The sequence below is a fragment of the Danio aesculapii genome, chromosome 3 (genome assembly GCF_903798145.1).
Source record: "Danio aesculapii chromosome 3, fDanAes4.1, whole genome shotgun sequence".
In the NCBI taxonomy this organism is placed as follows: domain Eukaryota; kingdom Metazoa; phylum Chordata; class Actinopteri; order Cypriniformes; family Danionidae; genus Danio; species Danio aesculapii.
In genome coordinates, this window is record NC_079437.1 from 16,729,263 (window position 1) to 16,873,441 (window position 144,179).

The window sequence follows — 144,179 nt, forward strand, 5'->3', positions numbered from 1 at the left end:
CTTAGTTATCAACAGATGAAACGGGTTTGACTTTTCATTTTTGAGTGAGCTATCCTTGTTTTCCTTATCCTAATCATCAAAACATTAACTTTTGTATGTAAATAATATAATGTAAATTATATTATTTTCGCTTGTGGACAAGATGTAAATGTCATCTAATATCTTATTTAGGTCAGAACTAAACCAATAACATGCATTTTGTACTGTACAATCCCTAGTAAAAAACTTTATGACAAAAAGTCAAGACAAATATTTCTGTTGATTGAACTTACTTTAATAAGTTGACCAGGTTTCAACAAAGCATTTTTAAGCTATACAAATGTTAACTTAATATTTTAATCAGTTTAATGTAAGTTGAGATGACTAAAAAGTTCATTTGATTCAACTAAAAATTATAAGAATTGTTTTACAGTGTACTATTGCTTTTTACAGTGTAGAATATTAGTAAAATAATAACATTTTCATGGTCACATTTTACAATAAGGTTCATTAGTTAATGTTAATTAATGCATTTACTAACATGAACAAACAATGAGCAATACATTTACTACAGTATTTGTTCATGTTAGTTAACGTTAAAAACACAGTTGTTCATTGTTAGTTCATGTTAACTCACAGTAAATGAACTAATGTTAACAAGCATTCACTTGGATGATAATAATGCATTAGTAAATGTTCAATCATGATTAATAAATGCTGTACAAGTGTTGTTCATGATTAGTTCATGATAATAAATGCATTAACTAATGAACCGTATTGTAAAGTGTTAACATTTTGGTTAATTGTAAAGATCAGACATGCACAAACTCTCAATTTAACAGAACCCACTGAAATGTGTTGTTTTTATACCTTTGTAGGCTTTTGCTGGATTTGATGCGAGATGCACAGCAAGGCTGAGTCCAATCCCTGAAGAGCATCCAGTGATGAGAACAACTTTCTGCTCCATTTGTGCAAGAAAAGTCAGATGAGACGAGCGCTGGAATGGTTCTCCGAGGTTATGTGCAGTCATGTGCTCCGTCTAAGTGCTGTGTCTCTCATTCAGATGTTTTAGATTTTTTCATTATCACAAGGACAAAGCTTTATGTAAACATTCTGATTTCACACTTTTTTTTTTGCTCAACAGGTGCCACATCACAAACATTACACATCAGCAGCTGTGGTGAATATTAACAAATAAAATTTGTATTTCTTCAGAAAAAATACTTCAGATATCTTATAGGTTTTTAATCGTACTTCAATTAATGCTGTGAGAAAATGACTTAAGTTATGTAATTAATTTGAGATCACAAAAGGGACAGCATCTATAGGAATAATCACTTTTCCCATTTGCCTCCAAAACGTTAGTAATAGCTAAATCCAAATGTATAAACCATTTCAATGTGGTTATGTCATTGGCACATGAACATTTCCTGCATATCAAACAATTTCATAACTGTAACAAGAGGCAATTTAATCATATCTCTTAATGTTAAAACAGCTGCCATAACAGTATTTATCAATATGTGGACCTTTTTGTATTCTTGGAAGCTGCGGAAATTCAAAATGTAATACAAGAAATACATTAGAGCCATTGTTATTGTTTACATCCCTCAAAATGGTCCATTTGTTTAAATCACGACTATTCATTCATTCGTTTTCCTTCGGCTTAGTCCCTTTATTCATCAGGGGTCTTACCCAGCATATGTTTTCCAGCTGCAACCTAGTACTGGGATACACCTAAACACACTCATTCACTACGGCCAATTTAGTCTATTCAATTAATCTATGTCTTTGGAATGTGGGGTAAACCTAAGCACCCGGAGGAAACCCACACGAACACAGGGAGAGCATGCAAACTCCACACAGGATTGCCAACTGACGTAGCCGGGAATGGAACCAGTGACCTTCTTGCTGTGAGGCAACAGTGCTAACCACTTAGCCACTGTATCACCTTCACAACTATTGCATTTGTCTGAAGAAATATCTTCTTACCTCTATCTTGCATCCCACTTGTCAATCTAAACCAAGATAACTGGGTGATTATTTCTGCCACATTATAATATGACCAGTTTCTTCATTAGCATGATTGGTCTTGGTAATTGGTCAGTAATATGACAAAATTTACAAAACATTTAACCCTACCCCCCCCCCCCCCCCCCCCCCAAAAAAAAAAAAAAAACTTACTACATTTTTTCCCCCCAAACTATATTCAGTTCTGTAAATGTATTTGTAGTTCTGCAAATAAAAGTAGTTCTGGAAATGTAGGCTATTTGAAAACTGTTGCACAAGTCATGCTTATGAAAATGCCACAAACTTTGTTTATAGAAACGGTCGGCTCCTAAAATTGTAATTATTCCAACATTTGGAAAAAGTCATGAAAAATATGACCTTTTTTATTGCATATGCAGTTTAAATCACAGATAACTGATTCGTAAATCTTTGTGCGCCATTTTTTGAAGAGACAAAAAGGAAGTTGAAGCGGTGCATTGTGGGATGTGGAGCTCTATACATTAATGCCGTTCTTCTAAACAGAATTTACACGGCTAAACGGACTGAATGAAGAACAACAATACAATTACATGTATTTAAATTATATTTCTGCAACATGTGTCGCTTTCATCCATTTTGAATTCAATGAGCATCTTCTTCTCATGTGACCTGATGTGAGCTGCCATCATTTTTTACACCTACAGTAGGCTACATGACTGCATGAATCTGTCTGGACGTTTTCACTATCCTGGAACTGCTTTATACCGCCGAACTTCTTTTAAAGGTTTGCTTCTGGATGGTTGACTGAAATCCCCTTTCCGGTCGCGCTTGTGTTTACGTTTGCTCCATTTTGTTGTCCATTCCAGGAACTTGTCGTTGGACGTGCAAAATGCTGAACGCTGCAGCAGCCGACAGGAACAAGGACCCGATCCTTTCTGTGTTGAAAAGCAGGGTGACATCCGACAGACGTCTGTTCGCTTTGGAAATATCCTCTGGCACAGGACAGCATGTCGTTCACTTCGCCAAAGCATTCCCGAACATTATATGGCAACCATCTGAAGTTGAGACTCAGTCGATATCGAGGTGAATATGCGCAGATAATATGCCTAATCTCGAATTTCTGGCTTTATATGTTGAAGAACTCTTATGTCACATAGTAGAGACCTAAGAAATGGCTTGTATTTATTAAATGAGTATAATGTGTGAAGGAAAAAAGACCATTTATTTTCATTTGCATAAAGAGGTTGTTCTAGTAATTTAGTAATATTATTTTATCATATTGTTATATGATTATTATATATATGATTTTTTATTTTCCCTGGCGTCTTGTGATTATGATACAAAGTTCACTGATAAGTGAAGTTTGCAGAGATCTGAGACTAGATGGCGCTGTTCAATCATTTTAAAAGCATAACAATTTAGGCCAAACTCAATTCCAATGTAATCTGACTTTCTAAGACTGACTGAGAAATGACAGATATACTCTAAATAGGGCCAGACAGAATCTGCGGATATTTTGTGCGATTTGAGCAGAGAATTTTGTAAATCTGTGGATTTATGCGGAATTATTTTGGGAGTATCATAATTAAAAACTGAATATATGACATAAAAATAATATCTTTTTAACATTTATGTTTAAAATGCAAATGCCACTTATTTGGTAAACAAAGCAAGTCTCTCATATAACATCTCTACTAAAAGACAGAAAATATTCCTTTACATACTGTATTGTAATTAAATCAAATGAACACTTTAATATTAGTCAATATTATAACTGAAATTTATTTAAAATGTAATAAATATAAATGAGCAATTCCAGCGTTATGGATGTGACATTTGCTGTAAAATCTCAAAACATGAATTGACAGAGGAAGTATGTGTTAACATTACATTGAAACATCTCTTTATATTTTTAAAAACAGCTAGCCACAGAGTTGTGGGAGCAGAAAAAAGCGTTGAGCGTTGAATGCCTGATCAAAAGTGCTTTTTACAGTCTATTCTCAGTCTTAAGATTTTAACAAAACTTATCATATTAGTAACATTATTATCGGTAACTACAAGTTAAAGACGGGCATATTTAAAATAATTGAAATGTTTGTAAACATTTAATGATGTTTTTTTGATGTTTTTATGTATTTACATGTAACATTATATATTTACATAAGAAGTGGTAGCACGTTGTAGACTATCTAAAATACAAAAGAGAAATTCTCTATTCCACAACGCATGCTTTCACTTGTACATCAGTATACGAAATACATAATTTAAAATAGTTTTGTTATTATAACGCTCTTTTAAATGACATAAATTTAAACTAATTTCGCTGCATTAATATATATATATATATATATATATATATATATATATATATATATATATATATATATATATATATATATATATATATATATATATATAGGCGCTACAAACTATACTTATTGCAACTCCAGGGAACCAATAGGACCACTCAGGGTCCTAGGCAACCCAATTGTCAGGAGGGACTTGATTTCTCATGACAGGCACCCGGAGAAAACCCATGCCAACACGGGGAGAACATGCAAACTCCACACAGTAATGCCAACTAACCCAGCCGAGGCTCAAACCAGCAACCTTCTTGCTGTGAGGTGACCGCGCCGCCCAAAAACAAAACATAATGTATAAAACAACATAACAAAAATAATCAACATACAGTGCAAACATCAAACAGAAACTTTGTAAGGCGTTAAATAAAAACATATTCATTAAACAAATCATACATTATTTTGGCTTTCTCAGGGCTGCACGAAACTGGAAAAATCTAGCGTTGCGATTTGTATTTTTTATTCATTTATTATTATTATTCTGTGATAAACACTCACCGGGCACTTTATTAGGTACATTAACCCTCCGCTGCTCATTAACCCTGTAATATCAAAAAATAGACAGAAATTCTAATTGTCTGGAACTGAGATGTTTATTAAACCATCTAGCAAAATCCCCCCCAAAAATTGTTTTGACAAATAAATTTTTTTCATATTTATTTTGTATCACATTTGATATATCAGGCGTTTGTGCAACAGAGAACATTTCAGGCAGTTTTTCTCTTTGTTTTCTTTACATTAATATTTTAGTCTTTTAATTATTCGCTTTCTCGTTCAGGCAAAGATTCACTTTACACTTACACAGTACACAGAAGTTTGAAGTGATTGCTGGAGCAGTGATTTTATCTCCATGTTGGAAAATAATCATGCTTTTCATGCTTTCTCACATAAAAAGGCCCACTGCAGCTTGACCTTATATAAGCTGCGATTATTGTAAAAATACAATACAACGTTTTAAGATGGCATTTCAGTCACTAATTAGATTAATTAAATCTAATTAAATGTGTCCAAATCTAAAAAATGTGTCAAATTATTGTTAAAATATTTTTATAATTATAGAAAAGTGATATTTATAAAATATGGTAAACTTGATCTGTTTTTTTTTTGCCTTGACATAGCTAGGGAAGCTGATATGGCAGTAAACTCAAATCAAATCTAATCTTTTCTTTCCTCCTCAAATTTTATAAATTCCAATAACACAAACTTCCAATAAATCTAATGCGTCATTCCAAAGTAATACAACCTATTCCTCATAACTTAAATCTGTCTGTGTTAAATCTATGTCTGAATCTGTCAAGTATGTCCCATTTCAAGCCTATTGTTTTCGATTTCTGCCCCTTATTCTAGACCAGGGGTCACCAAACCTGTTCCTAGAGGGCCGGTGTCCTGCAGATTTTAGCTCCAACCCTAATCAAACACACCTGAACAAGCTAATCAAGGTCTTACTAGGGATACTTGAAACATCCAGGCAGGTGTGTTGAGGCAAGTTGGAGTTAAACCCTGCAGGGACACCGGCCCTCCAGGACCGAGATTGGTGACCCCTGTTCTAGACTATTGTGGAATACATCCAGGTGTACAAAGATGTCGGCTCATACCATTTAGATCATAGTATTAATTGACAGTTCCTTATCATTTGAGATTTTATAATGCTTTTACCTCATTTGTACTTAAAGGTCCCATGAAATGCTTTGACATGTGCATCTTTTATTCGATGTTTGACACAATTTCAACTGAAAAACCCAGAGCATCTAATGAGTAATACTGATTTTTTTTATTTACCATTTTCTGTATTGCAGTATTGAGGCATACAGACAGTATCACAGGCTGCAGAATGTACAGCCACCCATATATCTTGATGTGTCTCAGAGCTGGCAGACCTGGGGAGGATTTCCAGCCGAGTCATGTGACCTGATCATAAACATCAACATGATGCACATCTCTCCTCTGGCCTGCACAACGGTATCATGCTCTGCTCACTTTTGCTTATTTTTCTTTCCGTTTGGTGAAAATCTAATATCTTTTTGCCTAAAACTGTATAATAGAAATGGAAATAGAAATATATGGAAATAGAAATGGGTTGAATAGTCATAGAAGACAGCTGCGCAAAGCTATTGAAAAAAGAAGTCAAAGTCAGCCCGTTGAAATCTTTCATAGACTAGTTTTATTGAAAGCTCAATTAATTTTAAGGACCTTTGATCACCCATTACAGGAAAAAATGCAATTGTGTTGCATTCAGAATGTTGGATCAGAGTACTTAATGACAGAAAAAAATGTTTATATATATTTTTATCGTCTCAGTGGCTATTAATCTGATTAATTGTTTAATGTAACAATGTTTTTTTATGTTTTGTAGTGTCCGTAGTATGTTAAGTAACTCGCTGCTGCAAAAACTAGTTTCTTCCAAGGAAAACAAACAAACGTGAAATTATATAACAATATATTTGTATTAATTTTTTTAGGGTTTGTTTCATGGTGTTGGACAGATACTGAAACCACAAGGATTACTTCTGACTTATGGGGTAATTCATGTACATTTTAAACTCAAGCTCCTTGAATTGCTGCATTTGGTGAAGCGTCTTATGCATGGGTGTCCAAACTCGGTCCTGGAGGGCTGGTGCCCTGCATAGTTTAGCTCCAGCTTCCTTCAACACACCTACAGTACCTGACAAAAGTCTTGTCGTGGATCCCAGTTGTAAGAGCAACTAATAATAACTTGACTTCTAGTTGATCATTTCGAAAAGTGGCAGAAGGTAGATTTTTTTTTATTTATTTTTTTTTCTGATGAATCATCTGTTGAACTGCATCCCAATCATCACAAATACTGCAGAAGACCTACTGGAACCCGCATGGACCCAATATTCTCACAGAAATCGGTCAAGTTTGGTGAAGGAAAAATCCTGGTTAGGAGTATTCAGTATGGGGTGTGTGAGAGATCTGCAGAGTGGATGGCAACATCAACAGCCTGAGGTATCAAGACATTTGTGCTGTCCATTACATTACAAACCACATGAGAGGGCAATTTTTTCAGAATGAGCGCTCCTTCTCATACTTCAGCCTCCACATCAAAGTTCCTGAAAGCAAAGAAAGTCAAGGTGCTCCAGGATTGGCCAGCCCAATCACCAAATATGAACATTATTGAGCATGCCTGGGATAAGCTGGAGGAGGAGGCATTGAAGATGAATTGAAGATAAGTTATACCAAATGATCAACTAGAAGTTATTATTTGTTGTTACTAAAACTTAGACAGGTGGCAAGATTTTTGTCAGGTAGTGTACCTGGAAGTTTTTGTATACCTAGCAAGAGCTTCATTAGCTGGTTCAGGTGTGTTTAATTGGGATTGGAACTAAAATATGCAGGACACCGGCCCTCCAGAACAGAGTTTGGGCACCCCTGGTCTAACATCCTTTATCTGATATTGTTTTTCCAGCCTTATGCCTTCAATGGATCGATTGTTCCTCAGAGCAATTTTGACTTTGACCAAAGTTTGAGATACAGGTTAGTAATGAAAAGAAATCACTGCATTTCCCAATGATGAGATCTATGCTCTTATTCGTGGATCCTTGTTAAGTTGATGCAACGGAAAGCCTGAAACGGCATATTTGCAAATATAATACACATTTATTGTCTTTCGACTGTGCCTCACACTGGTGAGTGGGCTTGACAAACCACCTGTAGAAACACACTCTTTCATCTCTCTGACACTTGTACCAGTTTTGCGCATTTGCACCAGACACATTCTGGTCACTCCATATCAATCCCTCCATATCTATAAACAGACCCCCTAGTTTTTCATGATTTTTTTGCTATAAAAATGGCTGATTTTGGGGTGGTAATTCTCAGAAATTTGAAGAAAATTGAAGATGGGTGTATATGTATATATATATATATGTGTGTATATATATATATATATATGTGTGTATATATATATATATATGTGTGTATATATATATATATATATATATATATATATATATATATATATATATATATATATATATATATATATATATATATATAGTATATATATATATATATATATATATATATATATAGTATATTAAATTCCCCATACCCTAATACACTTAAAACATAGGATGTTTGCTCCCACTTGCAGTCTGAAGCGCGTCAAATGCACAAAACGACCAATTTGCACCGTGTCATTCACTTGAATTTCACCACAGGATGTTTAGTTGAATCTTTGCATTGACTTCACATGAAAATCACTCGCGCTTGACACTTCATCTGCTTACTGCAAAGGCTGCAAAAAATTTTCCCCCACTTTCATGTAATGTAACGATTGTGAGGGGGCAGGTGAGACACTCAAATACATCACGTGCACTGCGTATGCAACATCTAGAAGTCATGCAAAACAATTAATTGCATACTGAAATAAATATAATTTAATTATATGGTTTATAATTAGATGTTTTATGAGATTATTAACATTTTCTGCGACTATTTTGCGTTTAAATTAGGATCGCAAAAAATTTACTTTTTATAAGTTTTGCGTTTGATTCAGCGATCGCAAAATTGCGGAAAACTAGAGGGTCTGTATAAAAAACCCCATGCATTTATGGTGAGTGGGCTTGATAAACCACCTGTAGAAAATACTCTTCTTAAAAAAATAATAAAACTCCCCCTCCTTATTCTGGCACTTAATGCTCTGAGCTCTAACAGATCCTTTGCATAATAAGCACTTGTGTGTATTGCCTCTTCTTGTTGAATCACTGAATGCTTCCGCAATTGTAAGTTGCTTTGCATAAAAGCTTCTACTAAATATAAATGTTTAGTCTTTTTATGGTCTATTGGAGTTGAGTCTAAATATGTGGCACTTGTAAAGAAAAAAATGAGAATGACTTAATATCTTAAACTAATTGTAATGAAAATATTATACAAATTTCCTTACAATTTTACCCTGATTTTGTTTTTTAGAAATCCAGAGTGGGGTCTAAGAGATGCATCATTTCTAACAACGCTAGGACAAGAAAATGGACTACGATTGGAGGAAATTGTAAGAGCTCAATTACTCAAACGAATCGTTTCATGCATCCTTGTGTATGTCAACACAAATGCCTGTTAGGTGAAAACTAATCCTAAAGGGGACCTATTATGCAAAAAATGACTTTTATAAGGGGTTTAAATAGACGTGAGGTAACAGTCTGTGAATATAACCAGCTTCTAATAGTAGAAATGAATAAATTTTAATTATTTATAATCACGGCGACGCTGTGGGCACAGTGGGTAGCGCTCTCGCTTCACAGCAAGAAGGTCGCTGGTTCGAGCCTCGGCTGGGTCAGTTGGCATTTCTGTGTGGAGATTGCATGTTCTCCCCTTGTTGGCGTGGGTTTCCTCTGGGTGCTCCGGTTTCCCACACAAATCCAAACACATGCGCTATAGGTGAATTGGGTAAGCTAAATTGTCCGTAGTGTATGTGTGTGAAAGAGAATGTAAGAGTGTTTCCCAGTGATGGGTTGCAGCTGGAAGGGCATCCGCAGTGTAAAACATATGCTGGATAAGTTGGCGGTTCATTCCGCTGTGGCGACCCCTGATTAATATTGGGACTAAGCTGAAAAGAAAATGAATGAATGTTTATAATCACACTTGAAACACTGTAGTCTGTAGAAACACTTTGTTTGACATGCTTCCTATGTACGTGTCATTGGAGCGGGAAAGCCCCGCCCACTAGTGATGATTTCTCTCTCATTAGCATAGGAGGTTAGTTTTCTTTTTGAATCTGCCACTATGCTGACACACTCATTTGTAGCTCCGCCTTCTTTTGAAAAGAGCACAATCTCATTTAAATTTAAAGCAACAGTCACCAAAATGGTACAATAAAGATCAAAGCCTAAAAGAGGCTGTGTAAAAGAGTTTTAAAACATCTTTTGTTTGAATTTTTAAGCTAAAGCTTCACATACACACTCTAAAAGCTAATGTATACGTCTACGTCAAGCCCACGCATATGGTCCGGCGCAGCTTTTGCGTCATTGCATAGTCCTCGCTGTGGCTGACGCGCACCTCTCAAAAGATGTAAGTACTCTTCGCAATGCATAGTGCAAGCTCTGTTATTGGTCAGTTTGGTAGCAGTGTCGAGCGTGGGCAGTGCTGAGAGCCGCAAATGTTTACAAGTGTGGAGTCCCGTGAAGGAGCTCCAGATGGTAACTTTTGTTTTGTGTTTATCTTATGATTAAAGTTGTTGCACGTCAGCCGGTTCCTGTCTCTAAATGAGCGAGTTTGAGCTAGTTGTACATTAAGGTAGCGTTTAGAAAAAAAACACCCACGAAAAAACTCGACACAGAGGAACATAAAAACCTACTGCCTATGTGGTTTTTGCAACTAAGTGTTATTGCAGAGCAACACAAACAGCACACAGAAGTATAAATAGACGACTACGCGAAAAGCAGGTGCCGTGGGTCACGCCAATCACTCAACACGGAAGTATAAACCAGCCTTCAGGATATCAGATATTTATTTGACATAGGTCCTAATTGGTCCCCTTTAAAACTAGCTTACCCAAAATTGAATACACCAGTTAATTTACTCATCCTTTGGCCACTGAAGAAGTATTTTAGAGTCTATGATCCATTACTCGGTCACGATCCCCTGACATCATCATGCCTCATACAGCTCTTTCTTGCTTTTAAAAGTTATTGGCTCAATTATGTAATGATCACTGCCTCGGGGCATTGTGGGCTTATAAATCTGTTTCTGTGTTTGTCCTCTAGGTCGATATGCCCGCCAACAACAAGTGCTTACTCTTTCGCAAGGACAGTGTGGTTTGATATCATATTAATCCGTAGAGTTACGCACAATATTTACATTTGCGTGGACTCTGCCAGTGTTTTAATGGTTTAAAGACAACAATACAGAGGCTTTGCTAAAGTTGGTAAGATGTGTTCTTGCATTAATGTGGCTTAAAAAACGTTTACAGCATAGGAAAGTAATATTTTAGACGTTTAAAGAAATGTGCACTTTTGTGAAAATAATGACAACACACTTTATACTAAAATTATTTCCACTACTTTGATTGCAGGGATAGTAAACTTAAAGTGCCTGTAATTAATCTGAGGACATAATGTTGATGAAGCTGGACTTTGATTCTAATAATTGTTCATTTCTTAGTACATTCTTATTGGTGTATTGTTTTACTATGTTATTTACCACTATATTATTGACTACTGTTATTAAAAATAAATACATACTCAGTTTCTGCTAAACATGGCTTTTAACATGGCATGTCTATCTTAAACTTGTTATTGACCAAACACCAATTTTCATAACCAAGTGAATCATGTTTGGTTGTATGTTTTGATAAATTTAAAAAAGATATAAACAAACAAAAAAGACTTTTGTTGCTTATTTAAACTACTTAATGAGTTGAAAGACAATTCTTAAGTTTTATGGGAGATAACTTAATTGTTTCATCTTCAATCCACTTAAATTTGTAAAGATTATTAAGTTGACTTAATCGTTTTGTATTTGGGACAACATGAAGGAATTATGTGGAACAGTGTAAACTTAAGTATATATATTTAATGCATTACAATCTTTGGATTTATAACTAATACTACATATGATAAAAACAAACACAATCATGGCCACAAATTAATCATTTTTAATTGCAAATTAACAATTTTTTCATAGCCATATTTTACTAATTAGTTCACTTGTTTCACTTTATTGGGGCCACAAATTAAGAATTTATTGCCACAACTTAATAGGTTGATCTCTAATTTTGATGCAGTGAATTATTGCCAGCTTTTGATTCAATCATAAAAAAAGGAAATTAATTATTGCAACAAGGGCATGTTTTGATAATATTTAATACGTATGTTTTTTTGACAAAATATAGGGAACAAATAATTTTACAGTGTGCATACTTATAAAAGAGGGAACAAATTATTAAAACATGCTGACTTACCAGTAAGTGATTGTTTAATTTGTGGTTACAAATGTGTGTTTTTAAACAGATAGTTTTCCCAAAAATTTAAATTGACCCCCTTTTTACTCACATTGAGGTGATGCCAACCTTTGAGTTTTTTTCTTCTGCTCAAGAATGTTAGAAACCAAATCGATAGCCATTGACCTCCACAGTAGAAAAGCAAATACACTGAAAAAAATTATTCAAAGATGATTTCTTGGATTTACTCAATTTTTTTACGTTAAGTGGTTGTAAACAATTTATTTGTGTTGAATTTAAACAAACAAATTAAGTTGAACGTTGTTAAATTTAATTTGTTTGTTTAAATACAACACAAATAAATTGTTTGCAACAGTTTTGCATGCAACACTTTTTTCAGTGTACAATACACTACCTGACAAAAGTCTTGTCGCCTATCCAAGTTTTAGGAACAACAAATTTTAACTTGACTTCTAGTTGATCATTTGGTATCAGAAGTGACTTTTATGAAAGGCAAAGGCCTCTAGATTACACTTATTTTACCATAATAAAAAATTATTATGCCTTTATTTTTAATGATTTAATTAGGACAGTAATTAGGTCTGACTTAGACAAAAGTCTTGTCACTTAACAGAAATAATGTACAATATAGAATATACAGTCATGGTGCAGTGGAAAAGAATTAATATTGTGTATGACTCTCATGAGCTTGGAGGACTGCATCCATACATCTCTGCAATGACTCAAATAACTTATTAATAAAGTCATCTGGAATGGCAAAGAAAGCGTTCTTGCAGGACTCCCAGAAGATTCTTTGGATTTATCTTCAATGCCTCCTCCATCTTACCCCAGACATGCTCAATAATGTTCATGTCTGGTGATTTTGAGGCTGAAGTATGAGAAAGAGCACTATCCTGCTGAAGAGTTTGCCCTCTCCTGTGGTTTGTAATGTAATGGGCAGCACAAATGTCTTGATACCTCAGGCTGTTGATGTTGCCATCCACTCTGCAGCTCTCTCACTCGCCCCATGCTGAATTTAACTCCAATAGGTCTTCTGCAGTATTTGTGATGATTGAGATGCAGTTCAACAGATGATTCATCGAAAAAAAAAATCTACCTTCTGCTACTTTTCCAAATGATCAACTAGAAGTCAGGTTATTATTTGCTGCTCTTCCAACTGGGATCAACAACAAGACATTTGTCAGGTATTCTAGAAGTCAATGGTTACAGATTTCCTGCTTTCTTCAAAATATGTTCTCAAGTAAATGATGAAAGAAAATTCGGTTTTGGGAGAACTTGTGGGTAAAATAGTTTTCTGCTTGTAGTTAACATACATTTCATGACAATATCTGTGACGTTTTGTTTTTATTCTAATGAAAACCCAACATTGACTGTATTGTAACTTTACTGTTATTTGCTGCTCTTCTTTAATGGAATTTAAGTTTCTTGATCAATAAAGAATACCAGTAAAGCAAAGTTTGTTTACTGACTAGAGTATTTTTATCTTTGGTCGGACTCTTAACCTAGCTTTTGCCATCGTATACAAGCCGGAACCAAAGATCACGATCTGAAGGTGTTACACCAAACATTGCCCCCAACATGGGAGGTGCAGCAGCGGATACGAGGGGATTGCAGTAGTCGGCAAAAGACGATTTGAACACAACCCGGTCTACTACAGTCCTTCACTTTGATCTGATTTCATTATTAATACGTCGAAACGCACCCTCACCGCCGCTCGGTCGAAAATCACCCACAGCGGGCAACTGTTTAATCCACGGCGGAGCAAGTTGACGGTCCATTTTTTTGCTTTCCGTCTCAAAAGCACAGTGTGTCAGTTCGTATGAAGATTTATTTGCAGACAGACTTGAATAATGTCAACGACATCGCTGGATAAAGAGCTGCAGGAGCGTCTGAGAGAGGCCAGTGCCATCGGAGACATTGACGAGGTGAAGACTTTGGTGGAAAGCGGAGTCAACGTCAACTCTCAGAATGAGATTAACGGATGGTGCGTAACGAGCAAACATTCATATCCATTTTACCCATATACACGTCTTATACAGTTGTTGTAACCTTTCCCTTTAAAACTGTTCTCATTTCTTGATAAGATAAGATAGCTGCTGTCTGTGAAGGTTTTATACCTGACAGTCAAGATATTTGTGTAGTGAGCTGATATGTGGCCGGGGGCGCTGTGTCTACCAGAGTGATTGAGGTAACGTTAAGTTGGCTTTATATTTGCACATTCGTTCATTTTTTTATCGTTCCATATATTGTTTTAATTCAAAGCTATTTAATTTTTTGGTCTGAAATCGCACTTAAAGATTACTTCAAAATAACATCAGCACTGTTTAAAGTACACATTAAATCAAAACTAACCGTATTGATTGTTAGCTCACATTGCTTCTTTTGTGGTGAACCATTCATCTGTGCATGTCATTAAGAAAACAAAGTTTTTTTCGACCTTGTATTCGACAACTGAAATGTGAAAATGCACTTCCTGTTTGTTTTCAGTTAAATTTTCCTGTCTGATGTATTGGGCGTGGCTAATATTCTTAGCCACGCCCCTCCAAATGTCAGTTTTGACCTATAACAATCAGAAAGTGTGAGGAGAAGGTGTCTGTTAGGTTGTAGTAACTTTCCTGAACCCCCTTTTCAGAAATTTATGTTTGAAATGCCTACTTTACTACATCCAATCAGCTCGCAGTAGAAAAAAACAAGCCACACCCACTGTTTTCTCATTTAATTTTCCATTTCTCTAGGAACTGCATCACAATACAGAATGTCCGAATGTGTGAAAATAAAGCCAACCTTTCCTCGATCTGAATCAGGGGCCCCTCAGGACTGAAATATGTGATCTAATCTGATCTGAGTGTTGATTTAAGGCTAGGGGACTTAAATCCTTGGTTTAATCCTGAGGTCTGTGGATGATTGTAAGGGTTTAGCTTGTGTTGTGGTATGCTATTTAATCAGGCTATTTGTTTACACTTGTGTTTTTCTGTTTCCTTCATACTCTTTATGTACTTTAGTGTTTTAGGCGTTTCTTTTTTCTATGTACCCTATGTCAAGTGTCATTGGGATTTTGAAAGGTGCTATTTAAAAATACCCAAACTATACTTTGGGTAAATAGTCATTTGGGGTGAATAGCTTCTTTCTAATATTTTAAGTTTGTTTGTTAATTTTATTCAACTTAATGATTATTTAATTAAAAAAAATTATCAAACATGTACTTAGTGCTAAAATACATCTATATTTGACCTGTGCATTAAGCCTGATTTATACTTCTGCTTTGAGTGATCGGCGTGACCCACAGGGCATGCTTTGCGCGTTGCTGTGCATTTATACTTCTGCGTGCTGTTTGTGTTGCTCTACAATAACATTTCCGAAACGCTAGCTGGCAGTGAGGTTTTTGTGTTCCTCTGTTTCGAGTTTCTTCATTGGTGTTTTGTTTTTTTCTGAACGCTACTTTAATGTAGAAGTAGCTCAAACTTGCACATTTTGAGGCGGTACCCAGTGTATGTGCAACAACTTTAATCATGAGGTAAACACAAAACAAAACTTTCAATCTAGAGCTCCCTTACCGGACTCTACACTTGTAAACACTCGCTCCAAAGGGTTCGCATGGCTCTCGTTCCCGCCCACACTCGTCAGTGTACCAAGCTGACCAATCACAGAGCTTTAGCTACGCGTTGTCGACGGCCTCGGTGATGGGTATGTGACCACACACGGGCTGCGGCGGAGCATACGCGTGTGCTTTGATGCAGAAATATAAATCAGCCTTCAGTAGTACCATGGCATTTTAAAGTTCAACAAGAATTAAGATGGAAGAAAACAAAAGAGTGAACAGTTTAATTTGTATGTGACGAATCTAAAATTTTATAATTACACAGAATAAATACGTTGTTTCATATATGCTTTTTATTTTATTAAAAAACATTTTGGGTGACCAAAATCTCTTAGGTTATTTGTTTTTTTCTGACGTTGAATGAAACAAACATTAAAAATAAATAAAGACATTTAATGATTTAACAATGCAGTACAATATTTATAGACTAAATGTTATCCAATTATAATTATTTACTTGTATATATTACAATTTCTTCACAGTATATGATTTTATACACTGAAATACATAATTGCCTTTAACATTTTGGGTTTTCTTTAAATAAATTTGTCATAGTTTGGAGTTATGACATAAAAAAAAAAAAATCAACATTCCTGATCTATAATATGAGTTTAACCAGGCTCTTCACGCTATTATGCAGCATTTAATGTGAAGATACTTTCAGTTTGATATGCAGAAGCATCAGCAAGACGTGTGGAGGTTAATTTTCATACACCGTAGTGCAATCAAAGTATTTCTTCCAACAACTCTGAATCAACAAATGGCATACGTTTGGGGAAGTTTATGATTGTCAATTAATTTTCTCCAATGTTTCCCTGGAAAGAATTTTAAGTTATTTATCAAATATTAAACGGAGAAAATCCTGTGTTTTGATGTAAAATGCGTATTTATTTTTGTATAATCTGTTATTGAATTTTGTTGTTGTTATTATTATGTAACATGTTTTTAGCTATATCAATAAGTTGCTGATGCAATAAATAAACAAACAAACGCATGTCATTAAAGATAGCTTTTTGTAATGTTGCCTTATCCGCACTTTATAAATAGCCTTAATAGGGTTTAAAGGCATTATCGCACCGTCGTGATGTAATGTGAACAACCTTGTATAATGATAAATCAGGATTGAGTAAAATAAAGTTTATGATCTCTTTAGATAAAACCCCTACCTTGCAAATCATCCATCTTGGCAGCGTTCCTCAAATGCTTAATTAAACAGCTTGTCTTTAGGAGCATGTGTTTTTCTCACTCTGACATTTGTTGAGCAACTGAACTGAGGTGTTAGATTTGTTCTGACGTTTATACCAAGCCTTGCCTGCTTTGTTTCAATAACGGCTGAATGCATTAAAACTCATTTGACTCCGATGTCCTCATGTCCCCTGTTCATCCAGGACGTGTCTGCATTGGGCCTGCAAAAGAAACCACAAACAGATAGTGGCCTATCTGCTGAACAACGGAGCAGACAAAGACATCCTCACAGCGAAAGAGGAGCTGGCCGTCCAACTCACCTCCAAACCTGAAATCAGAAGACTACTTGGAGGTATGCTTTGAGAAAACCCAGCTTCTCTTTTCATGATGTATTTGAGCTTTCTGTTGATTTCTGTTAAGCAAGGGAACACAGTGGCCAATCAGCAGTGTTTAAAACCACAGATAATGTTAGAGAAAAAATTGACGTTTTTAAAATGTCAGTACTGAACTCGATACTTTTGACAACCCTTCTCATAATTTTTTGGCAAAAATCATAACCTTTCCCTCACGAAAACGACTTTTCTTAATATCTGGTCACATGGAGTGACTTTTGGGCGGGGCTATCAGGGCGTGTCTTATTTCTGCTCTGCTTTCGTCCATTCGTCAATCTTCCTTCATTTTGTTAGCAACGATCCTATTTTTTCTAATTTCAGGGCCATTTCAATCGGATGTACGTCACAATATGGAAAAAAGTACAATCTTAACTCATCTTAACATTTCATGGTGACTGTAAAGTCTTCATAATAATAAAATAATAATAAATCCTTACATTTATATAGCGCTTTTCTGGACAATCAAAGCACTTTACACATTGGGGGGAATCTCCTCATCTACCACCAGTGTGCAGCATCCACCTGGATGATGCGACAGCAGCCATATTGCGGCAGACCGCACAACACACACCAGCTGATTGGTGGAGAGGAGACGGAGTGATGTAGCCAATTATGATATGGGGATGGTTAGGAGGCCATGATGGCCAGGATGCCGGGGTAAACCCCTACTCTTTTTCTAAGGACATCCTGGGATTTTTAATGACCACAGAGAGTCAGGACCTCGGTTTAACGTCTCATCCAAAAGACGGCGCTTACTGAGCAGTATAGAGTCCTCTTTACTATATTGGGGTGTCAGGACCCACACAGACTGCATGTTGAGTGCCCCCTGCTGGCCCCACAGGAGTGTCAAACACAGTTTGAGTTCAGATTTAATGCACACGTCTGGCGTTTTCAAATAGCTCAAGAGACTTGATTTGTTGCATCAGGTGCTTGTAATTAAGGATGAAGCTATCGAAATGCATACTTGCATACTATATAGTACGCTAAAAACAGTAGTAGTATAGAATTCGAAAAACAGTATGTGAGAAATACACAGATGACTTACTATTTCTGGCGAGATTCTGAAGTGCGCATCGGATGAGCACTGCACTATTTCATGATGCTACATGAGAGAATTCATAAACTGGATTGAAGCGGCGCAACTGATGTGGGTAGGTCACGCAGTCATGACAAAATGGCGGATGTAGTACGTCTGAGTTCCATTCATAGTACTCCTATTCATACTGTAAGGAATGTACTTTTCTAACCGTTGAGTAGTACATTTAAATTGAAGTGCAGTACCTACTGAGTAGTAGGCGATTTCGGACACAACCTTGGCCTTTTCAAAAGTATTTGACAACTTGAGAATTACAAAATGACAGTGCCACCTACTGGCCTGGCATGAATATTACACCATTTGAATGCGGATAATTTCGACAACATTGTTCTTTTTTTAATTATAAGCATGTTGCTGTCATTTACAGCTATTGTTTTTTTTAAATATTTGCATAGTAAATCAAAATAAACAAAAATATCCAATTAAAACATTTGATGTCATATTGTCATAGAACTTACTATTTATTGTTTTATTACAGGGTATCCGCAGGGTCTTAAAGTCTTAAAATGTTTTAAATCGCAAAACTTAATTGTAGGCCTTAAATAGTCTTTAATCTACTGACATATTGCGTTGTAGGTCTTAAATCTTGTTTTTAACAGGTCTTAATTTTTTCTTTGTTCATGTATAGCTACCCAATCCGGCGTTTAACACCATTACAATCACCAACAATCCACCTCAATAAAAGTTTTAACTCTTTATTTAAAAATAGCGTTTGATTACTTTGCTTACAGTAACATTTGTTTAAGAGTTCTTTGTGCATCGCACCGGCGTGCTAACGGCGACCTAAGTTCGATTCCCGGCTTGAGGTCCTTTGCCGATTCTTCCCCACTCTCTGCTACCAATGCTTTCCTGTCTGATATCTCTACTGTGCTATCATAATAAAGGTGAAAACCCCCTAAAAAAATAGTATTGTTCATGTATTTACTGCTGAGAATACTGACCTGACCTGTTTTTTATTACTAAATTCTTATTATTGTATTAGTAATTGTAATAAATTATAATAATTTTTAGAAAGGGCAAATGAAAATCTTTTCCAACTGGGATATTCGAGAAAAATCCTTAGAATTTAGCCCTGTATAAGTCAAAAATTTCATTCATAATAGTCTTAAAAATGTCGTAAAGTCTTAAATTTAACTTGGTGAAACCGGCAAAACCCCTGTATTACAAGATTGTCATTTTGTCATTATTGCTGACATCATTTAAGGCTCACTTAATATTATGAAAAAATTATTTACACTATTAAATATAAAATTTCAAAAAATATTTGCTATTTTTTTGCCATTTTGAAAATTGACTTGTAGCATTTAAAACTCTCGGTTTTATTTTTAATATAATATTGTGAAGCCTAAATTCACTCACAGAATTTACAACTATTAATTTAAATGTTTTTTTTTGTCATTAAATAAAAGCACTAAAATGCTATTTTTAAAATATCCCCTTTTCCACTGTATTTGAAATAATTTCTAAAACTACTTAAAGTTTCAAAGTGTTTACTAATGTTAAATGTAATGCAAATATCATAATGAATTTAATTTTGAAGGTACGTTATACTGTAAAAGAAGTTATTGTGGAACCTAAATTCTCTTGTAGTATTTAAAAATATTAGTTTAACTCTTTAACTCTAATATGTTTCTGTTCATTTAGACAAAAATAATTTCAATTTCAGCAATTTATCATTTAACAGCCATAATAGTATTGACGTTGCCTGTTTGTTTGGGGGGTTTTCTTCAAAAAATTATTCCTTAAAACCACACTCTTCCATGTTAAAAAATGTATGCCTTTAGTTTGGTAAACAAATGATCCCTTATTTTGGTGTATCATCTATTGGATTACTTAATATACTGTAAGAAATTGTGATCCACACTCAGGAGTACAGTCTTATTTTATTATATTTTATATTACATTCATTACTGGGAAAATTAAACAAATGTTTTATCTTAACCCTAGTAAATAAATCACAGTTAGGTTTCTTGGAATCTCCTGAACATTTACAGACCAAATACATAGCGAAATATACATTTTTATATGATAAGCTATATATCATTTTTTTACAGTCACTTCTCAACTTTGGATTTAAGCAGTGCTTGTGTGGATACTCTGTACTTTTTTTAATCATTTTACTACACAAACACCCGGACGCTGTAGGATGATCAAGGATTAAAAGGATAGTTAACCCAAAAATGAAAATTCTGTCATCCTTTACTTGTCCCAAACCTTTATGGGTTTCTTTCTTCAGTTAAACACAAAATCAGATAATTCGAAGAATGCTAACCTGTAACAATTGATGGAAGTCAATGGTTACAGGTTTTTAGCATTCTTCAAAATATCTTCTTGTATGTTCAACAAAATAATCTTCAACTTTTCCCAGTAGCAAATGTAAAATAAAACGAAATAAGACTGTTCTCATGTCTAAGACTGGATCACAATTTCTTAACTAAATAAAAAAATCTAAATTCAAATAATAATGCACTTCAATGTCCTTGCCCTGTCACTTCATGTTTGTTGTTTTTTCTTTCTAGTGGAAGAAGAAGACGAGCCTGAGGTGAAGGAACCAGAGCTGCCAATCATTCCCAACTATCTTTCCAACCCACCCTTCCTGTACAGCAAGATGAACAAAGACAACCTGAGTATAGCACAGCAAAACGGCACCAACAGCACTCATCCAGAGCCCCTGGAGTCTGAACCGGCCACTCTCTCGCCAACACAAGAACAGCAGCTTCCAGCGCCTCCACATCAGCAGCCCAAGAGCCTTTACACAGACAGCCAGAGCCAGCAGGAGCTGACCTTCGTCCCCGGCGTGGAGCAGAACGGCATTGTGCCGAGCCCCGTGGTGAACGGCGGCCTGCCCATGGAGCTCTCGTCAGAGACTCATCACACTAACCACTGCGAGTTCACACACGCTCATCCCATAGCGCAGAACGGCCCTGTGTGTCCCAGCGCAAGCACCAGCCAGCCTCCGCAGCTCCCCGGCGCCACCATCAGCCGGCAGCAGTCCATTCCGCCGCAGATCAACTGCTCCCAGATCAGCGGCTCCATGCCTGCCTTCCAGCCCTTCTTTTTCACCAGCACTTTTCCTGTTAACGTACAAGGTAGAGTTGAGGATTCATTATGGTGTGTTCACACTGCATGGTACAATTCTCTTCAGCTCACTTTCACCACAATTAGGCAAAAGATAAAAGATTCTGATGCTGTGATAACCTCGAATAGAATTATCACGGTTTCACGGTATATAAGGTATTATAACGTCACATTAGCACCATTAGCAAACATGTTGATGAGTGAACTGAAGACTATCTGAATGCCTTTTTTTGTCACTCAGTGCAGCCCTGCTTTGACTTTCACATACAACATGCTGGAGAAAGCATCGCTGAGGCCTGATATTTTTTAATGGGGTTGCTAGGTAACAAGAAAGCAGTTGGTGTTGTCTACATTATAAGTAATGAATGAAATTGAGAGCAGTAACATATCAATTGTGTTAAAAACCCAAATATAAAGTTATAATAATTCATTATATTAGCAATAATTATTATTAAGAATATCTATCCTAGCCTAGATTGTCACAAAATATTAATTGTTAAAATATTAAATTAAATAGAGTGCTTTATGGACCCTTTTCACGAGCCTGTTATGACGCGTTCAACATTCATCAGCATCTTAAATCCTTTTTAATATTTAGATTTTCTAAAAAAACGTATGAACATTTATATGTATTTAAGTATTTAGTATATTATCTTTGCTTCAAATTACAAAAAACGAATTACCTCTTGTGCGAGGCGTTTCTAGTGCAGTGTCTATGGGACAGGACAGTAAATTTGACGTTATTCTCTCCTCTGGCTGCCGTCATCAGTCTCGCACTTTTTTTCCTTTTTCTGAAAGTCTTTATAACATCATCGTAAAGTTTTTCTTTTATTATATTAGCAAATAAGATTTTTAAAAATTATTTGTTGTACTCTCCCATTCACTGCGCTCATAGTTTTCCCAACTATGATGCCTTCTGCTACTGAGAAACCCGGACATGTAAAAAGTCTATTACTATGTATTTGTCTGTTACACAATGACTTTTTAAAAAATAAATACCTTTAATACATTTTAACAGTTATATGTTGCTTGTTGTTACCTTCAAAGGGTGATTTACTGTATTTTGATCATTACTGTTGACAATCGAAAGAGTGAGCAAAAACAACTAGCATTTCAACATTATTTCAAGAGTTCACACTTAAATATTGCTTGATAATATTAGCAGATTTGGCATGCTGTCCAGGGAAAGAACCCTAAGCTTTGAGACAATTGAGTCCAGGGCTCCCGCCTGGTTGAAAACATTTTAGGGGGAACAAGATCATGTAGTTCTTGAGAGCTCCCCCTGGGAAAGGAGGAAAGGGGAGGGGATTCTTCGGGAAAACAAAGATAACGTAGTAATTCTAGACAAGCTATTTATAGTAAGTTTGGATTAATCTGATTGGCCTACTAATAATTATAGATGGGAGACCAGCCGCGATCAATCATATCATATGCTCCTTTCGAAATTAGTTTGTGAAACTTCACTAAATGCCTTTTCTCACTTTTCCAACTCAAGACCCCCAAAATAACAATTCCAGTGACTTGCAACCCCCACTGTCCTCAGAGGTGGTGCACACACACCAGTAGGAACTATATAAACCAGCTCATTGACAACACAAAGAAATGCAACAGTCTAAAAACCATATCTTTTTTATAGTCATATAATATTAACCTCACTTAATGAGAAATGGTAGGCAATGTTTACAGCACAAGAGTATTTTCATCCTCTTTAGAATAGATTATGGATAAAATATGGTAATTCTAATAGTTTAATAATATTTTTGGAAATCACCAAGAGACCCACCATAAACCCCACTCCCCCCTAAATTGTCTCGAGACCACAGAGGAGGTCCCGACCCACACTTTGGGAACCACTGATCTAATTACTGCAGTTTAATCTTCTGTTTATCCTATATATATGGTTTTCCCATGGACTGATATTTCCTGGGGGTGATTCGCGAGAGCAAAAAAGAGCGCCCTCTGGCCTTTGGAGGAGATTTACTGCTGATTACATTATTGTACTTTCTGATACGCAAGTCAATCACAGCTTTTTGCTAAATTGGAAAGCTCTACAGTGGATAACAAAAGTAATTGTTGGTTAGTTTGTATCCTATTGACTCCATTTTAGTTTCATCTTTTTTCTTCAACAATAATGTGCCATTCATTTATTAGTTGAGCGGGTCATAGTGCAACACTGAGAAGTTGTTTGCTATATTTGCTCATCTGCATTTGCTGCCTCTGTGTTAAAAACCACAACTTTTGTCATGATGGTGAAGCTTAGACATCTTACTGAAAAAAAATGGTAGAATTGCATCTTTGCTCTATGTTAGGGGTTCCTGGAGGCCTGCAGAGTTTACTTCAAACTCTGCTTCAACACACCTATCTGTAGGTACCAAACAAGCCTAAAGCACTTAATTAGTTTGATCATGTGGGTTTAATTAGTGTTGGAACTACTGTAAACTGTGCAGAGCCGTGACCCACCAGCACCTGAGTTTGACAACTGTGCTCTATATCATGGCTGCTTGGTCATACATTTTGCTCATCTTGTAAATATGATCATTCTGACGTCACTTAAGGGCAGCAGTAGACCTGCACTAACAGGTTTCCGCTTGTTTCCTTAAACCAGTTTGTTTCGTGTAAGCACAGCTAGAGGAATCCATGAAGATTCCTCATGTCTCAATCTCAGATTTGCCATGTCTTCTCAGAGCTCGTCCTGAAGGTGCGCATCCAGAACACAAACGTCAGAGAGAATGACTTCATCGAGGTGGAGCTGGACCGGCAGGAGCTGACGTACCGCGCTCTGCTCCGCGTCTGCTGCCGGGAGCTGGACATCAGCGCGGAGCACGTGGAGAAGATCCGAAAGCTGCCCAACACTATGCTCAGAAAGGTGAGGCTGTTAAAAGCTTAGTCCTGCCACCTACTATCTGATATCTGCTCTGTTCCAAAAACCCAGTGAGCTGCTTACACTGTAGTTAGTATCCTAACAGAACTGGGGTCACATTTATAAAACTTTGCATAGAAACCTTCCTAAAAGTGAACGTACGCCACAATAAATGAATGATTTATTATACAGTTGAAGTCAGAATTATCTGTATATTTTTCCCAATTTTTTTATTTAATGGAAAGATTTTTTTTCAACATATTTCTAAATATAATAGTTTTAATAACTAATATCTAATAACTGATTTCTTTTATCTTTGCCATGATAACAAGATATAATATTTTACTAGATGGTAGTATTCAGCTTAAAGTGACATTTAAAGGCTTAACTAGGATAATTTAAGGTAATTTGGCAAATCATTGTACAATGATGGTTTGTGCCGTAGATCAGTGGTCCCCAACCTTTTTGTCACCGCGAAGTGGTCAACACTTGATTATTTTACTGTGGCCTGGGTGGGTGGGTGTACATAGATTGCTAGATGACCATCAACCATTTTCTTAGAAGCTGACCAAACCTTGCTGCAACTCTGATACAAGTTTTATTCATGAAGAAATTTTAAAAGCGCTGCAGTGTTTGGTTCTTCTGTGTTTGTCTGAGATAATTAGTCTACCGAAATGTGTATATTCTTGTTCATTGTTCACATGATTCATGGCATTCTGAATAGTTTAGATGTTTTCAACGCGTGCATGCCTTCATTGGAAATAACAGACTTGTCTGTGGAAAAAAACGCAATATGTTACCAGCTGCCGTCATTTGCGATCTTCAGCAGTTGACAGACTCAGATAATAAATCAAACTGAAATAATTAATGATTTCTTTTTATGGCCCGGTACAAATGGGCATCACTGCTGTAGACAATCGAAAAACATTACTGCTTAAGGGGGCTAATAATATTCACCTTAAAATGGTTGAAAAAAATTTTTTTTAATTCTAGCCGAAATGAAACAAATGATACTTTCTCCATAAGAAAAAATATTATAGTAAATACTGTGAAAAATTCCTTGCTCTGTTAAACATCATTTGGGGGTTATTTGAAAATGAAAAAAAAAAATTCACAGGAGGGCTAATCATTTTGACTTCAACTTCATATTATAGCTTATACAATGATTTAAAGTGGTTCAATTAAGTCAAAATTAAAGTTACTTACAGCTGCGGACATTCTCCTGACAAGTTTGTTTTGTATAGATCACAACCTTTATGTGGGAAGTGACGTACGCACGTTTCCACACATTTTGGGTGTGTGAACACTTGAAAGTAGATGATTTAGAGTGCTCTATATAAGAGTCCAGAACACGTCTTAAGACTTAATGTGACCGGGCGTTCTGTGTTGTGGCCCCAAAGCTCTGGAACTCTCTCCCTCTAGCACTGTGAACTCTTGGATCATTTTAAACTTTTAAAAAACATTATAAGAGTTCACACTTAGCTGATGATTGATAATAAAGCGTGTTTGGCATGCTGTCCTGGGAGAGAGCCCTGAGCTCAGAACATCCTGGAGCCCGGGGCTCCCTCCCGTTTGAAGGGCAAGAGGGGAGTTTGAGCTGGAGTAGGTCTCGAGAACTCCCCTGGTTGTTATGCTATTGACAACTAGGAATTGCTATAAGAGATATACAGCTGTCTAAGAGTTAATCTATGGTGCCAATTTGGATTGGTCAATTCACTTATGTCACATGTCTTTGGATGGTGAGAGGAAACTAGGGAAACTGGGGAACCTGGGGGAAACCGACGCAAGCACAGGGAGAACATGTAAACTCTGCATAGAAACGTCGACTGGGCTGGTAAGCACTTGAACTAGTGACATTCTTGCTGTGAGGCAACAGTGCTAACCACTGGGCCACCGTGCTGCCTTATCTAGGAAAAGGGAGGAGTAGTGGTGGAAGGGTGATTCTTCAAGATGAAGATAACTGAGGAGAGAATTCTGGTTATTTACAATACAATAGGATTCATCTAATTGGTGCATCGTGTGTTAGCTGATGAAGGACTTTGTGTGATCAATTATAAGCACGTGATCCTCTCGAAATCAGTTTATAAATAAACCACACTTAAAGTCACATGTTTTTGGTCAAGCTTTTAATTAACAGTATAGTGAGTTATACATGGTGTTTCTGGATTTTTAACTTGTTTTAATGTGTTTTCTTTTATTGATATGTTTTCTTTCACCTGTTTTCCGGTTTTCTTTTATTGTAAAACACTTTGTGACTTAATGTCTGTGAAAGTTGTGATATAAATAAACCTTTACTTGCAGTGCACAAAAAAGCAGCAGCTTTTACAAATTTAGCATTTGAGCAGTGAGCATTAGCATGTTGCTGTCAGGAATATTCAAATTTGACAGGTACTTGCACAACAATAGGTTGTCCTCAAAAGGAAGTATGTTTTGTGCCAGGCTTTAGCAAAGCTGCTATTCTCCACCTTCAGTGGCAACATTATTTTATAAAAAACAAATGTTGGTTTTATTATTGTTTATTTCTTAAACTAACGATTTATTCGATTTTGTTTATATTTTAATTATATTTTTTAACATTTGTGTTGTTTTGTTTTCATTAGTTTCGGTGTTTAATTAGATGATTTATAAACTTTACAGGTTATAAGAGCTCATTAGTGTAGTTTTTCTTTCTGCCAAATTAAAACCTAGATGGTTTAACATTAGAAAATTAAGACAGACGTAAAGTAATAGTCTTACTGTAAAATTGTATTTATTAAATTTGTTTTAATTAAATTATAAAAGTAATACCTTATTGTCATTTTAGTCGTAATAGTAGTATGTTACTAGCAGTTGTACTAATTATTATATAAGAAAAATCCGCCTTTTATTTCCCATAATTAGTGTGCATTTTTATTATTTCAACAGCCTGTCATCTATTATTCTTAATACTTAGGAAGAATATTGTAAAATGGACAGGTTGTACTTAATGTTTAAAAAGATTAACAGGAGGTTTTGTGTCACTAATATGTTATGAGGCACAGCAACATAGTTTCCTTTGTGTCTGATGAGTTTTTGCCTCATCATCCTGCATAGACTCCTGTTGTTTGATCTAGCACTTGAATGAATACAAAGAACACTTCCTATGCAAATGCTTATTTCATGCAGTTGGAGGAGGAATGCTAATTTAGATCCTTTTTTATTGTGGTTTATTCTGAGCCTTTTAGTTGACGCTAATAAAAGTGACGTTCTGTTAGTTTGAGAAATATCATCTGCTGTTGAAGAATCTAGCTGTACAGATAATACTTGTAGAGATATTAAATCAAAGAAGCACATTTTTGCTTACACAAATCTATGAAACCCTTATACAAAACCTTGATTGCAGCAATTAAATGACTGTGCAAATACACAAACTCTTCGCGTGTATAAATGAAATGTTTGTGCATACATGCTGCTTAATGCACCACAAACTCACGAAAAAAGCAGCATCAGCCAGACAACTGAAAATGTTATGCTTGAGATACATCTTTAGGTTGATTAACAAGTTCTTCCAGTGTTTTATCAGTAGATGCACGCTCAAATTGATATCGCCAGATCACCACCCTAATTACTGTCCAGTAGTGTTTACAGTCGCTTAAGAAAGGATGACTCCTGTCAGATATGATAATGGACAAATCTATACTGAAATGCACTGTAAGGAGTAGACCAATCAAAATAGACCTGGCTATTTGGCCGAGCAGAGCAGACTGTCAGATAGTGGTTTAGAAAGAATGAATAATTTGAGACTCTTTGAGAGGCAAGGTGATTTTAAATGTGTATATAATGAGAATTAACAGTATTTTTTGGTCTTGGATGCATGTGAACATTGTTGGAGATTCTATAAAAAGCAAAATGACAGTGCGTGCAGGTTATGTAATGCAAGTGGTGCACACTGTGTGACACTAATAACTCACTACTACAGCATGCCTACTTCTACCCTTAGCAGAGATGGAAAATAAAAGTCTAAATATATCAGGTCTTACATCTTTGTTAATGTAAACCAAAAATTATGCAAATAGTTTTTGATATTTGCTTTGCTAGTGGTTGCAGGACACTATAGTTCATTTATGTAAGCGAGGATAGCGAAATAAACTGACAATATACCCACAAATTCTTCATAGGCAAGGCAAGGCAGGGCAAGTTTATTTATATAGCACATTTCATACACAGTGGCAATTCAAAGTGCTTTACATAAACAGGAATAAAAGAAACAATTATAAGAGAAATAAAAACAAACATAAAAATGGTAAGAATAAAAATAAAATAAAATAAAAGCTGATAAAATGTGTTATAAAAGAATTAAAAAGAAGAGAAAAACATAGTAGTTCGATCTGTCGGACGTAGCACAGTGCTCATTCAGTAAAGGCACAGCTAAACAGATGTGTTTTCAGTCTTGATTTGAATGTGCCTAATGTTGGAGCACATCTGATCATTTCTGGAAGCTGATTCCAGCAGTGAGGGGCGTAGTAGCTGAAAGCCGATTCACCCTGCTTTGACTGAACTCTTGGGATTTCTAATCTATTTGATCCTAAAGATCTGAATGATCTATTAGGTTTGTATTCAGTTAGCATATCAATAATGTATTGAGGTCCTAGGCCATTTAGTGATTTATAGACCAGTAATAATACTTTAAAATCTATTCTAAATGTGACTGGGAGCCAGTGTAAAGACCTGAGGACAGGTGTGATGTGCTCTGATTTCCTGGTTCTGGTCAGAATTCTGGCCGCAGCGTTCTGGATGAGCTGCAACTGTCTGACTGTCTTTTTGGGAAGGCCAGTGAGGAGGCCATTACAGTAATCCACCCTGCTGCTGATAAAAGCATGAACAAGTTTCTCTAAGTCTTCACTGGAAACAAAGCATCTAATTCTTGCAATGTTTTTGAGATGATAGTATGCTGATTTACTAACTGCTTTGATATGACTATTAAAACTCAGATCTGACTCCAGAGTCACACCAAGATTCTTGACCTTATGTTTTGTTGTTTGACCCTTAGAGCCAAGGTACGCATTCACCTTGAGAACCTCATCTCTGTTCCCAAACGCAATGACTTCAGTTTTCTCTTTGTTTAACTGAAGAAAGTTTTGGCACATCCAATTGTTAATTTCATCAATGCATTGGCAGAGGGTGTCAATGGGGCTGTAGTCATTAGACAGTAAGGTTAGGTAGATCTGAGTGTCATCAGCATAGCTGTGGTAGGAGATTTGGTTCTTTCTCATTATTTGGCTCAGAGGGAGCATATAAAGGTTGAACAGGAGTGGTGCCAGAATCGAGCCATAGGGTGAACTAAAGCCAACAGGAACTGAAGATGCTGCCGCAACAAGTCTGGAAAAATGTTAAAGTTGAGGACTATAGGCTATCACAGTGTCACTGTATTAATAATTGCCTAAAGATTATCATACTAAAGGGCGGGACACACTAAACCAGTGGTCAGCTGTTGGGCAGCATTGGCCCGTCAGTGGGTGTCTATTAGACTAGTTTGTTTGGTGTGTTGCATGCGTTACCCAGTGTTTCCTCTAGGTTTTTTCAGCTGTGGCGGCAGGCCTTTTTTTTTTTTACACAGATCTAGTAACTACCTGTGGCGTTATTTCGATGACAAATGTCGTGAGCGCAATATTAGAAGATCACATTCACATTTATGTAATAGCCTACTAGCATGCAGATCTCTTTGCTTGCGCGCCGATTTCCTCTGCTCGTGCACAAAACTTGCATGCCCCTTCAAATATACGCTGCTCAAGCGCAGATCTTCTTGTGCGTTCTTAAATAAACGCTGCTGAAGTGCGATGTAGTGCGTTTATGTAACAAGTATGTCTACAACATTTATTACATTTGCTAGGAATATTTATGAATGTCTCTAATAGACCTACAGAGCGATATTAATGCGTCCTGAAGTAAAGTGAAACGGCTATACGTCGTGTTTGCTGGCCTCACACATCACGCACCTGTCAGTCAGTCAGTCAGCACGTAACCTTAAAGGGCTAAACAAATAACGCAAAGCACTACTACTGTTACAGAAAAGTTTGCGCTGTTATAATTCACTTACCTTTCAATGCGTTTTGGTGCGATTTATCACCCGCTATTAAAAAAAACCCCACGACTGAATGTTTTGAAGGAGAAGCTGTAATGTAGCTGTGACGGGATAAATTTTGGTGGGCGCCCCACCATGGAAGAATGAATGTAGTGGAAACCATGGTTACCTATTTTCAGACTTCAGAGTGAGTTCATCCAATTCAGCTTGTAGAATCGACATCAGTCATCAATGACAGAGCGCTCTGATTGCCTGTTCAGCTACTGATCAGAGCACGAGAACAAGCAAACAACACTAGTCAAGAGGGAACACGATGCCGTCTGTCATTTGGTCGCATTTCTATGTAATTGCTTACAATGTGGATTATCAGACACATTTGCATAAGCGAATCTCTCTTCGGTGAGCGTGTAATAAATAAAATGGTACATAAACACTGCTTTGTTACAACTTGTGTGAGTGAGCACTAGTTGTGGTTTTCCTTAGGTAAAATAACAATACAGATACTGCCTCCTGTGAGAATGAAAGCCTAAAGAGCCATCTGCTGTTTAAAAACTATCCTAGAGCCCCATCTGCAGGTAAAAGTTAGCTTAGAGCACCATCTGCTGTTAAAAGCTAACATAGAATGACGTCAGCTGTTAAAAACTAGCCTAGAGCGCCATCTGCAGTTAAAAGCTAGCTTAAAGCTCCATCTGCTGTTAAAAAAATTGTCTAGACCGCCATCATCTGTTTAAAAACTAGCCTAGAGCGCCATCATCTGTTTAAAAACTAGCCTAAAGCGCCATCTGCAGTTAAAAGCTAGCTTAAAGCTCCATCTGCTGTTAAAAATAGTCTAGAGCGCCATCATCTGTTTAAAAACTAGCCTAAAGCGCCATCATCTGTTTAAAAACTAGCCTAGAGCGCCATCTGCAGTTAAAAGCTAGCTTAAAGCTCCAATCTGCTGTTAAAAAAGTCTAGAGCGCTATCATCTGTTTAAAAACTAGCCTAGAGCACCATCATCTGTTTAATAACTAGCCTAGAGCGCCATCATCTGTTTAAAAACTAGCCTAGAGCGCCATCTGCAGTTAAAAGCTAGCTTAAAGCTCTATCTGCTGTTAAAAAAATAGTCTAGAGGACCATCATCTGTTTAAAAACTAGCCTAGAGCGCCATAATCTGTTTAAAAATTAGCCTAGAGCGCCATCCTCTGTTTAAAAACTAGCCTAGAGCGCCATCCTCTGTTTAAAAACTAGCCTAGAGCGCCATCCTCTGTTTAAAAACTAGCCTAGAGCGCCGTCATCTGTTTAAAAACTAGCCTAGAGCGCCATCTGCAGTTAAAAGCTAGCTTAGCACACCATTAGCTGTTTAAAAACTAGCTTAGCACACCATTAGCTGTTTAATAACTAGTTTAGAGCACCATTAGCTGTTTAAAAACTAGCTTGGAGCGTCATCTGCTGTTATAAGATAGCCTAGAGCACTATCTACTGTTAAAAACTAGCCTAATTTGTTGTTAAAAACTAGCCTAAGATGCTGTTAAAAACTAGCCAAATCTGCTAGAGTAGAGCATACCTGTCAACATTTGCATGTGAAAATAAGGGATATGCCATAAAAAATAAAGGATATGCCACCATAATAAGGAATATGCCGCCAGAATCAATTCAAGAGAGAATAGTTCTCATTTCTCAATTAATTTTTTGCCGCCAATTTAATGTTGATTGTGTCTGAATCGTTTAAGGTTTCACTCTATATATGCTTGTTTCTCAGGATAAAGATGTGGCACGGCTACAGGATTTCCAAGAGCTGGAGGTGGTGCTGGAGAAAACCGAAGGCTTGTCGCTGTTCTCTGGTCAGGGCGGTCTCACCGACAGGCCCTGTTACAACATGAAGGCCTCCAGACTCACCTACTAGCTTCCCAATCAAAGACTCGCCGTGAATCTGGGACCTGCTGCCTGAACTCCCAGACACGTTTCAGATCCCAAAATATGGGTTGGTAAACGGTTCAGAAAAACATGTTAGCCTTATTCCTCCTCTCCATTATTAACAGATGCATCCTTAGTGCCTCTCCTTCTCCATCGTATAACCATAGATGGCTTGTTTTTATAGGCTTTAACTTGATCTAGGGTGGACGGGATTTGCTCAAGGCTTCAATTTGAATATTTAAATCCATTCAGCTGACGATTGGACTTGAAAATGCACCACTTTTGCATACTGTCAGGCTCCACTGCCTCATATAAGGTCACTGTGTCGAACAAATGTACAGCGTCCCATCTCAACAGGCACTAAACTCTTGTTTATTGGTTGCATTGAGTGGCCACGTTGATATCATACCAAATCATATCATATCAATGCGTTGAATTATTCAGTTTTTGCCAGACAACTCTGTGCACTTTACCAAAACCTTGCGATTTATTGAAGGCGCGTCCGTTTTATTAGACCTCCTTTTAATTTCAGAACTGTATTTGAATGCTGTTCAATCACTATAAGCCAAATAACTCATAATTAGCATGGACTGTTTGGAGTCTCATTGGTTTGTATGAAGGCAGAAATGTCCCGTTTCTCTATGTAGCAAGAGATTTCTTCGTTTTCCCCTTTGTAGGAGCTGAATTGGAGATAAATAATAGGATAGTTAACCACTGAGAGCTTCCAGAGAGAATCATTCTGGGTTTTACAATGCTTGGTTCTCCTGTATTTGAGGAACAGGATCTGTGTTTGAGGTATAGAGGTAATAGTAGTGCCATTTTACTAAACTCTTTGCTGCATTGTTCGCGTATGAGCATAAATTAATAACGGGGAATGCTTGAGGTTAGGTTTAGAAGCGGTGCATTGTTGAAACTCTACATTAGATTCTGTCTTGATAGACATTTTGTTACTGTAAGAATTTCTGACGATTTGTCTTACGGATTGGTTTTAGTTTTTCTTGACTTGTCTTAACTGAACATTAAACATTTGTTAACAATATGCTACTACTATTGTTTAGATGTAACGTAAGCCCCTTGAAAAGACGTTGATAAATTATTGGCATAGGGTTTTTTATGTGCAATTTTTTTTTAGTATTCTATAATACTAGAAGCTGAGGATTAAAAAGAAGTATTGTACACTTCGGTTGAAATAAAACAATCTCATTTTCTGTTCTTTCATACTTTGTCAGTTTACTAAAAAGATAGCTGTGGAAATGGTTGCAGGAGAGGTTTGTTTTTGGATTTATTTACTATTATTTTTTAAGTTGACATTGACATAAATGAAAATTAAAATGCTTATCGTTTTATAGTTTGAATAACTAGAATAAAAATAAATAAACAATTAAAGGCATTTAACTGGCCACAATCTTTCCTAGTGAGATTGCAACAATAATTTTCTTCTCCCTCATTTCCTACGTTTAACACAGCTAATATTTTCAAATCATTAGCCCTCCTTTTGAAGTTTTTCCCAAACGATGTTTAACAGAGCAAGGATTTCCTATACTGTTTTTTCTTCTGGAGAAAGTCTTGTTTGTTTTAGTTCCACCTAGAATAAAAGCAGTTTTTAATTTTTGAAATCATCATGCACATATTTATTGCACAGTAGGGGAATATTTAACTGTTCATAAGGTAGACAGCCTGAGGAAAGAAACTTTTCCTGTGTCTGGCTGTTTTTGTGCTTGGTGCTCTGAAGCGCCGACCAGACGGTAACAGTTCGAACAGGTAGTGTGCTGGGTGTGAGGCGTCCAGAGTGATTTTGCGAGCCCTTTTACTCACTCTGGAAGAGTACAGTTCTTGAAGTGTAGGAAGCCCCCCTTTAAGCAATATTTTTCTGATTTTGTGTACAGAACAAAGCACTGTTATACAATGACTTTCTTTGTTAATCTAATTAACATAGTTAAGCCTTTAAATTGCACTTTAAGCTGAATACTAGTATCATTCTGACTTCAGCTGTATGTGGGACTCTTATTTTGATATAGGACAAGCATTAGCTATGGGGTAAGTCAATGCAGCAGCATCTTTGTCTGTTTAGAGCTTGTCAGAACATAAAATTTAGGAAATACAGATTATAAGTGGATTCAGAGCAAACACGAAGAGGCATACGGTCTGTTTAAATGCATCTTTTGTTAGTTTAACGTGTATATTGTGAAATTTTCTGTGCATTTAAAACTAGGCAAAAGACATGTATGATTTTGATGAGGCAATTAACATTAATAATAACACATTTTATTTATAGTGTGCTTTTCTCAGACTCAAGGCAAACAGTAATAAAGCAGAAATAAGACAATAAAATATGAACAATAAAATTGAATGATTAAATTGACAAAAATAATCAATCTAAATGAAAAGCAATGGTAAAGAGTCTTGAGAAATTTCTTTAAACGGTCCAGAGAAGCAGCATTCCTGATGCTGATAGGTAGACCATGTACGAGAAAGCTCTACCACCCATGGTCTTAAGTTTACAGCGTGGCTGATACAGCATAAGTCCAGATGAAGAACGAAGACTGTGGGTGGGAGTGGCGAGTGTTACCAGGTCAGGTGTAGTCAGGTGCTTTCTTACTATAATATAACATTATTATTTATGACCCTTTTAAATTGGGTAAAAACAAAGTATTTCACCTTATAGGGCCAATTCCTACAGTTCTGAATGGGCATGTAAATGTTTTTTTTTTTTTTTTTTGCACTAATAAGCACATACTTACTATGCATATATCAGCGAATGATTGCAAATTATGTATCAATGCATTCTATTGCAACTTTAAAACTACCTTGACATTTAAAAAACATTTTGATTAGAGCTTAATGTAATAAATAAAATTGCAAAAGCACACAGCAAAATTTACTAAAGCATTCAAATTAAAACGTCTCAATTTTTCAGAACAATATTTAATATCAATATTTATATCTCAATAATACCTGGTGTTTTCGAATTAAAAAATTATATAAAAACACTTTCTATTGCTACCAAACATGGGAAAATAGCTGATGTGTCCTGACTGTAAAAGCACATGAACTTATTTTTCACAACATGTCATTGCTTAAGTTGGCCAGTAGAGGACAGGCTTAATCTTGTGAATTTGAGACTGTGTGTGTGTGTGTGAGTGACTGACATATCAGGACACTTACAGACACAAATGTGTAATGACATGGGTATTACACAGATATTACAAGGATAAGGTGAGTTATTGGGACATTGCTGATTTTCCCCAATTTTCAAAAAGCTTAAATAATAATAATAATAATAATAATAAAAATACACTTCCTGTGAGGGTTGGGTTTAGGGTAGTACAATGGAAAATACAGTTTATACAGTAAAAAAAAACAATGAAAACCTATGGAATGTCCCCAAAATTCACAAAAACAAACCGGTGTATAACATCTCATTAAAAAACTATGAAACCTATTGAATGTCCCCACAGTTGACAAAAACAAACCTGTGTATAATGCCTGGTTTTTATAGGTTGAATAACTTAAATAAGAAGATTTAACTTGCATTCAATTCATGCCATTGCTAAAGTTGGCCAATAAAGGGCAGGCTTAATTTTGTGGAATAAATCAACTCAGGCTTATTCTGAAAACATAGCCCTATATACATTTCTGGAGACCGCGAATTATCTAACCAGAGGTACTTATGGCTGCATTTTTATCTTTAAACGAATGCTACGGGACGGTATGACGCCATTCCTTTTCTCGCTTACCAGATGACCGCTTACTGCTGTATGAATGCCTTTAACACGGTTACCAGTTAGCTTGCCATGTAAGTCGGCGGACTTGAGACGCAGAGAGGAGTTGACCAAAATGACGGGGTTCCAGAGATCAGGTAAGACAAAAACAGAAGCCAAAAAATAAATGAACAAGTAAACAACAGGGTGAGAATGTGATCAAATCTGAAAACGTGGTTTAAAAAAAAAAAAAACGCGATTTTTCTTTTTCTGAATTGCTTTTGAAAACTGTTGGTGGGGTTTAGGGAAGTGGGTGGGCGGGTCAATCTGTGCTTTTAAAAACACTATTGGCTGGGTTCAGGGAAGGAGTCAGTCCACAGCAGCCTCTGGTGGATTGACGCAAGAACAGCAGGCACAAATGGCACTCGCGAGAGAAATTTGAGATCTCAAAGCATACACAGCAGCCTCTGGTGGATTGACGCAAGAACAGCAGGCACAAATGGCACTCGCGAGAGAAAAAACACAGTGGCCTCTGGTGGATTACGAAAACAAAAACTGCAAAAAACGCAGCTCTCGGGACGTATTTGGCGCTCTCCAGAACTGTTGTAAAAAAGTGAAGATGGTGCAAGGATTGGGATAACAGTTTATAGTTTGTAATGATGTCTAAAATAGCAACAGAAAATAGACATTCGTTTAAGGATTTCGTTAAAAAATGCAAACATTTGTCCAAGTGAGAGATATTCAATTGTTTAAATTATTCATTTATTGCAGTTAAGTTTTTAAGTAGACTGCAGCAAGTAACATTTTGACAGAATTTAACAGTAAATCACATTTTTTAATTTGCTCATTCAAAATCATAGGAGAATTTTGATGTCTGTTTGAAACCAATAAATCAATAATATTTTGGAAACACTCTAGTTTAGGTCACAATTCATGTGGATTACCTGCCTTTTAAGATATTACCTGTTCACTAGGAGTTATAAACACTGTAACATGCTGGGTTGCACACAATTCCTTCATGTTCCAACACAAATCGATTAAGTTAACTTAATTGATTTTACAAATTCAACTAGATTGAACATAAAACATTTAGATTGTCCCAAACAAACCCTCAAGAATTGTGTTGATTCAGCTCATTTTTAAATTTGAACAAGCAGCAAAAATGCTTTTAAAGAGAAGGATGATCTTATTCTGCATCCCTAATTGTACACAAAACCCAACGTCTACCTTACAAACTATTAATAAATAATGATGTTGAATGGCTTGTTGATACGGACCTAAACTCGTGTTAAATATTTTATATAGAATTTGCAGTAGGAATACTCTCTTGCTTAAGTCATGCACTGTTAAATATGAATTAAAACATTTACTAACACAAACAGACTATGAACAGCATACTTATTACAGAATTTATTCGACTTTGTTAATGAAAATAAAGTTATGTTAATTCACAGTACATTAATGGTAACAAGCACAACATAGTTTGCTAATAATGCATTAATAAATGTTGAGTTATGATTAACTAATGCTAGAATGGCCAGACTGGTTCCAGCTGATAGAAAGGCAACAGTAACTCAAATAAATCACTCGTTACAACCGAGGTATACAGAAGAGCATCTCTGAACACACAACACGTCCTACCTTGTGGCAGATGGGCTACAGCAGCAGATCACACCGGGTGCCACTCCTGCAAACAAGAAACTGAGGTTAGAACTTGCACAGGCTCATTAAAATTGGGCAATAGAATATTGTAAAAAAAAACGTTGCCTGGTCTGATGAGTCTCGATTTCTGCTGTGACATTCAGATGGTAGGGTCAGAATTTGGCGTCAACAACATGAAAGCATGGATCCATCCTGCCTTGTATCAACAGTTCAGGCTGGTGGTGGTGGTGTAATGGTGTGGGGGATATTTTCTTGGCACACTTTGGGCCCATTAGTACCAATTGAGCATCGTGTCAACACCACAGCCTACCTGAGTATTGTTGCTGACCATGTCCATCCCTTTATGACTGATGGCCACTTCCAGCAGGATAATGTACCATGTCATAAAGCGCAAATCATCTCAGACTGGTTTCTTGAACATGACAATGAGTTCACTGTACTCAAATGGCCTCCACAGTCACCAGACCTCAATCCAATAGAGCACCTTTGGGATGTGGTGTAATGAGAGATTCACATCATGGATGTGCAGCCAACAAATCTGCAGCAACTGCGTGATGCTATCATGTTAATATGGACCAAAATCTCTGAGGACCATTTCCAGTACCTTGCTAATTCTATGCCACGAAGGATTAAGGCATTTCTGAAGGCAAAAGGGGGTCCAACCAGGTACTAGTAAGCTGTACCTAATAAAGTGGCCAGTGAGTGTAGAACTTCATTGTAAAGAGAGTATTTCATTAACAATTCTACTTTCCATTTCTTTGTCGTCGAATATTTATTTGTCAGTGTGGAGTCACAAAAAATAGTAGATTCATCCATAGATTTAAAGTTGACTCTTTCTTGAGCATCAAAGTGTAAATAAACCTCTCAAAATATACATTAAGAAAGAAATATCCTTTACAAGAACAGTGTTGTGCAATACAGAAACCCTGATGGAGGTTTTATTCAAATGTGTGTTCATTTAGCTTCAGCTCGCTTCACCAGTTGCCCTTTGACCTATTTCGCTCAACTGCGCATTTTAAGGGAAACTGAGGCCCGCTATGCAGTATAGATCTTCCCAGTGGAAATTACACTACAATCCTTGTATTCGTGCAAAAACTAGAAGCGTTGAATGTGTGAACGATCAACTGCGAGAATACTAAGCATCCAGTATCCAGAGAAAGGCATGCATGTAGCAGATATAAAACGGTGTATCTTGTACACTGCGGAGCTTATCTCCTCATGTTCTCATAGCAGATCAGCCTCTCTCTTCCCCCTCGTGGAGAGACTAGCATGAGGTCAGTCAACACCTGCCCTCTCACATGTCCAGCTGCATGCCTCATCTGCTGATCTGGGAACAGCTGTTCCATAATAACCTCAGCTAACAGCCAGAAGAAAACGTGATGAATAGTTCAGTGGCTTCGAGGAATAAGTCCGCTTATAAATCGCCTTGAAATCAATCATAATAAAATTTTTTTTCCCAGATGTTCCTATCGGTATATTCATCATAAACAGGACCAGAAAGAATCTGCAGATATTTTGGCTAACTTTGCGTAGAATTGTTTAAAAAAAAAAAAAAAAAAAGTAAAAATCTGCGGATTCACGCTGAGCGACAGAGTATACTAACTAAAAACGTGAACAAAGTTATAAAATATAATAAAAGCCAGAAAATATTACTGTACAAACTGTTTTGTAAATAAATTATAAACATTTAGATATTATTTAATAGTACTACTGAAATTTAAATAAAAACTGAATAAATCAGCAAGGATGATCTTTTTCCACCCAAAAACTAAACCCAACGTCTACCTTACTAACTAATCTAAAAATAAAATCAACTAACATAACAAATTTCAGTGGATTGAACTTAAAACAATGAAGTTGTGAATTTAAGTGGATTTAACGCAAGACAACAAGTTTATTTCTATAGCACATTTCATACACAGTGGCAATTCAAAGTGCTTTACATAAATAAGAATAAAAGAAACAAGTATAAGAACATAAAAACAAATAAATGCAAAAGAACAAATAATATAAAACAGATTAAGATGTGTTAAAACTGGTTATAAAAGAATGAAAAAGACATAAGAGTGCAATCTGTCAGACGTACTGTAGCACAATTAACGTAAAACCATTAAGTTGTCCCAATAAAAATCTCAAGAATTGTGTTTTTTTTAAATAAGTATACTGAAAAAAGTTTTTTGGGTTGCCTTAAATTATTTATCTAAATCAAATTAACCTTATGAGTCCTTAAAAGTCAAGTCAAGCTTTATTGTCATCCCACTACATGTGTGGACCTACAGAGGAACGAAATGTCATGTCTCGCAGGACAGCGGTGCTACATAAACTAATCATAAATACAAAACACAACACTGGACATAAGAGCTATTACAAACTAACATAACACTAACTTATAGTATAAGCAGGGGCGGACTTAACCAATAAGCTAGGTAAGCAGCTGCTTAGGGCCCCAGGTAATTAGGGGGCCCCAACCAGTTGGAAGAAGGCTATATTATTTATACAGCTCTGTCACACACTTTCTATCATATGTTGTAAAAATCTGTCTATAACTGTTAAGATTTTAACATTATTACTTCTTTTCAAAACCAGGGGCCCCTATGAATAGTGTAACGTCCCTTCCGAATACCTCATTACTTCAACTTAAATGGAGTAAGTTCACAGTACTCATATAAATTAGTTTAACTCAAATGGTTTGTACACTGTAAAAGCCAGTAATTTAAGGTAATTCAAACCATTTGAGTAAACCGATTACAACAAACCATTTAAGTTCAAAAACCAATCCTATTGAGTACTGTAAACTTAATCCATTTGAGTAAATAAAGCAATTTGAGCTCAGTAAAACCCAATAAATGAAAAGAAACCAACTGAGTACTGTAAAACCCAATAAATGAAGAGAACCAACTGAGTACAGTAAAACCCAATAAATGAAGAGAACCAACTGAGTACAGTAAAACCCAATAAATGAAGAGAACCAACTGAGTACTGTAAAACCCAATAAATGAAGAGAACCAACTGAGTACAGTAAAACCCAATAAATGAAGAGAACCAACTGAGTACTGTAAAACCCAATAAATGAAGAGAACCAACTGAGTACAGTAAAACCCAATAAATGAAGAGAACCAACTGAGTACAGTAAAACCCAATAAATGAAGAGAACCAACTGAGTACAGTAAAACCCAATAAATGAAGAGAACCAACTGAGTACTGTAAAACCCAATAAATGAAGAGAACCAACTGAGTACAGTAAAACCCAATAAATGAAGAGAACCAACTGAGTACAGTAAAACCCAATAAATGAAGAGAACCAACTGAGTACTGTAAAACCCAATAAATGAAGAGAACCAACTGAGTACAGTAAAACCCAATAAATGAAGAGAACCAACTGAGTACAGTAAAACCCAATAAATGAAGAGAACCAACTGAGTACTGTAAAACCCAATAAGTCGCAGCAAACCATTTGAGTTAAAAGCTAATCTATATGAGTACTGTGAACTTACTCCATTTAAGTTGAAGTAATGAGCTATTTAATTAACTCATTACCTTCAACACTGAGTTCAAAACTCTTTTTAAATAGCTAGAATTAACTTTCAGTCAATTTTGAGTTAACCACACCCATTTCATTTGATAAAGTTGACTGTTGGGATTTACACAGCAATGGGTTTCCTCAAATGATTTGATTTGCCTTAACTTATTTGGTTTTACAGTACTCGGTTTGAGTTCTCTTCATTATTTTGGATTTTACTGTGCTCAAATTGCTTCGTTTACTCAAATAGATTAAGTTCAAAGTACTCATTATTCCATTCTCATACACCCAAGGTGATTGCTTGAATTTACAATTATTATTTTTTTAAGTTAGGTGGTTGTAGACAATATATTTGGGCTGAATTTAAACAAACAAATGAAGATGAACATTTACTAAATTTAATTTGCTTAAATTCAACACAAATAACTTGTTTGCAACAATTTTGCAGACATTTATTCAGTGTGGTTTGTTGGTGTTGTGACTATCCTTGATTGAAGTTTCAAATTAGTCACATCTTGGGTCTGCTGAGGGGTTTAGATGCTTCCTTTGGCAATAATACATGGCAAATCCTGTTGTTCCATAGCTTCTTTATCAGAAATCTCAAGCATATTTGCATTGCTATGAATTCAGTTGCTTAAGCAAATCCTTTAATGGAAGAATGCCCTCACTCAACAACACTTGGAGAAGCACATGTCCTTTGTTTCACAAACATTTCCAAAAATTCCTTTTTAAAAGCTTTCAAAGTCTGCAAAACATCCTCAACTTCCTCCAAACTACTTCAATCCAATATGCTGACTTCTTGCAGTTACAATTGAAATTTTACATACCAATCTTGAAGCATGCTCAGGCCTAGTCTTCCAAACTCAATCCAAATGAATCCAAGCAATCATCCTCTCCAAGAATGTCCAGAGCAGGTCTTTAGACTATTGTTGTGACTATCCTTGATTGAAGTTTCAAGTTAGTCACATCTTGGGTCTGCTGAGGGGTTTAGACGCTTCCTTTGGCAATAATACATAACACGACAAGTCTTCATTTGTAGCTGTTTATTGTAGAGCTTGTTTGAACAAAAACTGATATAAATAAACAAAATCAAACAGCTTTGGTCTTAAAACACTGAAGGTAAGGTCTAAAGACCATGTGCTCCCAGCAGGCCCTTCTCCAGTAGGCCACACCCTGGCCTTTTAAGCTTCCTCTGGCCTGCAGGGGGTGCAAATCTCCAAAATAAAAGAAATCAAGATTAACACAAACCTTTAAACAAATGGCTCCTACAGTTGGAATCGGTTTCCTCAAATGATTTGAGTCACCTTAACTTATTGAGTTTTACAGTGTAGCTAAAAACATGTTGCCTGACTTACTGATCATATAATGTTTACAGTTTAAGTGTGTGAGCAGAATTAAGCTTCTTTTTTACCACAATAGTAAAAGAAAATCTTACAGATCCCAAACTGTAGACCAGTAGAGTATGCGTGTGTGTGTGTGCAAATAATTATGAATGTATTGGATATATTGCCCTAAACGCAGCAGGGGGAATATGTGTACAAAGCACTTTTTAAAAATGCAAACAGATCCCATGTGTCGTCCAGATGTAGAAACACACATTCTGTACCTCTTGCATAAGAACAACCTGCTGTGTGGAGAATGGATGGTGACCTTGCTGTGTGTGTGTAGTTTGCTTTAAAACAAAGCTTGGCTGCATGAGTGTTGCTTGCTCTTTTGTGTATACCAGTCAGATGATATAATGAGCTCACGAGAGGTAATAACATGCGTGTTGTTTTTTTATGACCCTCTCTGTGGGTGGAAAGCCCAGGCACACAGACAGCGTTAATACCTTTCAGAACGCTCATAAGTTCACACAAAGGATTGATCTGGAGTGGAAGCTCTATTAAATCGCTGCTCTATTGGAGGGCATTGAGTTAGTGCAGGCGCTGCGTGTTTGCGTTGAAATAAAGCAGAAGCAGCTGCTCGTTTCTGTCATGTTGTGTGTCGTTTTCAAAATCCAACTGTTTTGGATCAACTTGTTCATTTGTAATCGTTTATGAACAAACAGTAAAGTTATTACACTACAAAAAAAATGCTTTTCTTAGAATTTTTGTCTTGCTTCTAATCCAAATATCTGAAATCTCTTAAACTAAGTATTTTCTAGACAAGCAAAAAAATTGTCTTGTTTTAAGAAATAATATGTCAGAATTAAGTGAATTTGTCCTTAAAACAAGTGAAATAATCTGCCAATGCATGAAGCAAAATAGTCTTATGTCAAAATGAAAAACAAGATTATTTTGCTCGTTTTAATGAAAAATACACTTAATTTTGGAATAATATTTCTTTAAAAAAGAAAATGTGTTTTGCTTGTCTAGAAAATGCTTCTCATTTCTAATAACTGATTTATTTGATCTTTTCCATGATGACAGTACATAATATTTGACTAGATATTGTTCAAGACACTTCTATACAGCTTAAAGTGACATTTAAAGACTTAACTAAGTTAACTAGGCAGGTTAGGGTAATTAGGCAAGTTATTGTATAACGATGGTTTGCTCTGTAGACTATCGAAAAATATATATAGCTTAAAGGGGCTAATAATATTGACTTTAAAATGGCTTTTAAAAAATTAAAAACTGCTTTTATTCTAGCCGAAATAAAACAAATAAGACTTTCTCCAGAAGAAAAAAATGTTATCAGACATACTGGGAAAGTTTCCTTGCTCTGTTAAACATTATTTGGGAAATATTTGAGAAAAAAAAATAAATAAATTTAAAAAAAAAAAAAAAAAATCAAAGGGGGGCTAATAATTCTGACTTCAACCGTATATGATATACAGTATATGATCAAAAAGTCATAACAATGCATATTTTTGTTCATTTTACTAGCTAAAATAAGTTAACTATGTTAAAAATGTAAAAACATTTTCCCAAGTACATTTATTGATCCCCCCCATCAACTATGCATACAACAGCAAATCAGCCTACAAAACAGCACACATCCACACCCTTCTTATATATGTATATACACATATAAATATTCAAATGACATAGACAAAAAGTGAATAAAAATAATAATAAATAAATAAAACATGACAAAACAATAATACAATAAAAAATAAAATACATGTTTACAAACACACAATTGACATAATACTCGTATATGGTTTTCAAAGATAGCCAAAGTCCTTCTGCTTGCCTTTGGTGATATAAGTTCGTGTCCCCAGTCCAACACAGTTCAATATTTCTTTCTTATGCATTGCAGAGCATAAATATTCATACACTTTAAAAATGTATATGATTAATGTCATGACAACAGGGTTGCCAGGCCCAAAAACTATTTGACAACTCAAAAACCACTCTCAAGGAATAAAACCAGCCACTTTTCTTCCCTTGTCCACCTTTCCTGATCTGATCCTTTAATAAATAAATATTTTATATTCACAAGAAAGCAACATTTTGTCTGCCGTGGCATTTTATGAATGTAGCAAAAAACACAAGTACAAAAAAATGCGACCCACAAATGAATCTTCAAAAGAGCCCACCTAAAGGCTGATTTATACTTCTGGGTCGAGTGATCGGCGTGACTCACGGCGCCTGCCTTGTGTGTAGTCGTGCATTTATACTTCAGCGTGCTGTTTGTGTTGCTCTGCAATAACACATCTGAAATGCTAGCTGGCAGTAGGTCTTTAGGTTTTATGTTGTCGAGTCTTCTTTGCTGGTGTTTTACATTTTCTGAACACTACCTTAAAGGTGCAGTAGGTGATCTGCCACAATGCTAACCGGTCAATATCTTTGAAATACAGTCCCTCCCCTGCCACGCCTCCTGAAACACGAACGCACAACTTAAAGATGACTGCAGACAACTCTCTAGGTCATTTCATTAGCCAGTTAGATGACATGACAGTTTACAGTACTTTATAATACTCTGAATAAAAAACTGTATTATATCTGCTTGGTCCTAAAGAGACTTCTGTATGCGTATTGGTTGGCTGGTGGGGTGCAGGAATTACACTTATTACCAAGCCATACTTACATGCTGTTTCAGACTGAATATTCAGAGTAGCGGTAAACAATATAGGGAGCACGCCACAGGTTATCATTGTTCAAAAATAAACCAATGTCAATATAAAACCAACTTCAGCTCAGTGAATCAGGCTAGAAGTAACAGCGCTATTTACTGATGTTTTGTTGTTAAACAAATAAAAATCTACATTATTGATGCTGTGAAAGGTCCCTTATGAAACTGAAAATAGTCACTTCAAATTTTTTCCAGCCCTTGGAAAGGCTCTGAACTGTACTGTTACAGACACTTGGACATCCTCACCAGTCTCAACCTGGATTTCAGAGACAAATGTTGGCAGGTATGGCTTTGCATAACTACATGTGCAGAACAGCTCGCTGGGGTGTTCACAGACATTTTCAACCTGTCACTTAACCTAGCAACTGTGCCAACATGCTTTAAAACCACCTCTATTGTGCCAGTGCCGAAACACTCCAGCCCAACATGCCTGAATGACTACCGCCCTGTAGCACTCACACCCATCATCATGAAGTGCTTTGAGCGGTTGGTCCTGGCACATCTGAAAGACTCTCTGCCATCCACACTGGACCCACATCAGTTTGCCTACCGTGGCAACAGGAGCACAGAAGCTCAGCATTCAACACTGTCATACCCTCTAAGCTACTGATCAAACTCAGAGACCTGGATATCAACACGTCTCTCTGCAACTGGGTTATGGACTTTCTGACTAACAGACCTCAGAATGTTAGATCAGGCCACATCTGCTCCACCACCGTCACACTCAACACTGGTGTACCACAGGGCTGCGTGCTGAGCCCCTTCCTCTACTCCCTTTTTACCATCGACTGTAGGCCTGTGAACAGATCCAACACCATCATCAAATTTGCAGATGACACCACAGTGATTGGTCTAATCAGCAATAATGATGAGACTGCCTACAGGGAGGAGATACAGCATCTGGCCACTTGGTGCACCGACAATAATCTGCTCCTTAACACCAATAAGACCAAGGAGCTCATTGTGGACTTCAGGAAGGGACGAACAGGCTCGCATGATCCCATCCACATTAATGGGATGGCCGTTGAGCCTGTCTCATCCTTCAAGTTCCTGGGGACCCACATCTCAAAGGACCTTTCCTGGACCACCAACACCTCCAGCCTGGTCAAGAAGGCTCATCAGCGCCTATTCTTCTTGAGGCAACTTAAGAAGAACCAGCTTTCATCAGCCGTCCTGGTGAACTTCTACCGCTGCACAATAGAAAGCATCCTGACCAACTGCGTCACAGTCTGGTATGGAAGCTGCTCTGTTGCTGAGCGTAAGGCACTGCAGCGGGTGGTGAAAACTGCCCGACGCATCACAGGGACTACACTGCCAGCCATAGAGGACATCCAGAAGAAACACTGTCTGCGCCGAGCACGCAGTATTCTTAAGGACGCCTCTCACCCTGCTCACAGACTGTTTTCTCTCCTGCCTTCCGGCAGGCGCTTCAGGCTCCCCTGGACAAAACCCAGCAGACTGAGGAACAGCTTTTTCCCCAGAGCTGTCTTCCTTTTGAACTCTGCCCCTCACTGACTCTTTTGCCCCCCCAATACACCCCCCACACTCCTCTAACTTATACTCCTCACAATCACTGCACTATTTAACATTTGCACATTTAAAGTTTGCACATATTCATTGCACTGATTCATTTACTTGAACTGTACATACCCACAGCACATGGACATTTGTAATTTGTAATTATGTTTATCTATCTGCCACTCCTGATTATTAATAGCATCCTGTACATATATTCATTTATGCAAATCTCTGTTCATAGCTAATACAACCTGTATATAATGTTCATAGTACATCCATCTGTAAATATCACCATAGTTTTTCTATAACTGCACTTTATAACTTATACCTGTATCCTGCACTTGCTGCTATTGCACTGCTGGTTAGACCTAAACTGCATTTCGTTGCCTTGTACTTGTACACGTGTAATGACAATAAAGTTGAATCTAATCATCTAATCTAATCAATAGTTTTAAAACAGAACATTACATGTCTAAAAGAAATACTTCAGCCATGGTGTCATCCTTCCTCCAGTGTGCAAAATTGATTCAGCATTTGTTTTTTGATTCAACATTTGTTTTTTCTCTCTCTCTCTCTTGTGTTCATGTCGTGAAGTGGCGGATCTGAATGGCGGATCAGATGCGCAGTTGTACAAATCTACATTTACTGACAGACAGTTTGAGCTACTTATCAGAATTATGGGAATTATCGGCCCGACAATATTTAATTGGATGAACATTTTTAGTCTTATGCCTTACCCAGAATATAAAAATACATATAAATATATTAAGATCACTTACTTTTATCATTACTATTGGAATGTGAAGGGACTTTCAACCAGCACAGCAAAAATGTTTCTGAGACAATCACCTACTGCACCTTTAATGTACAAGTAACGTTAGCTAAAACTTGCCCATTCAGAGGCTGGAACCGCTTATAGGAGGAGGAGCTAGAGCTCATGCTCCCCCTCATTGGAGCCCAAGTGGCTCTGCAGCGAGCAGCGTCTAAAAAAACAGGTAAAAAAAAAAAAAACAACTCAAAAGGAATAAAAAGTCGCTGGATTCCCACAGAGGGGAAATGTTTATATCTTTAATTTAAATACTTGTTAATGCAAAATGCATGTTAAAGGGATCAAGTGCACCCCCCAAAACAATGAACTCCTACTCAAGTGGTTCCAAAACTTTTGGATTTTATTTTTTATTTTTTTGTTGACCGCAAAAGAAGATATTTTGAAAAATGTCACAAACCTTAAACTATTGACTTCCTTAGGAAAAACAAATACTAAGGGGGTTAATGGTTACTGGTTTTCAACATTTTTCAAAACATCTTTTGCGGTCAACAGAAAAAAGAAAGTCAACGCTCTGTAACAAGTTAAGCTTGAATAAATTATAAAATTTTCAGTTTTGAGTGAATTATCCCTTAAATGTGTGCCGTAACTGACATTCCACGGCCTCTCATTTATATTCAGCTAAAACATTCAGTTTTATTCACTCGCTTGCTGCGGCCTTTGGGTTGACAGGTATGCATTCTGGGATCAATGTCCTATATGAAATATATGAAATACACAAAAAAATAGGTTATTTCAATCCAATTGTGGGTGTAATACGGATTAAATCAATTGCTGTGTTCATTTTTAAAATTAAATGAATATGACCAAATTTAACTCAATATTGGGTTCCATATTTCAACCAATTTGGGTTTAAATCAGTGTAAATTTCATTGACGAAAACTTTGTCATAATTTTCGTGAACAAGTTTCTATCGACGAAAACTAAATAAAATGGATACTGACATTTTCGTTGACAAATAAAATTGAGAGGAGAATGTGATTCGGGGGTGTATTTTGCTAAATATCCAATCAGAATTAATCTTGGTGTGTGATGCATGACGCGCACACACACACACACACACACACACACACACACACACACACACACAAATTGAAAAAAGTAACTGATCCACAGTAGATGCGAGATGCGATTGCATTGTCATATTGGGGCGTCTGTCTGAATAAACTATTTATAATGAGATGGCAACAGCTGAGAGAAAAATCCTGCATTACTGTTCTTGGCGACACATCATTTTACATATTACTTATGATATAAATAAACATTGTATATCTAATTGTTGGTCTTTAATGGAAAAGCTATAATCCATATTTTAATTAGATGATTTTATTTATTTTTAAGTTAGAATATTTCGTATAAATAAATGTATACGATATTTTAATTAAACCAAATATATTTTGATTAACTAAATCTAGAGTAGATTTAGTCGACTAAAATGTTATGAAATTTAGTCGACTAAAACCAAGATTATTCACAGGACTAAAATATGACTAAAAATAAAAAGGAATTTTATTCAAAAGATTAAAACTAAAATCAAAATTTGAGGTCAAAATTAACACTGGTTTAAATAACCTAGCATTTCTTAGAGTGTAAAAGTCAACTTAACAGTTCCAAGTGATGAGTTTACTCAATTCAAGTAGTCAACGTAATGCTTTTTTCCAGTACATGTTTTAATGGTTTAATCTCTAGTCATCTGTAACTCTTCAAGTGTATATCTGCGCTGTTGATGATGCTCAAGACTGCGAGCTTCATCTGACGTCTGCTGTTTTCTGCTCTTTATGTATGTTTGAAGCACTCGACCTCTAGCCTGTACTGCACAGCTGGAGGTAACTTTCCCATGTCTGCTGGAGTCAGATGGGACGCAAATTAACTTCTGCTGAATATGTTCCTGGCGGCGGTGGTTTTATTGCTATTATTTTACGCCACTTGAAACCTTTAATAAGGCTTTTAAAAGTCACATTCACATACAGTTAAAAGTCACGTGATGCAGTCTCATACACTGTAAAAAAATGTCTTAACGCAAATCGGTTAAGTTAACTTAATTGTTTTTACAAATGAAGAGTTTAGGTGGAAAAACCTCTAAATGCAATCTGGAATTCTCCTCTAAAATGAGCGTTTTTATCAGGATCCTGTGTGTATGTTCAGCTATATTTCTTTTATGGTAAAGAATAAGTCCTTTTCCTGGTCTTTAAAATGAAATATCTTAACAAACAAAGGAAAAATGTTCATTTTCAATAGAAATTTCAGACGGCACTATAGAGGTTTTTGCATCTGAACTCTTAAATAGAACATTAAATAATGAGGTTTCCCCCCCAAACAACTCAAGAATTGTGTTGTTTTAGCTTATTTAAATAAGCACTTTCAATAAGCATCAAACATCTTTTTGTTTGTTTATTAGATGATTGAATAAAGTTATTACTTTTCTGAAACTCTAAGATTTTTTTTGGTAGAAAATAATAATTTTCATCCAGTATAAAGAGCGGTGATGGCTAAGTTACTTCAAACAAGTAATCAATTACTATTAAAACCAATAAAACGTATTTAAATGGCTTTTCCAATTACTTTGAAGAGTAATCCACAGCCTCTTATTTATAGTCAGCAAAAATGATCAGTTTTATTCATTTACTTGTAGCGGCAACTTTGGGTTGCCAGGTATGTAATTCTGGGATCAATATTCATTATGAAATGATTCAGTGTGGCTTAGTTTTATGATGGATTTATGAACTTTTAGAACAATGGTCTCAAATTCAATTCCTGGAGGGCCACAGCTCTGCCAACCAACTCACACCTGCTTAATAGTGTCTAGTAGTCTTGAACAGCTTGATTAGTTGGATCAGCTGTGTTTGATTAGGGTTGGAGCAAAACTGTGCAGAGCTGTGGCCCTCCAGGATTCAAGTTTGAGAGATGATTTAGAAGCTTCAAAAACTTGATTTAATACTGCTAAAAGATCTATTAATCTCACCGCATATAGACAAAAAAAATTAAATTCTTTTAGTTTGAGTCAAATGGGACATTTATTTTTAAAATGTCAAACATTTAATGCATCTAAACATAAAATCTTTCAAAGTATTGACACCATATTGACCATATACTGTCATTAATTTATTATTCAGTTTTTGTTTTTAATCATGTGCAATTGCTGGACACAGTTTTTAGTTATGCAAAATATATGAATAACAAAATTATATACAGTCGCAATCAGAATTTTTAAACCCCCTGAATTTTTAGCCCCTCAGTTTATTGTTTTACCCAATTTCTGTTTAATTGAGAGAAAATTATTTTCAACACATTTCTAAACATAATAGTTTTAATAACTCTTTTAATAACTGATTTATTTGATCTTTGCCATGATGACAGCAAAAAAAAAATTCTGATTTCAACTGTTTATTTATTTTAAATTAATTTCAGTGTTACTGACTAATATGAAAGTGTTCATATGATTTATTTACAACAGTATGTAAAGCAATGTTTTCTGTCTTTTAGTACATATATTATACGAGATATACTTGCTTTGTTTACCAATGTATAAAAGTGGATCTAATTGGATTTGTCTTGTAAACATTAAATAACAGTTAAAATGTATTATTATTTTTTTATTTCATATATTAAGTTTTTAGCTACAATAGTCCCAAAATCATTTTCGTCAAGTAATATATACATCAGGCTAGTTGAGAATACTGTTTAGATATAAGAAAGGTGTACTAAGCATAACTACATATTGTAAATTAACTGAACATTGAGCAATCAGTACTCGTGTTGTTTAGTAACCAATACAAGTACACAAGTTACCTACACAAAGTATAGTTACTCAAAGTTGGTGAACTGATTTGCTTCATAAACTCGAGGCAATCAGTTTCCACGTTTTCTAGGTAAACTCAACTTGTTACTTTTTACAGTGCATAAATCTGCAGATTATCTACAAATTTCTGAGCAGAAATAGCTAAACAATTCAGCAGATTCTGTGGCCCTAGTCGTAGTTAATGCACTCTTTATTAATAGCGAGAATTTTCTTTAAGTGTGATCATTAGTTCTTAACTTAAAACATTATTAAAGTTTATCTTTGCGCCCTGCAGTTATTCACGCATAATGAATAATGAGTAGTTTTCAGTGTCCACTGGGCAGTGTGCAGGGCACCAGTTATCCATTCCAAACACAGCCCGCCACTTCTCAATGGGCAGCGAAGAGTTAAAAGGTGTTGTAGTGCGTCACGCAGGTGCCTCTCTGAGTCTTAAATGTCAGACACACTCGAGAGCTCAGTTTAGCCGTAACGTCTGCAAAAAAGCGCTTTATTTTCAAGTTTATGAAATGTTTTGTAATCGAGTTGAACCCGCAACCTCTAATCCGGCAGCGCCGCTGACCGTCCTCCGCGCATCGGGCTCTCCTCCACTACTCAAACCTCTTGACCGGAGCACACTTTAGCCACTTCTGCCCTGTTTTACGCGTTGATTTTGGGGCTGACTGCTGAGCTTTTTGACCCCTGGGGATCATTTCCTCTTTTCCGAAAGGACTTTTACTCGCGTGGATATGTGGTGGATGCTGTTTCCTAGATGGATCTGGTTTTTGTTGGGACAGCTTTTCTGCGTCTCGCGTTTGGACTTGCGCGCGCGAGCGATGCCAATGACTCTGTCCAAAGTAGTGTATTCTCATGCGGGAATGTGTCCGAACGAGATGAACCCGAACCTGTGGGTGGACGCCATGAGCACCTGCGCGCGGGAGTGCGAGTCCGACCAGGTGAGCTGCTCCGCTACGTGCTATTGTTCTTGTCGCTTATGGCTAAACGTTTAACAATGCATCATACAGGCTTATTTGTACTATTTGTAGTAAAATAGTTTAGTATGCTACACTGGAAAATTGTTCATTGGATTTACTCAATTTTTAATGTGTTTGCAAACTGTTTATCCGGGCTGAATTTAAACAAACAAATTCAGTTGTACATTACTAGATGCAAGTTGTTTGTTTAAATGCAGCCCATATCAATTGTTTCCAACCATTTACCTAAAAAAAATAGACATTTAATAAACATTTTTTACAGTGTAGTAAACAAAATGTTAAATTAGCCTGTTCGCATCAGAACATGAATTTATTTATTTATTTGCAGGATATTAATTTAGATTTATTACAACAGGTTCAGTAACCAAGTTTTGGGAAAAGACTGTTACATGATGCGTTTGACCATTATACATTTATTTTAATCAGTTTAGGTTTCATACACTGAAAAATACTGGGTTCCACATAATTCCTATATGTTGTCCCAACACACATTAAGTTAACATGATCGTTTTTACAAATCTAAGTGGACTGGACATAAAACAAATAAGTTGTGCCACAAAAACCCCTTAAGGATTGTGTTTTTTCAACTCATTTTAAATAAGTACACTGTAAAAAAAGTGGACTTAACTCAAAATTTTCAGGCAAGAAACTTCAGGACATTTTTACTTTATCTTTAATCAAGTCATGTGCAGTAATTGGGTTGAAAGTTGAGTCAACTCAAAAATGTCCTGAGGTTTGTTGCCCTAAAATTTTAGGTTGAGTCAAACAAGCAGCACAAGTCATATTAGTGTAGCTGCTATCAATTTAGAAACGAAACTATAAGGTATAATGTTAATTAAATATTTAACTGCTGTTTCTGCAGAAACTATGATTAGCATGGTGAATTTGATTGATTTTATTTACTAAATTTATTTATGTACAGTGCTTAGCATATATAAGTACACCACTCACAAATCTATCTTTTAAATTCATATTTTTAATAGGAAGCTGTACAATATTATAAATGTGCATATAAATTAGATTAGTCAGTACTGAAGCCAAACCTGAAGCTTATCTAACAAAATAACTTATGATAACGGTCCAAAAACTAGTACAGCCAAATTTATATGTTATAGAAGAATATTACATACAAATTTTAAAAAAGAGGAGTTTTGTAGGTTGTAATTTATTTTTGCAATGTTTTGCTTGAATTTAATTTTATTATCGTTCAATTTCTAAATATATTTTGTGACTAAAATATTTTTTATATATTTTAAATATTTTTATCATATTTTAATAAACATATCTGTTTAATAATTCTGTTTTGTTTAAAAGCACCAAAATACATTGCCTATATTCACTGAGAAATGAAGAAAAATATTCATTTTCAAAATGGTTTGTACTCAACTATGCTGAGCACTGTATACGTGTGTGTGTGTGTGTGTGTGTGTGTGTGTGTGTGTGTGTGTGTGTGTGTGTGTGTGTGTGCTTAATTCCTACAGCTAATTTTACTGTTACAAATTGCTGTACCTTAAATTTTTAAGTTGAAGCAAGTGAACCCTATTAGTCATTAATTTACATTAAAATTACAAAGAGTTAGAAATATTATTAACTTTAATAAGTTAAAATAAATAAAAATATGTTATGACTTATTGATCAAATAATGTTTACAATGTAAGCCAATTAGTGTATTAGCTACCTCTGTCATTAAAAAAAGTGACAGAACAATTTAAGAAGCTCGCTGGTTCAATCCTCGGCTGGGTCACTTGGCATTTCTGTGTAGAGTTTGGATGTTCTCCCTGTGTTCACGTGGGTTTCCTCTGGTTTCCCCCACAGTCCCAAAGACATGCGCTATAGATGAATTGAATAAGCTAAATTGGCCGTAGTGTGTGAATGAGTGTGTATGGGTGTTTCCCAGTGTTGGGTTGTGGCTGGAAAGGCAACTGCTGTGTAAAACATATGCTGGATAAGTTGGCGGTTCATTCCGCTGTGGCGACCCCTGATAAATAAAGGGACTAAGCCGAAAATGAAATAAATTAATGAAAAAGGTTTTATTTGTATTAAGTATATAGTGATTGACATATATAGTGATTGATCTTTCTAAATTGTAAGGATAAAAGCTTCACTTTTTTGAACGTCAGAATTTTGTAATTCTAATAAATAATGAAATCTCTGATTCTGTGAATCCCCTTAGCTGCATTCTTAGAAAGCCTGTATTATTTTATACAATGGCTAATACTTGATCTTCAAAGCTCGATTATTTGCCACTTCATTATGAATCACTTGTTAGAAAAAAAAAGCAAATTGTGTCACAGTGACAACAGAAACCCAACAAGCATTTTTTGTTTTTAAAAGATGTCTTATAGAAGGTTAATAGACATCTAAACATAGTCGTCTTGGCTAAAACAAGGCTAAATTTGGGCTGTCAGTGAAAATATAAGAGAATCTATTTGATGACTAGTCTAGTTGTGGTCTTTTTTCACTGACAGCCCAAGTTTAGCCTTGTTTTAGCCAAGCTGTCTGCATTTAGATGTCTATTAGACGTCCATTAAACACAATTGTTTGCTGGGAAATGTCAATTTCAATATGCTATAATAACATCTGTAATTGATTTAAAAAATAAATAAATAAATAAATAAATAAAAAAGAAAATTTCTACAATATTTCTTTAAAGAAATGCACAGTAATTGTAATTGTAGAAAAGTACAACAACTGTCACTGTGACATTAAAAATCTCAGCTGTAATAACTTCAGTAATTGATTTTTCTTCTGCATATTCATATGAAAATATGTTGGTCTAAAAATATCTGATCATCTCAATACATTTTGTTTTTGTTTTTAAAAGATGTCTAATAGACATCTAAACATAGTCGTCTTGGCTAAAACAAGGCTAAATTTGGGCTGTCAATGAAAATCTAATAGACATCTAAGAATAGGCCAAAACAAGACTAGTCCTTAAATAAACAGAAATGAATGACTACACATATAAAGTCTGTCTATTTGATGACTAGTCTAAATTAGGGCTATTCTTAGATGTCTATTAGATTTTCACTGACAGCCCAAGTTCATCCTTGTTTTAGCCAAGCTGTCTATGTTTAGATGTCTATTAGACATCTATTAAACACAAAATTGTTTGCTGGGGAATGTTGATTTCAATATGCTATAATAACATCTGTAATTGATTTGGAAAAAAAAAGAAAATTTCTACAATATTTCTTTAAAGAAATGCACAGTAATAACTGTTTTATTATTTAATCAAGCTATTTTGTTCTAGCCTATGCTATAACACTGAAAGTCCTTGATCATCTGAAAACTTTATGAACACATTTTGTTGTAATTGTAGAAAATATGACAACTGTCACTGTGACATTAAAAAACGTCTATCTCAGCTGTAATAACTTCAGTAATTGATTTGAAAAAAATGCACATTAATTCTCAGTCATCTGTATATTCATAAGAACATAAGTTGTTCTAAAAATATCTGATCATCTGAACACATTGTGTTGTAAAGACTGTAAACAGTGGCACAAAAATGTCTAATTCAGTGGGAAAATACACATTAAGCCTTCTATTTGTATGCTAACACTGAAAAATGAAACACAATCAAACAGGAATCTCATGCATGCTAATAACTTCAACAAACTTCAAGCACACTCCTCATAAAATCTCATTTGTTCCTCCAGGACTGTGAGCCGTTTGAGAAATGTTGTTCAAATGTTTGCGGACTCAAGAGTTGTGTGGCTGCCCGATACATGGACATTCAGGGCAGGAAAGGTCCAATGGGAATGCCGAAAGGGGTCACCTGCGACAAATTCATGTGCACCCAGCAGGGTTCAGAGTGTGAAATCTGGGATGGACAACCAGTGTGCAAGTGTAAGGACCGTTGTGGACGTGAGCCCTTTTTCACCTGTGCCTCAGATGGCATGACTTACTATAACAAGTGTTACATGGACGCAGAGGCTTGCACCAGAGGCGTCACCCTCACTGAAGTCACCTGCAGGTATCACTTTAGCTTGTCTAATACCAGCCCTCTCCCAGTGGAAACCACTGCTCGGCCCACCACTGCTCATCCCATAACTACTCCCATGGACATTCAACGCCCTGCCATGCTCAGCAAACCAGCACACCACTTTGTATTTGTGGGCGAAACGGCCAGCTTCCTCTGTGAGGTGACGGGAAAACCAAAGCCGGCAATTACATGGGAAAAGCAGATCGAAGGTAAAGAGAACACTGTGATGAGACCCAACCACATGCAAGGGAACATAGTAGTCACTAACATTGGCCAGCTGGTCATATACAACGCTCAGGTCCAGGACGCAGGTATATACACCTGCACGGCCACAAACCAGGGCGGGTCCGTGCAAGCACATTTCCCCCTTTCTGTAGTCCCTAGAGAGCAACTCAAACCAGTGCTGGTCATGAATTCCACTCGTCTACCTGCTGAAGAGTGCCTGAAAGCACCGGACATGGATGACTGCGGAGAGGAGAGTATGAGATGGTACTATGAAGCCAAGCGCAACAACTGCTTCACTTTCACGTACAGCCAGTGCAACAAAAACCGAAACCATTTTGATGCCTATGATTCGTGCATGCTGTCCTGTGGAGCAGAGCTCGCTGCACCTTGCTCCCTGCCTAGTGTGCAAGGTCCTTGCAAGGCTTACAAGCCACGCTGGGCTTACAGCCATGCACTCAAAAAATGCCAGTCATTTGTTTATGGAGGCTGTGGCGGCAACGAGAACAACTTTGAAAGCAAGGAGGCTTGTGAAGAGATGTGCCCTTTTCCCAAGACCCACAACTGCAAGCAGTGCAAACCCCGGCAGAAGATGGTCCCCAGCTTCTGCAAGAGTGACTTTGTGGTTTTGGGTCGCATTTCAGAGTTGACGGAAGATCACGACTCCGGACATGCCCTCATCACGGTGGAGGAGATCTTGAAGGATGAGAAGATGGGGCTGCGGTTCTTTGGGCAAGAACCTCTGGAGGTGACGCTGCTCAACATGGACTGGAACTGTCCCTGTCCGAACATAACGAGAGCCGAGGGACAGATGATTATCATGGGGGATGTTCACAATGGCATGGCCGTGCTTCAGCCCGACAGCTTCGTGGCCACTTCCAGTGTGCGGCGTGTTCGCAAGCTCCGTGAGATCGTCAACAAAAAGACTTGTGACGTTTTGAAGGAGTTCAGCAGCACAAAGTACTAGAATATTCCAATACCCGAATCTCTGGACATCCTAGAGCAGGGTTGCCAGATGCTGCCTCTGGAGTGTATTTTCCCTCAGCAACCAACACACCCGCCTTTAAGTTTGTAGGAATCCTAAAGATCTTGATTAACTTCAGGTCTTAAGTTAAGTTCTAAAGAAGATGATCCTTCAGGAGCAGTGTATATACACTCTTGTCCTAAACCAGAGGTATCCAAACCTGTTTCTGGAGGGCCGATGTACCTCTAGAGTTTAGCTCTTAACATCTTTTTGAAAAATATTGGTACGACCTCCACATGACAATAACAGCCTCCAAAATGATTCAGAGCTATGGAAATCCACATGAGGTGGTTTTAAATGAGCAAGTATTTCAAATATTACTAACGTAAACATTAGCTGAGCAGCTTACAGCGCAAGGCTTGATTGACAGGGACATCACTCCTGTTGGTATCGTCAATCTGGCAATCTGCTTTGCGTCGAGTTGTTAGTGGAGAGTCTGGCTTACAATAAACCTCTCCAATATTTCAATTTGGACTGCTATAGCTAGTTCAATCTGACATGCTGCACCTTTAAAGAAAATTGTAAGTTTTTCACTCATGATAACAACTTTTTGGTGTTATTATGCATTCAACTCGTAAATACGATTTATCCAACAGGACTTGAATGCATGATAAACTGCAGAATAGCAGCCCTCCAGGGGCAGTAATGGACACCCTTGTCCTAAACAAGGGCTATCCAAACCTGTTTCTGGATGGCTAGTGTTTAGCTCCTTAGGGTCCTCAGATTAGGTAGGTGTACTGAATCGAAACTGCAGCTTAGCAGGCCTCCAGGAGCAGTTTTGAACATGTCCTAAACCAACGTGCCTGCCTCTTATAACTGTATTTCTTATTGAAACAGGCTCACTTAAAACTTGACTTGTAGATTCTACAATCATATCTCATGCTTCTGACTCAGCATGGAGATGCTTGAATTATCCAAGGAGAGATAAAATATGTGAATTACACTGTTTGTATGACACACAGGCATACGTATATGCTAGCTGATTTCTTATGAAAGTATTACCTTATTTACATCTACATGTCGTAGTGTAAGTCCAGTTATTTTAGTTTGACTAAAAAGCCACAAATGTACTATTTAACTCTTTCTAACTGTCTCAAAACAAATGCCTCGCAGGCAGCCACTGAACTTTTACTTTCGGTGGAAACAAGTTGTTAAATATTACTAACCTAAAACTTTATTTATGCCTTGTGAGGATTTGATTAAAGCTGATGTGTGTAATTTCTTTCAGAATAGGCAGAATAAACACCATGTTAACATGCAGATGAAATTCTAAGCAAACTATTTAGATGAAAAGTGCAAATTAAAGTTCACAATGCTAGATTGTTCAAGTACAACATTTGCTCAACCATACTGGGAAATCCTAGTAGGATTTATTTGTCTAACGAATTGAAGAACGTTCAGGAAAATTTCATTTCATGTTGTAGTAAGAAAATTACACACTTCACCTTTAATTATGAAGCCATGTCATTCTTAAACTAAAAACATGACATGTTAAATACTATTGCACCTTATTTTAATTCATAGTCTTTTGTGCTGTAATCATTGTCCGTTGTACCGTCTATTTATGCATTACTACCATAAATTGAAACAAAGGTAGTGCTACGTACTTTACAAAGTACATTACATGTTGTTTTTGTTGTTTTCTTTGTCAAACCATACAATGGCAAACATATAATGAGATTATAACTATTATTTTATGAACAGTTGAAATGCATTAAATGTTTATGGAACACCAGAGAGACGATTAAAGACATTTCCAATCAAACCCAGGAATTGTTCTTGTTTGCGATACTTTCCACAACTTGCAAGCTTGTGTAGCATGTGGTCTCTGTGAGACTTTTTTTGAATGTGCTTTGACCCCCAATCCTGAGGAATTCTATTGTCAGTCAGTCCTGGCCTACAATCTGGAACAGTTGGGCACTAATCTAAATATCCCCCAAGTCATCTATAGTATACCCTCCGAAATTAATGGACAAAAACTGTCACTGAGGTGGCTGTTGTACTTTTAGGCCACACTATGCACCCTAAGATACTAACCCAGTCACAGCTTTTATAACTTTTTTTTTTCTAACCATGTAGTTAAAGCTCTGTTGTTTAGCATCTCAAACTCGTGTTTAAAATATCAACTACATATAAATGTTCTGCAGGTTATACAAGCAAGCTTGCGTCTTTGTGAGACGTCGGGCTTTGATAAGGAGGGACATACTTTATGATAGTGATCCCACCCTCAATCCTGATGGATTCTATTGAACAGTTGGGCACTAATCTGAATATCTCTTAACGTCATCTATAGTATACTCTCAGAAATAAATGTACAAAAACTGTCACTGAGTTGGTACCTTTTCAAAAGGTGCTTTTCTACTTTTAGGTAACACTATGGACCCTAAGATACCAACCCAGTAACAACTTTTGTAACTTTTATTTTTATTTTTGATTATGTGGCTCTGTTGATTAGCATCACAAGCTCATGTTTAAATCGTCATCTACAAATTATCCACAAATTATACAAGCAAGCTTGCGTGGTCTCTGTGAAATGTTTTTGAATAGGCTTTGATAAAGAGGGACATACTCTATGGTGGAACAGCCATCCTACCCCCAATCCTGATGGATTCTATTGTCAGTCAGTGCTGGGCTTGAATCTGGAACAGTTGTGCACTAATCTGAAGATCCCTTAAAGTCATCTACAGTATACTCTCAGAAATAAATGTACCATCACTGTCACTGCTGTGGTATCTTTTTAAAAGGTGCTGTCGTACATTTAGGTAACACTTTGGACCCTAAGATACTAACCCAGTCACAGCTTTTTAAACTTTTTTTTCTAACCATGTAGTTACAGCTCTGTTGATTAGCATCTTAAACTCGTGTTTAAAATGTCATCTACATCATTGTTCTTGTTTGTGAAACATTCCGCTTGCATAGTATGTGCTCTTTGTGAGAAGTTTTTGACCGGGCTTTGATAAGGAGGGACATACTTTATGATAGAAGAGCGATCCCACCCCCAATCCTGATGTACTTTATTGTCAGTCAGTCCTGGCCCTGAATCTGGAACAGTTGGGGACTAATCTGAACATCCCTTAAAGTAATCTACAGTATACTCTCAGAAATAAATGTACAAACACTGTCACTGCAGTGGTAACTTTTTAAAAGGTGCTGTTGTACTTTTAGGTAACACTTTGGACCAATCCAGTCACAGCTCCTGTAACTTTTATTTCTATTTCTAACCATGTAGATACAGCTCTGTTGCTTAGCCTCTCAAACTCATGTTTAAAGTGTCATCTACATCATTGTTCTTGTTGCGAAACTTTCCGCTTGCGTAGTATGTGGTCTTTGTGAGAAGTTTTTGAACATGCTTCGATAAGGAGGGACATGCTTTATGACAGAAGAGCGATCCCACCCCCAATCCTGATGGATTCTATTGTCAGTCAGTCCTGGCCTTGAATCTAGAACAGTTGGGCACTAATCCGAACATCTCTTAAAGTCATCTATAGTTTATACCCAGAAATAAATTTACAAAAACTGTCACTGAGGTGGTACCTTTTTAACTGATGCTGTTGTACTTTTAGGTAACACTTTGGACCCTAAGATACCAACTCAGTGACGGCTCCTGTAACTTTTATTTCAATTTCTAACCACGTAGTTGCAGCTCTGTTGATTAGCATCTCAACCTCGTGATTAAAGTGTTATCTACATCATTGTTCTTGTTTGTGAAACATTCCGCTTGCATAGTATGTGCTCTTTGTGAGAAGTTTTTGACCGGGCTTTGATAAGGAGGGACATACTTTATGATAGAAGAGCGATCCCACCCCCAATCCTGATGGATTCTATTGTCAGTCAGTCCTGGCCTTGGTTCTGGAACAGGTCACATTCCAGCTGTTCTTTGGTGGGAAGTGTTGCGGCTAAGGGGGATGAGGGGGGCAGTCTGATCCCTTGTGTTGTGTCTGGGACTCTCTCCTCGGCTGCAGAGCTTTCATGTGAGAATCATCGCCTCCCCCCAGCGCTCTCATCTCCCCAGCTCCAACTCCAGCCAAGCTGTGACCCTGCATGGGAGGGGAGCCAGCACACACACCACTCTCTGTTTTAAAGACACGGCTTTGAACTTTTGACTGGAGCTGGATGGGAGGGAGAGGGCTAACACATGCTTTTTCCCTAGGGTGGGCCTCCGATGGCTGCTACCTCAGGCTGGCCGACAGGGCCTCATCCATGACCCCGTAAGAGGCTAATGAAAGGAATGAAAAGAGCGAGGGAGAGAATCAGAGATAGGATAGGCTGGGGGGTGGATGCTGGGAATGTGGAGTGGGGAAGTTTCATTAAAACTGTTGACAAGTGTCAAGTGAAGCACTCAGGCTCAAGTTCAACAGGCATAAAAGAGAGTTTGTTGTTTCCTAGTTGGCTAAACGCTAGTTACAAACTCACTGAGCAACACTGTAAGTGCATATTTGAGATTTGGACGTGTAAGGACTGGGTGTTGAAAAGAACATGAGATGAGGGACGTGACCTCTAAACTAACTATGATTGTTACAGCTCTGTTTATTAGCATCTCTAATTTAAATCATTTTAAAACACCTGTACAAGTTGGTTTTCTAGTTTGCTAACCACTACTTATGAATGCTGAAAGATGACTATTTTTATTTTATTTTATTAAGCACTATTATTGTTTTTATTAAGTTCATGTGGTCAAATTTTAGTGTTTATTTTGCTAGCACACATTGTTATTTTTTAGGTGAACGATTGTCCATGCATTTGTTTGGTAATCTTCAATCAAATTATGCGTGGTGGTTATCCGCTGTCATTGCGATCTCCAGCAGTTGATCTTCTTGCACAGACATGGTAGATCTATTCCTTGGCAGTTCCCAGGTTCTTCACTGGGCCTTTTACCCTTAGCAAAAAAAACTTTCTAAAGATGTCTGTTTTACTCAGTTTGCTGCTTGTGGGTTAAATTTGGGCGCTCAAGCAAAGTCCCTTTAAGGCAAGTCATTTCACTTGGCGGTCATCTTTGAAACACCTCGGGCAGTATGCTCGGGCATTCTGTTTAAATGGGAAACACCAAATTCTACAAAACTGCTTACGAAGCTTACGATTGAATTTCATATTAGGAATCACCAATACAATTAAACAACAAATGTCTCTTTAGTTTATTTTCTAAACGTCCGAATCTCACAAAATCTGCAGAAACTCACGTCTGGTCCGAGCCCCTTTCCCAGAGTATCGTCAGTCTATAGCGATTGATGATTGGCTCCTGTACTAGAAGGTGGGCTTTATTGGCCATATAGCGATCAATGATTGGCTCCTACTAGAGATGGCTTTATTCACCATATTGACTGTTACACTTTTTTCCCCATTCAAAACACCACGAGTAACATGTCTTGTGTATTCTAGAGTCTTTGGCTCAAGTGACTGATGCAAGCGGGAGAATATGGTCATTTTTCTAAATAAAACATTTTTCAAAATAAAAGACTGAAATAATAAATAAAATGGAAATAATTCATGATTTCTTGTGCGGTCCAGTACCAATTTATGGCCCGGTAGTTGAGGACCACTGATCTATTGTATACTCTCGGATTAACAGCTACAAAAACATTTGTAACTTCCGTTTCTGAAAACTTCAGGGTATATTTAAAATGTAATTTACATTACAAGAGTTTTCTAGTTTGCTAAACTTTAGTTATGATTGTTGGATGTTCACTAAGCAACACTGTAACTGCATATTTTAGATTTGGAGAGCAAAATGTACATAAGGACTGGCCATTGAAAAAGACCTTAAGAGATGGGGGACGTGTCCTCTTTTAAACTAACTATGCTTGTTACAGCTCTGTTTATTAGCATCTCCAACGCAAAATAATTTTAAAAGACCCTTACACGTTGGTTTTCTAGTTTGCCAACCACTACCTTTGAATGCTAAAAGTTCATTTACAAAGTACAAAGTTTATTTTGCTAGTGCACATTGTTATTATTTAGGCGAACAATTGATCCATGCTAAAAATAATCCACAGAAAAAAAACATTTGTGTAATCTTCAATAAAGATATTCTGATCAGTTTACTTTGCGTTTGGAGTGGCGGTCCTTCAGTCGGGCACTAATCTGAACATCCCTTAAAGTCTTCTATTGTATACTCTAGGATATACAGTATATGTACCAAAACATTTGTTTCTGTTTCTTAGCATGTAGCTTTGTTGATTAGCAAGTCAAACTCAGGGTGTATTTAAAATGTCATCTACATCACAAGTGTTTTCTAGTTTGCTAACCTTTAGTTATGAATGCTGGATGTTCACTGAGCAGCATTTGTAAGCACATTTTGAAGATTTGGGAAACACAAAGTTGTTTAAAAAGGCTTAAAAGACCATTAGTAAGAATGTTGGTGCGACAGCCTAGTGGTCATTGTGCCGAAATATAGAGGGGCAGTGCTCTGGGCATTCAGAATTTAAATCCTGGAATTTTTTTATTGTAAAGCCCCTCAGTTAGGTGCTAATCTGAATATGTGAGAGGATGTGCCCCCCTTATATTTGCCTGTGTCTGTAGTTACAGCTCTGTTAATCTGAAACTCAATATTGATGTAATTTGACCTTTACCAAACTAACATTGATACCAGACAACATGTTGTATTTATGTTCTCATGTTGCTTTTTTATCCTTTAGACATGCAGCACAGGTGAATAATTCCTGAAGAAATTTACAGTAAGATGCTTTGGAAAATGAGCAAATAAAGCACACATCCATGTAGATCTTGCATGTATTGTTGATATATTAAAACCATTGCCTAGATGGAAGCAAAATTTACCTCACAATGTGAAAGAAACTTGTAAACACAATCACCTCTTGTTTTTATACTTGACTCTGGTTTTGAATACAAAGTTAGCACCGTAAGTGTCAGTAAATATAGCATTTTAATTGTTTGGCAGAACCACTGACCTCTACTGGTCAGATTTGGAAGCTATAAGTATTTAGAAAATGCATTTGTGGTGAGTAGGATGGATAAATAAATATATGAATCAATTAACTTTTAAATAAAAAAAATTAAGAACAAACTAATTAAACTATTAAATTGATAAATATTAGAAAAGATTTCCATCAACTTTAATCATCCTGAAAAAAGTATCACTTGTCTACATAACCATTAAACCGCCTTTTTGTTTTCAATGCCAGAAATCTGAAATTTAAATTCTTTTTTTTATTTAAATCATTTATACACATATATATATATATTACTCGAGTAGCAGTGTGTTGTGGCTGTATATCGGCACTATATAGACGATATACAGCCATATCGCACTGCCACGAGTGTGATGTTGCGTTTATACAACAGTTTGACGGCATAATCGTGTATATAAAAAAGAAAATCAAACACGAGAGTCTCAAAATCCTTTTGGAACTACTTTCATCCGCCATTCATTTATATCTGGACAGCAGAACAGCAGAAACCATTTCTACTTCACCAACGTCACTTTAAAGATAGTATTTGAATGATTCTCAGCGTAATGTCTAAAGTGATGACAAAACAGGGGATTTTGCTGACATTTTAAGATTATAAGACTGAACAGCATGACATGCCATCAGTCTACAGAGATTTCCCAGTATTGCTCTGTTGCAATCGGCATATCACAAAAATTATCCAGAAAAAAGCCAAAGCAAAGCAAACTATCAGATTACTGTTGTATTTGTGGTAAGAAATATAAGGAGACCCGGAAGGCACGTGATGATGGGGGAAAAAATGGGTGGAAGAAAAAAAAAAAACTGTGAAAGGAAAGTATATATTTTCAAGTTTTTGCGTTCTCTCGCAAAGAGTGTTTCCTTGCAAAACTTGTGTTGTGTTTCCTTGCAAAACTGTTTTTCCACAAACACTTCCTGTTCACTTCATACATGTCAACCCTCCTGTTTTTGCTGGGATTCTCCTGTAGGCTACTTGACCATTCTATCCTGCTTTCATCCTATCATTAAGTATTTTCCCATATTTCTCATATATTTATAACCTTAAAAACACATTGAAATAAATATAAAAATGTCTGAATTCACTTTCTTTCCACTAAAGTTGTGTGTCGATCATCGCCCTTCATATGCAACCTCTGAATCAGTGAATGAGGTACACGGACGTGCTAGGATGGATCATAGCAGGATAGAATGGTAAAATATGGGAGCATCCTGGCAAAATGGGGAGGGTTGACATGTATAAAGTTAACAGGAAGTGTTTGTGGAAAAACTGTTTTGCAAGGCCTTGCAAAACATCTTCGCAAGGAACTGCAAAAACTTTAAAATAAATATTTTTCTATCACAGTTTTTTTTCTTCCACCCATTTTTCCCCACCATCACATCTCTTCTGAGTCTCCATAGAAAAATGCTAAACACATGCAGGCATTTCTTCTTTCTTTCGGTTTACTCAACTAGTCTGCAGTAGCGAAAGCAGGTATCACATTAGAAACAAATGACGATCTCCGGTTTTAAGACTTTAAGATGAGCCCCATCTCACACTTAACACACTACAATTACTATGGTATAAATACAGCACTGCAACATCCACAAGAGGAAGATCAACATAGAATATCCCTTACCTGTTTAATAATGATTTGATCAGCTGTAGTTTAAAATTGAGCTGTATTTGTCCTCCTCTAAGGACTTATTATGCAGTCTCTGTCGCCATCTTGTGGATGGACAATGTCAAACGTCTTTCCTCAGTATGACAGGCTAACAGCCGCCGATGCACTGTCTTTCAGAAATTATAAAAATTTTAAATAAACTGCATAGTTGCAATCTAAACTAGTACATTCTCGTCTAAAAAACCCTCAAAAGTACATTATGTGGTCCAACAGCTGCAATATTTGTCAAACTGTAGAGTGTCCTCTGCTTGTTGCTGTATGTGGGCAGAGTAATACACAAGGGTGAAGGGGTGGTACTAGTGCTTTTACTGGCAGGATATTGCATGGTTATCAGCCAATCAGATTCAAGAACCAGACAGAACTCTTATTTATTTATATATATATATATATATATATATATATATATATATATATATATATATATATATATATATATATAATATATATATATACACATACATACACACACACACAAACACACACACACACAAATATATATAACCTTTTGAATGGTTGTTTACTGTTTCTTTTTGATAAAATATAGCTTGAAGCAGCATCAACTGCATAATTTTCACCATATTATCAGGTAAACTTTACATCAAAAAAACAAGTCTGATTTTGTTTGATCTTGAGATGAGATTTGGCGAGACATCTTGACCCCTGCAGTCTGGCTTCAGAGGGCCTCGCGCACTTGTTCAAGCGTGTTCAAGCACTCCTGCTTCAGATTTATCCTGTCTGCTTATTCTTGTTCCCTCAGAAGTCGCTTCTCAAGCACTTTTTTTTGGCGCCCATTGATTTGCGTGCCCTGACAAGGGTATTCGTTTCTTCTCAAAGTAAATTATGCAAATGAAATGTCTCATTGCGCATGCAGAAGTGGGCGTGCATATGCTCCATTCATTCCAGGATTAAATTCCCACAGCGATCAGGAGTCTAGTGTTGTTCCCGAATGGGTGGGATTTCCCAGAAGTTGAGAACTGATGCATTACAATTCCAGAGCAGCTGCTTTCAGTTGAAATTACACGATACTTACAGTATATAATATTACAAGTCTGCCATCTGAAACTCTGTGTGAAATTTAAATTCATTCAATCATTTTCCTTTGGCTTAGTCCCTTTATTAATCAGGGGTCGCCACAACGGAATGAACCGCCAACTTACCCAGCATATATTTTACACAGCGGATGTCCTTCCAGCTGCAACCCATCACTGGGAAACACCCATACTCTCTTGCATTCACACACACACACACACACACACACACACACACACACACACACACACACTACGGCCAATTAAGCTTACCCAATTCCCCTATAGTGCATGTCTTTGGACTGTGGGGCAAACTGCTGCACCCGGAGGAAACCCACACCAACACGGGGAGAACATGCAAACTCCACACAGAAATGCCAACTGACACAGCCGGGGCTCGAACCAGCAACCATCTTGCGGTGAGGCGATTGTGCTACCCACTGCGCCACCGTGACGCCCTGAAATTGAAATTTTTTATGTTTATTTTGCTCGCGTACATTGTTATTCTTTAGGCGAACAATTAATCCATGGAAGTTTGTTTTGGTAATCTTTAATCAAATTCCGAACATTTGCTTCTGTGTCTGGAGTGTCGGTTCTCCTCTGGTGATGTCAGTTTAACAGCTTCAGCCACAATATTCTTAACCACGCCCCTCTTACTGTTAGTTTGCTCTGAGGGTATGATGTGCAAAAACAAAGCCCCGTGCTAACAACATGCTAATTCATGCTAGTCACATGCTAATTCATGCTAGAATCATGCTAACAACATGCTAATTCATGTTGGAACCATGTTAACAACATGCTAATTCATGTTGGAATCATTCTATTTACAGGCTAATTCATGCTATAACAATGCTAACAACTATAAACATGCTAAAACATGCTAATTGATGTTAATTCATGCTAGAATCATGCTAATTAATGCTTAAAAATGTTAAAACATGCTAATTCATGTTGGAATCATGCTAACAACACGGTAATCAATATTAGAAACATGATAATAACATGCTAATTATTGATAGAATAATGCTAGTTACATGCTAATTCATACTAGAAACATACTAACAACATCCTAATTCATGCTAGTTACATGCTAATTCATGTTGGAACCATCTTAGCAACATGCTAATTCATGCAAGAATTATGTAGTTACATGCCAATTAATGCTAGAATGATGCTAACAACATGCTAACTCATGTTAGAAGCAAATTAACAACTTGCTAATTCATGCTAAAACATGCAAATAATTCATACTTCATACTATTTACATGCTAATTCATGTTAATTCATGCTAGAATCATGTTAATTTATGGTAGAAACATATTAACATGCCAATTCATGCCAGAATCATGCTATTTACATGCTAAGTCATGCCAGAATCATGCTATTTATATGCTAATTCATGTTAATTGATGCTAGAATCATGCTAATTTATGCTATAAACATGCAAACAACATACTAATTCATATTGGAATCATACTAACAACATGGTATTTGATATTAGAAACATGCTAATACCATGCTAATTAATGTTAGAATCATGTTAACAACATACTAATTTGTGTTAGAAACATGATTATTCACGTTGGAACAATGGTAACAACATGCTAATTCATACTAGAAACATGCTAGCAACATGTTAATTTCTGCTAGTGATAATTCATACAAAAATCATGCTAATGTATGCTAGAAACATGTTAACAATATGCTAATATATGTAGGAATTTTGCTAAAAACATGGAAATCAATATTAGAAAAATGCTAATAATATGCTAAATCATGCTAGAAGCATACAAACAACGTGCTAATTCATGTTGGATTCATGTTAACAACGTGGTAATCAATGTAAGAAACATGTTAATTCCTGCTAGAATCATGCTAGTTACATTCTAATTCATGTAGGAACCATATTAACAACACGCTAGTTCATGCTAGAATCATGCTAATTACATGATAATCAATGCTAAAATCATGCTAACAACATGCTAATTCATGTTAGAAACATGTTAACAACATGCAAATTCATGCCAGAATCATGCTATTTACATGCCAAGTCATGCCAGAATCATGCTATTTATATGCTAATTCATGTTAATTCATGCTAGAATCATGCAAATTAATGCTAGAAACATGCTAATTCATGTTGGAATCATGCTAAAAACATGGAATTCTATATTAGAAACATGCTAATTAATGCTAGAATAATGCTAACAACGTATTCATTTGTGTTATAAACATGCTAATTCATGTTGGAACAATGGTAACAACATGCTAATTCATACTACAAACATGCTAGCAACACGCTAATTTATGTTAGAAGTATGTTAACAACATGCTAAATCATGCTAATAACATGCTAATTTCATAGAATCATGCTAATTCATGCTAGTATCATGCGATTACCAACAACAGACACAGGAATCAGCATTTTACTGGTTTCAGTCTTTAAAGGGGTTACATTGCTGTCTGCAGGGATCTTAAACATTCTTTTAGCCAACTTGATACTTTTTCAAACTAAATAAACAACTGCCAACAGGCTTTCTCAAGCCACCATAAACTTTAACATCTAGTTTTATTTGATATCTATTTTTATGATTTGTAATATTTTCTTTTATTTAGTCAAATTCATATTTATTTCTTTAGCACGTTTTACAATGCAGATTGTGTCACAGCTTAACATAAATTAAGGGAATAAATAGGCCATAACAATATTTAGGATTGTGGACCATTCCAGAAAATCAGGCAGGCAGGAAATTAGTAGAAGAGTGCTGGTGTAGTTCTAGTTAAATGATTCAGTTCAGTTTAATATAAATGTCATTGTTAAAGTTCAGCTCAGTTTAATACAAATGTCTCTGTGGAAGGACAATCCACTAAAGAGCAGCTCCACTGAGGCATTTTATGTTTTGTTGCTTTTATTTGTGATCATGTCTTAATCCTGTTAATGTTTAAATATGTTCTACAGCACATTACTCAGTGGTAGTTGCATTTGAAAATTTAATTAAATGACCTATTATTCATAAACATCCATAATGTGAATCTCCAGTTTTTTCCACATCAGCACAAAGGCAGTCTACTGGACTGATATCTTAAAGCTGTGCAGGCCATTTGAGGACAGCGAACTAGAGATATTTGAGTTTTGTCATTATTGGTTCTAAGGAGTCAAGAAAATATTACACATTTTTGATACATCACCAGCGGCCTGAATCATTGTTAGGAAGCATGGGCTTACTTTCATGTGGTTTATGCCAAATCTGACCCTACTGTTGCTGGAGAAATTACTTTCCTGTTTTGGTTAGTCTTAGTTTGCAGTTTTTAGTTGACAGGGGTGTCATGATGTGGTCTTCTGCTGCTGTAGCTCATCTGCTTCAAGGTTTGATTTGTGCGCAGAGATGCTTCTTAGCTTAAGGGTGTTTTACTGTATTTTACATTTGTCTTTATATTTTTGAATAGTAGATATTTAATAGTAGATATTCAGTCAGCCCAGTTTAAAGCAGAAGCTGGTCTTTTTCTATATATATATAAAATTTATAAAATTTTAATAGAATTATATATATATATATATATATATATATATATATATATATATATATATATTTTTTTTTTTTTATTTTTTTTTTTTTAATAAAATGCTAATAAATAAATAATATATATATTTGTTATTAGATAAAGGTTTAAATAAGCATTTCATACAAACATTTTAGAGAAAATGTCAGAAAATGTTCAAAAATTGATCTGAGAAAGAAGTGGGTCCCAAAGTGAAAAAGGTTGAGAACCCCTGCTATAGCTAATACTAGTATGCTGTAGCATTTATTAACAAAGTGTCTAAATACTGTAATACATACAGTAAAGTACTGGTTCAAAAACACTACTGTGAATGACTAATTTTTCTTGTGTTGAGTAGCAAACGGACGAAGATAGCATTTGGGATCAGAGAGCTCTCTGTTTTCATCTAAAATATCCCTAAGTAGTAAAAAATTCTGGCCCAGATTTGGCATTAAGCTGGCACAGCAGGCATTTGTCCGGCACTGGCATATAGCATGTGGGCCAAACATGGCCTGGGTTTTGCAGAGGTGGCACAGTAAGGCGGCACACAAGACAGATATCAAATGTAGTATTTGGGCTAGATGTTAAAAATGTATGTGTTCTATTCCCAGTTATCCTCCCTATGCCCTATTCGTTTAGAATATTCTAACATTTAAAATTTTAATGATTTTTTTTTAAAGCATTGAAGTCATCTCTCTTCGGTGTAATTTGCTTTCAAAGCATTTTTACAGTTCAGTTTTAGTGATCTTTGTGTTTACAATTGTGTTCCCTTCTCAGTGCACTTTGAAAACATTGACGTCATTTTTAACATGTTTTACCAAAACTAATATTGGATTTTTTTTAATGCGTGTAAAACAATATAATTTGCACAAACAAATTATGGGGTTCTTCTCTAAAGAAGTTGTTGCCACCCTGTTTAGAGCATCATTATGGGCATTATGTGTTATAAATAACGTGGTTTAAACGATGGATCTGTGACAGAGAAACTAGTTTTGGTAAACACTCGTCACTTCTTTTCCCAAACGATGCATCGCACTCTGATAGTTCAGCCATGAGTTACGTCGTTGTTTGGGAAATGCACCCCAAGTTGCTTTGAGAAAAAGCATGGCCATAAAGCAAAATGCTTCATGGGTTTATCAAATTCATTGCAGTTGTGAAACACCAACATATCTGGCCCAGTTCAGGCCCAGTTCTGGGTTATTAACTTGGCTAAAACTTCGCTTAGATATGGTCCATATTTGGCCCTTCTATGGAAGCCAGAATTGGTCCAATCATGTAGCAAAAGCTGATTGTGTTGGCCAGATCTGGGCCAGAGAAATTTTGCTATGTGGGTCTTAATTTGTGTTCTGAAGATGAACAGAGGTCTCGAAAGATTGGGACAACGTGAGGGTGAGTAAATTAAAGACAGAATCTTTATTTTTGCTTGAACTATCCCTTTAAATTCTTGGTGTAGGAGCCATATTTAATAATTGATTGTTTAACTGATTTATTTTCCTTTCAGAAATGATTGAAATATTTACAGAAATCGTTTTGTTTGATTATGGATGTACTTCAGTACCACTGTCTGGCCAAAAGATGAAATCTTTTAGTTGCAGCATGTGAGATTCTGTTTGCTACGTTCTATCACTTTTCACAGCATGTGTTGCAGCTGCAAGCTCAAGTCTCGTAATGGTCATCCGCTTCAGGGGAATAACTCTGGCCTTTCCCAATACAAAGGTGACATGAACATTTTTACTGCTGTCGGTAAGTTTGAGATAGCTTACCGTCCTATATCCTAGCTCGCTTGCTGGTTGACATCTACTTGTGGTCACCACAGGAATCTAAGGCAGTCACAATAATGATTTTGAACTCATACTTGATATTACATCGCTTCAATGTCTACCATTATTGCAATTCTTTCATGTCTAAATTGAAGAAGGACACCAAGAAGTGGATTAGTCAGGTCAGGACATTATTCCTTATTCTTATGGCTGATTTAATCTTCAGATCATCTGGACCACGTCTGCAAGCCTAAATGCCCGATTAGATATTTACATTTATAAGGGGCTGAAGATGTATTGTATGTATGTATTGTAGTAAAGTGGCCAGATATGCTTTCAGTAATGCTTCAGGGTTTTATCTTCTCCACTGAGGGGCGCAATTGCACCACTCTTAATGTAATTGATACGAATTGCCATGTGTCTGTACCATTATATCCAGTAAGGGGGGATATTTTTATCAACAGTCTTTAAGCTGATGATTGCATGTTACACCGTCTTTTACATACATTATTGTAGTTGACACGACATGCAATCTTCGTTTTTATTAAAACAGGAATGATTAAGTTGACGAATGAATGAATCACTGCCATAATGAATGTTTTACGGGTTTTCAAAGCAATCTCGTGGGTGAGTGAGCAGAATAATGGGACATCACGATGCTGCTGTCTTTTATTTCCAGAGGAATCCTCTGCTTCAGAGCTTAATTCATCAATAAGGAATAATTTATGGGCGAGCTTAATGGGTCAGCAGCTTCATTTAGAAAGCTGGCTGGAGTGGATATGGGGGATCAGGAACACGATACACCTAATCTGATTCCTGAAATCAAACTGAACGTCTTGGAGAGTCACAGCTACATGCCTCAAACATGTAGAATTTATGGTGTCGATTTCAGACATGTCTATCATATGACTGTGGATATTAGCAATGACTGAGTATTAGCAATGCTGAGCACATTTCAAGATCATGGAGTCATGCTTCAGCCCACACTAATACAAGAAATTATGAGGCAAATCTTTTACTTTTACTGACATGCAAAAATTATCTATCTATCCATCCATCCATCCAGATATATATATTAAGTAGCAAACACTTTTTCCACATTATTTTGTTTAATATTTATTCTTCTGAAGAAAGCCTTATTGCTTTTAGTTTTGCTGGATTTAAGTAAAATTTATTTACTTATTAAATTAAAGAAATGAATTTGTTTAATATTGTTTATTAATTATTTAATTTGTTTAACAGAGCGAGGACATTTTTCACAGTATTTATTTTACTTTTCTTCTAGAGAAAGTCATTAACTTTTAGACAGACTTAAAGACTTTTAGTGTGGCTGACATAAATACAAATATTTATATCTTTTAAAATAGAAAAAACTGCCAAAGTCAATATTATTAGTTCTTTTTTCAATATATTTTTTCTTTTTGTTTTCCTCGATGTTGTCCAGTGATTTGCCTAATTAACCTAACTTACATAGTTAACTTAATCTAGTCAAGCCTTTGTACTTTAAGCTGAATACAAATATTTTGCAAAATAACTAGTAAAATATTATTTACTGTCATCATGCAGGACATTATTAGAAATTATTAAAATAAAACTCTTTGGTATAAAAATGTGCTGAAAAAAATCTCTCCATTTATGATATAATAATAACATTTGTTTCATTCCATAAAGTCCTTTATTTATTTTACAAATTTCAAAAAAAAATTCCATTGAGAGCTTCTTTTTGTCTGCAAAATAACAATTTATCAGGATAACAAATAATTAGATTTGTTGTGAGTTACTCCATCAAATATTGAATCATATATTGTGTTGTCGAAAAAGGAATTTAAAGAGCCCATATTATAGATGAAATAGGGTCATATTTAGGTTGTAAGGGTCTCCAACAACAGTCTAATATGCATGCAAGGTCAAACAACACTTTTATGGTCTTATAATCTGCCTTTATTTTTACCTAGTTATCCCAGCGACTCCCATATAAATCGTTCAGCGATTCATTTGTACCCAAACCCGTCCTCAGCGCGAAGCTAATCTGCGCTGATTGGACCAATGACAGGCTGCTGCGATTGGTCGACGACACTGACAGGCTTCAGGGCGAGACAGAGTGAAATGCCCAGCAGATTATCAACAATATAAAAGTAGTCACAGTGTACACACGCTTCATAGTGGATTTTGGCTGCCAGTGGGTGAATGTAAATACAGACGATGGACTAGAAAATACTGACGACTAACTATTTTATCAAGCAAAAAGTCCAAGAACTGGCGAGGATATGTCCTAGCAGTCTACTTGCTCTTTTTACACACACGCACACACAGGGCCGGCGCGTCCAGAATAGAGACGGCGCGGCGGCGACACCTCCCTCCCCCTCCGCGTCCTCAGTTACATCCGCGATTACAACCCTAAGATTTCAACCGCGACACCCCCTAAAGTCCTCACTTTACAAACGGGTCCCTTTGATCACCCTTTGCCTAGAGCTTTACCCTATTCAGAGACACACACACACACACACACATCAACCTCCTAAGAGGAGACACTCACACAAACGACCGTCCTCAGAGGAGCCACACACACACACACAGTACACACACACACATAGCTGACTATCCATAAACAAAGCGGCACGCGTCGCGTTTTCAACGTAGCTTTACACGCGATATGAGAATATAAAGAGTTAACCTGATACAGCACACGCGGTTACAAGTAACAAAACACAACTAAATGCATAATTTGCAAGCTAGAGTAAACGAGGCAACAATTTTAATCGCACGTACTTACACTGGTGAAATGGGGGAAGAAACTGATTCATGATCCACTGATCCTTGTTCTGACAGTCTTTACCGATCCTTCCTTTAACAAACTGATGAAGTCTTCTTTGTAAGCAGGTAGTTTCCAGAGGCTCTCGATCTGCTCAAGGCTAGGCTATATGCTAAGGTTTCATCTTTGGGTGAACTGTCAATAATCTCCTTCTGCACAGCGTGACTTCATTCTACCGGTGTCTGTGTGTGTCTCTGTGTGTGTGTGTGTGTGACTTTTTTTCTGTTAGTGGGCGGGGCCGCAGGTTTCAAATCTCCCGGGCTTGCGCGTGCAACTACTTGTGTTTCGTAGCTGCGTCATCGCGAAACACCTAATAACTCGTTATCAAGACGACTCGTTTGAAGCACTATGAGTCGACTCTTTTATAGATGAATCAATAGTTTTAAACACTGTACACTTACAGATTTAAGCCTTAGCTGGATATTTCACTTCACTTAGAGCTGTGTGACACACTACATGGAAGGGCATTTTCAAAAAGCCATAATATGGGCTCTTTAAAGGTGCAGTATTTAAGTCTGACACCCAATGGTTGAACTAGGTAATGCACTCCTGGATCAGAACAAACGCAAGCGCAGGTTGCCAGATTGAGGACAGGAGTGAGTGATTTTTCTAAATTAAAGCAACGACACCCGATAGAAGGAATATTTCCCCACATCAAAAGAAGTTTTTGTTCTAACCAACACCTCAAATTGATATATTAGAAATGGCTTCAATTTATTATCACTGAACAACAGGATAAACTGACAATGATCGCCTCAGGTACACGTCATGTGCTTTATTGAGTATTAAATGCTAACAATGCGAGTTTGAATGCCATTTTACATGACATTTATTGCCATATACTGAAAGCAGCAGCTGATAGTTCACAGATCTTCAAAATAAAATAAACAGTTTCAAATTGAACTTTAGAACTAAACACATGAGTGATTCAGCATGTACATTTAATAATGTTAAAGAGGGTTAATATGTATTAAATAGATTATAAACCTTACCATTTCGTGAGTGAGTGCACTATTCTGTGTTTCTGAATGGCTGTATTTAAATCTCGAGTTTCATCTGGTGCAAACAGCCAAATTGCTTACCACTGCAAATCTCATCATGTAGTGTGTTGTTTGGACATACGGTTATAATGTAACCTGCTCACCTAATGTTTACGATCATAATATTTATATTATTTGTTAATTAATAATCTCATGTGGAACCCTGAATCTGCATCTCATATCAGCTGCACACTGACACATGCTTTGAGAGCCTTTCTGAATCAGGTGTGTTTGGTTTAGGAGACATGGAAAATGTGCTGAGCTTGTGGTCCTCCAGGAACGTGGTTGAGAAACACTGCACTAGACTGATGTGTTTGTCGGTAAAAGTGCCATCTATACTGCAGGTACTTCTCTGAACAGCCGCAGGTCAGATTTTCTGCCACAGAAATGTATTAATTTATTTTTATCATTTATTTTTACTAAATTAGTTTATTAATTTAAAAAATGATTCTTATTATGCCAATTATCATTTTATTTCAGTGCCATTTGTTAGTTTAGTTTCTACATTTATTTCTTTATATTTTAAATTTGATTTCAGTTAATGAAAACGTTTTTTGACTAATAGTTTTAGCCTTAGTTTTCATTTACTAAAATAACCTTGCTTCCCACCCACCCCAGCAGCCATGGCCATCATAAATAACATGCCACTCTGTGCACACATGCAATATTATTTGCATTTGTCTCCGCATGACACCAAGTCCATTCCCTTTAAAAGTCATGGTTGGCTGTGCAGAATGAACTGACTGTCAGGTCTCACAGAGAGACGTTATTTATTGTGCGTTTATAGGTGTGCTTTCTTCCACCGTGAATCTCCATCAGGGAAGAGAGCAGAGGTCTCCCTTAGAGCCAAAAAAGGTGTGAAAATGTTCTCTGGAGGAAATGACATCATAATGACTGCTCTCAGCCGTTGCTGTGGATGTTTATGCACAAATGTGCCATTTTGTACTTACTGTAATAGCGACCTACACACCGCAGTCACCCACACAAGCGTATTTATGATTGATATTGCTAGTAGCGGGTGACTAATAGGTATTTTGCATGTAAATTTATTGCAGCAGAGCCATTTCATGTTGCTGCAGAATCGTTTCAAGACTCGTGAGGGTTTATCTTCATCCCTGAAGGGCCTGTATGTTAGATTTCTCATGTATTAATCGCTTTTCACATCGTCAGTGTGTGAAGAGCCTGTAATGAAAGCTAAAATATGAGACCTTCGCTTGATGTTGGCAATGAGGAAAGAGCTATTCTGTGCTGCAGTGTCAGTGTATTTACGTAAAAAAGGGTTTCATTCGCAATCTACTCTAGTCTCACAGTCAGATCTGTATACACACTGTAAAAAATGCTGGGTTCCACAATTGATTTGTGTTAGGACAACATGAAGGAATTAAGGTAACTTAATAGTGGATTGAACATAAAACAATTAAGTTGTCCCAACAAAATCTCAAGAATTGTGGATGAAAAAAATGTACTAAATGTATTTAAGTGGTTGCAAACAGTTTATAGAACTGAATTTAAACAAATTAAATTTAGTGATGTTCAATTTCATTCGGTTGTTTAAATTCAGCACATATACATTGTTTTGCAACCTTAAACATTTTTTAGTAACTCTAATGAATCATTATTTTCAGTGAAAGAATGTTCGCTCTAAAAGTAAAAGTAAATAAACTGCTCAATACAATTGACGCATGAAAGTGTAAAGCCTGCAACCCACAACAAATGAGGAAAGTCATTGTATATCATTCAATATTAATCAGATTACGTCATTAATCATTACGTTGCTGTGCCGTCAGCCAATCGTTGAATTGCTAATCATGATTTTGGGGATTGATCAGCCTGATCTCATGAGAAAACGTAACTATTTTGTTTTGTCAGTTTAGTGGCTAATTCGTACGAAAATGTATGATTTTAAATAGGAGGCATGGCACTCAACCCAACCATCATTGGGGGATAAGCAATCATACGAATGAGATCCTACAAATTCATATGCATTAGGCACCAATTCAAAAAGTAACAAATTACGGAGAGATCAGTCCTTCACAACACACAGAGCAATCTCAGATGAGTTCATCCAGATATTTTAATCTGATTTGCAAACTTGAACAACAAGAGTAGCCAGAGATCAGTTATAAGGACTAGAAGATCCAGGATCTGCCAAATTATCCTAGATTGTTTTAGCGAGGTATGGAGATTGGACACCAGATGCTTTCCTAACTGCTGTTTTCTCATTTTTGCTGTAATTTTTTAAAATCTTTTCAGCACATATTTTCATTTAAAATGCAAATTTTGTCCTTCGTTTTGTCCACCAACAACATAAAAAAAACTTGTTGCTTTTTCATGATATTGCCACAACATTATAAAAAGTTGAAAGGTCAGTAAACGCCAAATGATTGTCACAGGTCTTAATGCAGCCACAGTGCAGGGATGAAAGGGTTTTTAGTTGATTTGTGTGGATGAACAACTTTCAAAACCGTGTGGATGTGGAGCATTTTTAGATGAAATAGATGTTGATCACAATTTTAGTGAATGATTATTGGTAGTGTTGGGAAAACTTTAAAAAGTAATACATTACAGTTTAAAATAATGTATATGGGTTACTTTATTCACATGAGCTGGGCTAGCTTGTTTGTCATAATAAGAAAAAAAGTCTCCTTTTTGACAAACTTAAACCCCTTTTACACAAAATGTGAAGTGAATAAATATGGAGCCAGTTCAGTCTCAAAATTAATACATGTACAAAATAAAAATTCATACATGCACAGCACAATTCATAATTACAATTTGTGAATTCACTAGTAAAAATTATAATAATTTTCACCAAATTAAATAAGATTTGTGTATTTATGAATTGTGTTTTGAATTTACGAATTGGGATTTGAGGTTTTTTGAATCGCGTTTTGATATTTTGAATTGGATTTGTGTATTTTTGAGTCATGTTTTGAACCTATGAACTGGATTTTGTTCAAGTGAATTGTGTTGTGGACGTATGAACTACATTTTGTAAATGTATTTGTTTCGAGACTGATCTGGCTCCCTAAATAAAGCTTAGGCTGAGGGAAATGTAAATTCACATCTGTACAGTTCACCATTCCATTCAAACCTGTTTGAGTTTCTGTCTTCTGTTGAACACAAAAGAAGATGCACTAAAGAATGCTGAAAAAAAACAGCCATTGACTTTCATAGTAATTCTGTGCCTACTATTGATCTCCGTGGCTGCTTTTATTCCAACATTCCTCAGTCTATCTTGTCTTGTGTTCAACAGAAGAAAGAAACTCATAAAAGTTTAGACTAAGGAAATGCTGAATAAATTTTCATTTTTTGGGGTGAACTACCCCTTTAACATGTGAATGCATTACCCAATAATAACAGTGATTGATAACTTCTGAGTCTTGAATACAGCATACCAAATATTTCAAAAATGCGACAGAAAATAGCCTAAATTACATTAACATCAGCAAACAATTTTTATAAAATTTAAAGAAATATATAAATAAATCCAGTTGAGCCATTGTATTAAGATATTTATAACTATTTATCAAAGATGTCTTCACTGTCAGTCCATATACGTACAAGAAAAAAGTATTTGTATTTAGCTCTGTGTGTGTATATGTGTATATGTATATATATATATATATATATATATAAATATAAAACTGTAAAACTGTATTCATGGCTGGCTGTGGTCTGCACAGAGGCATAAAACTCCTGCAGAGTCTCGTTGAGAAGAGAAGCAGAATAAGGTCTCAAAATCAGCATTATACTGCATGTTTAGTTGTCTTTTTTGTGTTTGTCTAATTTTGTCCTCTTCAATCTGATTGAGCTTTTTAAATGTTAATTCTTTGTAACGCTTTTCTTTCTTACTTTCCTTTTAGGACTTCTACAGATTTTCAAGTTTGTCTTGAGCTTCTATCCACTTTTTTTTTTCTATCCACACAAATGTCCATTTTCCCCGTACAAGTTAAATGACTAGCTGTCAGTGAGTACGTTTACATGGACACCAATAATTCGATTTTAATACAATTAAGACAGTAATCTGATTAAGAGTCTACCATGTAAACAGTGATTTTTGATTAATTTAATCCTATTAAGATCATAATCGAATTAAACAGAAATCAGATTAAGACGTGTGGAGTATGCCGATTGTAGTCGCATTATTGAAGTACAGTACAGACATGTAAACACAGACTATTACCATCGTGAAGGATTTTCGACACATTTTGTGACGGGATATTCAATACACACACAGCTGTTTGACACTATTCTCTGCACCTACCAAGTCAGTAAAGGACCACCGACACACACATCAGGAAATGCAGAGGGTTTTTTCCCCATTTGGTATGCGGTATCAAATTCTATTAAAACAACACTCTTCCAGCAGTTCATACTCGCATCCAATATCTTGCTTGTCACAGGGGGCATGGATGAAATGTTTCTAAATGAAAGTGAACGTGCCAAACTGCAGTCAAAGCTGACAAATAAAAAGTAAAACACCCAAAATTACATGAAACTCTAGAGGAAATGAGGATAGCGTGGTGACGCAATGATGTTAATCGAACTATGTGCTATAACATGCAAAACGGGATCAAAAAGTAACTCATGTAAACACCTTAATCATATTATTGTCATATTCAGATTAAGGCAAATAATTCAATAACTGATGTCCATGTAAACACAGTCAGTCAGTCAGTCAGTGTGTGTGTTGTTATGGTTTCTAGTACTGTTTGGGGGAAATCGCACTTATTTCAAACTGTGATCAAAACTGACTGGAACTGCCTGTGTGTTTCAATGGAAATAAGGCACGCCTTCCACTCAATCAGAATCAAGGATTTTAACAGACCATGGAATAAGTATATATATATATATATATATATATTATAGTACTATATACCCCGCATTTCATGTTTATATGCAGTTTCAAAACACAACATTATTTTATTTTAGGTATATTTAAAACAGATAAAATGTGTGATTAATGGCCGATTAATTGCAAGTTAACTCATGGCCATTATGGGATTAATCACGATTAAGTACTTTATTCAGTTGACAATATATTGCAACAAAACCAGGCTTGGCAATGCACAAATCATATAGTTTTTATAATCGTAGATATATCAAAGCATAGTTTTTGTTTAGTTATGTGCATTTCTAAGAGCTTAATGTCTTAATCAAAGACAACTTCACTCACTCCTTTCGCGTAGTCTCTGATTTATCAGGGATCACCACTGTGTAATGAACCGCCAGTTACTCTAGCATATGTTTTTAATGGCCCTTCCAGCACATCAGCACTGGGAAATGTTAGACTACTCTGCTCTTATAGTTGTGTAAACTGCTTCCTTGTCCTCATTTGTAAGTCGCTTTGGATAAAAGCGTCTGCTAAATGACTAAATGTAAATGTACTTTAAAGGGGATTTTCTCAATATATACAGTTAAAGTCTGAATTATTAGCCCCCCTGTTTATTTTTCCCCCAATTTCTGTTTAACGGAGAGAAGATTTCCTCAACACATTTCTAAACATAATAGTTTTATTAACTCATTTCTAATAACTGATTTATTTTATCTTTGCCATGAAGACAGTAAATAATATTTGACTAGATATTGTTCAAGACACTTCTATACAGCTTAAAATGACATTTAAAGGCTTAGCTAGGTTAATTAGGTTAACTATAGGCAGGTTAGGGTAATTAGGCAAGTTACTGTATAACGATGGTTTGTTCTGTTCTGACTGTTGAAAAAAATATATAGCTTAAAGGGGCTAATAATATTGACCTTAAAATGGATTTAAAAAAATTTCAATCTGCTTTTATTCTAGCTGAAACGAAACAAATAAGACTTTCTCCAGAAGAAATAATATCATCAGACATACTGTGAAAATTTCCTTGCCCTGTTAAACATCATTTGGGAAATATTTAAAAAAGCAAAATAAATAAATAAAAAAAATCAAATGGGGGATAATAATTCTGACTTCAACTGTATATACATTTAAAACCTCTGATTCCAGATTTTCAATTATTTGTTTCTCAGCCAAATATTGTGTGTTTTTAACAAACCATACACACAAAGCTTATATGTTCAGCTTTAAGATGCTCCAGAGTCACATATATGGGATGGTAAAAACACTTTAAAAGATTTCACTCAGATTTCATCTTTCTACTCCTAAAAGAACAAGATTGTTGCTAACCATCTCTTATGGGAAACAACAAAAAAAGACATTTCCCCCCTTTTTTTGTGTGTGAAGTTGTAGGAAGAATCAATCTGAGGGTGTTCTGATCCAGCAGACACTGAACAAAAGGCAATTCTGTGGAGTGGTGTTAGCTCTACACCCCCATGTGAATTACTGCGCCTGTCCTCTGTCCTTTTGTATTCCAGCTGAGAACAGAAAGTCATAAATTCTGTGAATTTATAGCATCCAATTAAACAAGGAAAGGTGGGAAATGCTTTATAGACTGACAAAATTGAAAAAAAGCCCACTGCAACAGAATTGAAATGTTGATGAGATGAAGCTTTACAAACAACACTCTCAAAAACCAAAACGAGTTAAAACCAAGAATCAGTCAATCATCAACAATCACTGCTGTCTTTTTCCAATAACTAAAGTGCACTGAGAAATCATCTTATATCAAACGCATTTTTAAATTTTACTTAAAATGATTGATCGTGTTTTAAGGCACTCAAATATTTTTTAAACTGAAAACACAAAAAAAATATATGTTAATTATTATTTTCCATATTTTATGATGTTATTTGTTTATTTACGGTTACAAATGACCTTTTAGGACCATGATCTCGGACTTTTAATATTGAATATTTGACTGCAGTTTTTTTAAAAAGTGACTTTTATTGATATAAAATCCATAAAAAAAAAATAGAAAAAGTATACAGGCAGTTTATTGTGCCATAATTTACAACACAAACCCAGACAATAAAAGTTCTCAGGTACAGTAATTGAATAATCACATGTAAAAAATACTGTGTTGTCTTCATTGAATAAATAAATCAATACAAATATTCATTATTAGAGTTACAAATGGTACAATTACTTATGCCTGAATGATTTTAAAATCCTCATGCCGCAAAAAAAACATGCAAATAATAAACTATAATCCAGACTCCACATCGCATAAATGCAGCCCTACTTCAAACTATTAAAAATGTCAACAGAAGTCCCTAACCCCCCTTTCAATACTGTTTTTATTTACTGCCATTGATTTTGTTTTTTTTTGTAAGTTTTAGTTGGACTTTTAATGTTATTTAAATGATTTTTGTTTTAAGTTCATTGTATTTTTTCTTATTTATATTATTGTCCTGGCAAAATTCCCTCCATCTGCCCTTACCCATCATGGCCTCCCAATCATCCCTGTCCACTGAATTGACTATATCACTGTATCTCCACTCCCCCAATAGCTGGTGTGTGGTGAGCGCACTGGCACTGTTGTCCTGTGGCTGTTGATGCACCATCCAAGTGGAGGCTTCACACTGGTGGAGGTGTGTAGAGACCCCACTAATGATTGTGAAGCCCTTTGCGTGGCCATACACGGTAATACATTACACTATTATCATTTGCAATCACAGTAAAAAAAAAAAAAGCCAAAAAAAAGTCATAGGAACTCTTTCGGGATTGTTTTAAATATATGTGTGCGTGTGTGTGTGTGTGTGTATATATGTATGTGTGTATATATATATATGTATGTGTGTATATATATATATATATATATATATATATATATATATATATATATATATATATATATATATATATATATATATATATATATATATATATATATATATATATATATATATATATATATATATATATATATATATAATAAGGTTTTAACTATTTTAAAAGTTAACAACGTTTTATTATTTATCTGTACATCTGTTTTTTTTTATTAAATTCATTTTAATTTCATTTAAGACAAATCTAAAAAGAAGTTTAAAAAGCATAATATTTATAATAATAAATATGTAATATAATAATACAATATAATCATATTTATTTTATAAAAAAAGTCTTTATTTTTTTGTTAGATAAACAAGACAAATCTCACAATTCTCTACGTAAAAAACATTTTTTGCAGTGTAAATAAAAATAAGATGCTATTATTATTAATAATAATAACAAAATTTAATGTTAAAAGTTTATTATTAATTCTGCTTCTTAAATAACTCTCCTGTTTCACACCAAAAAGAGAGTTTCAGGCAATTTTTTTTCCTAGCAGCACAAACTAAATCCTATTAAAAGGAGGAACATAAAACAAAAAAAGTCATTTGCATCTTTCTATGATATTTAGCGAACAAAATGAGCTCCTGACTCAATAAATCAGCTAAAGGTCTCTGTGGAGTTGAAGGAAATTGAAAGAAAGTCACAGGCTATTCTTCACATGCTGATTGGTTTTCTGTGATATTGTGTGCTGTCAGTAAAGCTGTAATTACAACAAGCAGCAAGTTGATTTTAAATACAGCCATGGAGTGCTGTGACAAGCAGCAGATTTATATTTTTACCCAGTTCAGGAAGCCGAAGCATGTATTTATCATGACATACGCCGCAGAAAATACAGTTATCTCATTCAAGCCATGTCTGCCCACTGGGGGAAAGACGCAGCAGCTAAATATTCATGCCGTTTCATTGTTTATATGTGGCAGCAGTGAGCAGAGATAAGATAAGAGTGTGTATGTGTTAGCAAGCCAGCAAGGAGAAGAGAAAGACACGTTTTTTTCTTTTCTTTCTTTCTTTTTTTTTTGGAAAGTAAGAAAACCACAATGATTACACTGCAAAATTTGATTATTTACAAGGGTTTTAACTCTTTGGATGTTAAAAGATTATTATCATTTATTTATTTGTCCAATTGTTGTTTTATTTCGATCACACTGCGAAGGAGGTGTCACGGTGATTAGCACGATTGCCTCACTGCAAGAAGGTCGCTGGTTCGACCCAGACTGGGTCAGTTGGCATTTCTGTTTGGAGTTTGCATGTTCTTCTCGTGTTGGTGTGGGTTTCCTCCAGGTTTCCTCCTATTCCCCCCACAGTACAAAGACATGCACTATAGGTGGATTGAATAAGCTAAATTGTTCGTAGTGTATATGTGTGAATGAGAGTGTATGGGTGTTTCCCAGTGCTGGGTTGCGGCTGGAAAGCCATCTGCTGTGTAAAACATAAGTTGGCGGTTCATTCCGCTTTGACAACCCCTGATAAATTAGGGACAAAGTGTGAAAATTAACGAATGAATGAATTTAATTAATTAATTTAAAAAATAGCACATTTTAAATGATAACATTAACAAACAATCCTTTTATTTTATTCACATAGCAAAGAAAATGCATGAAAACGTTTCAATATTGTAAAGTAATATATAATTTTATAAAATATATTTATAATGCTATTTATTTTATTTTATGTTACAGATAACAGTATTATTTATTTGTATAACTAATTTAATTTAAAAAGCAACAAAGTCATGTAAACGTTTTTAAATTGTCACTGAAATTTTGTTTTGAAATTTTGAAAGAAGTTTTAATTGGAGTTTTAATAGTTTTTAATTTAAATTTTTTGTACATTTAATTTAATTTTTAATGATTTGTAAATCACAGTAAAGGATAAACCAAAAACACTCTTTCGAGTTTACTGTTCCAGTACTGTTTTGAACTCATTTTAATAAAGAGGTTTAAAGATTTTTAATTGAAGTTTTGAATGTTCTTTTTTGTGCATTTGTTTTTTATTTTGTTTCATTTTTTAATTATTTGTAATTACAGTGAAGGGTAAAAAAGCCTATTTCTGTTTACTCTTCCAGTACTGTTTTTAACAATTAATAAAAGTATTAAAAAAAAAATTCACAATTTGTATTATGTATTTATTAATTCATTTATTTATTATTTTCAATCAAAGTGAAGGAAAATAGGTTTAACAGTTTTAAAAGTTCTTTCATTTTATTCACATAGCAAAGAAAAAGCATGAAAACGTTTCAATATTGTAAAATATTTAATATTTTTTAGAAAATTTATTTATAATACTATTTATTTTATTTTGTTACAGATTATTTATTTGTAAAACTAATTTGATTTAATTAATTGAATTTGCAAAAGTTTTAATTGGAGTTTTAATGGTTTTTCATTACATTTGTTAAAAAAAAAAAAAAAAAAAAAAAAATATATATATATATATATATATATATATATATATATATATATATATATATATATATATATATATATATATATATTTATATATATTTATATATATATTTATATATATATATATATATATATATATATATATATATATATATATATATATATATATATATATATATATATATATATATATATATATATATATATATATATAATGGACTAAGCCACAGGAAAATGAATTGAATGAAGAATTAATGAATGAATGAATGAATGAATGAACGAATACTTAACATATTCTGATATATTTGGTTGTGCAGTTTTGATTGATTTTATTGTGCACACATGGAATGCTTTTAGTCCTTTTAGTTTCCACTACAGCGGCGTCACAGTGTTTTAAATAACCAGCAGTGCTGATGTATGCGGGTATACGTGCAGTGGCCCGCTGCCAGTGCCAGGACAGCCCGAGTAGGAGTCCTTGCTGTGTTGTCAGCATGGAGAAATGCATGGAACGTGTGTACAGAGTGTTCCCTGGCAGCTCCCGTACATTCTGGGCTGTGCGGGATGGGGCAGCTGCATGTGACTATTATTAGGCCTTGAGTAAATCTGATGCAGCCCTGGCCATGTTTGGTACCACAGGAGCATTTCTGCATCCACCACCGAGGTAAGGAGACACACCAGGCTGGATGTCTGCGAGACATGATGTGGTGTAAATAGTACTGAAAAACCATACTTAAGTAAAAGTACCATTATTTGCCTAAAAATGTAGTGCGAGTAAAAGTACCTGTTGTAAATATTACTCAAAGTATGAGTAAAAAGACCTTTTAAAAGTACTCAAGAGTAGTGAGTATTATGCTGTAAAACAAAATTAAAGTAAAATTTAGCTCATTCAATTCACCTGTACCGCATGTCTTTGGACTGTGGAAAAACCAGAGCAGCCAGGAGCAACAAGGAGAACATGCAAACTCCACACAGAAATGCCAACTGACCCAGCCGGGACTCGAACCAGCGACCTTCTTGCTGTGAGGCGTAAATAAATATATGTAAAATATAAATATGCAAATGAACACCCACAAATGTACAGATACTTAATCATATACCTCCATGAACAATTACTTATTTACAAGAGTCCACTCAAACATCTGCATACGCACATAATCATTAATAGAAATGGAAAAAAAAGAGAGAGCGACAGAGAATTTAAAGATTTTTGGGATATACGACGACCCAATTATGTAAATTTGTATTTTGTACACATTGCTAAGCTTCATGAAATCGTTCACACCGCTCAGCTATCATCAGTCACTTTACAGATATTCGAGAAAGGACTTGCAAATCATCGAGAATTTCTTTGGTTTACCTTCAATCTATTATCGAATCTTTTCTCTGTAAGCCATGTCTCAAGTTTCTGTGACAAATTTTTAGTCCAACAGTTCTTTGACTTCTTCAAAAACATAATAATAGCAGTGATTTAGCAGAGAGCAGAGGAAAAATGAGGAGCTGTGAATGGCAGATGATCAGACCGACAGTAACGATGAAAAACTCAAGACATCTTGGGATGCATTAAATCACAAAAAAATGGCTGAAAAGTATCCTGAATACAATCATTACTAGCGTTATTTAATAGTACATATATCACTTTTGACCGATAGGTGGCGCTGTTACCAGATTAAAGTGGTGTGATCAGAGTGATAATGACGCACACAGTTGTGTCCGTATGTCAAAGTGTGGAAGATGTTTGATATTGTATCTTCATATTTGTAAATGTTGAACAACACAAAATCTGTAACCTTTTGGTCACCGGGAACTATTTTTATAGTTCTTATGGTGCAAAAGTTACTAACTAATCAAGTTTTAGGAACAACAAATAATAACTTGACTGCTAGTTGATCATTCGGTATTAGAAATGGCTTATATGAAAGGCAAAGGCCTCTAGATTAGGCTTATTTGACCAAAATAAAAGATGATCATACCTTGATTTTTCAATTATTTAATTAGGAAAGTAAGATCTGAATTTGCTTAGACTAAAGTCTTGTCACTTAACAGAAATAATGTACTGTATAGTATTTAAAGTCATGGTGCAGTGGAAAATAAATGAATATTGTGTATGACTCCCATGAACTTTGACGACTGCATCCATACATCTCGACAATGACTCAAATCACTGATCAATAAAGTCATCTGGAATGGCAAAGAAAGCCTAATTCTTGCAGGACTCCCAGAGTTCATCAAGATTCTTTGAATTCATCTTCAATGCCTCCTCCATCTTACCCCAGACATGCTCAATAATGTTTATTTTTGGTGACTGGGCTGGCCGATTCTGGAGCACCTTGACCTTCTTTGATTGCAGGAACTTTGATGTGGAGGCTGAAGTATGAGAAGGAGCGCTATCCTGCTGAACAATTTGCCCTCTCCTGTGGTTTGTAATGTAATGAGCAGCACAAATGTCTTGATACCTCAGGCTGGTGATGTTGCTAAACACTCTGCAGATCTCCCGCATACCCCGTTACTGAATGTAACCCCAAACCATGATCTTTTTTTTTTTTTTCACTAAACTGATTTCTGTGAGAGTCTTGGGTCTATGCAGGCCTTAATAGGTCTTCTGCAGTATTTGTGATGATTGGGATGCAGTTCAACAGATGATTCATCAGAAAACTCTACCTTCTGCCACTTTTCCAAATGATCAACTAGAAGTCAAGTTATTTTTCGCTGCTCTTACAACTGGGATCCATGACAAGGACTTTTGTCAGGTAGTGTAGAGATCTAAGCTAAGGTGATGGTTTGAGTTAGACTTTAAATTTACTGTGGTTTATGTTTAGACCGTCCTCCAAATGTGTGTGGCAAATTTCACAGTGTTTTAGCATGCAGTTTTATGGGCTGTCAAAGACTTCCTGAGAAAAAGTAGTATATAAAGACAATGATTAACAAAAACAACAGATGCTTTCACGCTTGTGGTGACTGGCTCCTAATAAACATTTCTTTCTTCAAGAACTACAGGCATTTCACCTTACTATTATCCATTAATTCTTCTGTTTACATAGATTTAGGGTTTTTGTTACTCATAAAACTGTTAACTCTTGGTCATCCTAAACCCCAGACAAATGAAATCCTGTAATAAATAAAATAAAAAACTATATTTGGGGTTAACAAATAATCCCAATACTATAACAGATGTTTCCCAAACTATGAGTTAACGTTTTTATTTGCATTTTTGCAGTTTCACTGTTGCTGACTGAACAACAGGCAATCTTATATTTTTATTAGAGTCGGGCGTTACCTCCCGATCAGAACTCGAATATATATATATATATATATATTCCCATTATTATTAACACATCTAGATATGCAGTGGCACAGAGTTAGACCTCTTTCTTGACTTCACACAGACACAGCAACACATGCAGCATGACATTACTTTGTTGCAGAGACGCTATTGGTTAAATGCCGGCAAAGTAGAACACGGAAGCAGCTTAAAACGGTAAGCGCAAGTGCGATGTGGAGGTATTATAAACTTGATGACGACAACATTGCCATAGCAAACTGTGAGATATGTAAACTTGGGAGTGCTAAAGGTGAACCCAACCGAAGACAAGTCAGTTCACGCAGCTGGGGTAGTAAAATTAAAACCACTGTATATGAGTAATAAAAAAACTACAAATTTCGCTAAAAAGATAAGGAGCTATCATTACTGTAATTGCATTCAATAACAGAAATTTCTAATATTTTTCTAATAAAGTGCAAACATCATCAGCTCAGCAACTTAGCACAACAAAAATCCTCAACTTTAACGGTAAAACCCCAATTTTTTAATTTCCCTTCTAAAAACACTCTCAAATTGAATCTCTTTAATACACCTATAGGCAATATATTCCAAGCAACAGGGCTAGTACACAAAAAATTATTTATACCGGTTTCACTCTTAAATCTACAAGGATAAATAACCCTGCTACTCGCTCTTGTAGAATGACCACTGTCGCCATGGCTTGCTTGGTTTGGGACTTGTGGAGCTGTAGATCGATGGGTTTGCTCTTCAGTGTTTGGACTTTCAGCAGTGAATATTAAACCACACTGAACTGAGCTAAACTGAACTTCAACTCTGAAAACTGGACTGACACTGTTTCAATTTACTAGAACATCTTTGTTAAGCTGCTTTGACACAATCTACACTGTAAAAGCACTATAGAAATAAAACATAAACATGAATGATAGTGTACCTCCCTAACTAAAACATAATCAAGAAAATATTTTAGTACCATTTTCTTAAAAATCTTAAACACCATCACTAATTTTAGAAAAGTTAAAAGTTTATTTTATCGATTATGATGTATAATGTGTATTGTACTATTTTTTAATATAAAAAATTTTGTTACAACTTCCAGCCCAGGGACTACAGATGTAAATTAGCTTTACAGCTAACTCTGGCTCAACATATCATGTTGTACATAGTCCCTTTATAAATAAATAAATTAATTAATTACTAAGCCAGGTTTCTCTAGACGTTTTTTTCCCTTCACTTTCGCCCATTGGTGAAGTTTTTCCCCTTGCCACGGTCACCACTGGCTTGTATAGTTCAGGACTTGTAGAACTGCACATTGATGGATTACTCTTCAGTGTTTAGACTCTCAGCAGTGGTGAATATTAAAGCACATTGAACTGAACTGATCTAAACTGAACTTATCTTAAACACTGAAAACTGAACTACACTGTTTCACTGTGCTGCTCTGACACAATCTACATTGTAAAAGCACTATACAAATAAAGATGAATTGAATAAATAAAGAAAACAAACTAGTTAAAGTTTTTAGTACACTTTAAAACCCAAAAAGAGAGTAAGAATCGAGTTTATTGCCATTTCAGTTTCTTTGGCTATGTCATGGCAAAAAAAAAAAAACAGATCAAGTTTACCACATTTTATAAATACCACTTTTCTATAGCTATAAAAAATATTCTAACAATTAAAAGTCACCAACAGCAATAAATAATACACAAGGTTAAAAACATAAGTACTACTAATAATAATGATATTATACAAGATAAAAATCTGCTAAAACAGTTTTTTAAGGTTTTCTTTTGATGAAAATCGTACAATTTTAGAAGGATTCACGTTTAAAAATATTTCATTTAAAGTGTGTCCAGATAAAAATTGTTGTCTGATAACATTAAAAATTGGGCATTCCACAATATTATGTTTAACAGTTTAGTTTCTTTTGCAATATTGACATTTTGGTGGTTCTTCTCCTATAACTGAATGTTCATGTGTGAGTCTTGTTTGACCAATGCGCCATCTTCTATAAACAATCTTATCGTGTCTTGAGGTAAAAAATAAGTTTGATTTTCTTCCCATTTCTGGCTGGATTTCAAAAAGTTTATTTTCTGAGCATTGTCCCATTCTGTTCGCCATTTGTTGAGAATATAGCCTTTTATTAGTGGCTTTAGTTCTGAGTAAAACCCAAAAAGTAACAAAACATTTGAGGAAACCGATTGCAACAAACCATTTAAGTTCAAAAACTAATTCTAATGAGTACTGTGAACTTAATCTATTTGAGTAAATTAAGCAAATTGAGCACAGTAAAACCCAATAAATGAAGAGAACTCAAACCAACTGAGTACTGAAAAACCCAAGTTTAGGCAACTCAAACTGTTTAAGGAAACCGATTGCTACAAACCATTTGAGTTAAAAAACTAATCTATATAAGTAATGTGAACTTACTCTAGTTAAAATGAAGTAATGAGGTATTTAATTTACTTATTACCTTCAACACAGAGTTCAAAACTATTTTCAAATGAGTAGAATTAACCTTCAGTCAATTTTAAGTTAACTACACTCATTTCATTTGATAAAGTTGACTGTTGGGTTTTACAGTGTAACTAATAAAGTTATGCTAACTAATAACCTTAACTTTTCCGAATTGGATTGTAATGCAATAATGTGCACATCTGTAAAGCTGATTTAAAACAATAATTATTGTGAAAAGCACTATACAAATAAACTTGAATTGAACAGTGTAAAAAGCCCTTTAGAGTAACTTTATAACAGATATAGTGCACTCAAAGAAACAACAAATAAAAAAGTTGCTTTGAAACTGTTCAGGTCATCAGTCACCTGTTTTGGGTTACCAACAAATTCCCGAAGCCAAAATGGTTTGCACCTGCAATGTTTGGGTTATCAACGCAGATCCTTCATCATTAAGCCAACATAACCTACTTTGGTGTCTCAATGAAAAACCGCATGTGGTTTGAGTTCCTTTCACTTCCACACAAAAATGATCTTACAGGGCAACTCCATTTCATTTTAGTCCAGCACAAACAGAAGCTGTATGAAATATTTCACACAATTAGCTTCCTCAGCTTCAAAGACAAACATCTCCACACCAAACCTCATTATTTCTCTAGCAAACACAAACACACATACAGATCTCACAATTTCCTTCATCATATCAAGCTAAACACAATCAAAAAGCCTTATGAAGCACTTTTATCAACATTAAAGGAAGCAATAAATGTTTTGCCTGCCAAACAATGTTTTCCACCAAAGGCAACGAATGAAACGCAATTAAAGCAAGTAGTTACATTAAATCCAGTCAGGTCAGAGGTATAAAACACACTGTTTCTCCTACACAACGCTCTCATCAAAACATATTTCAGACAAACTTACCTCAAACAAAGCCATTTTCAGGAGAGCAGCAACATGGAGACTCTTGCCATAGCCAGAATGGCTGCTCCAGATCTATAGGGGGCAGCAGAGAGACTAATGCTTAATAATGTTACAAAGAGTGAAACAAAGGCTGCATCCAAAATTATGTACTTTCCCACTATATGCTAGGTGAAAAAAACCTATTGACTTTGCTGTGACTTTTTTGGATTCTAAAAAAATACAGTAAAATGCACAAAGTTGTGAAATAGTATTACAAATTAAATTTCAAATTGTGATTTAAATCAGATTTTGCAGCATCAGTGTCACATGATCCTTCGTACACAACCAAAATAAAAGTTATAAAAGTTTAACATCTTTAGTTGAAAACAGGGTCGTGTTCAACATTTAATGACACTAGATGATGACCTAAATGCATTTATGTTATGCTTTTCAATTTAAATTTCACAATATGTTTAAAAAAGCTATTTTAATGCATGTTTTACCTGGGATTTGTTGCATTTTCATTTTTTTCCAATGCTATGTAATGGCAACTTTTACGAATTAGCTACTAAATTGACAAAATGTAGAATAGTTACGTTTTCTCGTGAGATCAGGCTGGTTTTTTACCACCACGTGTCCCTAGTAGGCATGGGACGATAACCGTTTTCAAGGTATTGGTATTCAAGGTTTGGAAAAGTCAAGGTTTTAAAACCGTCACATTTTTCTGTTATACCGTTCCTAAGGTATGTGCAAGATTTTTTTTTATTCACGTTTTTTTTTTTTTTTTTTTTTTTTTTTTGGACAACAGTATTTCCAGCAGAAAAGATATCCAAAGATGTCGTTTTAAATTTCCAAAAGAATTTTGTGTTTTTGGAATTTATGAAAACAGCAGGAGTCAATGATTTATTTGAATGATTTAGCCTGACATGTTTACTGTCCCAAAATATTAGAAATGTTTCGCAAAATAAAATATATTGTGTTCAAAGGGGAAAAATGTAGGTTTTTTACCCAGACATTTTAAAAGAACAAATTTTAGAGCAGTAATCACAAAACCGTAAAGCTGTGATCTTTTTATCCAAGGTTATCATACCGTCAGAATCTTATACCGGCCCATGCCTAGTCCCTAGCATGTGCTGTTTCTGAAGCTTTGAAACTAAATCATTTTGTGAAGAAGTAAGTTTATTTGTTTGTTTATTTCTCCCATCACTAATTTGTGTTTGCATTTCCTTTTAATCCACACCCTTCTTTTTTATTTTTACTTTTTTTTACAAGAAATTATTTAATAAAAAGAATACAGTCAAGGAGGACAGTTCTTTTACACAATATCCACATTAAATAAACAGGAGAGAAGAGCAAAACCAAAAAAATATGAATGCAATAAAAAAAATAAAATAAAGAGGGCAGCACGGTGGTTCAGTGGTTGGCACTGTCGCCTCACAGCAAGAAGGTCGCTGGTTCCAGTCCTGGCTGGGCCAGTTGGCATTTCTGTGTGGAGTTTGCATGTTCTCTCCATGTTAGTGTGGGTTTCCTCTGGGTGCTCCAATTTCCCCCACAGTCCAAACACATGTGCTATACTGTAAGTGAGTTGAATGAACTACGTTGGCCGTAGTGTATGAGTGTGAATGAGTGTGTATAGATATTTCCCAGTAAAACATATGCTGGATAAGTTGGCGGTTCATTCTGCTGTGGCGACCCCTGATGATGAAAGGCACTAAGCTGAAGGAAAATGAATAAATGGATGAAATAATTTTTTAAATAGCACAGTAAAAAGAAAAATATTCAAGCAGCATGTAAAATCTCATCATATTTTACCAAGAAAGAAGCACATTTCTTATCATCAATTAATCTAAGCGAATTAATTAAATGTTCTATTTCACATAAGAAGTTTATAAGAGTTGGTATTTTTTTAAAGAGGTGGTCCACTACGATAACATGTTGAACTTTAGTTGATGTGTAATGTAGCTGCGTGAACATAAACAACATCTCTGAATGTAAGAAGTTCAATGCAAAGGGAGACATTGGCTTTTACAGAGTTAGCTTAGCAAAGCCTAAAAGGGAACGAAGTTTGGGGACTACAAAAAAAATACATTCGGGTTAGTTAGATCACAAATGCTTCAGGTTACGCAACGCGCATACATCCTGTGCAGCAAAGGGGCGTGGCCAGAGGCGCTGTAATGTTATAGCAGAGAAAGCTAAAATGCGTCAAAACGCTGCTATTTCCACAGAGCTCGTTCTCTCTCTGTACTTGTCTTTCAAAGGACACGACACAAATGCAGAAGTGCTTACAGTTTAATTTAAATTATGTTCCAGAGAATTATAATAAATATATAGCTAGCATTTGACAAAGGACAGCTTCCAAAATCTCTCCCAGTTCAGTGCTGGACATATTACTTACACATGCTTATTCTGAATATATGTGAAAGAAACTTGTCAGATTTTATTTTAGAGAGCAGGCGTAAGGTTCAGCTGTGTCCTCTGTGTCTGATTCTTCTTTTCTGTCTTATTCAGTCTCAAACTGATACGGCTAACAGCTACTCTGACTGACAGTGTTTACACAGCGCAAAAGAGCCTGATTGTAGAAGCATGGCACTTTTCCTGGTGACGTGGAACCGATCCGTGAATCACAGCACATTCAGCACATAATGTTAGCTGACCAATCAGAGCCTCTTGAGGGCGAGCGTTTTAGAGGAACTAGGAAATATGACAGTCGTTTTCATGTTAGCCGAGTAGCTGTATATAATCAAAGTAAGATATATGAAAAAATAATGTGATTTTCTACAAGTGAAGCATGAGCACACATTGCTTTGCATCTTATAAACACAACCAAGCCATAAAATACACTCTGGACCACCTCTTTTAAGAAGCCTCTGTTTGTGAAAGTAAAATTCCCAGCAAGTATAAGAAAATTCACAGTAGCTTCTAACGATTTGTTTTGGTTTTCAAAATAACAAATAACATCCTTAAGGTGCAAATCTACACCCTCCACCTAAACTCGTATCATACAAGTGCATGACGTCATCGGTTTCCAGAGACTTTTTGGAGAAACCTGACAATGGTGGTGTTTTCAAAACCCTTTATGTTTAATGCACTTTCAGTCCCAAAGTCATCATTTTTATGTAACTGAACAGGCAGAATGTATTAAAAAAGCCCAGGGGGGTGGGGAGGGGGTGTGCACTTCCCATTTCACTGCATGATGACATCACAGCACGTCACATGTCATCTTCTCCCTGGCCGATCGCTGCATGCATTAATCTCATAATTAAAAGACAAACAGATTAAAGTGGAACTGGAGATTTGAGCTCTTGAGAGGATCCCAGGGCAATATCCTGTTCCGATCAATCTGAAAGGATAAGTATCCCGGAGAATCGCTCTACACGCTGGCACGCAAAGTACCAGCCATCTGTCCTGAAGAGCACCTCGGCGGCCCGAGCTTTACCGCGCGCTTTTCATTTCAGAGCCGCCGGAGGGGAAATGAAAGAGGGTCCAAAAAGGACAAGCTGTTCCTGGGACAGGAATTACAGAAGCAGCTCAGTGAAAAAAAGTGCCATATGTGCAGATTTCAGGTCCCGTACAGGACATACCCTATATTAAAAAAATGAAAACAAACAAACAGATGAAAAACAGCATTTATGAAAACAGAGAATGCAATTTATAAAATGAAGCTTTAGTAAACAGGACAAAAGTGTCAAATCATTTAAAGCATATTACTAAAGGTTTTATCATATTCTGCATGTATTTTTTCAGATTTTCTGTTATCTACTTTTACATTTTCTCATTTTTTTTAGCTTTTGATAATATGAATATAGTTAACTAAAATCTAAAAAATAAAAAATAAACTATTATAAACCATACCTGTCAACATTGGGCAAACCCCAAATAACTAAATATGTTAATCTGGAGCTGTTTCATTGTAAATAAACAGTTAAACGGTCAGTAATAATATTTTATTATTATTATTATTTACAAAAGAAAAAGTAAATAGTATACATTAGCAGCAAATAAATTAGCAAAGAGTTCAGCTTATTAAAATCAATAGCTATTATAAAGAAATAGAATCAAGTTATCAAATCTCATTAATCTTTTCTTCACTGTTTAACTTACACATTCTGATTAAAGAGCAATAAATGAATCTTATTTATTTGGATTTTCCGTTTGTTTACATTAAATAACAGGTGTCACTTTAAAAATACACATATCTAACATTATAATGAAAGCATTAGATCGCTTTCCTAACTTTTTATGCTCATTTAGGACAAAATTAGTTGTGTTTAAAAAAAACACCAAGATCAACATCTTTAGATGTTATTATTATTAATTATGTGTATATGTCTGTTCAAACACGCACCCAAAACACAGACTTTCGTTTCGCTTCAAATCGTGTGAACAGATTCCGTTTGGGAAACAGCGTTTCGTCTATTTATCACTATGGAGCGCGTCAGCTGACAGTCATGCACCGCTATATGTTTTAAGAATTGCAAATGAAGAGGAGACTGCACCTGTAAAGGAAAGGAAAGGGAATCCTGCCGTTTTTATATTTATTTCAATGGCTGTTTCTCAATTTGCTTTCTTCAGCGATCTTGCGTCCCTGTGTTCTCATGTAGTGTCATCATCAACTTAATTACGAGTTTCCCAAAATGTATTTTTTCGCATTATAATAAAAAAACTATTATAGCTATTTTATGTTTGCTCCTTTCAATTCAGTAAACAGCAGCCAAAACTGTGTTTCTAACAAATGCAAAAGCTCCCCAGCAGGCACAGCATGATGTCAGCATGATGTCAGATTGACATTGTACTTCAACGTCGTGGGGACTTTGCATTTTGTTTGCAAATGAAAATCAGGTTGACGTCAGAACCCAATGTCAGGCCGGCATCAATGTCCAACGTCCAACCTAAAATCAAACATATATCAACGTCTAATGTTGTTACAGCTTGACATTGTGTGGATGTTACTACTATGACATCTATCAGATGTTGGATTTTGGTTGCCATAGCAGACAAATAATTGTCAGTATTTGATGTCATTATGACGTTGGTTTACGATGTTGGCTCGACATTGGATTTTGGTCACTTTCCAACACAAACTAAAATCAAACAAATATCAACACCTAATGATGTTACAGCTTAATGTTGTGTAGGTGTTACCAATATGACGCCTATTAGACATTGGATTTTGGTTGTCATAGCTGACAAATAATTGTCAGTATTTGACGTCAATATGACATTGGTTTAAGATATTCGCTCGACGTTGGATTTTGGTCACTTTCCAACACAACCTAAAGTCAACCAAATATCAACGTCTAATGATGTTACAGCTTGATGTTGTGTGAACGTTACCACTATGACGTCTATCAGATGTTGGATTTGGGTTGCCACACCTGGCAAATAAATGTCAGTATTTGACCTCAATATGACATTGGTTTAAGATGTTGGCCCAATGTTGGATTTTGGTCGCTTTCCAACACAACCTAAAATCAACCAAATATCAACATTGTTTGACGTATTTATTAGACGTCAAAATAACATTGTCCTTAGACGTTGGCTAGACATTGAATTTTGATCACCTGTTGTCATGACCTAATTCTAACCTAAAATTGAAGTCTTATTAAATTGTGTGCCTGCTGGGTCAGTAAAAGAAGTCCATACATCACTTTCTTCAAACAGTTAACCTAAAAGCAGAATGTTCATGAATGCAATCCTGGCTTATATTGTGCTGTTTCTCACACCGGCAGCTTCGTAATTCACACTGTTCCTGTATTTGCTAAATCACTTTGCCAAAACACGAAATGCAGGATTTGCTGCACACACACAGACACAGCCCTTCAAAGTCAATCACGACTCAAAAATAGCAGCGCATTTATTTGAAGTGTTCGTCTTAGACTCGGCCAAAGTCATTAAGACTATCAGACTCCAATTACAGGCAGAGTTTCCATAACCAGTACACAAGAATACAGCACAGATTCTGCCAGCTGAAGCTCTTCTCGTGTGATTTCATTACGACTGATTTCTCCGGTCAGCAGTGTAAACTCGGCTCGGGTTAGCACTTAGCAAAAAAAAAGCTCATTAGCGGCGTGTTTAGCCAAAGTTGAGAGGTATGGCAGAGGGCAGCTGTTAGGTGAAGCCTGCTGCGTTATAAATACCAGGAAACAGTAATGAGCACCCACGTAAAACATGGTGTTGCTGCGGCATGACATTTTTCTTTGCTGTTTGTTGGGATACTGTAGCCTACATCATCTTTATTGATTAACTGTTGTAATATCATTTGTACAACCGAGCAGTAACATTTTGGTTTTCTACCAGCAGACCATCATTTCATTAATTGACTTAAAGTCTACATGAACCTGAAGCTGCAACCGTTTTTTTTTTCTGCATTGTGATGCAGTTCCTAGAGAAACAGAATATTAAATGAGAAAACAGTGGGCGTGGCTTATTTTTTCTGCTGTGAGCTGATTGGATGTGGTAAAGTAGGCATTTCATTCAGAAACATCAGGAAAAGTGGGAGAGAGTCATTAAAACCTAACAGACACCTCCTCCTCACCATTTCTGTTTGTTGTCAAAACTGACAGTGGAGGGGTGTGGTTAGTACGTTAGACACGCCCAATACCTCAGACAGACGTAATCTGACAATTTAACTGAGAACAGGAAGTGCATTTTCATATTTCAATTAAAGATTACAAGGGCAAAACTATTTTTGATCTTAATGACATGATGCACAGATGAATTGTTCACCACATAGCATTGTGAGCTAACAAAACCAGTATGGTAAGATTTGATTTCATGTGTACTTTAATGTCCCCATAAAACCAGAATTAAGTTTGTTGGGTGTAATTATAGCCTAAATATCTTCCTCTTAATGTTATCTAATAATGTAGTGAGTTACAAAATTAGCATTTAGAAGATATAAACATTCAAAACTTTAGGGTTGTCATTAAAATTTAAATTTTCAACATTTTTTTTATACTTCACCTCATGCATCTATTTCTCATCAAATTTTCTGACCAATCAAATGCTCTCAGTGCTGGATAGTAACTGATTACATGTAATCTGGATTACATAATCAGATTCCAGACTTCAGTTTTAATATGCTAATAATCAGTTTACAGTTACTTTTATCCTAGATTACATTTTTACAAATTATTCATGAAGTGATGCAGTTCATCATTTATTCTTCATAATACCGTTTCCTTTTAAAAATATAATTAATTCATTCATTTTCCTTCAGCTTAGTCCCATATTCAGCAGCAGTCACCACAGTGGAGTGAACCGGCAACTATTCCAACATATATTTTACACAGCATATGCCCTTCCAGCCGCAACACCCATGCACTCTCACATTAACACACACACTCATACACTACTGCCAATTTAGTTTATTCAATTTACTTATAGCACATGTCGTTGGACTGTGGGGGAAACCGGAGCACTTGGAGGAAATCCACGCGAACACGGGGAGAACATGCAAACTCCACACAGAAATGCCAACTGGCCCAGCTGGGACTCAAACCAGCAACATTATTTATGTGAGTGCTAACCACTGAGCCACCGTGAAGTCAAATGTAATTCAAAATACTGAAATTAAAAGTAAATCTAAAAAGTAGTCCAAAAGTAGTCCGAACACATTACTAAAATAAGTAATCTAAGATTACATTTTTCATCATGTAATCAGCAACAGCCAAAAATTTCTTCTAAATTTTCAAGTAATCTATACCCAGTATTGCAATTGGAAGATTACATTACAGGCGACGCAGTGGCACAGTGGGTAGCACGTTCGCCTTACAGCAACTACAGCCTCAGCTGGGTCAGTTGGCGTTTCTGTGTGGAGTTTGCACGTTTTCCCTGTGTTCGCATGGGTTTCCTCTGGGTGCTCCAGCTTCCTCCACAAGTCCAAAGACATGTGGTACAGGTGAATTGGGTAAGCTAAATTGTCTGTAGTGTATGTGTATGTGTGTGAATGAGAGTGTATGGGTGTTTCCCAGTGGTGGGTTGTGGCTGGAAGGGCATCCGCTGCGTAAAACATGTGCTGGATGAGTTGGCAGTTCATTTCGCTGTATTGACCCTGGATTATTAAAGGGACTAAGCCAAAAATAAAATAAACGAATGAACATCATAGATAAGATTTTTGAACATAGCATTATATTTTAGTGAATGTTTCCTGTAAGTCATGGTAAAAATAGTATTGGGGTGATAGTTTTGGTACAGAAAAAAAATATAAATAAAAGATGGCAATAAATGTATAATAATGGATATAATGCATTATTAAAATAATGGATGATCCAATATAAAGCTGTATTAAACATTTGTTGTTTTCATATTTTCATGTTTGACTCACATTGAGTGTTTAATCAGATACATTATTTGATAATGAAAGTGTTGGGTAAAGTTACAGTACTTTTAAAAGTAATATATTACAAACAAAAGCCTATCTTAATCTTCATTCATTCATTTTTCTTCAGCTTAGTTCCTTTATTCATCATTTATTTTTTTATTCATCATTTTTTGTTTATGAAAGATGTCTAACAGATGTCTAAACATAGTCGTCTTGGCTAAAACAAGACTAAATTTGGGCTGTAAGTAAAAATCTAACAGACAAGTCCTCAAATAAACAGAAATGAATGACTACACATATAAAGTCTGTCTAATCTGATAATTTGGACTATTCTTAGATTTTCTCTGACAGCCCGAGTTAAGCCTTGTTTTACCCAAGCTGTCTACGTTTAGATGTCTATTAGACGTCTATTAAACCCAAAATTGTTTGCTGGGAGGGGTTGCCACAGCGGAATGACCTGCCAGCTTATCCAGCATATGTTTTACACAGCGGATGCCCTTCCAGCTGCAACCCAGTACTGGGAAACATCCTTATACACTTACGTTTACACTCTATATGCCACCCTCTATCTTAAATAAAAAATAAAAATAAAAATAAAATACAGTAGCTTACTTCAACATTACTTACATTAAAAAGTAGCTAAAGTAACTTTAAAAAAAGACCTGTAATAAAAGACTGTAATGTTTTACAGCATGTTTTACTTCACCAAACACTGCATATCAAATAGAATTTTAGACGGCACAAATGGGTTTAACTCAGATCACCCTACTGATGACTTGAATTTGACTTTTGAACATGCAATGACATTATAACGTTTTCATTTAGTTATGTTTTTTTCCTGCCGACAGCACACATCGGTGTGGTGAACCCTTATTAGAAGGTCTCTCTCTGTCACTGTGTCTCTCAGATGCATTGAAATGCGACGCAGAGATAACCACACATTGCCTTGACAAAGCCTGCTTGTTTGCTTTGAGTGTTGGGCAGTTTGCCTGCGGGACCTCTGATTCTGACCTCACCCTTCACACAGACACACACAATGCCAAAGGCCCGAATGCATGTGGGCCGCCACAGAGGAAGGGGTGCCTTTGTCAACACATTACCAGAACAGACCTCATTTAAGTGGGTTTTGTGTAACAGTGTGTACAGGACAAACTGTTATAGGCCATTTTATTTTGTGGGCTTCACATGTCCTGAAATGTCCTTTTCTTTGTGATTTAATTACAAATTTCATGCTAAATACAGCAGCACGGTGGCTCGGTGGTTAGCACTCACAACAAGAAGGTCGCTGGTTCGAGCCCAAGTTGGGTCAGTTGGCATTTCTGTGTGGAGTTTGCATGTTCTCCCAATGTTTGCTTGGGTTTCCTCTGGGTGCTCCGGTTTCCTCCACAGTCCAAAGACATGCGCTATAGGTGAATTGAATTAGATAAATTGGCTGTAGTGTAATGAATTCGAGCGTGTATGGGTGTTTCCTAGTACAGTGTTGTAGCTGGAAGGGCATCCGCTTCGTAAAACATATGCTAGATAAGTTGGCAGTTCATTCCGCTGTGGCGACCCCTGATGAATAAAGGGCCAAACTTAGCCAAAGGAAAATGAATGAATGAATGCTAAATGCACTTGGGAAATATTGATATGCATTTACAAAGCTCATCGCCATGATGCTAACAGTAGAAATCATTACCATCAAAGATTTCATAATGATTTGATCGAAACTGTAATAATCATTCCTTGGAGCTCTCCTGGTTATTGTTTTGTCTTCTATTTCTGATTGGTCAGTCGCAACATTCCAAGGTATGTTATTCCCAGAAAACAACCACTGAAACTAATAACACAGGCTCATCCTGGTAATTTGAATCGTCTTGATTGTTAGTGAATACCCATATTCATACTCATATTTAGATGTGAACAAAACTGGGACCCACACCACACGACAACCTCAAAACATTATGCAATTCTGAATGTGCCTCACACAGGTGAGTGGTCGTGACAAACCACCTGTAGAAACACACTTGTTCATCTTTCTGACACTTTAACTGACACCTGCACCAGTTTTACACATTTGCACCAGACAAATTCTAACAATCACTCCATATCATAAAAAAGGTGCATTTATAAAGTGTGCTTCACACAGGTGAGTGGGCTTGACAAACCATCTGTAGAAGCATTCCTCTCTCTATATATAAACAAAACACTCAGTTCTCCTTAATCTAGCACCTATTTCTCTGAGCACTAAATGTCTTTGCACACTGAAGTCGTTTTTCGTATATGCAAAAAAATTGTCACGTAAACAAACCTTGCACACTGAGTCCCATGCATATTAAATAATCCTATACAAAAAACACAAAACATTTTGGTTCAAGTATTGATACTTTGTTCTCCTCTCTTCTCCAAAGTAGAAAAAGAAAGAGGAATAGACTACATATTATGTTCATCCAAAACTGCATAGAGAGAAAGGAGAGTTCAGCTCATTATCAAAGATCTGCGCTACAATTATCCCAAAATGCAAAGTTTATTTCAGGAAATCAGTGGAATTTTGATACATTCCTTTTGATACTTCCCACATCCACATACGTAAACAAATCCAGAACAGAGACTTAAAGTACCCTTAGACATTGGCCCAATCCCAATTCTACCCCTCGAAAGGGAGATTTTTCAGGACCACACTCGAAACCAAGGGGTAAGAAAATTTTCATAGCTGCACCCGGAAGTCAGGAGATGCACAAATTAGTATTTGTTTGTCATTATTACAATTTTTAACAATAAACAAGCACATGTTTTAATATACTCATAACCGCGTTTGTGTTTTACTGTCATGTTTTTAAAAAAAAAAAGCTAAAATAAAAATCTATAATCCCTAATAACATCTCCTGTATAGCAGTCCCAAAACAAACTTTCACATCTGACACTCGATGACACACGAATACCTTGTCAGAAATTTCTACAGGCTATAACACTAATGTTGCTTTGTTGTGTTTACATAGATGAATATGGCCACTATGTAAATGCACAGTATAGTTACGATCTTATAGCCACATTAAATTGTTATGATAACATAATATATGCTTTCTGTGATTTCCTGAAAATAAATACCAAAAAAATACCGCAACTGGAATAACTACAGCAGTCGTGATCGTCGATCTATTATGAAGCAAGAGCTCACAATGACAGATGATGACGTGTGCTGGTGCTGTGGTGGTGTCCCATTTCTTAGGGGTAAATTTTAAAGACCTTCCCCTTCACAATCTGTTTCAAGGGCCAAGGAGATGGGGAAGGGGTACAAAAATAGAAATTGGGATTGGGCTATTGTCACGGCCCTAGAGTTTCTGTGTACTATTAACCAGTATCCAGTAGATGGAGATGTTCCGTGATCTGGTGTTCTGCAGTGTTTTGAACAGGTGCAGTGTTTTGCCGTGATTACGTTTGGACCAGGTTCGGAGTGTTAAGCTGCGGTCACACTTGACTTTTCTTCCCATAGACTTCCATTCATACGCACGCGAATGCGTCAGACTGGAAACGCGGGGTCATGCGTCAAGTTTCGCAGGTTGCTGCGGTGCAAAGTTCAAGCTTGGTGAACTCTGACCTGCTAAATCGCATCACTTGACTGCGTGAGACCAATCAAGGATCAAAACATGACCTCTCTGGACAGAAATTTAAAACATGGAGCAATCGCTCGCTTTTTTAAATGTCTAATCATCTTGTTTAATCCCGCCCCTTTTCACAGCGCCGTATGACACATACGCACACACATTCGCACACACAAAGCCCAGTGTGACCGCAGCTTTACATGTGATGTGTGTTTAGATAAAGACCAAGAGAAAAGGACTGCAGGTTTTCATCCTTTCCTCTTCAGCTATGGGGTTTTCTTTATATTTATGTATCATTTCACTTAATTTTTGATTAAATATATTTAAGTTGATTTGATTTTCTGGTTTGGATCTGCTTTATTTGGTTTTGTTACTTCATTCTTGAGCCAGGAGGTTTTAACAACATTATAATATATGATGGCTGTGTTAACGCGTTGAATCAACGAACAGAAAATCAAAACCTGTTCAAATTTTATATGATGGACGAAATTTTCGGAGGCAGTGTGTCAATACGACTGACACAACGAGAGGTAGAATTTATTTTTTAACGTGTGAAAATTACAGACGAAAAAAAATCTGATTCAGTGTGCAATAACCTTGAAAGTTCTTTTGTATAATTATCACTTCTTGTATGTATTGCCTCTTGCTGTTGAATCGCTGAATGCCTCCTCAATTGTAAGTCGCTTTGGACAAAAGCGTCTGCTAAATGACTAAATGTAGCTGTTTATCTTTCATATCGCTGTTCTTGACAGTTTGGGGCAATCTTGTAATTTAAAAAAATAAGTAGGTTAGTGTATGCTCCATTCAGCTGTATTTGTTTCTGTCAGCTTTACATTTAATTAAAGAGCTAATATTATTACGTTATTATCAGGTCAATGTTTTGTGTCTAATTGTTTAATTTTGTGTCAAGCAGACCATATGTATGTTTCTATAATGTTTTGGCCTTTATAGAGATTAGTCACACTTTAGTTTATAGACAGTATTACCTAACCATTTTGCTTCTTATTAATAATTAGCAAGTAATTATTGCCTAAGTCTCTTTCTTCTGTCAAATATAAAAGACATTTTGAAGAATGCTGTAACCATTTATTCAGTTCATCTTTATTTCTATAACGCTTTTACAATGTAGATTGTGTCAAAGCAGCTTATAACTGAAGTTCTAGTAAATCGAAACTATGTCGAACCAGTTTTCAGAGTTCTGTTTAGTTCAGTTCAGTGTGGTTTAATTTTCACAGCTAAAACGCTAAATGCTGAGGAATCAATCCATTCACAGCTTCACAAGTCCCAAACCAAGCAAGCCAGTGGCGACAGTGGCGAGAAGCTAAATTTCACACATTGGTGAAAGTAAGGGAAAAAAAACCTTGAGAGAAACCAGGCTCAATTGGGCACAACCATTTCTCCTCTGGCCAAACTTCTTGCGCAGATCTGCAGTTTAGGCGCTGGAGGTCGCTGGACATCCATCTTGGAGATGCTACAGGTGTGAGTAGGTGTACAGGCTGGCCCATAAGATCTATGCGGAGACTCGTCTGAAACTGTGGCCTTTTAGGAATCAGTCTCATGCTCTCCACTCCTCCATGGCCACTACAGCATCTGCTCAGGATACAGCCTGGTCCAGGATTATGGAGATGTTTAGAAGTCCTCTATGGTTGGCATCATCATGTGTTGTCCTTGAGGTCCTCAATCTCCACAGTATTTGTTTTCCTTCTATGGAACTCAATGGTTACAGGTTTTCAGCATTCTTTAAAATGTCTTCTTTTATGTTTGATAGAAGAAAAACACTTAATAGTAATTTGCTAACTATTAATGAGCAGCAAATTAGATCTTTATCATCAATTAGGTTGTCAATTAGGTTTCTTCACCACGTTTTAAGTAGTGTTCAACAGAAGAAAGAAACTCATAAAGGCGGGAACAACATGAAGGTTAGAAATTAATGGGTACATTTTTATTTTTAGGGTGAACTATCCCTTTGAGGGATCTGAAATATGGTCATGCAGAATAAGGCATTAATCAAAACTAATAAACAGCCAATTTTGTGGCAACATTCTGCATTCTGTGGTAACAAGTAGTTCAGAAGTTAAGAATTGGTCCCCAAACTAAAGTGTTCATGAAATAAGTTCACCTGATGTGAAGGTGTTTCTCTCTTTTTTCCTCAGTATTGTAATACCCACAATGTTAATATAACAATCCCAAGCTTTAAAACTAAAACAGAGGCATTTAACATTTAATATTTTGTGTTCATATTTTAAATGTAATCTTGACACCCTACTGTATGTATTTGTGTAAAAGTATAAGGTAACAAAATAACAGAAATATTAGTTATTTTATTGCACATAATCAATGCATATTGGAAATATATATTAATCATTACAAATAAAATTGCCATAAAACTAGCACCGGAGAGTGTGAAACAATGAACATAAACCAGGTAGTGAGAAGCATTAAAATAAAACCAGACAGTGAAACAAACTGAAATCAGAAAGTGTGAAAAATAGAAATAAAACCAGGGAGTGAGAAAAACACTTGGGTATTCCTTACAGATCATTATTCTCTCTGCTTCTCTTTTCTATAACACGGTGAGAACTGTTCACTTGCCACAAATTAAAACCTGTTTATTACCCAGAAAAGAGGCCAATTAAATCATACACTATGTCCTCATTTCCTATTTTATTTAGGACATTTTTTTTTGCTTGAAAAAATCAGGTGGGTGTAAAATCTTGTTACATTATTACGCACTAATAAAAAACTACACAAAAATGTGCAGCTGTAACTTAAAAATAGTTTAGCTTTTTATGTACCTATAAAATGATTTAATATATTTTAATGTATTTATGATACTGTACCTGTATCTGTCAAACTGATATAAATGACATTAATTATGGAGTTTTGTGTGCTTCAGTAATTCAATTGCATTATGTAAATTATTTAAATGCATTAAGGATCTTGAATTAAATTTGGAGCCAGATTAGTCTAAAAAAAAGTACATTTACAAAATATAATTCATACATGCACAGCACAATTCACATTCAAAACACAATTCAAAAATACACAAATCCAATTCGTCAATTCAAAACCCGATTCAAAAATACACAAATCCAATTCATAAATTCAAAACCCGATACATAAATACACAAATTCAATTCGTAAGTTCAAAACACGATTCTAAACTATACAAATCCAATTCGTAAGTTCGAATTACGATACATAAACACACAAATCCAATTGATAGGTTCAAAACATGATTCAAAAATACACAAATCCAATTCGTAAGTTAAAAACACAATTCAAAAATACACAAATCCAATTCATCAATTCAAAACACGATTCTAAAATACACAAATCCAATTCGTAAGTTAAAAACACAATTCAAAAATACACAAATCCAATTCATCAATTCAAAACACGATTCAAAAATACACAAATCCAATTCATCAATTCAAAACACAATTCAAAAATACACAAATCCAATTCCTCAATTCAAAACACGATTCAAAAATGCACAAATCCAATTCGTAAGTTCTAATCACGGTTCAAAAATACACAAATCCAATTCGTAAGTTCTAATCACGGTTCAAATATACACAAATCCAATTCTAAATTCAAAACATGATTCAACAATACACAAATCCTATTCCTCAATTCAAAACACAATTCAAAAATACACAAATCCAATTCCTCAATTCAAAACACGATTCAAATACACACAAATCCAATTCACAAATTCATAACGCGACTATTTACTGTAAATTACTATAGTATTTTTTCATGTGGGTGGATAAATTAAATTATGACAATTGAGATAATTATTGTAAAAATCAGGTTCACTTACATTACAGTACATAGCTCACTGCGTAGGGACCCTGTAAATTGAGACACAGTTTAGATTGTGTACATTTAAGCATTAGGCCCAGTAAGGCAGAGTTAAAGGGAACAGAGACACACACACTGACGCGATTACAGGACATTAAATATGACTTATTCACTGCATGCGAAGCCCTTGAGACTCCTCGAACTCTGTTAGTGAGTTATCATCGGCCATCATTCACCTTCACAGTCCTGTGTGAGAGTGTGTGCGTGAGAGTGAGTGTGTGCGGCTCTGTCTCCTCAGCACAAATGTGTTGCTCTCACCCCTGGCTTTACTATAATCGTAGTGCCGAGCTAAGCAGAGTGAAAGCCCAGGAAACAGCGGCCGTGTCCACAGCGCTCCATTCAGGGGGAGAGAGGCTCAGTCCTGGCACTGAAAGCTCAGATTACACGCTACATAAAGGGACGCCTGTATCAGCAAGGGCACCATCACATTATACTAAAGTCCTTCTCTGTTGTGTGAGAGAGAGGACAGAAGGGAAACAAATGCCCGCAGAGCTACTTTCAGCTACGCAACAACCACGTGTGCAGAACTAGTTCAAGGGTTAGTGAACACGTCATTTACTTATTGCACCTTATCGAAGATATTCTGCAACTCAGGTTTACTGGTAATACATGCTTCAGCCTACATTTTTGTGTAACACAAAATACATTGCTCTAGATATGTTCCGTTGGATGTTTCAGATATCAAATCCACTAGAGGGAGCTGTCTACATCTTTTCAAATCAGTAATATGTTACTTAGGGTAAGTTTTGCTGTGTGTTTTAGATACACATTCTTCGTGTACACCATCACATCATACTAAAGTCCTTCTCTGTTGTGTGAGGGAGAGGACAGCTTTCAGCTATGCAATAAAGGCGTGTGCAAAAATAGTTCAAGGATTAGTGAACATGCTCTCACCATTACACACACAACTAGGCAGGTTAGGGTAATTAGGCAAGTTATTGTATAACGATGGTTCGTTCTGTAGACTATCGAAAAATGTTTTTTTAAAAAACTAAAAACTGCTTTTATTCTAGCCGAAATAAAACAATTAAGACTTTCTCCAGAAGAAAAAATATTATCAGACATACTGTGAAAATTTCCTTGCTCTGTTAAACATCATTTGGGAAATATTTAAAACAGAAAAAAAAATTAAAAGGGCGGCTAATGATTCTGATTCAACTGTACATGACTAAATGACAGATAGCACTGTGGTGTTCACAGCGACCTGAGTTCGATTCCCAGCTCAAGGTCCTTTGCCAATCCATCTCTTATCGCTGCTCACTTTCCTGTCTGTAATCTCCACTGTCCTGTCCATTAAGGGAGAAACCTTATATACAGTTGTAGTCAGAATTATTAGACCTCCTTAATTATTAGATCAAACGATCTTTAGAAATATGTATTTTTTGTGTATTTGGTGTATTTTGGATGCCATCTTTTATATTAGACAAAAGAATGTTTATTAGAATAAATAAGAGGTCATTGAAAATACAGTGTTTTTGCTTGTAGTGTTTTGACTTAAAATTTTGATTTCACCTATTATTTTAGGGCAGCTACAGTTCTTTGCATTGTAGCATTTTTATGCAATATCCTAAAATGTGCATAAATCAAGTGGATGAAAACATAGCTAATGATAACCGCATTATCATGTTTAGCAGATTAGCACGGCATTATAAGAAGCCTGAAAGAATGTTAAAGAGCCCCTATTGTGGATTTTTGAAAATTACCTTCCACGTAGTGTGTAACACAGCTCTAAGTGAATGAAAACATTGTCATTGGCTAAAATCTGTGCTCTTTCCTGACCTCTGACACTGCCAAAGCTCTGTAGTGCTTAAGCCACACTGAATTGGTCCTCACAGCGCTTATGTTCCCCGACTGTGTTTTCAGTCAGCTCATGCATTTAGCTTTGTCATTTAGCGGACGCGTTTATCCACAGGGAATTGTGAAGCACTAATTACAGCAGCCTGAGGTTAAGGTCACTCAAGGACACAACAGCGGGTCATCATGTACTGTATCAGCACAGATGCAATCCAGTTCTTATGTGTAATAGGGCTGCACGATATTGCAAAAATCTGATATTGCGATATTTTATCTTTCTGTAATAATATTGCAATATGAATACAGTTTAACAAGACAGTTTGAATAGCACTATTTGATGATTTTCCGGGGTGTTTAAGTGTATTCAGGTACAGAAATTGAATAATCACTATGCAAATAAAGAATTTTCTTACTTTGTTTTGTCTCGTTTTTAGTCCAAATATCTAAAATTCTTAGATCAAGTAAAAATATTTCAGAAGAAATATGTCAAAATTAGGAGTTTTTCATTAAAACAAGTACAATTATCTTCCAGTGGGGTCAGTGAAACAATTTTGTTTTTGCTTTGAAATGTAGATTTTTTTGGACGAGAAACAAGACAAAATTTCCAAGTAAGAAAAACTCTTTTTTTTTTTTTTGCATAGATCATATATAAATACAGTAATTAAATACAATTCTGTAGCTCCTGGTCAAATATAATTAAGACTCAACACTGCATGTTCTCTTGCGATGTACACATTGCGATATCAATGCTGAAACTATATATTGTGCAGCCCTTATTTATATATTTTTCACCATTTAGCAGTAGAAAAATTGAAATGTGAAAAAAATCACAGCTTGAAGTAAACTGGGTTAAATCTGAACAAGCTGGTTGTAGATGAAATAAGGATATTTAAAGGGATAGTTCACCCAAAATATGTAAATTACTTCATTGTTTACTCTCTTTCATGTGGTTTCTTTTTCTGTTGGACAAAAAAAGATGATGCTTAACATAATTCTGGTTGCTGGCACCCATTGATTTCCATAGTAAAGTAAAGAATTAGTCAATGGGCGCCGGCTACCAGCATTCCTCAGAATATCTTCTTTCGCGTTCAACAGAAGTCAGAAACTCAAACAGTTTTGAACAAGTGAACAGTGAGTAAACAATGACAGAATTTTCATTTCTGGAGGAACTGTTGCTTTACAAATTTAAGGCATCATACTTACAGTGCAGTGTTGTATAAAGCCTAATGTCGTAAAAAGGGAATTAAAATAGATAGGATAATAATAAATAGTATAACAACACAGCATAATGATAATAGAATTTTCATGTTGTAAACAAAGAGATGGAAACCAAAAGCAATGATTTGATGTGTATCAACTGTTTTCATGAATTCCAGCTGTATTTATTTCTTGAAAGCAAATGATACACTTCCTATCTAATCATTCAACGCCTCGCAATAAAGCAAATGACCAACACAAGAACAGACAGTGAGAATATCAGAGGCTGCACACACACATACTTGTATTTATGGTTTATAAGCAAGGGCGAACTTAACCAATAAGCAAGGTAAGCAGCCGCTTAGGGCCCCAGGGAATTAGGGGCCCCCAGGTAGGTGTTACTGAATATTTTTAGAGATTCTTATGTGTCCGTGCTGTACCGTACTGTTACTCTTCGCAACGAGGTAATGTGGGTGATGCAGTCGGTCTCCCCCACCTCAGAGCACTCAAACGCGGCACAGTGCCACAGCCATCTCTCACACCTGCAGCATTGAGAGCAGATCATTCCTCAGCATATTGACGGCAAATGTTTTTGCACCGCGAGCGTGAGGTATTTCCTCGTACAGTCAAACTGATCTGCTTCTCCTGTTTCAAATTCAACAATTTAAACGGACATTTAAATGAACCGTTTATTATTTTCTTGCTGTTGTTCATAATAACAGAGATTTTAGTGACAGCAGTCTGCTAATGATCAGGGTAGAAGTAGGTAAGTTAGTGTACAAGAGTGAGAATTTTGAGAACATTTGGGAAAAAAGTAGAAATATGACAAACAATGAAACGCAGCTTCGCCCCGCGATCCTGCTGTCTGGCCAAAACACCTGTTAGATGATGAGTGCTGTCAGCTTGTTAAGAGAGGGTCTGTTCACATAACATTTCCTAGACAAACGGCCACAGATTCACTAACAGCAATTATTCGATTCATTTGAAAAATGTTAAAAGGATTAGTTTGACGGATTGTGAATAAAATTTTCTTGAAATGTTTTTTTTATTATTATTACTATTACAATCTAATCACAAAAATGGCTAGTTAACTGTACATCAGGATGCCCAAACTCGGTCCTGGAGGGCCAGTGTCCTGCAAAGTTTAGTTCCGACCCTAACCAGACACACCTGGGCTAGCTAATCAAGTGCTTTTACTAGGCTTTCTAGAAACATCTATGCAGGTGTGTTGAGGCAAGTTGGAGCTAAAGTCTGCAGGACACCGGCCCTCCAGGCCCGAGTTTGGACACCGCTGCTGTACATAGTTTGTGGCTTTTTTTATTGGTGAATTTAATACTTTTAATTTTATGTTAAGAAAATAAAGGTTCCTTTAAATATTAAGATATATAAAATATACTTTAAATATTATATATACACACTTTTTAACATGCAGTTTACTTTTTAAAAATGCTAGGGCCCCATACCTGGATTTGCCCCCAAATCACAAAGTCCACCCCAGTTTTTAAGGACACTCCATAAAGATAATGTAATTTATATGGTAAAAACTGCTTGTTACCTATCCCTACCCCAAAATCCAAATTTAAATGTGAAAAGACCCCGCTAAGCATGATTTTAAGCGTTTCAAATTATAAGGACACAAGACATGTCCTCATAAATCATCTTAATAGAGTACAACTAGGTCATACCGATGTCATTACACAATTTTATGTCCACATAAAACACACAAACAAGTCAACACACACATAAAGACAGAGAGCGAGAGAGAGATAGAGAGATGTTTGTTTTCCTATCTTAGTGAGGACTTTACATAGACTTCCGTTTGTTTTTATATCAGGTTAATGAAACGGTCTATACCCATAAACCCAATCCTCTCAGAAACATTTGCTAATCATTAAATATTGTTAATAACATGTTCTGGCCAATTTATATGTGGTGTTGGGTAAAGTTACTTTAAAAGTAATATATCACAATATTAAGTCACTTAAAATGGTCTTAGTTACTTCGTTACTCTTTAAGGAAAGTAAAATGTGTGGAATTATGTGTTATGATGTTTTGTGGTATGCTGTACCTGTTAGCCTGACAATTAGATAGCATTTAAAAGGACAGTCAAGCCCTTACAAGTATAGCTAAGCCAGTACACACATACACACAAACACACAGAGAGAGAGAGAGAGAGAGAGAGAGAGAGAGAGAGAGAGAGAGAGAGAGAGAGAGAGAGAGAGAGAGAGAGAGAGAGAGAGAGAGAGAGAGAGAGAGAGAGAGCAGGTTTTTTTTTAGGAGGACATGGCTGTGATTTGCGGTTCACTGACGTGTCTTTGGCTATAGCAGAGATAAGAGATGTGAGTCCAATCCATAGCTATTTATACTCACAGGCTGTATTTGACGGCTGACAGAGGTATGATTTGTGTGTTTCTATCTTAGGGAACGGACCGTCTGCTCGGGTCAAGGCCTGACTTGGACGTGGGCTATAGAGGTTATTTCTGACCTTATTAAGGGAAGGGTCGTCCGCGGCTCTGGGCAAAATAACACTCAGCGCTAGAGGATCGATCAAATCCATAATGGAGTCGCCAGCTCATATTCAAGAGGAGTGTGTTCGTTTAATCCAGCTGATCACAACACACTTCCTCTTTTCTCCCAGCCGGAGTCTCTTTACCACATGGCTGAAATAAATCATGCAAACTCATGAATCTTTGCCTAAATGCTCCCTCAAGCTTTGCTTTCTGAATGAATTACGCTTGGAGCATCAGCCGCCCACGAGAAAGGAAATAATGTGTGCAAATATACCTGTTTGTCGGATAAAAATGAAGATGTTCCTCTTAAGAAAAGAATGTACTGTAATGTAATGTGAATAATAATAATAATAATAATAATATTTTCTTGTCAAAATACAATGTACTTAATCAAAAATAGTGTTTATTAATATTATTACTATTATATTATTACTATAATATAATATAATATAATATAATATAATATAATATAATATAATATAATATAATATAATATACCCTGGCGCAGAGGGTCGCGCTGTCGCCTCACAACAAGAAGGTCGCTGGTTCAAGACTCGGCTGGGTCAGTTGGCATGTGAGGAGTTTGCTTGTTCTCCCCGTGTTCGCGTGTATTTCCTCCGGGTGCTCCAGTTTCCCCCACAATTCCATAGACATGTGCTATAGGTGAATTGGGTAAGCTAAATTGTCTGTAGTGTATGTGTGTGAATGAGAGTGTATGGGTGTTTCCCAGTACTGTGGCGATCCCAGATTAATAAAGGGACTAAGACGAAAAGAAAATAAATGAATGAATATATTTATTATAATTGCTGTTTAAAATGATCATTATTTTACAAATAAATAAGTAATACTATTTCAGAATAAATGAATAAATAATAACATTTACAGCTTGAAACACTAGGAGGGATAATAAAATATTATCCAGAAAAACATTAAAAAATACAGAAAAAAATCTGTATACACTACCCGCTACTCACCTGGACTACAACTACCATGATGTTTTGCGCCAATCAACATCTATACACCTGTTAACAATCTGAAGTGACAAACTCACACAGCTGAAGATCATTCACACTGATTACACTCTCTATATAAACCATCAAGCCACTCTCTCACATTGTGATGTCTTGTTTAACTGTGCAATTGTGAGCATTGTTTCCCTGCTCTGTTCGTGTTTTTGTGTCTGGACTGTTTCACCATATAAGGTTATTAGCTGCCTTCCTCGACCCCTTTTTCTGTTTTCTGGGTTACGCTCTGTGGATTACCCTTTATATTATTATTTGTTCCTGTTTTGACCTCTGCATGCCTGACCATTCTCAATAAAGCTGCACTTGGAACTTCACTTTGTTGCCAGCACACTCATTGCACTCGTGAAATCAAATGTTTTTTAGATATTTATATCAGTATGTTAGGATATCAATAATCTAGTGCTCCAAAAAACATCCAAATCTTGGAGTTTGTCACTTTCATCTAAATGAATCAATGATTTTTTTATTCATAATTTCAAAACTTCTGGCCAATTAAATGCTGTCTAGTATCAGATATGCCCTGCCCCCTTCAAGATGCTATTGCTATATGCACATGAGCTCAACCACTCTCAACCGCAAAGCTGTGACATAAAAGGGGGCGGGGCTACTCTATGCTCCACCCTGTCTTCATGTTTGAGTTCAAAATAGATCACATATTGAAAAAAATGCACATTTCAAAACACTTCACAGGACATTTGAAGCATTTTTTTTTGTTTGTTTGCTTTGATTTGTTCAACCCAGGCTCATTCTGAAAACTTACCCCTATATACATTTCTGGAGCGCACCAAATACGTCCCAGGAGGTATGTTTGTTTGTAGTTCTTGTTTTCGCAAATCCACCAGAGGCCACTGTGTATGCTTTTTGAGATCTCAAATTTCTCTGGCGAGTGCCATTCCACATGCTGTTCTCACGTAAATCCACCAGAGGCCACTGTGGACTGACTGACTGACTAACCGATCAATGGACCCACCCTCCTCCCCTAAACGCAACCAATAGTGTTACCAAAAGCATAGATTGACCCACCCTCCTCCTTCCCTAAACCCAACCAATAGTGTTACCAAAAGCAACGATTGACCCACCCTCCTCTTTCCCTAAAACCAACCAATAGTGTTACCAAAAGCAACGATTGACCCGCCGTCCTCCTTCCCTAAAACCAACCAATAGTGTTACCAAAAGAAACGATTGACCCACCCTCCTCCTTCCCTAAACCCAACCAATAGTGTTACCAAAAGCAACGATTGACCCACCGTCCTCCTTCCCTAAACCCAACTAATAGTGTTATCAAAAACAATGATTAACCCGCCCACCCACTTTCTTAAACCCAACCAATAGTTTTAAAAAGCAATTCAGAAATAGAAAAGCCCTCGCCTGATTTTTACCATGTTTTTTTAGATTATACCTCATTCTTACCTCATTATTTACTTGTTTATTTAACTTTTTTGGCTTCTGTTTTTGTCTTACCCACTTTCTGAAACAGTTCTTTGCCGGTTTCAAGTCTGACGTACATAGGAAGCTACTGGACAAACTGGTAAAAGCGTTAAAGCCGTCCACATGGAGGTAAGTGGTCAGCTGGTAAGCGCTAAAAGGAAAGGCATCATACCGCCCCCCTAGTGTTCATTTTAAAGATGAAATGCAGCTATATGTACCTCTGGCTACATAATTTGCGATCTCCAGAAATATATATTGGGTTACGTTTTCAGAATGAGCCTATGTTGGATTTGTTACTGACATAAAATGTGGTCTACTATCACCAAGATGGTCTACCAGGTAAAAACAGATCAAACCAAAAAATAAATCAATCATCTGGACCAGATGGTAGCTTCTAAAGTACTAATCTGGACCAGCTAGAAACCACAAAAATCTGTCATCATGATGTGGTTTTAGCAGTTTTTAGAAGACAATTATCTCTGAAAAACATTTGTATCTTGGTATATTATTATATATGTCCCACCACAACCCCCCTGAGCCAGAGCTTTTCCCACTAATTATTCACAAGTTTTTCCCATTGCATAACCTAACGGCTGAAAGTAGCGTTTCTCCCACCTGTGCAAGTGAACAGGTTCTGCCGGCCTGCTTAATTAAACCTACAGCAGCTCCCTGGAGGCCTACTGAGTGCTCTAGTTGTGGATGTAGGTTCAGTGTTGTGGTTTGGCCGTTCCTCTGTTCATCTTGCGGAGAGCAGCCTGTGTTTACACCCTCCCCTGCTAAAACTGGCAGTCCTGAGTGCTGACGTCGGCGCAAGCCAAGCTATGGACCACAGCCAGTAAATCACACCAGCTTCTAATAAAAAATCCTAATATAAAAGCCAACCACAGAGGCTAACAGTATCGACACCAAAACCTCATGTTCTGTAGAGTTCCAAATGCTGCTATTTCTAAATGCGGTCGACATGATTGTATATGTGCATTTGAAGACAGACCACATATACTGTAATGCACACCTACTTTGCAAGTTGCATGTATGCATAAGCCATTTATGCACATAGGCTTCTTTTTTCAACTAGACAAGCGTGCACATTTTCATGACTATCTGGCCACACACACTTTGAAAAACAGAACATACATCGACACTTACACATCCTGTCACACATGTTAATGAGGCAAAATGGCACCCAACCTCACATATTTCTTGCTCTCTTGCACTCGTTTTCTCAATAGGTCATCATTAACAGAATTTCAGAGAGGAAAAAGCTCTAATGATCTGTAGTCTGACTGGTGTTTCATTTCTGTAATTAGAAAACTTAAGCATTAAAATTATGTCTCCTATTGGTTTATACACTTCTGTTCCATTTGATCTCATCTTGGGTCATCTGTGTGTTGTTATTTAGGTCAATATGAGGTCATTAATATTAAGAACAAATCATTATTGATTCCATGTCAGCTGAAATACATAAATAAATAAGACAAAACTGACTGAGTAAGCCCAAACCGATTATACCTGAGGCAATATAAGTCCTGAACATGAGCTGTTACAATGACTTTAGATCTGCCTAAATAAATGTGCGTAACTGACAAAAGATCAGTCCAAAACATTTGGCTCTGATAAACTCATGATGCATATCTGATTCCAGATCAGCCCCAAAAATCTGAGCCAAAGTAACCAATTAATTGTCTAAATATTTAGTTTTTTTGCAGATTTTCAAACTGTTGCATCTCAACCAAATATCATCCTAACAAACAATACATCAATGAAGAGCTTTTTTCCTGCTTTCAGATCATGTATAAATCTCAATTGACTGATGTGTTATGGTCCACAGTCACTAATATGCTCAAAAAATTGATCATATCTGACCCAAGATCAGCATGATAACAGTTTTGGATCCCCCTAAACAATGGCAAACAACTTACGCTAGATTAGCCAAATTTGAGACCAGCAACAAAAAAAACAAAAGTTATCAAATAAATCCAAAGTTGAAAATATTTGACCCATTATAATGGCAATTTTGATCCCCTCAAATAATGTCGCATAGCTTACTCTAGATCAGCCCTAAAGATAAACACACACACACACACACACACACACACACACACACACACACACACACACACACACACACACACACACACACACACACACAAAGATAAAAGTTACCAAATAAATCCTAAACTGAAAATATCTGACCCAATATCTGCAAAACCCATGACCCATTATAATAACAATTTTGGATCCCTCTAAATAATAGTGGACAGCTTACTCTAGATCAGCCCTAAAGATAAACTAAATCAAACTCCAGATCAGCAACAAAAAAAGACAAAAGTTACCCTAAAATAAAACAAACATAATTCCAGAGAAGCCAAGTTAAAAAGACAAAAGTTACCAAATAAATCCACAATTGAAAATATCTGACCCAATATCAGCAAAACCATGCCATGGCCCATTATAATAACAATTTTAGATCCCTCTACATAATGGTGGACAGCTTACTCTAGATCAAACCTAAAAATAAAACAAACCTAATTCCAGATCAGCCAAGTTAAAAAGACAAAAGTTACCAAATAAATCCACAATTAAAAATATCTGACCCAATATCAGTACAACCCATGACCCTTTATAATAACAACTTTGGATCCCCTTAAATTATGGTAAACAGCTTACTCTATATCAGCTCTAAAAATAAAATAAACCTAATTCCAGATCAGCAAAAAATGAATAAAAGTAAAAATAAATCCTACCAAATAAATCCACAATTGATAATATCTGACCCAATTTCAGCACAACCCATGACCCATTATAATAACAATTTTGGATCCCCTTAAATAATGGTGGACAGCTTACTCTAGATCAGTCCTAAATATAAAACAAACCTAATTCTAGATCAGCCAAATAAAAAAGATAAATGCTACCAAATAAATCCACAATTGAAAATATCTGACCCAATTTCAGCACAACCCATGACCCATTATAATAACAATTTTGAATGCCCCTAAATAATGGTGGACAACTCTAGATCAAACCTAAAAATAATACAAACCTAACTCCAGATCAGGCAAATACTGTAAATAAGACAAAAGTGGCAAATGTTGATTATAACAGACCCAGGCTAAACCACAACCCAAGGTAATTGCATTAAGCATAAACAATGATGTATAACTGGCCCTAGATCAGTCCAAAAAATACCTTTTCCATATCAGGTCCAAAAATAAAGTCTAAATGTTGATTATACCTGGCCTACACCAATAACAATGAGCTCCGATTAGCCTCAATAATCATGCATAAAGGGCTAGTTCTTTCTTCAATTGAAATGAACCAGTTGGACTTTCTTTTTTTCTGTTGAACACCAAAGTAGTTATTTTGAAAAATGTTGAAAACCTGTAACCATTTACATCCATAGTATTTCTTGGTTTGTAACATTTTCCAAAATATCTTCTTTGTGTGTGCTTTCAACAGAAAAGGGAAACTCATAAAGGGTTGGAACCACTTGAGCTTGAGAAAATATTGAGCATACATTAATTTTTAGGTGAACTATCATATAACTGACCCTGGATCAGCCCAGATGAAGTCGCACTGGGATTGAACTGTAGTTTTGTAGTGAAGCACGGCTCATCTCATCCACCCACTTCAAACTCTTCAAGGCTCTGATTTTCCTTTCAAACACTCAGACTTTTTCAGTGTGTATTCACGCGCTTGTGTGTGTGTGTGTGTGTGTGTGTGTGTGTGTGTGTGTGTGTGTGTGTGTGTGTAAAACCGTATCAGTCCTTGAGCAGAGTAAAACAATATAAAGCAAACTCCGCTCAACTCCATCGACACCTGAGGGAATTGACGTAATTATAAAAAAACTATTTCTATAGGAACAAACCAGCACATGCTCGGTTAGATCAGGGGAATCTGCGAATCGCCTGTCGTGGCATTTGGCAAGCATTTTGTTGAAGACAGTGGCATCCACGCAGTTATGCAACACCCTCCCACGACCGGCCGAGCAGCTCACAACCTCCTACATTCATTCAGAGAGCTCCGGCATGACCAAACACTTAATTACGAGGGATATGATGGGCTTAGCGTTCGTTTAACAGATTATGTCATGCTGTATAAGCATGTACACATAGACATCACCTATATACTATATAACTGCAGATTAATTGTGTTTATACACTTACCGGCCACTTTATTAGGTACACCTATTCAACTGCTTGTTAATACAAATTTCTAATCAGCCAATCACATGGCAGCAACTCAATGCATTTAGGCATGTAGACATGGTCAAGATGATCTGCTGCAGTTCAAACCGAGCATCAGAATGGGGAAGAAAGGTGATTTAAGTGACTTTGAACATGGCATGGTTGTTTGTGCCAAACCGACTGGTCTGAGTATTTCTGAAACTGCTGATCTACTGAGATTTTCACGCACAACCATCTCTCAGGTCTACAGAGAATGGTCAGAAAAAAGAGAAACTATCCATTGAGCAGCAGTTCTGTAGGCGTAAATGCCTTGTTAATGCCAGATGTCAGAGGAGAATGGCCAAACTGGTTCCAGCTGATAGAAAGGCAACAGTAACTCAAATAACCACTCGATACAACTGAGGTATGCAGAAGAGCATCTCTGAATGCACATCACGTCCAACCTTGAGGCAGATGGGCTACAGCAGCAGAGGACCACACTGGTTGCTGCTCGCTCCTTTCAGCTAAGAACAGGAAACTAAGGCTACAATTCTCACAGGCTCACCAAAATTGGACAATAAAAGATTTAAAAAACATTGACTGGTCTGATGAGTCTCGATTTCTGCTACGACATTCAGATGGTAGGGTCAGAATTTGGCATCAATAACATGGAAGCATGGATCCATCCTGTCTTGTATCAACGGTTCAGGTTGGTGGTGTAATGGTGTGGGGGATATTTTCTTTGCACTTTTTGAGCCCATTAGTACCTATTGAGCATCGTGTCAACACCACAGCCCTCCTGAGTATTGTTGCTGACCATGTCCATCTCTTAATGAACACAGTGTACCAATCTTCTAGTGACAACTTTCAGCAGGATAATGTACCATGTCATAAACCACAAGTCATCTCAGACTGGTTTCTAGAACATGACAATGAGTTCACTGTACTCAAATGGCCTCCACAGTCACCAGAGCTCAATCCAATAGAGCACATATGGGATGTGGTGTAATGGGGGATTCGCATCATGAATGTGCAGCCAACAAATCTGCAGCAACTGCGTGATGCTATCATGTCAATATGGACCAAAATCTCTGAGGAATATTTTCAGAATCTATGCCACGAATTAAGGCAGTCCTGAAGGCAAAATAGTTACTGTACTAGTAAGATGAACCTAATAAAGTGGCCGGTGAGTGTATATAATAACTTTAACAGTAACTATTAGTTACTAGTTAATTAGTTCAAATAAAAAAAAAAAACATTATGGTTACTAATAACCTTAACTTTGCCAAATTTAATGCTGTAATGTAATAAAGCTGCTTTGAAATAATTGAATAATTATCCTTGAATACGCTATACAAATAAACATGAATTGAATTGAATAGTGAAATAATGCATGTAAAAACAGGTTGCACACCAGTAATGTTATAGTCACTACAGATAATTGTGCAATTCAAACCCTGGGTAATGATTAACCAAAAAACAAGGTATTCTAGTTATGACTATTGATTATGTACTACTTGCATAGTTTTATCTTCTAGTTTAATGTTTAAGCTGGTATGAGATATTGTGAGTTGATGTCATCTGGGTTAATAGATGAACTTTGATATAGTTAAATCCAACACTTTCAAGATTGCTTGTCAATAAATATTATACAGTCAAAGGCAAAATGATTAGCCCCCTTTGGAAATTTATTTCTTTTACAAATATTTAAAAGCATTTTCACAATATTTTCTATATATTTTAGTTTTATTCTTTTAGTTTGACTGGAATAAATGTTTTAGATTGAAAAAATAATAAGGTCACACTTTATTTTGATGGTACATTTGTTGAATTTAAGTTAAATTACATCTACATGCCAACTAATTGTCATTGGATTATAAGTAGGCTGTTATGTTGGGGTTAGGGTTAGTGCAAGTTGACATGTTGTTACGGAAGCAGACGGACAAACAAGGGGAGTAAGTATAAATGAGGTTTATTACAACAGTAAAGCAATGTGGATAATGATTGAGAGTAGAAATGGAGTTTGGATGAACTGATGATCCTCTTTGCCAGGTGGGATGACAGACACAGAAGGATGACCGAATGCACACACCAGAGGACTTGTGGGGAAGACAGACTGACGAGACACACAACGCTGACAGGACAACTGGAACACTGGACAGACTGGAATGAAAACAGAGTAAGGTAAGTACATATGCTGAGATCGCAGGGGAGTGAAACCTAGGAAGTGGTTCACTCAGAGTCCGCTTCGTAGGAACGAGACCGGACAATGAGTGAAGTGAGGTGTGTGCTTATATAGTGAATGGGAGTGATTGGGTGCAGCTGTGCGTGGTTAATACTCAGGTGAAGGTGCTCGATGCGTGATGTTGGTGGAAGAGCCTGGCCAATCCGTGACATTACCCCCCTCCCCAGGGCCCGCTCCTGAGGGCCTGAACCTCCGACGTCGTGGTGGTCTACCTCGTCCTCGAGGTGCTGGAAATTCTGGGTGATTGGAGTGGAACTCTTCCATAAGTGCGGGATCTAATATATCGGATCTTGGGACCCATGACCTTTCTTCGGGACCGTATCCTTCCCAGTCGACGAGGTATTCAAGCTGACCACCACGACGCCGGGACCGTAGGATGTCCTTGACTTGGTAGATGGCCCCTTCTTCTAACATCAGTGGGGGAGGAGGTTCCTCTTCATGACCAGGCTCTGTGGAGGGAATCAGAGGATCGTGAAAGGGTTTTAGAAGGGACACGTGGAATGTGGGGTGGATTCTGTACTGTGGAGGTAACTGTAACTTATATGTGACGGGGTTGACCTGTTCCAGGATGGTGAAGGGACCAACAAATCTGGGACTTAGTTTTCGGGAGGGCAGTCGCAAACGGATATCTCGAGTGGAAAGCCAGACCTTCTGCCCTGGAGTATAGATGGGACCTGGAATCCTCCTCTTATCGGATACCTCCTTTGTTCTGCGTACTGCCCTCTGAAGATGGTGATGAGCATCGTCCCAGACTCTCTCGCTCTCCTGGAACCAGTAATCCACTGCGGGGACATCAGATGGTGCGCCATCCCATGGAAAGAGTGGAGGTTGGAACCCTAGGATACATTGGAATGGCGTAAGTCCGGTGGTAGGTTGCCGCAGGGAATTCTGGGCGTATTCCGCCCAGCCCAGAAACTGGCTCCAGGAGTTTTGGTGACCGTGACAGAAGGTCCTGAGGAACCGCCCCACTTCCTGAATTTTCCTCTCTGTCTGGCCGTTGGTTTGAGGGTGATAGCCAGACGAGAGGCTTACGGTCACACCTAGGAGTCTGAAGAATGCTTTCCATAGTCTGGAGATAAATTGGGGTCCTCGGTCCGAGACTATATCTTCTGGTAACCCAAAATTTCGAAAGACGTGGTTGAACAGGTTTTCGGCGGTCTCTAGGGCTGTGGGTAGACCTTTCAAAGGAATCAACCGACAGAATTTTGAGAATCGATCTACGATGACTAGAATGCAGGTGTTACCTTCAGACAATGGGAGGTCTGTCATGAAGTCAACTCCTAGGTGTGACCAGGGGCGGTTTGGGATGGGCAAGGGATGGAGTTTACCAGCAGGTAGATGTCGGGGACTCTTCGACATAGCGCATTCTCTGCAGCCTTGGACGTATCTCCTCACATCCCTCGCCATGTTCGGCCACCAAAAGCGTTGGGATAGCAGCGAGAGGGTGTTGTTGGCCCCAGGATGCCCTGTGCCCAGAGATGTATGGCTGGAATGAATGAGATCTACCCGTTGATTTTCAGGGATGAAGCGTCGATTGGGGGGACAGCCCGGCGGAGTTCTGGATTCTGGAGTGGCAACTACTGTTGGAGCGGACCATTGGATGGGACAGATAGTGATCTGATCGGGAAGGATCTTGGCCGGTGTCTCAATGGTTTCATGCTGGTCGTGAATTCTAGAAAGTGCGTCTGCTCGGATATTTTTTGATCCTGGTCGATATGATATAGAGAACTGGAATCTGGAGAAGAACAATGACCAACGGGCCTGACGAGGACAGAGTCTTTTAGCATCTTTTAAGTACTGTAGGTTTTTATGATCTGTGATTACCTGGAACGAATGTTTGGCCCCCTCCAACCAGTGTCGCCACTCCTCCAGGGCGAGCTTGATGGCAAGAAGTTCTCGATTTCCGATGTCATAGTTCCTTTCCGCCGGGCTGAGCTTCCGGGAGAAATAGGCACACGGATGGAGTAATGAGGGAGTACCGTGGTACTGGGATAAGATGGCTCCCACTCCGGTGGTCGATGCATCTACTTCGACCACAAAAGGCAAGTCAGGATCAGGATGAGTCAGGAGTGGAGCTTGAGTGAAGGAGTCTTTGAGGTTTTGGAAGGCTGCGGCGGCTTCGGGAGGCCAAGGTAGTGTTTTGGGTTTGTTTTTTAACAGAGTGGTGAGCGGAGCGGTGATGAGACTGTAATTTTGGATGAAACGTCGATAGAAATTGGCAAATCCTAGGAAACGTTGGAGTTCCTTTATGGTTTTGGGTTCTGGCCAGGAGATGACAGAGGTAACCTTCCCCTCGTCCATACGAACCCCTCTCTGATCTATGATGTACCCCAAGAACTGAACAGATGGTAAGTGGAAGGAGCATTTTTCAGCCTTGAGATACAAATGATGTCTCCTGAGGGTTTTCAGGACCTCCGCAACGTGGTGGCGATGTTCGGCCTCACTCCGGGAGTAAATCAGGATATCATCGATGTAGACTATGACGAAGAGATGGAGGAACTCCCGGAGGACTTCGTGAATGAAATTTTGGAATACGGAGGGGGCGTTAACCAGACCATAGGGCATGACCAGATACTCGTAGTGTCCAGTAGGGGTCACAAACCCAGTCTTCCACTCGTCCCCCTCACGTATTCTCACCAGGTTGTAGGCGCTGCGGAGGTCCAACTTGGTGAAAATTTTGGCGGATCTGAGTTGTTCCAGGGCCGCCGGGACGAGAGGAAGGGGATAGCGGAATTTGACGGTACCTTGGTTTAGGATTCGGTAGTCGATACATGGCCGCAGCCCTCCATCCTTCTTAGCCACGAAGAAGAAACTTGAGGCAGCGGGTGACGTGGAAGGGCGGATATACCCCTGACTCAGAGCCTCCTGAATGTACTCCTCCATGGCCTTTGTTTCCGGAAGGGACAACGGGTAGATCCTACCTCTGGGCATAGGAGCATCTGGAAGCAGGTCAATGGCGCAGTCCCATGGCCGATGTGGAGGTAGCTGGGAAGCTCTCTTGGGGCAAAATACGTCCTCGTATGAGGAGTAGATCTTCGGGATCTGAATTGATCGTTTCTCGACTGGACTTTCGACAGACGTGACGTAGACAGTAAGGGGTCTGTGAATTTGTAAGGGTAGATCGGGAAAACAGCTGGATCTGCATTCTTCACCCCATCTCCTTATTTCTCCTGTGCCCCAAGAGAGGATGGGATCGTGCTTCACCAGCCACGGGCGCCCTAAGATGATATCCATCGATGCACCCTCCAGAACTAGAAATTGAATCTCCTCTTTGTGGAGCAGTCCTACTTGGAGATTGACGGATTCACATTTTCGATGGATACGTGCCTGAGAATGGATATGGTTGGTTATGGGTTGAATCTGGTAGACGTGCGTCGAGGCTTCGGTGTTAAGCTGGAGTCGGCGACAGAGGGCGTTCGAGATGAAATTTCCAGCTGACCCGGAGTCGATGAGGGCCGTGACTGAAACTGAGACAGAAGGGGTAGTTAACTGGACATTAGTGGTGAGAGGATGCATCTTTTCAATGGGAGAACTGAACAAACTCACCACAGAGCGTGCTGGACGAATGGGACAGTCCAGCCTGACATGTCCTTCGGCACCACAGTACATGCACAGACCCCGGGTCAGCCTCCTCTGTCGCTCAGTGATCGTGAGTCTACCAGATTCTATGATCATTGGTTCTGGTTCTGGAGGGACGGCTGGCTCTGGCGAACGGAGGAGTGCTTGGGATACTGGTGGAGTATCATGCTGGTAGACCCTCAGACGATCGGAACAGCGCAGAGAGTGTTGGATGAACTTCTCCAACCCCATCGTGTCGTCGAGGGCGGCCAACTGTAACCGGAGGTTGGGCTCTAGTCCGAGCCGGTAGGTTGTGAGGAGGGATCGCTCATTCCATCCGCTCGCAGCAGCCAGAGTTCGGAATCTGAGAGCATACTCCTGAGTGGACATGGCTCCCTGTTTGAGATGGTATAACTGTTCTCCGGCTGCTACTTCAGCATCCGCGCGACCAAAAACCTCCTTGAAATACTGGGTGAATGACTGAATGGAATTTGTTACCGGCCCAGACTGTTGCCAGATGGTTTCAGCCCACCGAAGAGCCGATCCAGAGAGAAGGGAGATGATGAAAGCGATTTTGGACCGATCTGTAGGGTATAACTCGGGTTGCATAGTGAATACTAGAGAACATTGTAAGAGAAATCCATTGCACTCCTCCGCCCCGCCAGAGTAGGGCGCTGGTCGAGCCATGGGACTGGATGAGTGGGTGGACGGTGAAGAAGTGCTCGGTGCTGGTGGTGCTTCGGGAAGTGGAGCAGATGGTAGTAGCACTCTCTTCAAAGCATCCACCAACTCCTGAAGGGGATCGTGAGTGCTCATACTGTTGATAGTAGTTGGTCCGGTCTTCTGTTACGGAAGCAGACGGACAAACAAGGGGAGTAAGTATAAATGAGGTTTATTACAACAGTAAAGCAATGTGGATAATGATTGAGAGTAGAAATGGAGTTTGGATGAACTGATGATCCTCTTTGCCAGGTGGGATGACAGACACAGAAGGATGACCGAATGCACACACCAGAGGACTTGCGGGGAAGACAGACTGACGAGACACACAACGCTGACAGGACAACTGGAACACTGGACAGACTGGAATGAAAACAGAGTAAGGTAAGTACATATGCTGAGATCGCAGGGGAGTGAAACCTAGGAAGTGGTTCACTCAGAGTCCGCTTCGTAGGAACGAGACCGGACAATGAGTGAAGTGAGGTGTGTGCTTATATAGTGAATGGGAGTGATTGGGTGCAGCTGTGCGTGGTTAATACTCAGGTGAAGGTGCTCGATGCGTGATGTTGGTGGAAGAGCCTGGCCAATCCGTGACACATGTACTTGCAAAGTTTCCTATAGTCAGTTAAATGTCTGTTTAGAAGCAGCATCAACAGATCTTAAGCAGACAGTCTACTAATACTCAAATGGACCATTAAAATAAAGTGTTACCAATAATAATTTTAAGTCAATATTATCTCCGTTATTATTTTCTTTATTGGCTACAAAACAACCCAGTTTTGACCAATGATTCACTAAATTTCCCTAACTTGCCTAGTTAAACTAATTAGGCCTTTATATTGCACATTAAAACTGAATACTAATATCTTGCTAAATAACCACTAAAACTATGTGTACTGTAAAAAATACAAAAGAATTTAGTTATTAAAAGTATTGTTTAATATGTGTTGAACATATTTCTCCATTAAACAGCACTTCAGAAACATATTTAAAAGAATCAAAATTTCACAAGAGGGCTAATGAGTTTGCCTTCAACTTTATATGCTTGCTTTATTATAATGATATATTGACATAATATTAACCCTATAATAATATTAATATAATAATTACAGCTGATTACAGTAGAAGAACATTTGAAATCATTTTTAACCATTCTCCATTGTGCAAAACAGCCATATTAGATTAGATTAGATTAGATTCAACTTTATTGTCATTACACATGTACAAGTACAAGGCAACGAAATGCAGTTTAGGTCTAACCAGCAGTGCAATAGCAGCAAGTGCAGGATACAGGTATAAGTTATAAAGTGCAGTTATAGAAAAACTATGGTGATATTTACAGATGGATGTACTATCAACATTATATACAGGTTGTATTAGCTATGAACAGAGATTTGCATAAATGAATATATGTACAGGATGCTATTAATAATCAGGAGTGGCAGATAGATAAACATAATTACAAATTACAAATGTCCATGTGCTGTGGGTATGTACAGTTCAAGTAAATGAATCAGTGCAATGAATATGTGCAAACTTTAAATGTGCAAATGTTAAATAGTGCAGTGATTGTGAGGTGTATAAGTTAGAGGAGTGTGGGGGGTGTATTGGGGGGGGGGCAAAAGAGTCAGTGAGGGGCAGAGTTCAAAAGGAAGACAGCTCTGGGGAAAAAGCTGTTCCTCAGTCTGCTGGTTTTTGTCCGGGGGAGCCTGAAGCGCCTGCCGGAAGGCAGGAGAGAAAACAGTCTGTGAGCAGGGTGAGAGGCGTCCTTAAGAATACTGCGTGCTCGGCGCAGACAGTGTTTCTTCTGGATGTCCTCTATGGCTGGCAGTGTAGTCCCTGTGATGCGTTGGGCAGTTTTCACCACCCGCTGCAGTGCCTTACGCTCAGCAACAGAGCAGCTTCCATACCAGACTGTGACGCAGTTGGTCAGGATGCTTTCTATTGTGCAGCGGTAGAAGTTCACCAGGACGGCTGATGAAAGCTGGTTCTTCTTAAGTTGCCTCAAGAAGAATAGGCGCTGATGAGCCTTCTTGACCAGGCTGGAGGTGTTGGTGGTCCAGGAAAGGTCCTTTGAGATGTGGGTCCCCAGGAACTTGAAGGATGAGACAGGCTCAACGGCCATCCCATTAATGTGGATGGGATCATGCGAGCCTGTTCGTCCCTTCCTGAAGTCCACAATGAGCTCCTTGGTCTTATTGGTGTTAAGGAGCAGATTATTGTCGGTGCACCAAGTGGCCAGATGCTGTATCTCCTCCCTGTAGGGAGTCTCATCATTATTGCTGATTAGACCAATCACTGTGGTGTCATCTGCAAATTTGATGATGGTGTTGGATCTGTTCACAGGCCTACAGTCGATGGTAAAAAGGGAGTAGAGGAAGGGGCTCAGCACGCAGCCCTGTGGTACACCAGTGTTGAGTGTGACGGTGGTGGAGCAGATGTGGCCTGATCTAACATTCTGAGGTCTGTTAGTCAGAAAGTCCATAACCCAGTTGCAGAGAGACGTGTCGATATCCAGGTCTCTGAGTTTTATCAGTAGCTTAGAGGGTATGACAGTGTTGAATGCTGAGCTGAAGTCAACAAACAGCATTCGTGCATAAGTGTTTTTATTGTCCAGGTGTGTGAGGACAGAGTGCAGTGCTATGGAGACGGCATCTTCTGTGCTCCTGTTGCCACGGTAGGCAAACTGATGTGGGTCCAGTGTGGATGGCAGAGAGTCTTTCAGATGTGCCAGGACCAACCGCTCAAAGCACTTCATGATGATGGGTGTGAGTGCTACAGGGCGGTAGTCATTCAGGCATGTTGGGCTGGAGTGTTTCGGCACTGGCACAATAGAGGTGGTTTTAAAGCATGTTGGCACAGTTGCTAGGTTAAGTGACAGGTTGAAAATGTCTGTGAACACCCCAGCGAGCTGTTCTGCACATGCTTTGAGGACGCGCCCAGGGATACCGTCTGGTCCAGCAGCCTTACGCACATTGATCCGACTCAGTGCGGTGTAGACTTCTGAGGAGGTGAGTGTGATAGTTGAGTGGTCGGTTGAGGTAGTGTTCCTGGTGTAGGGTTCTGTATTGTCTCTTTCAAAGCGGGCATAAAAGTCATTTAGCTCGTTCAGGAAGGAGACATTTGTGGCTGTGGGGGTGAACTGGCTGGGTTTGTAGTTGCTGATGGCCTGGATGCCCTGCCACATGCGCCGAGGATCAGAGTTGGAAAAGTGCTCCTCTAGCTTTAGCTTGTAGCAGTGCTTGGCCTTTTTGATGCCCCTCTTCAGATTAGCCCTGGAAGTGCTGTAGGCCTGTGCATCCCCTGATCTGAATGCAGTGTTGCGTGCCTTCAGCAGGAGGCGCACCTCCTTGTTCATCCATGGCTTTTGATTTGGGTATGTGGTGATCTGTTTCTGGGTTGTAACACTGTCTATGGTGGTGTTGATATATTCCAGAACAGAGGAAGTGTAACTGTCAATGTCTGTGTGAGAGCCACATGTGGCCTGGGAAGCAAACATACTCCAGTCTGTGTGTTCAAACCTGTCCTGGAGTGTGGAGTCCACCCCCGCTGGCCACACTTTGATGGTCCTTACTGATGGCTTCACACGGTTGACGATGGGTGAGTACTTGGGGGTGAGAAACAAACAAAGGTGATCTGATTGACCCAAGTGGGGGAGGGGGGTCACAGCATATGCTTCAGCCATGTTTGTGTAAACTTGGTCTAAAGTTTTGTTTCCCCTTGTGTGGCAGAAAATGTTCTGATGGAATTTGGGGAGCACTGTTTTTAAGTTTGAGTGATTAAAATCCCCCGCAACAATAAAAGCAGCCTCCGGGTGAGCAGTCTGTTGTTTGCTGATGGCTGCATGAAGTTCATTCATAGCAAGCTTGGCATCAGCGTCGGGAGGGATATAAGCAGCAGTTATTATGGTGGAGGTGAACTCCCGTGGCAGATAAAACGGTCTACATTTAACCATTAGAAATTCCAGGTTAACAGAGCAATGTCTCCCAACGACGACAGAGTTTGTGCACCAAGCTTTGTTGATATAAATGCATAATCCTCCGCCTCTGGTCTTACCGGAGTCATCCGCCGTTCTGTCTGCTCGGAATGTTTGATGCTCCGTTAGCGATATAGCGTTGTCTGGTATCCCGCTGTTTAGCCATGTTTCTGTGAAAATCATGACATTACAGTTCCATAATCTTTTGCTGTGGTTGATGCGCAGTCGAATCTCATCCATTTTGTTCACCAGTGACCGTACATTGGCGAGAAAGATGCTGGGTAAAGAGAGCCGGTGTGGTGTTAGCTTTAGCTTAGCTCTTAGCCCGCCGCGCTTCCCCCGTCTTTGTTTACGTTCTCTGCGCCGCCTTCGAGCACTTCCGCCCGGCCGTGGAGGGCTCTGAGGCCCGGGTGTTCTGGCGATCTCAGGGATGAGTCGAAGATTGTTAATAAAACTGTCCGGAGTGCACAAACCAATATCCAAGATGTCCTGTCGGGTGTACGATGTAAAGGCACTGCTGTTCTGTACGAACAGACCCGAAATGAGCAGGAATAATACCGCAAAATTGCAGAAACTGGAGAGACGCTGGGCTTCGCGAACTGAACGCGCCGCCATCTTGCCGTCAAAAATATGTGGTCGGCCTTTGACCTTACTCATAATTCTACTTGACTGTCTTCTTCTTGTCTCATGGTGGTTTTTATTTATTACTTCATAAACTCAGAATTGCTGTTGAAAATAGTGCTACAGTTATAGCAACCTATATACCTCTGAAATACTTGCTATTACCCTTTATTGTAAAATAGAGGTGTAAATCTTTCAATTGTGGATCCTTTTATAATACAAAGCATTGGGATTTATTGTATTGTTGTTTTAAAAGTAGAAATAATCTGTTTTATAATTAAATTAGGGATGCTCATTTCGGTTAATTTTGCCAACCGACAACCGCCGCTCATTAACTGAATATTACCAGTTAACTGGTCAGATTAATTTTAAGTTATTGTTTAATAAAAAAAAAAAAACAATTGATGTGTCTGTTTTGTGTCTGACACATTAAATATTACATTTTTAAATACTGATGTATTTTAACATGTGAACAACAGTATACAGAACATCAGAACAACAGCACATCTTCAAGCACCTGCAGCGTTTCCAACAGCACAGAAAAACAGATAAAAACTAAATTAAAAAACTAAAGAAACTAAATAAAAAGAATAAAATAAATGGTCCTGCCCTTGACATTTTTCATTTAAATGACAAGTTTTGATTACAAAACAAAAACACTGACTGAATCCTTTTTAAGAAATGGCATATGCTGTTTGTCCAAACGTATGTTTGTTTTTTTCATCAAATAAAAGTAGCAAGCTACCTCAAATCGCTAGCTCCATATGCATTTAATCAACGAAAACCCCGCATCTGATTTCATTTGATTGACTGACGTAACACACTTTTCCAGCTCAGAGTTTACTTTTTTCAACTGCGAGCAAACAACGTACAACAGCAAAAATGCAAGGCTTGCAGGGCTCCGCAAAACGCTTGCAGCCGTTAGTAAACCATTTAAAAAAAGCCCCTCTCAGCGCAAAAAGCGTGTTTGCTGTGATCGGCCCCTGATGCAGCCAAACTTTAAAAATGTATAAAAATATATTTTTTAATCATTTAACTGAAACAATTAATTGGTTAAAAACGCACCCTTGCAGTTAACGGTTATTATGAGCATCCCTAAATTAAATGCAATTTTGCATACATGCATTTGCATACATTTTGCAAACGGTTAAGGATGTATATATTTTGTTGACTCGAAAGGAATGCATTAGCAAACTGTCATAACCTTTAAGGATAAGGAAAATATAATTCTATTTGTAGTATTTTAACTGTATTAATTATATCATTACATATTAAAGTGGGTACAGTATATGTAAGTAGGGTCACGTATCAGTTGAGTATTGTTTAAATGTAACAAAACAATCAGAATTAAATCAAAATGAATGAATAAATAAGTTTCGCTGGGAAAAATCCAGAAAATTTACATTTACACATATTTAGCACGTTAACATATTCATCTAAATGTTGCTCGAAGCAGTTACTTTCACTTAAAAGCTATTTTCTAACTTTTTTAGGTTTTCCTAGAGTATAGGTATCAGGGCTTTGAGTATATCTTGTACATTCAGCCTGATCTCATGAGGAAATATAACTGTTAATGCATGAATTGGGAGAACAGTGGCTAACTGGAAGGAATTCATATGATTTAAATCATATGGATATGTATAATCAAAACTCTCATTTTGTCTTTTGATCTTTATTTTGTATTTGGATTCGCATCAGGTGACTGGCTGGGCCATCCCACAGCTTGATTTTCTTTCTCTGAAACCATCTAAGAGTTTGCTTGGCTGTGTTTTAGATCATTGTCTTGCTGAAATGTCCACTCTGGTTTCATCTTCATCATCCTGCTAATGTAGATGCAGGACTGAAGCAGCTAATATTCATTTACAATGACGACGGGCAGAGGGTTACTGAAGAACTACTGAGAGATTTCAGCTGCTGTCTGGGCTTTCCATGACTTTCTATACCTTCCTTTCTTCGTGTGTTCAATACATTTTCCCTCGACATTTCATTTTATTACACAAAACTTCATTTGTGTAAATGCATATATCTGCATATATGGATTTCTTTGGTTGTTACCAACATCCGTCGAAAATTTCAAGTCTACAGCAACTTAAGAAATATGTTTTCTGGGCAAAATGGTGATGTGTTCAATATTTATTTCCCCTACAGTGTGTATATAAATAGAAATGTATTATGGACATATGGTCTTAGCGTAAATGTTTACGTTCATCATTTTCAACACACACCTACTTGAATGATGTCCTTGATGCTCATCTTGACGTCCTTTATGCTCATCTTCTATGACTTCTTTGAAACTTCTGAAATGCATTGAAATGGGAGAAAAGTCAGAACATATAAAAAGGACATCTGGTCACTGTAATTAAGTTCATTAATTAAACACAGCAATAAATAAATAAATAAACAAACCTGTTTTGAGCCTGAAGTCAGACCTTGTCCTTCTTTGAAGAAATGAAAGCTGGATGCAGCAATGGTGTTTCATTCCTGTGGCATTGGGAACGTCTCCCATCTGCGCCGCATAAGTGGAAGTGTTCGCACAACACCAGCTACTGTCACAAAAAAAAGAAGAAAAAGAGCTGCGTCTGAATTACTCAAACCTGCAGAGTTGCTCAAATGAGGCCAGTTTAATTTCAAAGACAATTATTAAAAGAGAGAGCCGCTCGCTTAGTAACATCACACATCAGCATGGATCATTTCTGCTGTCACAATATAGGAAATTCAAGTGCCATTCAATTACCCTGAAGACATGAAGAATGCTTTGGATGCAAATTGGTATAGAAAGAGCTTATATGTGAAAGAAAAATAAAGCTGTAATCTGTGGCTGAATGTTTTACATGCCGGTCAGACAGTCAAAGTAGACAATTCTTGACCAGAAAAAGAAAAATATGTAGATTTCTGCAACCTTCACTATGGAAAACTTTAAAAAAAACGTAAAAAAAAAAAAAAAAAAAAAAAACTACATTAAACATTATATTATAACATATTGTAATTACATTTAGGACCTGTATCACAAAGATGATCTTATTTATAGTCATACAGTCAATTATATTTGGAATGATGAAGGAAATATCTCAAAAATAATGCATTTAAGAAATAAAATTCATAAATGCACAGCATAATTCACATTTACAAAATTCAATTTGTAAATACAAATATATGCAACACACAATTTGTGAATTCACAAGTAAAAATACTAATTGGATTTGTGTATTTTTGAATCATGTTTTGAATTTACGAATTGGATTTGTGTATTTTTGAATTGTGTTTTGAATTTTCGAATTGGACTTGTGTATTTTTGAATCGTGTTTTTAACTTACGAATTGGATTTGTGTATTTTTGAATCGTGTTTTGAACTTACGAATTGGATTTGTGTATTTTTGAATCGTGTTTTGAACTTACAAATTGGATTTGTGTGTTTTTGAATCGTGTTTTGAACTTACGAATTGGATTTGTGTATTTTTGAATCGTGTTTTGAACTTACGAATTGGATTTGTGTATTTTTGAATCGTGTTTTGAACTTACGAATTGGATTTGTGTATTTTTGTATCGTGTTTTGAACTTACGAATTGGATTTGTGTATTTTTGAATCGTGTTTTGAACTTACGAATTGGATTTGTGTATTTTTGAATCGTGTTTTGAACTTACGAATTGGATTTGTGTATTTTTGAATCGTGTTTTGAACTTACGAATTGGATTTGTGTATTTTTGAATCGTGTTTTGAACTTACGAATTGGATTTGTGTATTTTTGAATCGTGTTTTGAACTTACGAATTGGATTTGTGTATTTTTGAATCATGTTTTTAACTTACGAATTGGATTTGTGTATTTTTGAATCGTGTTTTGAACTTACAAATTGGATTTGTGTATTTTTGAGTCATGTTTTTAACTTACGAATTGGATTTGTGTATTTTTGAATTGTGTTTTGAACTTAAGAATTGGATTTGTGTATTTTTGAATCGTGTTTTGAACTTACGAATTGGATTTGTGTATTTTTGAATCGTGTTTTGAATTTACGAATTGGATTTGTGTATTTTTGAATTGTGTTTTGAATTTACAAATTGGATTTGTGTATTTTTGAATCGTGTTTTGAACTTACGAATTAGATTTTGTAAATGTGAATTGTGATGTGCATGTATGAATTATATTTTGTAAATGTAGTATTTTTGATACTTATCAGACTCCATAGAAAAAACTACAAAAACAAAAAAAATCACATTAACAAGAGCTTTGTTGAAGTACCATGGCTGAAGCAGGCACAATAATATTATGCAGCACCTGAAAATAGTCCCCAGCAGGGGTGGATTTAACCAATAAGCAAAAGGTAAGCCATCGCTTTGGGCCCTAGGGTATTTGGGGTCCTCAGTTAAATACCTGTCACGATCACCAGCGATCACAACTCCCAGATCGCTGGATCTCACACACAAACACACATGGACTACACTTCCTCCATTAATGGACTACATATTCAGTCATGCCACACACATACTCACACCTGCTCCAAGTCTCTACTGAATACACTCACACCACCTGAGCATTGTCAGAGACTGATTACAGACACTACTTAAGCAGCACACACACTCACTTCCCTTGCCGAGTCTTGTTGTCTGTAAAGTGACAATTCAAGCGTTTCCTTAGTCTTGTTTCTCCGTGTGTTTACCCTAGCCTTGTTCCTAGTTATCCCTGTCTGCCGCCTGCCTTCTGACCTCTCGCCTGATACTTTTGACTACAATTCTGGACTGCCTTTATACATCTGTTTGCACCTGTGTTGACCTTTGCTTACCTGACTTTGATTAAACCTGCAAGTGGATCCTAAACTTCAGTTGTCTGTGTCTTCAGTTGTCTCCCCGTGTAACAATACCTATATAATATATAGCTAAATAACGTAGCTGTCTCTCATATTTTGTATGGGAAGGGTAGCTATAAATAAAATTGTAATGTAATTATTACATCTGTGCAAACTTGTCCCCCATCCCAAATCATGGAGCAGACCAATCAGATCAAGATTTAGTTTTAAAAAACAAAACAACTTATTAAGTTTAGTAAAGACAGTACAAAAACAATACTAAATATAAATAAATAATTACAAAGGGTGTATTTTAGGACTTTTGGGCCCCTGGCCGCAATTGCTAAGGGCCCCCAAAATCATCAAATCCGTCCCTGTTCCTCAGCTAGGTAAAAGTGCTGCATGATATCATTGCGCCTGCTTCAGCCACACTACAGAAAAGTTTCTTGATTATTACGCTGGAATGAGAGTATATTTCCTAGACATATCGACTTATTAAACAATTACAATTCATTTTCCGTCAGTCTTAGTACATGATTTAACTACAGAAGTTACATCAATCTTTAAACAGGAAAATTATCTAAACTCTTCATTACATTTTTGAGCGAGATTCTAATAGTCTAATTCGATTCAATGCTCTATGCTAAGCAAAGCTAAAAAGACAATTGGGAGTTGTAAAATTAACCTTTATTCCAAAATAAAGTTCTTTTAATTCAACATTTGCATAATGATTAAGAATGCTCCTAAACCTAACTTCTGTTTTAAACTACATATTTAAAAATATCTGTGGTCCCCTTGAGTGACTAAGCGCTCACATTCCCCATCATCCCCTGCCGGTTTGGCCACCCACCGCCTGTCAGCCCTCCGCCTCCTCCAAGGACAGAGGCTGAGGTTTTCCCAATCTGTTCAGCGCTCAGTGATAAACAGCGAGCGTAATGGTATCTTCTGCTGCCTGCACCTGTCTCTGTGTGCGCTGCAACTCATCTCTGACTCACTGAGCTGACAAACTTAACACCTACACACACGACCCAGGCGGATGAAGACGCCCTCCGAGGCCTTTACTTTCCTGACCTCCCCTTAGACAGTTCGGTCAGGGAAAAAGACTTTTGAGGTTGTGGTAAAAGGTAGTAGCTAGGTGAGAAAGAACACATTTACATTTGGGTTTTATCATCAGAAACTTCCCTAACCATGTTATTCATTCATTTTTTGACTTAGTCCCTTATTTATCAGGGGTCGCCACAGCGGAATGAACTGCCAACTATTCCCGCACATGTTTTGCATAGTGGATGCCTTTCGAACCACAACCAAGTATAGGGAAACATTTGTTTAATATAGTAAAATTGTAGTAACTTTGTTTTTGGCACATTGATTGGCATATTCGCAACAGTTTTACTACAGTTACCATAGTATGACTGTAATTAGATTTTTAAAATCATAGTTATTCATTTTTCTTCAGCTTAGTCACTTTTTTATCAAGGGTCGCCACAGCGGAATGAACCGCCAACTATTCCAGCACATGATTTACACAGCGGATGCCTTTCCAGCTGCAACCCAGTACTGGGAAACACCTATACACACTCATTCTCACACACACTCATACACTACGGCCAATTTAGTTCATCCATTTCACTTATAGCGCATATCTGTGGACTGTGGGAAAAACCGGAGCACCCGGAGGAAACCCACACAAACAGGAAGAAGCTCCTCACTCGAACTCCAACCAGCGACCATCTTGCTGTGAGATGACAGTGCTAACCACTGAGCCACCATGCCGCCCAAAACCATGGTTAATTTGTGGTAAATTTAACTATGGTAACCCCAAATTAACCATTGTTTAGCAATACTGCATAGTTTTACCATGGTAGCTGTAATAAAATGAATGGAAGTGAATGCGCTAAAAAAAAAAACATGTATATCACAATTTAATCATTAAAAATATATTTTTATCATAAAAGTTCATGTGCAAATGAAGTCTAAAATGTTTGTTAATATGAAATGAACCACATTTGGATCCATTAAAAATAATCTAATTGCTTCAAAAACAACTGGTTTACTTTAAGTAAAATCAACTTGCATTAAAAGCATCAGGTTTACTCTTTAAAGTAGTCAACTAATCACATTAAAAGCAACAAGTTTACTTTAAGTAAATGGTTTGACTCACTTTTTAAAAGTAAAGTCAACTAATCGTTAAAAAAGCAACAGGTATACTCACTTTTTAAAATAAATTTGGTTTCTGTCAGAATAAAAAAATACAAAAAAGGTAATTCTTACTTTTATGACTGAATCTCTCACAAACTATGTCCAGTTCATAAGTCAGAACTGTCTTTGACTTGCACATTTGAGCTATGACCTAAACTAAATTGTTAGCTTCTCATAATTCTGAGTAGAAAGGAGTTGGGGTTAATAAACTCATGGTTGTGAGAAATAGTTGCAGTTCTGAGGAAATTTAAAAGAATTTAAAAGAAAAAGTCAGATTTGCATAATATAAACTGCGATATTTGAGAGGAAAAATAGCAAGATGAAAACTAAGTAATGTTAGAAGTCAAAACTGAGAAATTCTTTCGTAAATATTGTCATAAAGTCTGAATTTCAAAATGTAATCTTGTGAATTGTGATGTCAGAACGGCAATACATAAACCTGAAGTGTGAGGTTTTTATTAACTTTTGAGAATATTACTACATGAACTTTTAGAATTGTGATAAATAATACCAGAAATTATTCCAATTATTGACAAATACTTCATTCAAGTGCTTTTGGTAAGTAGCAGAAAGGAAATACACTGTATGGAGAGACTGACTTTTAATCTAAGATTTGATTCAAAAAAAGTGCAACAAGTACTGCAAAAATGGTCTGAATATGTCATTGTAAACAATTTGTGAGAATGGGTGTCAAATGTATTATGACTTGATTTTGTAATCCTTATGACAACCACTTTGTTCTCTGTTGATTTTATTTCAATTTTTTTTCTTTTCCCTAAATAAAATAAAAAAAAGTTTTACTTTTTTTTTTTTAAAGAATTGTGATAAATAGCCAGAGTTTATTATTAAGTCAAAATTGGGGGAAATTCTGTTTTGAGCAAACTAATACGGAATTCAAAGATATAAAAAAGAAGAGGAGGAAGAAGAATATTAATAAAAAATGTCTGAATATGAAGATGTAAACTAGGAGCTGAGCAATAAAATTGGACCTGCAGTATTTGCTTAGAAAATAAAAAAGGAATAAAATTTTAAACATCACAATTGTGAGATAAAGATAGAGAAATCTGAGAAATTGCAAGTTATAAACTCAGAATAGTAAGATATATGTTCTGAATTTTGAGAAATGAGGTCAGAATAGCAAAATTTTAAATTCAGAATTCTGCATTTTTACTTGAAATACCAAGTTCTCTTTTTTATCAGATAAGCTTACTGTAAAATGAAGTCAGAATTTTGGGAATTTCCAGCTTGATCTCACGAGAAAACGTAAGTATTTTATGTTTCGTCAGTTTAGTGGCTAATTCAGTTTACGAGTTCAGTCGTACTAAATTGTACAATTTTAAAAAGGAGGCATGGCACCTAACCCCACCCCTAAACCCAACTGTCATTGGGGGATGAGCAAATCGTACTAAATTGTACGAATTAGATCGTACGAATTAGCCACTAAATCAAACAGTTACGAATTGCCGTGAGATTGTGTTGGAAATTCTGTTCTGAGCAATCTAAAGCAGAATTAAATATATAATCTCAGAATTTCTGAAAGAAGAAGAGGAAGAAGAATTGTTTGAATATGAAGATGTAAACTAAGAAACTGAGTAAATAAAACCAGAACTTCAATATAAGCTAGGAAAGTGTCTGATTAAACTTGAGAAATCTGAGAAATAATGTCAGAATTGCAAGTTATAAACTCAACTCTAAAGTCAGATATGTGTTTTGAAGTTTGAGAAAGAGTCAGAATTCAAATACAAAGACATTTAAAATTCTGTCGTTTCTTGTCTTTTTCTGCAACATAAGCTTAGAAACATAAAAAGTAAATATAGAATCATAAAAAAGTGTCATGAATATATAAACAGAATAATCCTAACAGAGAAATCTAAGAAATAACGTCAGAATTGCAAGTTATAAACTTAGAATAGTCAGATATATGTTCTGTATTTTGAGAAATGAAGTCAGAATAGCAAAATATAAATTCAGAATTCTGTCTTTTTTCTTGCAATACCAAGTTTTTCTTGTTTATAATCTTGTTTATAAGATAAGCTTACTATATAAAAGTTAAAATTGTGAGACGTAAATTCAGAATTGTGAGAAAATCTGTTCTGAGCAAACTAAACCAGAAATCACAGGCATAAACTCAGAATCTATGAAGAAGAATTGTCTGAATAAGAAGATGTAAAAGTAGGAAACTGAGTAAATAACACCAGAACTACAATTTAAGCTTTGAAATATAAAAAAAGAAAGAACATTTTAAACATCAGAATTATGAAGAAAACTGAATGAATTCTCTTATGAAGAATGATTAAAACAGAAATCTAAGAAATAACGCCAGAATTGCAAGTTATAAACTCAGAATAGTCAGTTCTGAATTTTGAGAAATAAAGTCAAAATAGCAAAATATAAATTCAGAATTCTGTCTTTTTACTTACAATAGCAAGCTTTTCTCCTTTAGAAGATAAGCTTATAATAAAGTCAGAATTGTAAGATGTAAACTGGTCAATTCTGCTCTGAGCAAACCAAAGCAGAATTCAAAATATGAACTTATATTTATAACTTATTTAAACTTATATTAATTTATGAAGGAGGAGAGGAAGAAGAATTGTCTGAATATGAAAATGTAAACTAAGAAACTTGAGTAAATAAAATCAGAACTGCAATATAAGCTTGGAAAACTGAGAGTTGTCTGATTAAACCTGAAAAATTTGAGAAATAACGTCAGAATTGCAAGTATTAACTCAGAATAATCAGATATATGTTCTGAATTTTGAGAAATAATGTCAGAATTGCAAGTTATAAACTCAACTCTATAAAGTCAGATATGTTTTAAAGTTTGAGAAATAGAGTCAGAATTCCAGCATAAACATTAAGTAATTTCTTGTCGTTTTCTGCAACATAAGCTTATAGAATTAATAAATAAACTATGAATTGTCACATTAACACAGAAAAATCATAAGACAGAACGCCGGAATTGCAGTTATAAACTCTGTAGCCTCAGAATAGTCAGATATATGTCCTGAATTTTGAGAAAGATTTTAAGAAATCCAACATATACATTTTAAATTGTCATCTTTCTTGCAAGTTACCAAGTTTTTTATCTGACTGCGGAGTTTCTCTCTGCAATTCTTATGAGACTTATGAGAGGGGAAAAAATCAATACCATCTGGATGCAGACTTAGATATGCAAGCTGAGACTGCATATCTCAGTGATGCAATGTTAGAAACAATGCACTCAATGGAGCTAGTGACGTCACTGTGAGTGGTAGGGTTAGGTGTGGGCATTAAAAAGTATTGCATGCAGCTCAGATTGCAACTGCACCGAGTTTGCATCCAGACCCCTCTCGAAAAAACTCTGCAATATAAACAGAATAGATTTAAAGCAAATTATCTTTATTTTAATCCAAAAACTGCCTTCCATACTTATGCATCATATATATTCATCCCCAGCAGCAGACTGTTTAATCAGAAAATGAACCAAAAGGGCCCTCTGCTTGACCCCTAATCTTCCCGGAACAAGATCTTCATATATACTATACTGATCTTCATTAGGGCCCATAAGACCGTAAACCCACCCGTTAACTAGTGCAAGTTATATTGACAAACAAATAAATTAAAGGGTTGCCATGTTTTGTCCTGATTTCCATTTATTCCTCACGGTGTTGTAGTTCATGTAGCTGAGAGACACAAACATTGCTCTATTAGACTTTAAGCAGAGAAAAGGAGGATGACAAAAAAGTGAAAGTGAGGTTGTGGGTTAACTCGTCTGCGAATTCCCTCCTCAATTCACTTTGTCCAATCGACTTAGTTAATTAGAGCTCTAAATATAGATCCATGTTGCTTACTAGAATCAGAAGAGCCGTTAAGTGCTTAGACCAGCTATAGATGACGTTCATTTAACAGCCGTTCATATTCTGAATCCAGCCGAGCAACGACGACACCACAAAACATTTCAAATGTCAGCTAAAGCACCATGAGAGAATCCAAAACAGATGCTCAACCTTCACAGCATACAAAGCTGGTCGATATTACGCACAGTTTACAAGACAACTAATGGAAAGGGCAAGCTTGAAAACAGAAACTCCCCATTACATGTACATCTCTAATAATTCCATTAAACAAAGCTCATACTGTATATATTCTCTGCTAGAAACACCAAAGTCAGAGTTCAATTCCCAGGGAACACATTTACTGACGCATATCTTCAGCACGCTGTGAATGGCTTCGGATAAAGCGAATGAATAAATGTAATTTGCAATTCACGACTATAAAAATAAATGCTGATCTGACCGCTATACGCTGTGTGAGTCGAGGCTGCCTGCATTATGAAAACCCATTAAAGGAAACTTCAGCCAAAACTAGAAGACTTACAGCATGTATTAATAACACTCAATTAGCGACATGAGTAAGGAATAAAAAGCTTAAGACCAAGAGGATAATTTCAAGCATTTTAATACAAACTTAATAAACTATCAGTCCCTCTTTACATGTAAGACACTGACTCCAAATACTTTGTTATACTATTTGTTTTTGTCAAGTATTGCACAATGTTGGTACAAAATTAATATACGATTACATTTTGTCCATAGTATAGCAAAAATCTTTGAACTCTTAACAGAAAATACAACTCTTGTTTTTTTCCTCTCTTTTCCCCCCAGAAAAAGCAAATAAATCCCAACACAATGGAATATTCTGTACACAATCTTTAGAATAGTTGATGTCTCTTTTTTTTTAAAGATGGATTTCATTTTACAAGTTCAATAAAAAAAATATAACAAAAGCTGCTGCAGCCATCACAGATCACTGGAGTAGTAAAAAGATATAAATGCAATATGTCGTAGAAACAATATATACTCTGATATTTTACAAACTTTCTACTAAATTAATTATACAGTTAGAAAAAAGACCGAGAAATCCCTCATTCAGCATTCAGGCCAATCCTTGGAAAAACAAAATTGGCTGTGTAGCTCTACCTTGAATACTATTAGAGGCCTTTGTAGTTTTCT

At 36.7% G+C, this 144,179-nt stretch overlaps 5 protein-coding genes across 5 annotated transcripts in view; 3 read left to right on the forward strand and 2 right to left on the reverse strand.

The window, feature by feature from the left end:
- Positions 1–1,034, reverse strand: part of hsd17b1 (hydroxysteroid (17-beta) dehydrogenase 1) — an 8,985-nt gene extending 7,951 nt beyond the window's left edge. Inside the window, exon 1 of the mRNA XM_056450481.1 lies at positions 850–1,034. Within this exon, the coding sequence (XP_056306456.1) occupies positions 850–1,009 (160 nt within the window). The 5' untranslated portion in view covers positions 1,010–1,034. The remainder of the gene's footprint in view (positions 1–849) is intronic.
- Positions 1,035–2,454: 1,420 nt separating this feature from the next.
- On the forward strand, positions 2,455–11,210 carry mettl26 (methyltransferase like 26). The gene is made up of 7 exons (XM_056453268.1): positions 2,455–2,752; positions 2,835–3,051; positions 6,125–6,287; positions 6,788–6,847; positions 7,756–7,823; positions 9,261–9,339; positions 11,051–11,210. The coding sequence occupies exons 1-7, from the start codon at positions 2,689–2,691 to the stop codon at positions 11,105–11,107; spliced, it is 708 nt and encodes a 235-aa protein (XP_056309243.1). The 5' UTR covers positions 2,455–2,688; the 3' UTR covers positions 11,108–11,210.
- Positions 11,211–13,805: 2,595 nt separating this feature from the next.
- ankrd40 (ankyrin repeat domain 40) lies at positions 13,806–33,606 on the forward strand. Its single transcript, XM_056453269.1, has 5 exons — positions 13,806–14,230; positions 17,233–17,381; positions 21,037–21,606; positions 24,280–24,461; positions 32,234–33,606. The coding sequence occupies exons 1-5, from the start codon at positions 14,097–14,099 to the stop codon at positions 32,375–32,377; spliced, it is 1,179 nt and encodes a 392-aa protein (XP_056309244.1). The 5' UTR covers positions 13,806–14,096; the 3' UTR covers positions 32,378–33,606.
- An 18,241-nt stretch (positions 33,607–51,847) lies between these two features.
- Positions 51,848–59,443, forward strand: wfikkn2a (info WAP, follistatin/kazal, immunoglobulin, kunitz and netrin domain containing 2a). The gene is made up of 2 exons (XM_056453270.1): positions 51,848–52,405; positions 56,107–59,443. The coding sequence occupies exons 1-2, from the start codon at positions 52,199–52,201 to the stop codon at positions 57,619–57,621; spliced, it is 1,722 nt and encodes a 573-aa protein (XP_056309245.1). The 5' UTR covers positions 51,848–52,198; the 3' UTR covers positions 57,622–59,443.
- Positions 59,444–143,609: 84,166 nt separating this feature from the next.
- tob1a (transducer of ERBB2, 1a) overlaps positions 143,610–144,179 on the reverse strand; it is a 3,734-nt gene continuing 3,164 nt past the window's right edge. Inside the window, exon 2 of the mRNA XM_056453271.1 lies at positions 143,610–144,179. This exon is cut by the window's right edge and continues 1,513 nt beyond it. The gene's annotated coding sequence lies outside the window, so the exon portion shown is untranslated.

Bases quoted from the DNA above. Each gene is read 5' to 3' on its own strand.
- wfikkn2a (XM_056453270.1), top strand. From the start codon at position 52,199: ATGTGGTGGATGCTGTTTCCTAGATGGATCTGGTTTTTGTTGGGACAG. The intron at 52,406-56,106 runs GTGAGCTGCTCC...TTGTTCCTCCAG, and splicing joins GGGAGTGCGAGTCCGACCAG to GACTGTGAGCCGTTTGAGAA.
- mettl26 (XM_056453268.1), top strand. From the start codon at position 2,689: ATGAATCTGTCTGGACGTTTTCACTATCCTGGAACTGCTTTATACCGC. The intron at 3,052-6,124 runs GTGAATATGCGC...TCTGTATTGCAG, and splicing joins GAGACTCAGTCGATATCGAG to TATTGAGGCATACAGACAGT. The intron at 7,824-9,260 runs GTTAGTAATGAA...TTTGTTTTTTAG, and splicing joins GACCAAAGTTTGAGATACAG to AAATCCAGAGTGGGGTCTAA.
- ankrd40 (XM_056453269.1), top strand. From the start codon at position 14,097: ATGTCAACGACATCGCTGGATAAAGAGCTGCAGGAGCGTCTGAGAGAG. The intron at 17,382-21,036 runs GTATGCTTTGAG...TTTTCTTTCTAG, and splicing joins AATCAGAAGACTACTTGGAG to TGGAAGAAGAAGACGAGCCT. The intron at 24,462-32,233 runs GTGAGGCTGTTA...CTTGTTTCTCAG, and splicing joins CCAACACTATGCTCAGAAAG to GATAAAGATGTGGCACGGCT.